Source organism: Chlorocebus sabaeus, chromosome 15, assembly GCF_047675955.1.
Source record: "Chlorocebus sabaeus isolate Y175 chromosome 15, mChlSab1.0.hap1, whole genome shotgun sequence".
NCBI lineage: Eukaryota > Metazoa > Chordata > Mammalia > Primates > Cercopithecidae > Chlorocebus > Chlorocebus sabaeus.
The window spans coordinates 19,426,975-19,566,649 of NC_132918.1; the positions used below are offsets into that span (position 1 = coordinate 19,426,975).

General features: G+C 40.9%; 1 protein-coding gene across 5 annotated transcripts; it reads right to left on the bottom strand.

Moving 5' to 3' along the window:
• Positions 1 to 36,286: 36,286 nt before the first annotated feature.
• On the bottom strand, positions 36,287 to 120,927 carry PRKCI (protein kinase C iota). Of its 5 annotated transcripts, none has more exons than XM_037988568.2 (18): positions 120,552 to 120,926; positions 107,322 to 107,443; positions 81,399 to 81,488; positions 78,845 to 78,895; positions 74,799 to 74,884; positions 72,228 to 72,368; positions 68,690 to 68,744; positions 67,072 to 67,130; positions 61,047 to 61,223; positions 59,853 to 59,950; positions 59,139 to 59,225; positions 56,892 to 57,027; positions 50,187 to 50,274; positions 49,089 to 49,214; positions 46,634 to 46,713; positions 45,239 to 45,328; positions 43,518 to 43,633; positions 36,287 to 39,241 (listed from the first exon to the last, which is right to left on the bottom strand). In XM_037988568.2, the coding sequence occupies exons 1-18, from the start codon at positions 120,650 to 120,652 to the stop codon at positions 39,154 to 39,156; spliced, it is 1,791 nt and encodes a 596-aa protein (XP_037844496.1). In that variant the 5' UTR covers positions 120,653 to 120,926; the 3' UTR covers positions 36,287 to 39,153. The 5 variants fall into 5 exon arrangements, with proteins under 5 accessions (XP_037844496.1, XP_037844497.1, XP_037844498.1 ...); XM_037988569.2 differs by lacking the exon at positions 120,552 to 120,926 and adding an exon at positions 119,162 to 119,220; XM_037988570.2 differs by lacking the exon at positions 81,399 to 81,488 and having other exon boundaries at positions 120,552 to 120,927.
• Positions 120,928 to 139,675: the final 18,748 nt, after the last annotated feature.

Here is a 139,675-nt window from a genome sequence, read left to right on the forward strand (position 1 = left end):
CTGAATGGACAAAGGCCAGACCTTCAGTATCCAATATTTAAATATTTTACACATTTTGAAATAGATATTAATAAAATAAATATTTCATTTTACAAAAGTGGAGAACAGCATGCTAATAAATGTTACAAAATTATTTAGTTGCAAACAATCATCACACTGAGGTAGACTTCTGAGGCCATTCACTAAATAGTCATGTATTGCAGAGATCATGGTGGGCCAAAATAAATAGAAAGTAAGAGTCCAGTCTCCTGCAGCCCTCTGTGACCTTACCAGCAGCATCACACCTGCTCAGACGTTCAGCTGAGATCTCTAACGAAACTGTAAGATCTTATGTTGCAGGCCGGGCGCGGTGGCTCAAGCCTGTAATCCCAGCACTTTGGGAGGCCGAGACGGGCGGATCACGAGGTCAGGAGATCGAGACCATCCTGGCGAACACGGTGAAACCCCGTCTCTACTAAAAATACAAAAAACTAGCCGGGCGAGGTGGCGGGCGCCTGTAGTCCCAGCTACTCCGGAGGCTGAGGCAGGAGAATGGCGTAAACCCGGGAGGCGGAGCTTGCAGTGAGCTGAGATCCGGCCACTGCACTCCAGCCTGGGCGACAGAGCCAGACTCCGTCTCAAAAAAAAAAAAAAAAAAAAAAAAAAAAGATCTTATGTTGCCTCTCCAGGTTTGGCTTCTTGCTTCAGAAAATGACACCAGTCATAATCTCTGCTCCATCTATTGTTCAAATATCAAAATGTCAGAAGTAGGCTTCTGCTGTTAATCAGCTGTATTGAATTTCTGTCCTTCAGGATATAAGTTCTCTGCACTTTAATTCTTGTCAAAGCACAATTGTGAGGAACACTATTCATCAAAGATTGCCTGGAGGACTACAAGGCCATTCGCTCTTTAGACTTGTTTTCCCCTCCTTGGATTTTTCCCTGGGATCAAATCAGACTATCAGAAATGCTCAAACTTAAAACATGAAGAGTTTCTTTTCTGAAGAGGATTTTGGCATTATGTTCTCTATCTGTATATGGAATTTTCTAAGAAAGAACCACCTATCTTTTGTTGGTTGAGGATAACTCGGTGTTTTCTTTATGATAAACCATGAGAGAAGTTTCTGTTGGGCCTTAACTGCTTTGCTTCTGTCTTACGAAAACTAAGAGGATTTTTTTTCTATTTTTTATTTTTGAGACAATGTTTCGCTTTTGTTGCCCAGATTGGAGTGCACTGGCACAATCTTGGCTCACCGAAACTTCCACGTGCCAGGTTCAAGTGATTCTCCTGCCTCAGCCTCCCACATGGCTGGGATTACAGGCACACGCCACTGTGCCCGGCTAATTTTTATACTTTTAGTAGAGACAGGGTTTCACCATGTTAGTCAGGCTGGTCTCGAACTCCTGACTTCAGATGATCCTCCCGCCTCGGCCTTCCAAAATGCTGGGATTACAGGTGTGAGCCACTGCATCCAGCCCTAAGAGGATTCTTATTAATCACATTTTTTTCCCCAGCTCCTTAGAAGCTCAGGATCACACAGGTAGGCTACCACTAGCTGTGATTGTGTGTTGACTATACCCTTGGTTTGATTTTATTTCCCACCTTAAATTTCTCTTTGCTCTCATTTCAGCTATGAGACAGGGAAGAAAGAGGGGAAGGAGAGAGGGAGGGAAAGAGAGAAGTCCAGGGTAAGAGAAAGATAAACTGAAAGTTCTGATTAATATGTCATTTGTTGATTCCTTTTGCATGCATAGAAGTGCCATGTCCACCTTATAAATACTAAGATGACTTTCTTTTTAGTACGAAGTATTTGTTCCAAGAAGATCTCAGAACTAAAAGAGAGAGAGAGAGAGAAAAAAAAAAAAACTTTGTCATTATTTTCATCCATCCTGTCCATATAATCAGATAATTTTGGTTAAGGAGTAGATATCCATTCCATTAGCTTTAAGTCATGTGGAGGTGGTGGATTATAAGGAAAACTGTAACTGGAACCAGAAAGTCCTCAGGCTCCCAGGTCACCAAGTACACCTTCTTTTCTTCATAACTTTGACTTACAAGTGGTATGGTTAGAGGCGTGTGAACCAGCGCAACCACATCTAAAACAGAAGCTGGGTAAAATAAGGCTGAAATCTACTGGGCTGCATTCCCAGACGGTTAAGGCATTCTAAGTCACAGGATGAGATAGGAGGTCAGCACAAAATACAGGTCATAAAGACCTTGCTGATAAAACAGGTTGCAGTAAAGAAGCCGGCCAAAACCCACCAAAACCAAAATGGCCACGAGAGTAACATTTAGTCATCCTCACTGCTGCACTCCCACCAATGCCATGACAGTTTACAAATACCATGGCAATGTCAGGAAGTTACCCTATATGGTCTAAAAAAGGGGAGGCATGAATAATCCTCCATTGTTTAGCTTATGGTCAAGAACTAACCATAAAAATGGGCAACCAGCAGCCCTCAGGGCTGCTCTGTCTATAGAGTAGCCATTCTTTTATTCCTTTACTTTCTTGTTTTTTTCTTTCTTTTCTCTTTTTTTCCTTTTTTTTTTCTTTTTTTGAGATGGAGTTTCGCTCTTGTTGCCCAGGCTGGAGGGCAATGGTGCTATCTCGGCTCACTGCAACCTCCGACTACTGGGTTCAAGCAATTCTCCTGCCTCAGCCTGGACCCCGCCCTCCTCCAGTAGCTGGGATTACAGGCATGGCCGCCACGCCCGGCTAATTTTGTATTTTTAGTAGAGACAGGTTTCTCCATATTGGTCAGGCTGGTCTCGAACTCCCAACCTCAGATGATCCGCCCATTGGTCTCCCAAAGTGCTGGGATTACAGGTGTGAGCCACTGCACCCAGTTTATTTCTTTACTTTCTTAATAAACTTGCAGCTCATGCTTGTAATCCCAGCGCTTTGGGAGGCCGAGGCGGGCAGATCACGAGGTCAAGAGATTGAGACCATCCTGGCCAACGTGGGGAAACCCTGTGTCTACTAAAAATACAAAAATTAGCTGGGCGTGGTGGCGGGTACCTGTAGTCCCGGGTACCTGTAGTCCCAGCTACCTGGGGGGCTGAGGCAGGAGAATGGCGTAAACCCGGGATGCAGAGGTTGCAGGGAGCCAAGATTGCACCACTGCACTCCAGCCTGGCAACAGTGCAAGACTCAGTCTCAATAAAATGAAATAAAAAATAAACTTGCATTTGCTTTGGACTGCGGACTTGCCCTGAATTCTTTGTTGCGTGAGATCCAAGAACCCTCTCTTGGGGTCTGGATCAGGACCCTTGTCCTGTAACATATTTCTGGCAACCACGGAAGGGACTATAGTGCAGAAACCCCCGACCCAGCGGCTACCTTTGGGTAAGTGTTGGAGTCTGGTAACATATTTCTGGTGACCACAGAAACGACTATACTACAGAAACCCCCAACCCAGTAGTTACCTTTGGGTAAGTGTTGGGGTCTGGTAACATCTTTATCATGAATCACAAAAGGGACAATACTGAGGAGACCCCCTGACCCAAAGGAAATAGACTGTAGCACTGATTGGACAACTTTGGGTAAATGATGGAGTACCCAGATAAAGCATGGGATTGGGTTAGAGGCCCAACTTAGGAGAGTTAGAGTCTCTTCCAAAACAGAGTGATTAGAAGTCCCTCTTTAAAAAAGGCAAGGATGAGACTGGGCACGGTGGCTCACGCCTGTAATCCCAGCTCTTCGGGTGGTCGAAGCAGGCAGATCACGAGGTCAGGAGTTGGAGACCAGTCGGGCCAAGATAGTGAAGCCCCATCTCCACTAAAAATACAAAAAAAATTAGCCGGGTGTGGTGGTGTGCGCCTGCAATCCCAGCTACTCGGGAGGCTGAGGCAGGAGAATAGCATGAACCTAGGAGGTGTAGGTTGCAGTGAGCTGAGATTGCGCATTGCACTCCAGCCTGGGTGACAGAGTGAGACTCTGTCTCAAAAAATATATATATATTTTTTGAAAGCAAAATACAAACTGTAATGCCTTTCAGTTCATGTAACTTTAGTAATTTTTGGGAAATAAAAACAGCTTTAAAAATTATTGATAAAAAGATTTAGTCTAAATTACGCAGGTCAAATATTAAGTTTGCTATATGCTTTAAGGTTATAAACTGCTTCTTTAACTTTTAAAAATTGTTCAATGGCTATCTCAAAGCCATTAGATTCTAGATAAGGCCTGTAGACTTGTGGAATTAGCCATGCCCCATAGCTATACAAAGAAGATTATAAAGAAAGAGATTTTATGTAAGAAAAGATCTTGCATGATAAATTCTTGTTCTAAAGTAAATTGACAGGTTGTTTAAAAGGAGGGATGTTTAGGGCAAGTCACAAAGTCCAAGAATGTCTCAGATGGTCTGTGTAAGTAGTAGAAGGGAATTTATGCAAGAAATGTACAATTCAAAGGTTGTTAGGTCTCCTAAATGCTTCATGAAATGCCACTATGACTCTTACTATACAACTCACCTGTTAAGTAAGGTAAGGCCTGGGGCTGTGTGGAGTTAGCCTTGCCCCCTAGCTATGCTAGAGAGTCAGCCCTTATCTGCACTTCTGCCTAGTGTGTCCTAGGCTAAACTTCACACCTAGTACACAATTAAAATGGCTTACTAACCAGGGTTTTCACCAAAAGTAGAAGTGGCTAAAAGTTAACATTGTGACATGTAATTGAGTCTATTGAGTAAACAATTTTACATGTAAGGTGTCTAAGGAAAGTAGAATGTACTTTTGGTAAAATATTATAACAAGGCATGGGAATATGGTTTTATTGCCTAAAGGGTTAAATAATTGTTTTAAGTTAGATAAAGTAAAGCTAAAGGTTTAAACAAGTTATGGAAGGTTTATAAAAATTAATTGTAAGAAATTCTGTATGTGAACATATTGACTAAAGTTAAAGGGGTATTATTCAATTTTTCCATAAATCAAATATTGGAATAAAAGCACAACAGGTTTTTCTTAGAACACTAATCTGCTCTTTCACAAAAAAAAAATAAAAGAGGTTATAAAATGTTTATAAGAATCTTGCCTTATGGCTAAACATTAAAATTGGGTAAATATGTCTATAAGGTTTTATTAAAAATTGGGTTTAACATTACTAGTACATTAATGTGAAGGTGAAATTTGGCTTATTTGGTATAAAAATAATACAGGAAGCATTATCAAATGTGGAATGGTATTTTGCTTTCTTTGGACTATCTTCACATAAATGTGTTATTGGTGTAAGTTCCAAAGTTATGGAAACTTCTGTAATTCTAATATGACTTAGTGTATGTTACTAGTGATTATAATTGTTATGTAAAATTTTGTGTGCCACAGAAGTAACCAAATTTCCTTGTCAATTGAGGCTTTAATAGCAGCTGTCCTAAAACTTTTTATCTTCCACAGACAATTGTTGTCTTGCTTTAACTCTAACAGGTGCTCTTAAATGCAGGTTTTCTAATAACTTTGGAGACTGTGACATCAAAATAGCAGAAAAAGCTTTCAGAACTCTCATAGAGAACTAAAATGTTAATAACTATCAAACAGAAGTTAACTACATGGACTAAACTGAGTAAGTCTAATCTTTTTAACTTTGCTGATCCTTTGTTTCGTTTTTCAGAGTCAAGAAAACTTTTCTTTTGAGCTATTTACAGCTTTTAACAGTTGAGTATATTCCTATGAACAAAATTTGGAGCATATTTGTTTCTCTCTACCTGATTTCTCCCAAATTTGGAAAGTAGTTGTGAGTATTCTTAACTTATGGCAATATAGTTATTTGCATAGGTGCAATAAGAATCTATTTTCTTTTGTAACACGACACAATTGGAAAAATTGGTTATTTTGCCAAGGCTTTGACTGGAATGGTGTGTTTTTCTTTAGGGAATTAAACTTGACTTATAGAGCCAATCAAAGCCCCATGGGAAACTGGCCTCATACCTTGCCTACAACAGTCCCTGTGCAGGGTTTCTGACCTGTGGTGAGTAAAGAATGTCACTTTCCGACAGATCCAGGAGCCCCAAGTTATCTTGGACCTCAAGAGGAAAGAAATTTACCCAACTCATTTGTATTTGTGGTTACAAACCCATAGCTGGGCTCAGCTTTAAAAAAGCCTTATCTAAAATTCTTTCTATGGAACAGAATTCCATCAAAGCCAATTTAAAAAGAGTTTCTGCTGGGCATGGTGGCTCATGCCTGTAATCCCAGCATTTTGGGAGGTTAAGGCGGGCAGATCACCTGAAGTCAGAAGGCTGAGACCAGCCTGGCCAACATAGTAAAACCCCGTCTCAACTAAAAATACAAAAATTAGCTGGGCATGGTGCTGGGCATCTGTAATCCCAGCTACTCAGGAGCCTGAAGGAGGAGAATCACTTGAACCCAGGAGGTGGAGGTTGTAGTAAACCAAGATTGCACCATTGCACTCCAGCCTAAGCAACAAGAGCGAGACTCCATCTCAAAAAATATAAAATATAACATATAAAATAAATAAAAACAAACAGATCTTACATGAAAAATAATTATTCTTGCTGCACTTTATACAAATAATCAGGCCAAGTAAAATAAAGCAAATCACTCTTACCATGATTTGTCTATAGTAAAAATGGGAAACTGGAGAGAGAAATATTATATTTCAAAAACTATGGTATATTTGTTATTAGAGTCTAGTTTCATTAGTTGTTTTTAAGTTTGCTTCTTTAATGTAGGCTAACCTTGCTTATTCATTTTTTTTTTTTTTTTTGAGACAGAGACTCGCTCTGTCGCCCAGGCTGGAGTGCAGTGGCACAATATCGGCTCACTGTAACCTCTGCCTCCCAGGTTCAAGTGATTCACCTGCCTCAGCCTCTTGAGTAACTGGGACAACAGGCACACACCACTGCACCCAGATCATTTTTTATATTTTTAGTAGAGACGGGGTTTCACCATATTAGACAGGCTGGTCTCGAACTCCCTATCTCAGATCCGCCTGACTTGGCCTCCCAAACTGCTGGGATTACAGTCATGAGCCACTGTGCCCGGCAACCCTGCTTATTCCTGTGAACCAACCAGTAATCTCTGACTGTTGCTCAGAAGAAATAAGACGGATGGGTAACATAAACATTTGGATCAGAATTCTAATTCTGGGCACATTACAATCAGCTAAAAACCCCATATGGACCTAGTTCCAACAGTTGCCCAGTTCATGAAAGGCCTTCTAATTTAACTTGGAATTGATTTATTTATTTGCTTTACACTTTTTTTTTGTTTGTTTTTTGTTTTTTGGTTTTTTTTTGAGACAGCGTTTTGCTCTTGTCACCCAGACTGGAGTGCAATGGCATGATCTTGGCTCACTTCAACCTCTGCCTCCTAGGTTCAACCAATTCTGCCTCAGCTTCCCAAGTGGCTGTGATTACAGGCATGCCCACCATGCATGACTAGTTTTGTATTTTTAGTAGAGTTAGGGTTTCACCATGTTGATCAGGCTAGTCTTGAACTCCTGACCTCAAGTGATTTGCCCGTGTCAGCCTCCCAAAGTGCTGGGATTATAGGCATTAGCCACCGTGCCTGGCCTATTTTGCTTTACTCTTGGGGAATATATTGCTGTTATACTCTTTGTATAGGAACACAGGACAAGTTTACTGTATCTTTTCTTAAAGACTTATTAATCTTCCAGATACCACTTCTTGTCGAAACTCAAGAGTTATGAGTGTATCTTACCATACCGATGCTTTCTGACTGAGCTCCTCTCTACCCCGAATGCAAGAGACCCTCATAGTTAGGCAGGAATATCATCGCCCTATTCAGCCTGAAGAAGTTACAGAAGCTGGATCTTCCTCCCTCTGCAGCTCTTAGGATTAAAGGTTCTCTTATAAAAGGGAGGGGGGAAATGTGAGAGGTTTGTGAATTACAGCAACTCCATCTTTTTTTTTTTTTTTTTTTTTTTTTTTTTGAGATGGAGTCTTGTTCTGCTGCCCAGGCTGGAGTGCAGTGGTGCAATCTTGGCTCACTGCAACCTCCGCCTTCCAGGTTCAAGCAATTCTCCTGCCTCAACGTCCTGAGTAGCTAGGACTACAGGTGCGTGCCACCATGCCCAGCTAATTTTTTGTATTTTTAGTAGAGACAGGGTTTCACTGTGGTAGCCAGGATGGTCTGGATCTCCTGACCTTGTGACCTGTCCACCTCAGCCTCCCAAAGAGCTGGGATTACAGGCAGGAGCCACCAGACCTGGCGCAACTCCATCTTAAATAGGGACTGGGTAGAATAGGGCTGAAACTTACTGGGCTGCATTCCCAGGCAATTAAGACATTCTGAGTCACAGGATAAGATAGGAGGTCAGCACGAAATACAGGTCATAAAGACCTTGCTGATAAAACAGGTTGCAGTGGCCGGGCACAGTGGCTCACACCTGTAACCTCAGCACTTTGAGAGGCTGAGGCAGGTGGATCACCTGAGGTCTCAGTAGTTTGAGACCAGCAAGGCCAACATGGCAAAACCCCGTGTCTACTAAAAATACAAAAATTAATCGGGCATGGTGGTGGGCACCTCTAATCTCAACCACTCAGGAGGCTGAGGCAGGAGAATTGCTTGAACCTGGAAGGCAGAGATTGCAGTGAGCTGAGATCGCGCCATTGCACTCCAGCCTGGGCAGCACAGTAAGACTCTATCTCAGGAAAACAAACAAACAAACAAAACAGGTTGCAGTAAAGGAGGTGACCAAAACCCACTAAAACCAAAATGGGGACGAGAGTGACCTATGATCATCCTTACTGCTACACTCCCACCAGCACCATGACAATTTACAAATGCCATGCCTACATCAGGAAGTTACCCTATATGGTCTAAAAAGGGGAGGCATGAATAATCCACCCCTTGTTTAGCATATGGTCAAGAAATAACCATTAAAATGGGCAATCAGCAGCCCTCACGGCTGCTCTGTCTATGGAGTAGCCATTCTTTTATTCCTTTTCTTTTTTTTGAGATGAAATCTCGCTCTGTCACCCAAGCGGACATACAGTGACACGATCTCGGCTCATTGCAACCTCCACCTCCTGGGTTCAAGCAATTCTCCTGCCTCAGCCTCCCAAGTACCTGGGGCTACAGACATGTGCCACCATGCACGGCTAATTTTTCCATTTTTAGTAGAGACAGAGTTTTGTCATGTTGGCCAGGATACTCTTGAACTCCTGACCTCAGATGATCCACCCCCCTCGGCCTCCCAAAGTGCTGAGATTACAGGCGTGAGGCACCACACCTGGCCAGAATCTCTCTTTTCTTTTCTTTTACAGGGATAGATTTTCACTCTGTCACTCAGGCTGGAGTGCAGTGGTGCAATCACAGCTCACTGCAGCCTTCACTTCCCTAACTCAAGTGATCCTTGACCTTCAGCCTCCAGAGAAGCTGTGACTATAGGCGTGTGTCATCACATCCAGCCAGTTTTTATAATTTTGTGTAGAGATGCATCTCGCTGTGTTGCCCAGGCTGGTCTCAAAGTCCTGGGCTCAAGCGATCCTCCTACCTCAGCCTCCCAAAGTGCTGGGACTACAGGCATGAATCACCATGCCCAGCCTTTCTTAATCTTTCTTAATCTCACAATCCTGTGCATTTACCACATTATATCTTAGAATGTAATTTATTTATTTTTAGGTGATATTTTTTTTGTTGTTTCTTTTGAGACAGGGTTTCACTCTTGTTGCCCAGGCTGGAGGGCAATGGCGCAATCTCAGCTCACTGCAACCTCCACCTTCTGGGTTCAGCCTCCCGAGTAGCTGGGATTACAGGCGCCCACCACCATGACCAGCAAATTTTGTATTTTTAGTAGATACAGGGTTTCACCATGTTGGCCAGGCTGGTCTCGAACTCCTGACCTCGGGTAAAACCTTCATCTACCATGTACAATCTGGCAGGGCAGAAACTGCATCTTCTTCATATCTGTGTCCTCACAGTTTGCTGTGGTTCCTTTACATGGTACTCTCAATAAATATTCCTTCTTGACAGCGCAGAAGTTGATACATTGAGTCTTTCCGCTAACCCACCAATAAATAAGACTCTTACCTGATGAGCAAAATATTGAAACACAGCCTAAATTCTATTTTTTTTTGTTTGTTTGTTTTGTTTTTTGGTAACGGCTTCCTCTCACCTTCTGATAATTTTTAGCATTTAAAAGAATGCTTTGGGCCGGGCATGGTGGCTCACGCCTGTAATCCTAGCAATTTGGGAGGCCAAGGCGGGCGGATCACGAGGTCAGGAATTCAAGACCAGCCTGGCCAAAATCGTGAAACCCTGTCTCTACTAAAAATACAAAAATTAGCTGGGCCTGGTGGCAGGCATCTGTAATCCCAGCTACTCAGGAGGCTGAGGCAGAGAATTGCTTGAACCCGGGAGGTGGAGTTTGCAGTGAGCCGAGATCATGCCACTGTACTCCAGCCTGGGCAACAGAGCATGACTCCATCTCAAAGTAAATAAATTAAATAAATAAATAAAAGATGCTTTAGAAGAATTTAAAATAGTTCTTTGACAAACCTGACAAAAACAAGAAATGGGGAAAGGATTACCTATTTAATAAATGGTGCTGGGAAAACTGGCTAGCCATATGTAGAAAGCTGAAACCGGATCCCTTCCTTACACCTTATACAAAAATTAACTCAAGATGGATTAAAGACTTAAATGTTAGACCTAACACCATAAAAAATCCTAGAGGAAAACCAGGCAATACCATTCAGTACATAGGCATGGGCAAGGACTTCTTGACTAAAACACCAAAAGCAATGGCAACAAAAGCCAAAATTGACAAATGGGATCTAATTAAACTAAAGAGCTTCTGCACAGCAAAAGAAACTATCATCAGAGTGAACAGGCAACCTACAGAATGGGAGAAAATTTTTGCAATCTACCCATCTGACAAAGGGCTAATATCCAAAATCCACAAAGAACTTAAACAAATTTACAAGAAAAAAATCAAACAAGCCCATCAAAAAGTGGGCAAAGGATATGAACAGACACTTCTCAAAAGAAGACATTTATGCAGCCAACAGACACATGAAAAACTGCTCATCATATCTGGTCAACAGAGAAATGCAAATCAAAACCACAGTGAGATACCATCTCACACCAGTTAGAATGGCGATCATTAAAAAGTAAGGAAACAACAGATGCTGGAGAGGATGTGGAGAAATAGGAATGCTGTTGGTGGGAGTGTAAACTAGTTCAGCCATTGTGGAAGACAGTGTGGCGATTCCTCAAGGATCTAGAACTAGAAGTACAATATGACCCAGCCATCCCATTACTGGGTATATACTCAAAGGATTATAAATCATGCTGCTATAAAGACACATGCATACGTATGTTTATTGCAGCACTATTCACAATAGCAAAGACTTGGAACCAACCCAACTGTACATCAATGATAGACTGAATTAAGAAAATGTGGCACATATACACCATGGAATACTACACAGCCATAAAAAAGGATGAGTTCATGTCCTTTGCAGGGACATGGGTCACACTGGAAACCATCATTCTCAGCAAACTATCACAAAGACAGAAAACCAAACACTGCATGTTCTCACTCATAGGTGGGAACTGAACAATGAGAACACTTGGACACAGGGTGGGGAACATCACACCCCAGGGCCTGTTGTGGGGTGGGGGACTGGGGGAGGGATAGCATTAGGAGAAATATCTAATGTTAATTATGAGTTAATGGGTGCAGCAAATCAACGTGGCACATGTATACCTATGTAACAAACCCACACGTTGTGCACATGTGCCCTAGAACTTAAAGTAAAATAAATACATAAAAATCTCAGCCTTTTTTTTTTTTTTTTTTTTTTTTGAGACAGAGTCTTGCTCTGTTGCCCAGGCTAGAGTGCAATGGCACCATCTTAGCTCACTACGACCTCCACTTCCCGGGTTCAAGCATTTCTCCTGCCTCAGCCTCCTGAGTAGCTGGGATTACAGGCACCCACCACCACACTTGGCTGATTTTTGTATTTTTAGTAGAGGCGGGGTTTCACCATGTTGGCCAGGCTGGTCTTGAACTCCTGACCTCGGGTGATCCATCTGCCTCGGCCTCCCAAAGTGCTGGGATTATGGGCCTGAGCCACCGTGCCTGGCCCTATTTTTAAATTGAATAAAAAATCAACCAATTACAGAGAGAAAAGCAGAAGTAGGTTTTTGCCTCTTTCTGAGGCCCTTACTCCCTGCCTTTACTCTCTTTCAGTGCCTAGGGAAGTCTCCCATGACTGGACTGGGCAGTCTAAATATGCCCTTTGTCTGTATGCAAAAGGGTGCCTGCCCTTTGGACCCCTTCACTGTGACTGCGGGCTATCAGTACTGATTGGGGACTTCTAAGCCTCCACCTGCATGGGTTGCCTGTGCTGGCTGACACATTATGCGTACAAAATCTTATCATTAAATCAACACAGTCAGTCTCGTCAAGGGATTGCCTTTTTCCTGGTAGAGCACTTCCTAGTCATTCTTGCTGTGTCAGTGAGAAGCGTAATATTTTTAATTCACTCTGATGAAGTGCTAGAGTTTTGTATTGACGATAAGGAGATGCGTATGGCCAAAAGTTGCACTTCCAAGCAAAGTCTGGATTTAGCTCAAGTATAGGTTTAGGTCTACTTTAGGGATCATGAATTTGGCTGGAGAATGTAACTTCTTTGGTCTTCAGTGTTTCTCTTTCTCTCCCCACCTTCTTCTTCTTCTTCTTCTTTTTTTTTTTTTTAAGACAGTCTTTCTCTGTCGCCCAGGCTAGAGTGCAGTGGTGTGATATCGATTCACTGCAAGCTCCACCTCCCGGGTTCAAGCAATTCTCTGCCTCAGCTTCCTGAGTAGCTGGGATTACAGGTGCCCGGCACCATGCCTGGCTAATTTTTGTATTTTTAGTAGAGGCAGGGTTTCACCATCTTGACTAGGCAGGTCTTGAACTCCTGACCTCATGATCCACAAGCCTCGGCCTCCCAAAATGCTGGGGTTACAGGGGTGAGCCACCATGCCCGGCCCACCTTCTTCTTTCATTGAATTTGAATGCCTTCAGCTAGAGCATACTCTTCAGTTTACCATGGTCCCACCACTTCCTATCACTGGCCCAGGGAAACATTTTCATACTCAGCAATTACTACTTTTCCCAGTGACCAGCTACCCTGGATCTACCTTGGCTCGCAGACCCAGGCTGACTCTGGTGACTCACAAAGGCAAGCTCTGTGATGAGTCAGAGGGGGCCTGGGTTCCTGGGCCTTTATGCCAATTTTCTGACTCTGTTATAAAGAGACTCAACCCTGTGGGATAGCAGTTGTGGGACAAAGAAGGCAGGTCACATAAGCCTCTCTTTACTTCGGTATGTATCCCCAAACAGCAAGAAGTCTTTAAAACACAATTAAAAAAAAAAAAAAAAAACCCACAATCACAATACCAGTATAGTACCTTAAACAATTAACTATCTATCTATCTATCTATCTATCTATCTATCTATCTATCTATATAATATTTATTTATTTATTTATTTATTTATTTATTTTTTTGAGACAGTCTTGCTCTGTTGCCAGGCTGGAGTGAAGTGGCGTGATCTTGGCTCACTGCAACCTGTCTCCCAAGTTCAAGTGATCTCCTGCCTCAGCCACCTGAGTAACTGGGATTGCAGGCCCGTGCCACCACACCCAGCTAATTTTCATATTTTTAGTAGACACGGGGTTTCACCATGTTGGCCAGGATGGTCTTGATCTCTTGACCTCATGATCCGCCCCCCTCAGCCTCCTAAAGTGCTGGGATTACAGGCATGAGCCACCACGCCCGGCCAACAATAACTTTTAATTGTTAAATAATTAACAATAATTCCTTAATATCATAATATCATCAAATATCTAGCCAGTGTTCACATTTCCCGGATGTCTCATAAATATTTGTTTCTATAGTTTCTGTGCTTGAATGAAGGTTCACATGCTGTGCTTGAGTGTGTTTAAGTCCCGTAATCTATAGGCATTCCTTCTTTTTTCTTGCACTTTATTTGTGGAAGAAACTATCATTCGGCAGGGTGCTGTGGCTCACGCCTGTAATCCCAGTACTTTGGGAGCCTGAAGTGGGCAGATCACTTGAGGTCAGGAGTTCAAGACCAGCCTAGGTAACACTGTTAAAGAACCCCCTCTCTACTAAAAATACAAAAATTAGCCAGGTGTGGTGGTGCATGCCTGTAGTTCCAGCTACTCAGGAGGCTGACGCAGGAGAATCGCTTGAACCTGGGAGATGGAGGTTGAGATCGCGCCACTGTGCTCCAGCCTGGGCAAGAGACCAAAACTCTGTCTCAAAAAAACCAAACAAACAAACAAAAAAAAGGTATCATTTGTCTTATAGAGTTTCTTGTATTCTGAATTTTGATTATCCTTTTGAGTCCCTATAATGCCAATTTATCATGTTTGGCCTCCCTCTCTTTTCCCTTTAGTTATTAAGAAAAAATTTATGGAGAATGGTAGTAAAATCTAGGGACTTAATCAGATTACAAGTGATGTTTTTGAGGCAAGAAGATTTTATTGTCAGTTTTGTATACTTTCTCTTACATGATATGATATACATAATAGCTACTTATCCCTCTTGTAATATTAAGATTGATCAGTGTGTTCAGGTGTTGTCAGCCTGATCCATCTATTATAATGTTCCTCAATCAGTTTTCAGCAAGTGGTTTCAGCAGCCATTGATGGTCATTGCTTGGATCCATTATTTCATTAGGGATTGCAATATCATTTATTTCATCTTCATGTATTAGCTGGAAATATTTTTTAAAAGGAAGAACTTTTGCTTATCATCTATTGGTTACCTTGAAATACAGCTTTTTCGTTTTTTTTTTTTCAGGAAAGGCAGGATGTTTTATTTATTTGTTTGTTTATTTTTATTTACCAATTTTCAGGATAATGAACATCCTCCAAACATATGACAAGTGAGTTTTTGGGTTTTAGTTTTCTGTGTCCTCATGAGCATATTTTACGTGTTTCAATCCATTAAAGTTTGTTTTTGACTCGAATTTCCCACTTTTGGCCACAGAGTCCTTTGGTTCTTTGAGATGAATGACCAACAATCACATCAGTGTTCACTTTCCCATATGGCTAAGAGCTACTTGCCAGAACTTACAAAAGGAGTGGTCATGAGTTTCTTAAATGTGTTATCTGTAGACTAGAATTAGCATTACTAGAGATTACAAGGACATTTCTTTCCACTCTGAAATCTGACTGTCGTGCAGATAGTTGGAATCATCTCAGGCTAGGGTACGTCGTGTTTCCAGTACCTGATAAGCCCTCCCAAAAAAATAATGTCTGTATGTTTCTGAATCCTCATAAAAAGGGAAGTAAATGACTCAGCTAAGCATAAATCCACAAGGACGAAAACTGCAAGCAAAGAGGACAAAGAGAGACCGACGGTGAAGGTAAGCCTCAGAATCACAATCATGTACCGGTCCAGATTAATGCAGGGGGATGAGAAGTGACAGAAGATGACACATTTCCTAAAGTTTGAACATGTTGGGAGAGATTTATTATTTAGTGAGAAGTTTTGAAGGTGAGTAGTGGTAAACAGGTAACTAGAAAACTGAGCAAAATTTTTGTTGTAAGGTACTTATTAACTGTGAAAACCCAAAAAGTTGGCCGGGCACAGTGGCTCATGCCTGCAATTCTAGCACTTTGGGAGGCTGAAGTGGGCAAATTACCTGAGGTTGGGAGTTCAAGACCAGCTTGGCCAACATGGAGAAACCCGCTCTACTAAAAATATAAAAAATTTGCTGGGTGCAGTGGTGCGTGCCTATAATCTCAGCTACCCTAGAGGCTGAGGCAGGAGAAACACTTGAACCTGGGAGGCAGAGGTTGCAGTGAGCCGAGATCATGCCACTGCACTCCAGCCTGGGCTACAGAGCAAGACTTCATCAACGAAAAGAAAAAAGAAAAGAAAAGAAGAAAAATCAAAAAGTTATTCAAGAAGGAAAAAGAAAAAATCATAATACATTACCTGATTCTGCTATGGAAAGCACTGACATAATCATAGCAATGTAAAGACCTTATCATTAGCCAAAAATTGTGTATAACTATGCTGAGGGGAGAGAGGAGAGGTAAAGAGTGTGTGTTTGTGTGCCCACGTGTGCGTGTGTGTGTGCATGTGCATGTAAAAAGTGTTGAATTTTCATCTCCCATAAGTGTCCTTAAATTGTAAAACACAGAAACTTCAGAAATATCAGGGCTGGGCACAGTGGCTCATGCCTGTAATTCCAGCACTTTGGGAGGCCGAGGCAGGTGGATCACCTGAGGTCAGGAGTTCAAGACCAGCTTGGCCAGTGTGGCGAAACCCTGTCTCTACTAAAAATACAAAAATTAGCCGGGCAGGAATAGTGGCAGGCCCCTGTAATCCCAGCTACTTGGCAGGATGAGGCCGGAGAATGGCTTGAACTGGGAAACAGAGGCTGCAGTGAGCTGAGACTGCGTCACTGCACTCCAGCCTGGGCAACAAGAGCGAGACTCTATCTCAAAAAAAAAAAAGAAATTTAAAAAAGATCACATTTTTACGTGTCTCTAATTCAAATAATTCTGCTGCCAGGACATTAATCAGTCATGATTTGGGGGTTCTCTCTCTCCCTAAGGCCATGCAAGAGTCCCAGATGTTCTCATGTATTCTTGAATATACAGGGCAGACCCTCTGGTCCCCAGTGCACATAGGTCCCCACACCTTCCCCAAGTCTGTAATCTCTTCAGTTCTTGGGCCAGACTTGCAGGGAGGAGTCTTTCACTGCTGACCTAAAATCTTAGCATCCCCTAATACCTCTCATCAGAAGATTCTTGTTGCTTCTTGGGGCCCTACATGGAGTGGGACTTGCATTTCTCTGCTCATAGAACCTGAAAACATAGACACAGCTGCCTTTTTAGGTTGCAGTTACTGCTTTCCCAGAACTTTCTTCTCTCCACCCCCATTCCTCTCCTCCACATCTGAGAAAATCAGGAAAACAGCTTCACTTAAAGAACCTTTGGAAACCCAGATCTCGCCCCTCTTTACTGTAAGAGGGATGGTGAGAGAAGGTAGCAAGGAGCAACTGGGGCCTGCCCCTATTCCTCTCCCACAATCTTTCGTTCAAACAAGTGACGTCTTCCCAATTTTATGTCATGTTCTACTTTTAAAGAGCCTCCCTGCTAGAACCCATTGCTTCTTACTTGGCCCCTCATTTACTTGCCCACCTGCAAAACAAAATTCTGTAGCTGTAGCCAGAGGGAGCCTACAGGCAGCCTTTTTAATTTTTTCATTTTTCTCTTGTTACATTTGTACTAATTTACTTTGTAATCTATGTATTGTTGCAATTTTTATTGTAATTTTGATTCTCTCCAATTAAAATTACCCAGTTTCCCTCCTCAGCAAAGGAGTGTGAGAGGTGGGTCTTTTGCCCTATCAAGAGCTAGTTCTAAAGTAGCAGCCTCCAAAGGGGCATGTGCACATCTCAGGGGTACACAGGATGATCCGTGGGGTATGGGAAGAAGATACTAGGACTTCTATTCGCTTTTCTTTTTTTAGTTGGGTTCTCACTCTGTTGCCCAGTCTGGAGTGCAGTGGCCCATTCATTGCTCACTGCAGCCTTCACCTCCTGGGCTCAAGCTATCCTCCCTCTTCGGCCTCCTGAGTAGCTGGGATTACAGGCGTGCACCACCATGCCCAGCTTCGTTCTTTTTTGCTTTCTATTTTTGCATACTTTCTCAAATGCATATACAGTATTTTTATAAACAAAAATTATACATATTTGGGAATGCATTCTAAAACATTTTTTAAACTGATGAAGTATATGATCCAATATCTTTGAGAGTTATGTTCCGGGGCAATGCTGTCCAACAGAAACATAATGTGAACCACAAATGTGAGCTTCACATGTAACTTTAAGTCTTCCATAGCCGCAATTAAAAAGAAAAGTGAAATTAATTTTAATGTTATATTTAATCCAATATATCCAAAATATTCTCATTTCAACATGTAACCAACATCAAAATTATAAATAAAACATTTTTCCTTTTTTTAAGCAAGTTTTCACAATATAGCATGTAGTTTACAGCGGCACCACATCTCACTTTGGACTGGCTACATTGCAGGTGCCCAGTAGTAGTATGTGTGGCTCATGGCCACCATGGTGGACAACACAGTTCCTAGGTGTTAGGTCCTGGATATTAGTGGACATCTGAGACAAGTCCTGCCTTTAGAACTGCTTCTGATGACAGACCTCTTGGGGCTGAGACAAACCTGAACCTGCCTCATCTCCGCAGTACACCCAAGGTGGTAAGAAGTGAATTACAATTCATTAAACAACTACTTTTCAGTTAAACACTTTTATGTCCATTTCATTTAATTTTCTAGCACCTACTTTAAGGTAGAGCTTATTAAACTATGTCAAGGCCGGGTGCAATGGCTCACACCTGTAATCCCAGCACTTTGGGAGGCCGAGGCGGGCGGATCACGAGGTCAGGAAATCGAGACCATCCTGGCTAACACGGTGAAACCCTGTCTCTACTAAAAAATACAAAAAAAAAAAAAAAAAAAAAAAAAATTAGCTGAGTGTGATGGCGGGCCCTGTAGTCCCAGCTACTCAGGGGGCTGAGGCAGGAGAATTGCTTGAACCCGGGAAGCGGAGCTTGCAGTGAGCCGAGATCACGCCACTGCACTCCATCCTGGGCGACAAGGCAAGACTCCTTCTCAAAAAAAAAATAAATAAATAAATAAACAAATAAATAAATTAACTATGTCAAACATGAAGAAACAGGGTCATAGAACTAGCTAGAATCCCAGTCTTTTTTCCCCCTCCTTTTTTTCAGTCATCTTTCTATCAGGCCAAAGAATTCTTGTCTTCCTCCAGAGCCGTGAACCACAAATTCTTCTGAACAACACTCATTGCCTCTTCTAAAAGCTATGGAGCTCATTTCACTTACTGTTGTCTAATACTGTTACCTACTGAGGACGCTTTCACAGAGCAAGCAAGCAAAGTCTGTGCAGTCAGACCACAGGACAGTCACAATGCTCTCCTCCATCCCCTGAAAGGACAAAAAGTGCAGATTATACAGGCCACTCATACCCTCCAACCGTGATCTGTCTGATTTCCCAGCATGGAACTCTCCTGGTTGGGGCTTCTTAATGTGAAGTCAATCTGTAGTAGATTAATTAAATACTGTATTGATTTTGTATGCTCTGGGGGCACTTCTAAAAGGGTTATATTCTTGAAGCCCCTTCTCTGAGTTAGTAGAACATTTCCCCCTTTGCAAATGTGATACTTAGAATTTTATTACAATCCTCCCACCCACCTCCACCCAGACATCACCCCCTCCCGCTCTTAGCGTGGCATAAAATCTAACTTCTTGCCTTTCCCAAAAGACAGTCATGGCAAGAAAAGAGGGAGGGAGTCCTGCTGGTTTTCAGGTCATGTTGATTTAACACTTCATGATTTATGCATTCTGGCTGTCTTGCTTGTAGATTTTCATTGTTTCATCCTGCTAAATACCTTGCAGGGGTGTTGTTTCTCTTAATTAGTTAATGTTTGTAAGGCACGGTACAGATGAAAGTGCTGTGTCAGTGCTAAATGTGAACATTTGGGTATTCTCAAGCTGTCCTTTGTCTGCCCAGGGATTTTCAGTGTAACGCAAATTCTGAGAGAGATTTGCATTTGGAAAAAGGCTTGGCTATTCTGTTTTAAACTGTAGGTTACTAAAATATACAAATTTGGGAATTAAAAATGGCAGTAAACGCAGGACATTTTGCATTAGCACAGTTTTCTGACCCTGATGTAACAGTGCTTTCTCCACTTATTGGAAGTGTGATGATCTGATGCAGAGCGAGAAAAGAACATTCCCTGCGAATTGCACTGCTTCTGTGGCAGACCCTTAACCTTCCTGATATGTAACAAATAATATACATGGTTGAGTTTTTGTTTTGTTTTGTTTGTTCAGTGAGTGGGCAGCTGAAACAATTTAGCTGCATTTCCAGTGTGTCTGCCTAGGAAAATGGATTCATTTAAAATTACAGCACAGTTAAATTAAGTGTTCAGTAATATTTCACTAAGAAAAATGTTAAATACCAGTTTCATTTGCTTTTGCAACATATTATCTAAACTTGAGTTTGTCACATTTCTACTGATGTAAAGATTCATGTTAAGCATGCTTATTATGGTATTTGATTTCATAATGGACCATTTTTGGAAATACACAAAAAATGTTTTCTTGTGGAAGACTGGCTTTCCATTCTTTATTTTCTAATCATCAGCTTTTAAGCTAGGTTGATACTTAAAAATAAGAAAGCTGCATAAAACAAAACAGAGATAGTTGGAAACTTCCGTTTTATGTAACAGCAAGGGTTTACAAGAACTGTGACTTTTGGGGTACCTTTCATTTTGTATATAAACAAAAAATAAGTAAATTTGCAGCCTAAAACCCACTTGATAGTTCCTCTCAAATCCACAAAATGGCTGTTACCTGCAAAACATTTACAGTAACGTTAATAAATGATACGTTGGCTGATCCAGAGTTTATTCTAAGACTATAGCAAATTATCCTTCATCTTTTCATTGATTTTCAATGTAAGAAAATCCTCACTTTATTCTTAATAATCAACATTCCTATATGCTCCAGCAGGATCCTCAGTCAATGTAAATTTACATAATTCATCTTCTTCCACTCAACTTGTTTTTCTATAATTAGTGCAGCTGTCACCAGGGAGCCACATTCTTGTGGGCAGGTAGCTATGGGTACAGAAGGCAGGCTTCAGTCAAACATTTCCTTTTAAACCATCCATTTGTTTTTTCTCCTCTTAGTTCAAATAAGTCGAGTTCTGTAATGAAGGATTTGTTTCCTACCTAGCGTATCCTTTTAAAATTCTATCATTCCATAACTTACAATTCCTTCTCCAGGTTCACTTAGCCAAAAGACATAAGTTGTTGTTGTTGTTGTTGTTGTTGTTTGTTTTTTGTTTTTTTGATACAGAGTCTCGCTCTGTCACCCAGGTTGGAGTGCGGTAGCACGATCTTGGCTCACTGCAACGTCCGCCTCCCAGGTTCAAGTGATTTTCATGCCTCAGCTTCCCGAGTAGCTGGGATTACAGACACACACCACCATGCATGGCTAATTTTTTTTCTTATCTTTCTTTCTTTCTTTCTTTCTTTTTTTTTTTTTTTTTAGTAGAGACGGGGTTTCTCCATGTTGCCCATGCTGGTCTTGAACTCCTGAGTTCAGGCAATCCACCTGCCTCGGCCTCCCAAAGTACTAGGATTACAGGTGTGAGCCACCACATCTGGCAAGACATAAGTCTCTAAAGAATTTTTTGGTCAGTCCAACTTTTAGGCTGCATACATATTTCTCTTTATAGCTTTCATATTTTTATTAAAACAGATCCTCATTTCAAAATGTAGTTATAACGCTGTTAAAAACATGGAAAGGTCATATGAGCACAATGACAAAACAAAATGGTATAGGAAATATCTAGCTTTATCTTTTATATGAAGTCTTTAAACTGCCTTTCTCTTTGAGCTACCTTTCTTTGAAAGGTAGTCTTTGAAAAGGATGGGGAAACAAACAAACAAACAAACAAACAAACAAAACAAAGTGTTTTCCTGCTCTCACTGGTTAAAATACTCAACACAGAATACTTCCCCTCCGGTCACCAAAATGTGTGGGGATTTCTCCCTATCAACAACCAAGCAATTCTGCAGTGGATAACAACTGAGTGTCCTAACAAACACTGTCTACCTGGTGATAGTGTCAGAGGCAGGTGGACCAGAGCAACTCTATCTTAAACAGAAGCTGGGTAAAATAAGGCTGAAACCTACTGGGCTGCATTCCCAGACGGTTAAGGCATTCTAAGTCACAGGATGAGATAGGAGGTCAGCACAAAATACAGGTCATAGAGACCTTGCTGATAAAACAGGTTGCAGTAAAGGAGCCGGCCAAAACCCACCAAAACCAAAATGGTGACGACAGTGACCTCTGGTCATCCTCATTGTTACACTCCCATCAGCGCCAAAACAGTTTACAAATGCCGTGGCAACGTCAGGAAGTTACCCTGTATGTTCTAAAAAGTGGAGGCATGAATAATCCACCCCTTGTTTAGCATATTATTTAAAAAATCATAAAAATAAACAAGCAGCAGCCCTCAGAGCTGCTCTGTCTATAGAGTGGCCTTTGTTTTTGTTTTTTTTGGTTTTTGTTTTTGAGGCAGAGTCTCACTCTGTTGCCCAGGCTGGAGGGCAGTGGCACAATCTTGGCTCACCACAACCTTCCTCTCCCAGGCTCTAGCACTTCTCCTGCTCAGCTTCCCAAGTAGCTGGGATTACAGGTGTGTGCGACCATGCCCGGCTAATTTTTGTATTTTTAGTAGAGACAGGGTTTCACCGTGCTAGCCAGGATGGTCTCGATCTCCTGACCTCGTGATCTGCCCTCCTCCGCCTCCCAAAGTGTTGGGATTACAGGCGTGAGCCACAGCGCCCAGCCTTAGAGTAGCCATTTTTTTTATTCCTTTACTTTCTTAATAAACTTGCTTTCATTTTGCACTAGGGACTCGCCCTGAATTCTTTCTTGCGCGAGATCCAAGAACTCTCTCTTGGGGTCTGGATCAGGACCCCTTTCCTGTAACGTATTTCTCTGTCCTGTAACTTATTTATGGCGACTACAGAAGGGACTATAGTGCAGAAATTGTGACCCAGCGGCTACCTTCGGGTAAGTGTTGTGGTCCTGTAACATCTTTCTTGCAAACCACAAAAGGGACCATACTGAAGAGACTCCCGACCCAAAGGAAAATCATCTGTGCTCACCAATTGGCTGACTTAGGGTAAGTAGAGTGTATATACCCAGGTAAAGAATGGGACTGGGTTAGAGACCCAATTTAGCAGCGTTAGAGTCTCTTCTGAGATTTAGAGGGTTAGAGACCCCTCTAGGTAAAGTCCCTCTCGGCTAAGAACAGGTTCAGCACTATGGGATGTTAACTGCAATTCTCTTTGGGTTAATCTGCCTTGCACTCTTTGCTGATGGCTGTGGGTGACAGGGTTAGGCATGTACAGGATCGTGGGACATTGGGAGCTTTTTCCTTCCCAAAAGGGGAAACCTGAGAGTTGGCGGGACTGCTGGGAAAAACCCCTTAACGACAGCAGCCGCAGCCACCTGAACTTCAAAGTGTCGCTGCAATGAGGGGGTCTTTCTCTGGCCTCCCTGAGTATTTGACCTTCCCCACCTTGCTGTTTTCCTTCTCTACTTTTCCTTTCCCTTTGTTATTTTTTCTATTACTCAAGGCGACCATCTTGCCCAGAGACCAGGGGTTGAAACTCCCAGTCAGAGGTTGGATCAAAGATGATGGAACCCATCCGGGGGCAAATTTAAGGCTCCCCAGTTTGATATTGAGTGCTAAGTAAAGTAGCTAATGTCTATGTTTTTTGTTTGTTTGTTTGTTTTTAAGACGGAGTCTCCTCTGTCGCCCAGGCTGAAGTGCAGGGGCGCGATCTCAGCTCATTGCAACCACCACCTCCCGGGTTCAAGTGATTCTCCTGCCTCAGCCTTCCGAATAGCTGGGACTACAGGTGCGCACCACCATACTCAGCTAATTTTTTGTATTTTTAGTAGAGATGGGGTTTCACCATGTTGGTCAGGATGGTCTGCATCTCTTGACCTCGTGATCCGCCCACCTCGGCCTCCCAAAGTGCTGGGATTACAGGCGTGAGCCACTGCGCCCAGCCATGTCTATCACATGTATTTTGCTTTCATCACATGTATTTTGTTTCATCACATGTATTTTGTTTCATCACATGTATTTTGCTCTCGCCAGAACAAAAACAAACAATTTTCCTTTATGATGTGGCTTGGCCCCCAAGACGATAGTGCCGCAAGTCTGATCAGTAATGCCACTCTGATTCAGGGAAAGGGAACCCAGAAGCCTGGCATGCTGGCAAAAGGATAAGAATTTCCTACCAGTCAGATTTCTGGCTTCTCTCTCTGTGAAAATGGTTGAATGAATGGATAAATAAATAAATAAATAAATAAATAAATAAATAAATAAATCAGTGTTTATCTCCTTTGTAAAGTTTTAATTAATGTGAAAAAATTCTAAGGGTAATCTTAAACTGGTGTATTTTGTGCTATAAATTTGTTTTTCTGTGTTGAGTAGTACTTTAGAGTAAAACATGGGCTTAGAACACTTGTAAGCCTGCTTTTCAAAACGACCCAGCAAGCTGGTCAGTAAGAAACTTGGCTGTAGGTCCCTGAAACAAACAAAAAAACTGGATGAAGTCTCCACTTTGTTTTATGCTCTTGGGAGCATGACCTTTTAATCACGTGGTGGTACTTTCTCTTGGTATCCGCCTTCCAGGGAACAGGAATTTTAGGGTTCATGTCATAGTTAGCTCTAAAAATCATATTAAATAGTTAAAAGCCTTTGAAAGCTCAAAATTAACTACTCTAGACTTCTTCTGAGAAGAGGCACACAGGATGCTGCCCACTGTAGCTTATGCTTTCACAGTAGTGGTCTAGGTTCTATTCCCCACCTAGGAAGTAAGTCATTTCTGGGGTAATATCTGAGTGACCTTGTCTATTCTCTTCTCTGTCGACTGTTCTAAATTTTCCTTTCTCTAAGTGCCTGGAAGGTTACCTTTGGTAAAGTTCAAAAGCTGGAGATTTTGGCCGCTTGGCATGGCTAAAGGCGGGTAATAAGAGATCTGAAAAAATTTCTTTTTTTTTTTTTTTAAAGAGCACTATGGTTGAAAGTCACCTTAATTAAAAGTGGATAAACAAGCTCTAGATATATTTAAAAGGCCTTTATATTTTTCTATTCCTGGAACTTGTGTCTCTGGGAAAAATTTTTTTTTCTTCTCAGTCGCCTGAATTATTTTTCTCCGTTTTTTGTTTGTTTGTTTTGCCACTCTCAATGCACATATGAGGGGCCCTAAGGTAAGTTCTGGTAGCCTGGGACTCCTTGGGAAAAACGGATGAGGAGCCACAGACTCTATTTTGGGAAAAAATCCCTCTGGTTCCTTCATGAAACCCCAGGAATTAAAAGCAGACAGATCTCTCTAAAAATCAAAGGCTCTGTTCTGGTTTGCATTGTGTTATCTAATGGTTTTGAGTTTTGGGGATATCAGAAATTACTTCACATTATGAAAAAGCTTTGGTGTTTTATAATATAATAACTAGGTAGGAAATATAATTTAAGGGATGGCTAATAATAGCTATGGAGGGATACTTGACTCTTTGCATACTTGAATCAAAAAAGCATGCTCTTGGCCACCTAGAAGATAGGGAGACACCCCAACCTCACTAGGAAATAAAACTCCTATGAGGAATGGGCTGATTATAAAATGGGCTGATTGGCTTTGCGTTGCCTTGCAATGAAATGAAGAGTAGAAGCACTGCACCCTCTGCTCCCCTAGTATTTCCCTCCTTTTGGGAACCCAGGAACCAATATAAAATGGCACCCTTAACTTTGGGGATCTGTCTTTGCTTTCGGCAGTTTATTTGCTGCTTATTTGGCCCTAGAAACGCAAGCTTTCCTGGCCCTGTTCTTCCAAGGGCTCTGCCCTGAAGCCAGTAATCCAGTTAAAAAACGGGCAAATAGGCCGGGCGCGGTGGCTCACGCCTATAATCCCAGTACTTTGGGAGGTGGAGGCGGGCAGATCACGAGGTCAGGAGATGGAGACCATCCTGGCTAATACAGTGAAACCCCGTCTCTACTAAAAATACAAAAAATTAGCTGGGCATAGTGACGGGCGCCTGTAATCCCAGCTACTTGGTAGGCTGAGGCAGGAGAATCACTTGAGCCCAGGAGGCAGAGGTTGCGGTGAGCCAAGATGGTGCCACTGCATTCCAGCCTGGGCAACAGAGCAAGACTCCATCTTAAAATAAAATAAAATATTCCTTCTACGGAGCAAAGTTCCATTAAAGCCAATTTTTTAAAAGCCTATATAAAAAATATTCTTGCTGCACTTTATACAAATAATCAAGTATAATAAAGCAAATCAGTCTTACTATAATTTGTCTTTAATAAAAATGGAAAACTGGAAAGAGAAATATTATGTTTCAAAAACTATGGTATACTCGTTGTTAAATTCTAGTCTCATTAGTTATTTTTCAGTTTGTTTCTGCAATTTAGGCTAACCCTGCTTATTCCTGTAAAAACCCCAAAAGGGATGGGAAATGTGAAAATCTGGGTCAATATTCTAATTCTGGGCACATTACAGTCAGTTAACAATCCCATACCAGCTTAGTTCCAACAACTACCCAGTTCATAAAAAGACTTCTAATTTCGTTTACTTGCAATAATTTTACTTATTTTGCTTTACTCTTGTAGAATATGGTGCTATTATACTCTTTGTGCAGGAATACAGAACAAGCTTACTAAATATTTTCCTAAGCATTTATTAATTGTTTGGGAGGCACTTTAGGAGGCTGAAGCAGGCAGATCACTTGAGGTCAAAAAGTTCGAGACCAGCCTGGCCAACATAGCAAAACCCCATCTCTACTAAAAAAACAATACAAAAATTAGCCAGGCATGGTGGTGCACACCTGTAATCCCAGCTACTTGGGAGGCTGAGGTAGGAGAATCGCTTGCACCTGGGAAATGGAGGTTGCAGTGAGTTGAGATCGTGCCACTGCACTCCAGCCTGGGTGACAGAGCAAGACTCCATCTCAAAAAAAAAAAAAAAGAAAGAAAGAAAGAAAAAAAAAAGAGCATAATACTTTAAAAACTGAAGCCAAAAATATTTTGTTGCTTCTGCACTTCTGCCTTAAAACATTACTGGTTCCTTAGCCTTCACCCAGCAGGAGCAGTGAAAGTTTCCTTGCCAACCTCTACTGATGGTGGAACCATGAGCCAATGGGAGCTCTCTCCTTTCAAAGTACAGAGCTAAGTCTATCCACTTCTTTATTTATTTATTTTATAAATATTTCTGGAGGGTCTGTGTGCCAAGCATTGTTCTTATGCTGAGACTCCAAAAGTAAATGAAATTGACATGGCCTCGTCCTTGAGGGACATACAGATTGCTGGAAATGACAGATGACAATGAAATAAACCAGCAGATACACACACACACACACACACACACACACACATTGTGAGAGACGCTATGAGGAAGAGGCGCAATGAAGGGTCATTGATAGAGAATAGCAGAGGGAACCACTAGATAAGATGGCCTTGAGTACACCTTTCTGGGGAAGTGACACAAACCTGAAGGTTATAAGGGGAAAGAGGGAAGGAGAGTATTAAGGTATGAGGACAACATGTGTTAAGATCCATAGGTGGAAATAAGTGTGGTAGGACACACTAAGAAGAAGGAAGGGATGGGATTTGGTGTTTGATTGCAGTCAGATCCTTGGCCTATTTAGACACTGAAGTTATCAAGGATGGCAAGGCCTTGGGGTAGAGCAATCAGTGACCCAGGTGCCAAACCTTCCTCAGATGAAATTCAATAAACAGCAATGTGGCATATGGCAAAGAGGCACAGCCACATAGTGTAAACCCCAAAGAAGTAGGTTTTTTTTACACATGGTGGAGGAATAATAGCACACAAGCAGCATGAAGGAGCCAGAATGTGGAACCCAGGAAAACAGCAAGAGAACACGCAGCCTCCTCTTGAGAGAGGGTGGCAAGAAAAACAATGTCGTCAGGGGATAGTCAGAGGGGAAAGTGCAACGGAAAAGCTGAGAACGTAGATGCTCATTTACTCAGAAAGAGAGTTCCAGTATGCACAGGAGAAAGGAGGGGAGGACAAAGGGAAGGTTGAGTTTGGTAAGGGCAAGAACAGAGCAGGATGGGAAGGAGGCTGGGTTACCGGAGGCACATCTTGGATGGTCGCCATAGATAACTAGCATATGGATATAACTATTCCAAGATATTCAAGAGATCTAACCCCAGCAGTCATCTAGTGGATTAGAGGTATGTATGTATGTATCGCGGGGGCACCCTCCCTCCTTTCCCAGAAATCAGCAGCCTCCTGGACTTTTTTTATCCAAGAGAGTCACAGTCAAGTGAGGAGGCCAGCAACAGTACTATTTTGTTGGACAGGCTCATATCCCGTGATGGCAATAGGATCCATTTATGATGGGATACCACACAGTTCTGAGAATTTCTTTTTTTCTTTCTTTTTTCTTTTGAGACAGAGTCTTGCTCTGTCCTCCAAGCTGGAGTGCAGTGGTGCAATCTTGGCTCACTGGGACCTCTGTCTCCCAGGTTCAAGTGGTTCTCCTGCCTCACCGTCCCGAGTAGCTGGGTCTACAGGCACCCGCTACCACGCCTGGCTCATTTTTTGTATTTTTAGTGGAGACAGGGTTTCACCATATTGACCAGGCTGGTCTCCAACTCCTGCCCTTGTGATCCGCCCACCTCGGCCTCCCAAAGTGCTAGGATTACAGGCCTGAGCCACTGCGCCCAGCCAGTTCTGAGAATTTCAAAGAAAGGGATCCTGGGCTGCCTGAGAAAGTGTATTTCACAGGTACATGACATCGGAGGTTCAAACCATTGAAAGATAGCGCGCAACATTATGGGAAAAGCCTGGCAGGGTTGAGATAATGCAGACAGTTTCAGAGAAGGGAGTAAGGCCTTAAACAGATACCCAGAGATGGCCATCAAGAAGTAAGCAAGACACTTTGACAAACAGTGCACTGGTTGTGTGTGTGTACTTTTTCCCAGCGAGACTGATATTTTATTTTTATTTATTTACTTTTTTTGAGATAGAATATCACTGTGTCACCCAGGCTAGAGTGCAGTGGTGTGATTTCAGCTCACTGCAACCTCCACCTCCCAGGTTCAAGCGATCTCCTGCCTCAACCTCCTGGGTAGCTAGGATTACAGGCATATACTACCACACCCAGATAATTTTTTTTTTTCTTTTCAGTAGAGACAGGGTTTCACTATGTGGGCCAGGTTGGTCTCGAACTCCTGACCTCAGGTAATTTGCCTGTCTCAGCCTCCCAAAGTGCTGGGATTACAGGCGTGAGCCACTGTGCCTGGCCTGAAAGTTATATTTTGAGCAAATTTTGTGTTTGTTTTCTTGAGAGGTAATGGCATATAGGAGCCATATGGACCATGAATAAGCTACCTAACTTCCTTACATCTATTTCCCCCTCTGTCTGTTGAATGGGTATAATAGCACGTATTCGTACAGGCTAGTGGCTCTCAAAATTTAACCTGAGACTGACCTGAGATGCTAGTCCCAGATGCTACCTCCCAGAGATTTCAGTTCAGTAGTTCTGGAGTGGAAAACACTGTCAGAGGACTGTTCGAATTAAACGAGACATATGCAAAATGTTTAACACATGTCTGGACAAAGTCAGCAGTTATAACCCATAAATAATATTTCCATTTACTGGACCTAACATGAGGATTAACTTCTTTTGGGAAAGTTAACTTCCTTTGGCATCACTGAAAACAAACATAAGTTAAAAACACCAGGCCTCATTACGGTTATAAGGTACCAGCTTCTCCCTCTATTTATTATTCTTATTATTATTTTGAAACAGAGTCTCACTCTGTCGCCCAGAATGAAGTGCAGTAGCGCAATCTCGGCTCACTGCAACTTCCACCTCCAGGGTTCAAGTGATTCTCCTGCCTCAGCCTCCCAAGTAGCTGAGACTACTGGCTAATTTTTATATTTTTTGTAGAGATGGGGTTTCACCATGTTGGCCAGGCTGGTCTCGAACTCCTGACCTCAGGTAATCCACCTGCCTCAGCCTCCCAAAGTTCTGAGATTACAAGTGTGAGCCACCGCACCCAGCCTCCCCTTCTATTTAAAAATTTTTTTTAAAATTCTTTTTTTTTGAGACAGTTTCCCTCTGTTGCCCAGGCTGGAGTGCAGTGGCATGATCTCGGCTCACTGCAACCTCTGCCTCCCGGGTTCAAGTGATTGTCCTGCCTCAGCCTCCCGACCAGCCTACCAAGCGTGGGCATGGTAATTTTTGTATTTTTAATAGAGATGGGGTTTTGCCATGTTGGTCAGGCAGGTCTCGAACTCCCGACCTCAGGTGATCCACCTGCCTCAGCCTCCCAAAGTGCTGAGATTACAGGCATAAGCCACCGTGCCTAGCTAAAATGAGCAGATTATAAAGTGTTGTCAATAATACAACAAATCTAAAAAGTTGATGAAAAAAATCCATGGAGAAGATTTGAGGTTGTTTAATGCAACTTATTGCACATTGTACAGTTATTTTGGGCAATGAGGTAAATAACTGCCTGAAATTGAGGGATGGTAAAAATTAATTTTCAATAGGATTAGAAGATAAATGTCTTTCCTTGGGAAAAGACATTTCCAATATTTACCTCCAGTACAAAAGTGTTTAGTGGGCAAGGCGTGGTGGCTCATCCCTGTAATCTTTGGGAGGCTGAGGAAGGAAGATCACCTGAGGAGTTCAAGACCTTCCTGGCCAACATAAACCCAACTCTTTTTTTTTTTTTTTTTCCCAAAAAGTAGTGTTTGTGAAATAGCAACATAGTCAAAACACTTCTGAAATCATGTTTCTAATTGACAATTTGAGTGTCTGTAAATATCCATGGGTTGAATTTGTGAGTGACACTATTTTTAAAAAGTTTTTCTTTGCATATGAATGCCAGGTCATAGTAAATGACACTATTTTAATGCCATGCAATATTTGATATAGAAAGTTCACAACTGGCCAGGCATGGTGGCTCACGCCTGTAATCCCAGCACTTTGGGAGGCCAAGGCAGGCGCATCATGAGGTTAGGAGATAGAGACCATCCTGGCTAACGCAGTGAAATCCTGTCTCTACCAAAAAAATACAAAAAAAATTAGCCAGGCATGGTGGCGGGCACCTGTAGTCCCAGCTACTCTGGACGCTGAGGCAGGAGAATGGCATGAACCCAGGAGGCAGAGGTTGCAGTGAGCCCAGATTGCACCACTGCACTCTGGCAACAGAGCAAGACTCCATCTCAAAAAAAATAAATGAATAAAAATAAAAAAATAAATAAAGTTTACAAAAACTAAAGAATGTGGATAATTTCCTGGATTTTGTTTTAATTGAATTCCTTTGTGTTTTAATGACCAAAATCAGCCCTGGTTTTATTTCAACTGATAGTATTCTTCACAGATGAAACATGACACAATTAGACTCTTGCTTGATGTATCTCCAGTGCCTGGCACTTAACAGGCCCTGTTTGTGTTTAATTTATATGGAAGTTCTAACATCCAGAATGGTTAAAGTAGGCAGAGCAATTCTATTACAAAATCTTCCAGGTTCCCTGATAACATACTAGAGTTCTGAAGAACAGTTCAAAGGGTATATTGACTTTTTTTTGTTATTGTTGAGACGGAGTCTCGTTCTCTCACCCAGGCTGGAGTGCAGTGGTGTGATCTTGGCTCACTGCAACCTCCATCTCCCCGGTTCAAGCGATTCTCCTGCCTCGGCCTCCTGAGCAGCTGGGATAACAGGCATGCACCACCACACCTGGCTAATTTTTGTATTTTTGTAGAGACAAGGTTTAACCATGTTAGCCAGGCTGGTCTCAAACCCTGATCTCAAGGAATCCGCCCGCCTTGGCCTCCCAAAGTGCTGGGATTATAGGCATGAGCCACTGCACCCGGCCGGTATACTGACTTGTAATAGTTCCGTAAAATCAAAATACACATGATCAGCACTGATAGAATCCTGGAACCTCTAGGTAACCGGCCTGTAGTGAATACAGTGGCTCCTCCAGAGGGCTATGGTGCTGGTAACTCTGACCTTCATTATAGCAAGAGACTGGCCCCTGGTGGTGGTGAAGCAGACAGAATCAGTATTCTGCCAACCAGGCGCACTGCAGTCTACCAGGCCTACCCTGCCCCTTACCATGCACTCCCCCTATTGGGGGAGAACATTCATTTTTATTTCAATCATGGGAAGTATCTTCTAATACACACAGGCCTTTTTTTTAAACTTTAAGCCAACTTTTCTGAAATGCACTTATTCCTTCTGACACAAAAAATTATTTAACATAACACTTTCCCAAATCCTACAGAATTAGCATAGTGCTAGACACATTATAAGGCCCTCAATAAATACATAAATTAAAATTTAAAACATAAAAATAATCTAGGAAGATAGCAAGTCTTTAGCACACTGATTCAAATTTCCCTGTTAGAAAATGAATACTTTCTAACTAGATAAACTTGAGCCAAACTGTACATAAATGCATGTTCGTTCACGATCTTTAAATTAAAAAATCTGAGCTGGGTGCGGGAGTTCATGCCTGTAATCCCAGCACTTTGGGAGGCCGAGGCGGTGGACTACTTGAGGTCAGGAGTTCGAGACCAGCCTGGCCAACATGGTGAAACCCCGTCTCTACTAATATACAAAAATAAGCCTGGCGTTGCGGCGTATGCCTGTAATCCCAGCTACTTGGGAGGCTGAGGCATGAGAATTGCTTCAACCTGGGAGGCGGATATTGCAGTGAGCCGAGATCGCACCACTGCACCCCAGCCTGGGTGACAGAGCAAGACTACCGTCTCAAAACAAAAAAAAGAAAAAGAAAAAATCTGGCTGTTTAAATAAAAATCTACTGCCTCAAAAATTTTTTCTTAAGAAATTTTCCGTAAAAGGCCATAAAATGTGAGCTAATTTTCTGTATTTGAGTTCCTTTACATGTTTTTATTCCTAAATATATTATGAATAATGTAAAAAGTCATCAAGTGTCGCCACCCACATTGCAGATAGTTTATCTCATGCGAGTCTTAAATCTGGTTACGTGGCACTACCTCTAGAAACCACCCAGCACTTCCCTTTTATGGAAAAAACAAAGCATCTAAATTTTCAAAAATTTTGCTAGAGCGTTTCAACAGCCTCTTTCTTAAACAATTAGAATTTGCTTCTGACCAGCTACATTGTTGATGAAAACCCTCTCAAGTCTAATGAATCCATCTGGCATGGGTTTTCATTTTCAGATATCTTGTAAAAGATCACACTAAACAATCACTTAATTCTTAGGTACTTATAATCTGTTTATCCATACAAATACTAAAAATAGTAATTGGAGTAAAAATAAAATCAACACCAGTAAGGCACAAGTTACTACATGAAAGTGAATTGCACTGCCACAAAAATCACTCTTAAATTCTGAGCTGGATTCATTTTAATTATAAATTTCAGAGATGGACTGTAAAAGATCTAGTCTGAGCAGAAGCATCTGACAATCTGCTCTCCCATTCCCAGGCAAAATCCAATTCATATTTCTCAGCACAAAAGCCAAAAACAATCTTATAGTGTGTATGTTAAGAGATTGATCTAAAGATTCTATTCTTATTGTGTATATATAAACCCAGAAAGCTGTGGAATCTACCATAAATCTGAAAACAATGTCCAGCGTTAATTACAAAAGAATGTTAAAATTCCTGTAGTTTCATGAGTGAACCATCATGATTACATAATGTGTATTTTGATGCATTTATTTGGCTTTTGTCACTGGACTATTCATTGTGGAGATGAACATCTCAGTATGTCTGTTTTCTATGATTAACATCAATGGCAGAGGTTGTTTTTATTAGCCTTATTTAGCATCGTGCACATTAAATTCCAGTATATTCTGGAATAAGCTAGGGATATAAACTATTCAGATTTTTATTTTTTGACACAAGTGTCTTACTTTGTCACCCAGACTGGAGTGTTCACTGCAGCCTCACCCTTGAGGGCTGACGCAAACCTCCCACCTCAGCCTCCTGAGCAGCTGGGATGACAGGAATATGCCACCACACCTGGGAAATTTTAGAGATGGTGTTTCACTATGTTGCCCAGGCTGGTCTCGAACTCCTGGTCTCAAGCAATCCACCCGCTTTGGCCTCCCAGAGTGCTGGGATTAAGGCGTCAGCCACCCTGCCCAGTCATCTGGTTCTTAAATGAGTCTTAAGTCCTAGAGTAAACAAGAGCAAATCTAGGAAAGGAGACCTTCAGATAGACCAAATGACTCATTGTTGGGCGTTGTCCACAAAGCAAGCTGTTGAATTTCAAGGACTGGAGATTGGTTCTACCTTTGGGGGAGAAACTGGTTATCCCAGTGATGGAATGCCTTAATGAAAAATTTCCCTAAAGCTTCAAGTTCCTCTGTGGAGTCAGTTTTAGTATTTTACTAACTCACAGAAAACAACCAAATTTATGATATGATACAGGGAATAGCCTGGAAAGCACTTTCTTAATACTGCCTAGAACTCCATTTTAAGCAAGAGCTGAAATTAGGATAAAATAATTATCCTATCTGGAAAGGCTGGGTGTGGTGGCTCATGACTGTAATCAGGACAAGAAAAGAGATGGGGCATGGTGGCTCACGCCTGTAATCCCAGTGCTTTGAGAGGCTGAGGCAGAAAGATGGAGGAGTTCAAGGGCAGCTTGGACAACACAACGATATCCTGCCTCTACCAAGAAAAAGAAAAGAAAAAAGAAAGTAAAGGCACTCGGACTTGTTTATATAGACACTAGCTACATTAGTTACAATAGAAAAAGAAGAAATATTAGATTTTAGATCACTGTAAAGCATAATGAGATAATCTGTTCGAATTTGCTACGGCTTTATTTATTTATTTGAGAGGGAGTATCGCTCTGTCACCCAGGATGGAGTGCAGTGGCGTGATTTCGGCTCACTGCAAGCTCCGCCTCCCAGGTTGAGGCCATTCTCCTGCCACAGTCTCCCCAGCAGCTGGGACAACAGGCGCACGCCACCATGCCTGGCTAGTTTTTTTGTATTTTTAGTAGAGACAGGGTTTCACTCTTAGCCAGGATGGTCTTGATCTCCTGACTTCGTGATCCGCCCGCCTGGGCCTCCCAAAGTGCTGGGATTACAGGCGTGAGCCACCGCGCCCGTTTATTTATTTTTTGAGATGGAGTTTCACTCTCCTTGCCCAGGCTGGAGTGCAGTGGTGCGATCTCGGCTCACTGTAATCTTTTGCCTCCTAGGTTCAAGCTTCTCCTGCCTCAGCCTCCTGAGTAGCTGGGATTATAGGCGCCCACCGCCATGCCCAGCTAATTTTTTGTATTTTTAGTAAAGACCGGGTTTCATCATGTTGACCAGGCTGGTCTCCAACTCCTGACCTCAGGTGATCCACCCACCTCGGCTTCCCAAAGTGTAGGGATTACAGGCATCAGACACTGCACCCAGGATTGCTTCAGTTTTAAAACCAGTTAAAATGTTCTATGTTCAGCCGATGTCTTAACGAGTTTGTTTTTCAATTAGAGATGAATGGAAAGATGAGTTAAAAATATATATTGGAGAGGGCTGGGTGTGGTGGTCATGTCTACAATCTAAGCGCTTTGGGAGGCCAAATTGGGAGGATCATTTGAGCCCAGGAGTTTGAGACCAGCTTTGGCAACATAGCCAGACCTCATCTCTACCCCCTGCAAAAAAAAAAAAAAAAAAAATTAGCCATGTGTCACGGTGTATGCCTATAGTCCCAGCTACTCCAAGCTGAAGATCCCATGAGCCTATGAGTTCAAGGTTATAGTGAGCTATGACCATGCCACTGCACTCTAGCCTAGGTGACTGAGTGAGCCCATTGCTAAAATAAATAAAACAGTGCAGAATATTTTAATTCCTAATTTTTAATAATATCTACATTAATAAATATAACATTACAAATTTTTTTGAGACAGGGTCTCACTTTGTTGCCCAGGCTGGAGTGCAGTGGCATGATCATAGTTCACTGCAGCCACAACCTCCTGGGCTCAAGCAATCTTCCTACCTCAGTCTCCCAAGTAGCTGGGACTATAGGCACTTTGCCAGCAGGCCTGGCTAATTTCTTATTTTTCTGTTTGTAGAGATGGGGTCTCACTATATTGCCCAGGCTGAACTCAAACTCCTAAGGTCAAGTGATCCTCCCACCTCAGTCTCTCAAAGTGCTGGGATTATAGTTGTGAGCCACTATGTCCAGCTAAATGTAACATTATTAAATGTAAATACTACAGCATCAGTTCAACCAGAATGCTGCTTTAAGTACAGCAAAATTCAAAACTCTAAAATTTTCATTTTTTCTTGAACAAATTTTGATGTATCTTTGTTCTTATACAAATTTCTGACATATGGCCGGGCGCGGTGGCTCAAGCCTGTAATCCCAGCACTTTGGGAGGCCGAGACGGGCGGATCACAAGGTCAGGAAATCAAGACCATCCTGGCTAACATAGTGAAACCCCATCTCTACTAAAAATACAAAAAAATTAGCCGGGCGTGGTAGCGGGCGCCTGTAGTCCCAGCTACTCGGGAGGCTGAGGCAGGAGAATGGCATGAACCCAGGAGGCGGAGCTTGTAGTGAGCCTAGATCGCGCCACTGCACTCCAGCCTGGGTGACAGAGCAAAGACTCCGTCTCAAAAAAAAAAAAAAAAAAGGAAAATTTCTGACATACTACATGTGAAAAATGATCCACTCTCAATGGGTATTATACATTTTATTTAAAGACTTCAAAGTAAAAAAAAAAAAAAAGGTACAGAAATACAGATTACATTATGATGACCACAGTAGTATTCTACATGACAAAAATAAAAACAGATTTAAGTAAATGTACCGGCACTGAACAAGCATTTACTTAACATCCAATCCAGGCTGCATATGCACAAAATGATCTGACCAAATGCTTATGCAAAATAAAGTTTTTCTTACAACGCCAAAATTCCAACCATTCTGACTGTCCGCTGCCTATTCCCCTGTTGAGTATTTTCAGCGAACTTTTATAGAATATAAAAACAATTGGCATGGCACTTAAAAGACTGCAAAAAACAACACAATTAAAAACATTACAATGCATTTCTGTATAAAATATACACCGTAAATATTATTAGTTAAAAAAAGATTTAAAAACAAAAGACCACCCTGAACAATTGTTAAAACCTCATCATAGAAAAATGCTCATCATTTTGTACATTATTGATAGAAACTACTGAGAGGTTTCTTTAGGGGGCTGAGGGGAAGGTAGATACCTAACTTAAAGATTCATTCAAAATTTGCTTTCAATTGTGGGTAATAACTCACGGCTTACCCCTTCTCAAAATGTTTTATCATGAATACTCTAGTATTTAACCACAGGACAAACATAAAGAATAACCTGAAGAAGGTGTCGAAGGCCCCAAAAGAAGTCTAAGGAGGCCCACTAGTGTGCATTTTAAACAAACTTCCTAGGTGATTATTTCACATTCCAAAATCTGAGAACTAATGCCCTATGGGAAACAGCACCACTGAAAAGCAAGGTCATAAACATATTTCTGACATCAGATACAGAATTCTAAGTTTATGATTTGAAGTGAATACTGCTTTTTGTTTTAAAAGAAGTTTCAGGTGTTAAGAGAAACATATTAAATAAACATGCGGGTGTACATAAACATTTTCCTTTGAGGTTTTCATTGCTTTCAGACTTATATTATTTGAAGGAAAGAGAGTACATAGCTAGAAACTTTGGAAAACTGACATTTCCAGTGAAATGCAGCATCCACCCCTCCAAAAAAAGATAATTTATTATATGCCTACAAATTTTAAAACATTTGAAATTTAAACTAGATAATTTCCTAAAGTTAAGTCTTACTAAGATTAAAAAATTTTAAGTAATTTAGATAATCATGGTTACTTTTTAAGTCCCTTTTCATTAAAAAAATATTTAAAATAAACAGAAGGATGCTATATTTGGCACCCCTTTAAATAATAACTAACTAACACTAAACACTAATATTAATAAAAAATAATCCAAGGAACTCTGCCTCTGAAATGTATTCTACTATGTGTTACATGTGTTATCAGTTAATAAAAACTCACTGAAAGAGCTGATACTGTGATGTGTGTGAGTGTATATGTGTATCCTGAACATTCATGCCTACTTTATTTTTCTGATTTCACTAAAGACTCTATAAACAGGGTCCAATCATATAATGTGGTTTAGGAGAAGAAATGAGGATAATTAAGATATCCTACTTAAAAAAATAAATAATTTTCCTGTATACTAAATTATAAGGAAAAAATATTATACATTCTGCCTCCACTGAATACATGGAATGCTTTTACAAGTTTGGTAACAATATTGAGTGCCTCATTTGAATCAAGTCACAAAAAGCAACTGTGGGGATTCACTCTCCAATAGGAAATAAAAATATTACCACTGTACTTTTCTGTATCTATTTTAAATTTCCGTTTTTTTCCTTTCTCTATACTGAGTAATTTTCCATTCAACTGCATCCTTGGTCCTTTGCATCATATAGATTAACATTCCAGTTAGTTTCCCATAAACGGATAGGCTTAGAAGGGAGCTACCCCGTTAATATACTTAAAAAGAAAATTCACTTGTGCCAGTTTTGCAAATATAGTTAATGATTTGGAATCTGATTTATAATAAAGTGTCTGCGTTTTAACTCAAGAAGAATTTCCCAATTTGGTTTTTGTTTTGTTTGGTTTGGTTTGAGACCGAGTCTCACTCACTGTTGTTCAGGCTGGAGTAATCTTGGCTCACTGCAAACTCCATCTCCTGGGTTCAAGCGATTCTGCTGCTTCAGCCTCCCGAGTACCTGGGATTACAGGTGCCCGCCACCATGCCCAGCTAATTTTTGTATTTTTAGTAGAAACGGGATTTCGCCATGTTGGCCAGGCCAATCTCGAACTCCTGACCTCAAGTGATCTGCCCGCCTTAGCCTCCCAAAGTGCTGGGATTGCAGGCGTCAGTCACTGCACTCAGTTGAATTTCCCAATTCTAAGCAAGCAGCATCTCTATTAGCAATTTAATAACTGCTGCCTTAAAAAATCGATAATTTATTTATCCAAGGCAGTAAAATTTACACCTGAATTTTTAAACATAAAGAACTCCAAAACTAATAGGTAATATAAAAAGTTGTTGCATTTTATATTAATCTTTTATTTCAAAGTTAAACCCTGAAATGATTTAACACAGAATGACAAAAATTATGGGAGGTTTATGATGTAATCCCACTACGTGCCTTAACGCAACAGACGCTTTTTTAATGCAGTGGTTTTCTTTTTTTTTTTAAACAAAAAAGATAACTTCATTACTCATCTGTAGGCCTTTTAAAAACTGAAAAACCAGTTCAACTAAATTTTGACATGATTGTCTGGAAGCTAGTATTAATTTCTTTTTCATAGTAAAATAGATGTAACAATTGATTAATATATGTCTATGAGAGAAGATATTGGATGTTTTTTTGTAGGTGGCAAATATAAAATGGTTAATTTTATCCAGGCTGGCAGCAAGTTTATCCATGCATTAAATGGCAACATGAGAAGAATACATGGTTGAAAAAATGAGGATCAGACACATTCTTCTGCAGACATCAAAAGAGGATTGATATACTCAAAACCTTCAAATTCAGACTGATCAATCTTCCTCACAATGTCACTGTTGAAAGAAAAATAAATTTATTTTCATCATAATAAAGATTTCTTCAACCTTTAAATGGTAAAATAAGATTAAAAAACAAATAATTAGGCTAACTGTACTGAAAGAAAATCTATAAATTTTTAGATTAATCCCCAAAATTTTCTAGACAAATCAAGAATGGAGTACTGAAAATTTAAACAGCCCCGATAATCCCACAAGCAAGTCTAGAGCCAAAAAGGAGTTCGAAACTGAGGACCGAATAAAGAAGACACCAGTTGTCACCATTCCAGTTAATCTTAACTTTGGACCAGAACAATATTCTTAGTTACAGGTGAACATCCAGGTTTGAATTAGCATTCAATTTAGTAGTCACCTCAACAGCCAGATGTTAGATGGTGTAGCCAAGAAGTAGTTAGCCAAAAGGAAAAGGCAATAGGAACAAGTACACTGAGAGACCTGGAATGAGGAGAGAACACCACAGGGAGACCTTGGGTCACAGAGAGGGGAGAGGTTGTCATTTTGTTACACTGGCTTCTACTTTAATACACAGTGAGTAGTGCTATCAAATATTTAATACATAAATGTATATGCCATACTAAGAAGCACAAAGTTACAGAGGACACAGTCCCTTCCTTCAAGGAGGGGAGGTAACTCATACTGGAAGAGAAAGCAGTACTTGTTAAATTTTACACACAATAAGCTAAGTCCTGTTCTAACCACGGTTCTAAAGAAAGGCGCGACTTCTAGTTGGAGAAATCAAGGAAGGCAGTATTCATTTTGCAAACACTTAATAAATGGAATGATGAAAGACTGTGGTAGGTCTGGGGAAATGCAAGTAATTTATTAGGGTGGAACACAGGAATAGAAGTGTGTTAGATGGCAGATGATGCTGGAAGAAAAATAATGGCTAATAATCAAAGAAGCCAGTGATGTTTCTAAGGAGTTTCACCTTGATCCATCAAAGATCTGGTTGCATCTGAGGTGGCTCTGAAAGATGGGAAGATTTCAACAGGTAAAAATGAAGGGGGAATATACAGGAATGAGCAGGCAGAGGCAGAGATAATAATACTATTAGTGAATGGTGACTAGCAAAGACTGATGAGAACACTGTTTGTATTATGGTGAGAGGTATCACTAGAAAGTCAGGCTGGAGCAGATGTGGGGAGGCCTCAAATGCTAGCCAAGACGATAGATGTTACCTAATAGGCAATGAAGGAGTTACTGAAGGTTTCTGATTAAAGGGGTTCAAGAATTGGAGTGGTACTTCACAAGGCATACAGAATAGGTTGCAAAGTGAAGGAGTAAAGATCAATTAGGAGGCTGATACAATACTCTGGGTATGACTTGAATGAGGCCTGAACTAGGATGTGTCAATGGGAAGAGAAAAGAAGGACCTGATGTAAATGATGAAATAATGAAAACATAGACGAAGACTTGGCAGCTGCAGGTATTATGTAATCTGTTAAGAAAAAGGAGTAGTCCACAATCACTGACATCTGGAATCTGAACGACAGGAACACACTGTGGTACAGTGAGCAGAACTAGGTAACTAAAAAAAAGGAACTGATTGAGAACAATAGAAAGAGACCATAAAGGGTCATTACTTTGATTTTAGACTTCATATATTTGAGCTGCTTGATGACAAACTGGGGGACATGTTAAACAGAAATGCAGCTGAGGAGATCTAACGGCAGGGGATAAGTGCTTCAGAAACCATCATGCATGTATTCTTCACAGCAACCTTATGAGGTAGGCAATTCGAGAACAGGCTCAGAGAAGTTATGCAATTCTTATACAAGGTTACCCAGTTGGTAAGAGGTGGCATTGGGATTCAAACTCCTATCTTTTGATTAAATTCAGTGTTCCTTTTAATACACAATGCTGTCAGAAATAATGATTTGGTACACATCTTTCTCCTCTAGTAGACAGGACGCTTTTGGGGAGATTAGACTGTCTTATCTTTGAATGTCTAGTATTTAGCATAACGCCTTTTGCTCAATAACCATTTGCCATTTAACTGAGAGTCATTTAATTAGCTGGTATCTATGCTACAGGGCTGGCTGAAATCTCCAAGGTACAAACTGCATACAGCAAAAAGAAGGTTGTCATGAACAGAACCATGAAGCATCCTGGTCTCAAGGGGACAGGGAAAACACATGAGAGAAAAGTAGTCACAGAGATGAAACAGAACCAGAATAGGCAGTGCTACCCAAGGCAAAGCCATAAGTACCAAATGCTTTACATTCATCAAGGGAGGTGAGGACTCACCCCAAAATGCTTTACAATTTAGAAATTAAGAAATTGATTCAACTTTCAAAAGCTGGAGGACAAGCTCAGTTGTAAGGGGTTGAAGTGTTGACAGAAAAAAAAAAATTCAAGACAATCAACATTGACTAGTATGAAGAAGTTAGATTAGAGGTGCTGCATATTTATTTTTCTTTGACCATGAACATCTATTGACTTTTTTTTTTTTTTTTTTTTTTTTTTGAGGCTTCAAGACGAAATGAAAATGAGCAAAAATGTGGTTGTTCAAAGAGGGACTATGAGTTAGGGGGAAAAAAATCAGAGAATCTGAGCATGCTTACACAGAGAGAAGCAAGCTAGAAAAAAATAAATCTAAGAAGGTCCAATAACAAGATAACTGACAAAATGAAATATTGGAGAAAACTACAGAAACAGGTCTAAGAAAATAGGAGGGACGCTCCTTGTAAAGGAGAGCCTTCCAAGAGTAGGAATAAGAAAATGTTGAAAAGAATTAGAAAGCAATTCTGAGATGCAAGGTGGTCTGGTGACAGCTGGAAAGGAGGCAAGGTCACGCCAGAGAGGTTATCAGTCCTTGCATCAAATTAAGACAAGGTTAATCCTTTAACAGTGATGGAAAAAGGAGAAGAACTGAAGGCTTCTGAAATGAAGAGACTGTTTGGAGCAGGTGCTGGGAGAAATGTGGTAAGAAATAAGATAGAAGTAAAATGACTGCCAAACAATAAGGGCCTCCTTGAGATTAGAGAGAATGAATCTGTAACAACAGGTAAATAATCAAAATATCTCCCAATTATTTTAAGGTATATTTTTAAAAGATGCAGTATAAGTACAAAAAATATATCAGCTCACTGCTGGCTGGATTTAATAACTCAATGTAATTCCTTAAAAAAAGCAATTTGGCAATACATATCAAGAGCTTTAAAATGTTAATACCCTCTGACCTAATTCCCTTTCTAGGAATCTATCTTAAGGCAATACTCAGGAACTTAGACAAAGACAGTCCTTGTCAAATGGGAAACAGTGCAGCGGTAGAGAGATTTGGGTTTGAATCCTGACTCTACCACCTGATAGCTGTGTAACTTTGCTTAACCTCTCTGAGCCTCAGTTTCCTCATCTGTAAAATGAAGATGACAATTTAACTAGTTTACAAAGTTGTTGTGAAAATGAGATAATGCACGATAAAGCCAAGGAGAAAATGACAGTTACTATTAAAACTTATAATAGTACAGTGGATTCAAATACCAGTAACTGAATGGTTATATAAATTATAGTATAGGCCGGGCGCAGTGGCTCACGCCTGTAATCCCAGCACTTTAAGAGGCCAAGGTGGGTGGATCACCTGAGGTCAGGAGTTCAGGATCAGCCTGGCCAACATGGCAAACACTGTCCTTACTAAAAATATAAAAATTAGCTGGGTCGTGGCATGAGCCTGTAGTGCCAGCTACTCAGCGTGGCCGAGGCAGGAGAATCGCTTGAACCTGGGAGGCAGAGGTTGCAGTGAGCCAAGATTGCACCACTGCACTCCAGCCTGGGAGACAGAGCGAGACTCTGTCTCAAAAATAAAATAAAATAAAATAAAATAAAATAAAATAAAATAAAATAAAATAAAATAAAAAATAAAAAAATTAATAGTATAATCTGATCATGAAACACTGCATAGTCACTAAAAATGGGATTTCCAAAAAACTTAAAAAAAAATTTTAGGCTGGGTGCGGTGGCTGAAGCCTGTAATCCCAGCACTTTGGGAGGCCGAGACGGGCGGATCACGAGGTCAGGAGATCAAGACCATCCTGGCTAACACGGTGAAACCCCGTCTCTACTAAAAAATACAAAAAGCTAGCCGGGCGAGGTGGCGGGCGCCTGTAGTCCCAGCTACTTCGGAGACTGAGGCAGGAGAATGGCCTAAACCCAGGAGGCGGAGCTTGCAGTGAGCTGAGATCCGGCCACTGCACTCCAGCCCGGGCGACAGAGCAAGACTGTCTCAAAAAAAAAAAAAAAAAAAAAAAAAATTTCAATGTACAGAATTACTTACTCGTCATCTGGAGTGAGCTGGACAGGTTCATTGGTAAACTGAGAATCAAAGTTGTCCAAACCAAACTCCCCAGAAATATTTGGTTTAAAGGGAGGTACCACCTGTTTTTGCTCCATCTGAAAAGACATATTGGATGACAGCTCAAGTCTGTATTATTAGAAAAATTGCACCTCTACAGTTCTCCTCTGCACTCATTGTTTCCCTTATTAAAGTGAGTCCTGAAGCACGGTACAATGATATTAGCAATGATGAACATAATTTACAAATATGAGCTGGGCATGGTGGCTCATGCCTATAATCCCAACTGCTTGGTAGGTTGAGATGGGAGGACCACTTGAGGCCAGGAGTTCAAGACCAGCCCGGACAATATAGCAAGACCCCATCTCTATTAAAAAATTAAAAATTGGCTGGGCACAGCAGTTCATGCCTGTAATCCCATCACTTTGGGAGGCCAAGGTGCGTAAATCACCTGAGGTCAGGGATTCAAGACCAGTCTGGCCAACATAGCAAAACCCTGTCTCTACTAAAAATACAGAAATTAGCCAGGCGTGGTGGCGTGCACCTATAATCCCAGCTACTCTGGAGGCTGAGACAGGAGAATTGCTTGAATCCAGGTGGCGAAGGTTGCAGTGAGCTGAGATTGTGCCACTACACTCCAGCCTGGGAGACAGAGCAAGACTCCACCTCAAAAAAAAAAAAAAAAAAAAAAAAAAAAATGAAAATCAGCTGGGTACCATGGCTTATGCCTATAGTCCCAGCTACTTGAGAGGTTAACACAGGAGGATCTCTTGAGCCTAGGAGTTCAATCAAGGCTGTCGTGAGCTACAGTATAGCCTGGGTGATGGAGTGAGACTGTTTCTCTTAAAAAAACAAACAAACAAAAACAAGTATAAATATTGATATGGGCTTCAATAACATTATAACCTGCTTTATTACATTAATATTCAATTTTTTGGCTGGGTACAGTGGCTCACCCCTGGAATCCCAACACTTTGGGAGGCTGAGGCAGGTGGATCACTTGAGGTCAGGAGTTCAAAACCAGCCTGGCCAACATGATGAAACGTTGTCGCTACTAAAAATATAAAAATTAGCTGGGCATGGTGGCATGTGCCTGTAATCCCAGCTACTCAGGAGGCTGAGGCAGAACTGCGTGAACGCAGGAGGCGGAGGTTGCAGTGAGCAGAGATCACACCATCGCACTCCAGCCTAAGCAACAGAATGTGACTCCATCTCAGAAAAAAACAAATTTTTAAAAAAAGGATTTTTTTTGTTTTAAAAGTTTTCTAAAAAGCAGTTTAGAAAGTGGTTTTAAGTTTTTAAAGCTGTGATATGTTAGCTAAGACAATAAAATTTGGCCCAAGATAGGCCAGGTGCGGTGGCTCACACCTGTAATCCCAGCACTTTGGGAGCCCAAGGTGGGTGGATCACCTGATGTCAGGAGTTCGAGACCAGCCTGGCCGACATCGTGAAACCCTCCATCTCTACTCAAAATACAAAAATTAGCCGGGTGTGGTGGTGCGTGCCTGTAATTCCAGCTACATGGGAGGCGGAGACAGGAGAATTGCTTGAACCCGGGAGATAGAGGTTGCAGTGAGCCGAGATCGTGCCACTGCACGCCAGCCTGGGCGACAGAGCAAGACTCTGTCCTAAAAAAAAAAAAAAAAGGTTTGGCTGAAGATAATAATGAAACCTAATAGAGAAAGTAATCAAAATTTACATACCATATCCCAATCAACATTTCGGAAGAACGGGTGTCCCTGAATATCAGCAAATCCTGTTTGAGGATGACAACCCAATCGTTCCTTAGGGTCCTATGGTGAAAGAAATGTTTCAAGAATTGGGTGAATGTCATGCTTTAAAATAAATCATCTTTGTGATCTGTGTTTTGTGCCCTCACATGATAGTCTTATTTCTGAAGTTGGAATGGTCTACCTTTTATTTCTAGAAAGTACAACTCCAGAACAAATTGAATTATTTGAAGCTTGTGATAGGTAAGATTTCCTTGTGGCACTTTCTCCACCTATCATGTAATTAAAACAGAGAATCATCGCCAATTCCTTGCTAAAGAAAAATAGGAGGAAAAAGAGAACAGCAGAATCATTTGAGCAGCACCCAGCCATTTCTTTGGTATGACCTAGTGTGACAGTCAAAACATGCAAACCTCCAAACTTCATCAGAAGTTTGTTTTTAGCTTAATTTAAAAGCCCCATGCCCAATTACAGCAACAAATCATCGCCTGTGTAAGACATTAATCCAACTTATAAATTTAATCCAAGCCTGCAACTTATAAAAAGTCTTGGCTTATTCATTACTATGAATGAGAATATGTTCCCATTTTTCTTTCTGATAAAAGGTATTTTATTTCGCATATCAACACCTCTTGCCTTCATTTTTCATCACTATGTGAAAAACTAGGTTTCAATTTTAAATCTTTCCTCACATAACTTGTTCATTTTTAAAAAGGCTTCAATTTCTTATTTTATTAAAATTCATTATCTATTTACCTTAGAAGGTAAATGTACATCAAACTTTCTATCATACCATTTATTTAAGGTAGAATTTATGATTGCCAAGACCACACTTAGATTCTAAAACTCCTCTAGCCTACCAACAGCAACAAACAATTGAATGATGTTCACATTTTTAAGAGCCGAAGATAGCATTTCATTTCTTCTGAATTTTACCTAATTATAGCATTTTCGACATGAGAATTTGTAGGGAGCACTGTGGCCCATGTGCTCAAAAAGTACATGGTAATAAATAGATTCTATGGATAATGACACAGAAAAAATGGAAACAGAGTTCAAAGTACAATTATGGCTAAACCCAAAGATTAAATCTTCCCCTATGTGAGAATATGGTATGTATTATTTACACACAAAAAAAATATGTAATATATAGCTGGGGAGTAAATTTTATTGCCAAAATGGAAAGGACAACTAACTTATCTCAGGATCTAATGCTGTCAATTACTCTTTGGGTAAGAGAAAATTCTGGGTCAAACTGAAAAAGTTACATTCTCTACTGTCTTGGAATTTTACATTTTCCAAACTGCTACTGATCAGTTTGATATATAAAGAGACAAATCACAAAATATTTTTATACACAGTTTATACCTTGTTAAGAAAACTCTTCAGAACACTTGCAGCTTTTACAGACAGAGAACGTGGTATGCGAATTTGTTTTTCCAAAATAACTAGAAAGATAGAAATTATAGTATTATATTTAACTTTTACATGGCTTTAATCTTTTTTCTTCTTTTTTTTGAAAGGGTCTTGCTCTGTTGCCCAGGTTGGAGTGCAGTAGTGTAATCACAGCTCACTGCAGCCTTGACCCCCTGGGCTTAAGCAATCCTTCCACCTCAGGCTCCCAAGTAGCTGGGACCACAGGCGCCACCATCACGCAAAATTTTTTTTTTTTTTTTTAAGATGGAGTCTTGTTCTGTCATCCAGGCTGGGTACAGTGGCACGATCTCAGCTCACTGCAACCTCTGCCTCCTGGGTTCAAGCGCTTCTACCACTTCAGCCTCCTGAGTAGCTGGGATTACAGGCATGTGCCACCATGCCCAGTGAGTTTTGTGTTTTTGGTAGAGATGGGGTTTCACCATGCTGGCCAGGCTGGTCTTGAACTCCTGACCTCATGAAGGTAAGTGATCCACCCACCTCAGCCTCCCAAAGTGCTGGGATTACAGGCATGAGTCATTGCAGCCAGCAATGGCTGAGTAATTTTAATTTTTTTTTTGTAGAGATAAGGGTCTCATCATGTTGCTCAGGCTGGTCTTGAACTCCTGCACTCAAGCAATCCTCCTACCTTGGACCCCCAAAGTGCTGGGATTACAGGTGTGAGCCACTGCACCTGGCAATCTTTAAATTTCTTTTTTCTTTTTTTTTTTTGAGACAGAGTGTCACTGTCTTGCCCAGGCTGGTGTACAGTGGCACAATCTCAGCTCACCGCAACCTCCGCCTCCCAGGCTCAAGTGATTCTCCTGCCTGAGCCTCCTGAGTAGTTACGACTAAAGGAACCCACCATGATACTCAGTTAATTTTTTTTTTATTTTTAGTAGAGACGGGATTTTGCCATGTTGGCCAGGCTGGTCTCAAACTCCCAACCTCAAGTGATCCACCCAACTCGGCCTCCCAAAGTGTTGGGATTACAGGCGTGAGCCACTGTGCCTGGGTGCAATCTTTCACTTTTTATTATAAGATATTTAAGGCATTCCAGGAGAAAAAATAAGATATTACATATGTAACTGAAGTGCCTCCTGTACTTTCCTAATCCCCTTTTCCATTCTTCTCAGAGAAAGCCTCTAATCTGAATACTATTTATCATTTACATGAATGTCTTATTCTTTGACTACCTGATTGTACCTCAATTTCCTGGTCTGTAAAATAGGAATAAAAAAATACTTCATAGGATTGTTATGAGGTTTAAATAACATTTGTAAAATGCTTGGCATATACAATATGCAATTTTATTGGACATTGCCAAATTATTCTTTAAAGCTGTTTCATCAGTTTTCATTCCTACCAGCAGTCTAGAGGAGTTCCAGTTGCTCCACATCCTCACCAGCACTGGTATTATCCAACTTTAATATTTTAATCAAATGTACCGATATGAAATGGTAACTCATTAACATTTAATGTGCATTCCCTTAATTGCTAGTGAGAATGAATGTCTTTTCACATACTCCATGGCCATTTGGGCTTTCTGTTATATGACATGCCTATTTATATCCCATGATGGCTTTAATTACTAAATGTAGAATTTTATAGCAGTTTTCATACTTCTTTGGATTCCGTGCTAGAGGTCCCTGTACTTGTCTGCTTGTTTCTGTCAATTCTTTATATTCCCTGATGTGGGGCCTTTTTCCCCATCTTTTGATCACTGATCACCTTGGTGCTCTATTTTCCCCTCATACTGTTCTTGAACTTATGCACCCAGCCTCAGGGTCCCTGTGTAAAGATTATCCTCTCTAGCCACAGGATTCCTTTCTCTAATCTGTCTGTGATGGATAATTCTAAATAATCCCTGTTATGATTTTGAGTATGAGAAGGTAACTGTGAACAGGAGTGAAGACTACAGAGAAGAAAGAATGTATTAAAAAACATCAAAACCTAATACACAGAGGCCGGGCGCAGTGGCTCATGCCTGTAATCTCAGCACTTTGGGGAGGCTGAGGTGGGCAGATCACTTGAAGTCAGGAGTTCAAGACCAGCCTGGCCACTATGGTGAGACCCTGTCTCTACTAAAAATACAAAAATTAGCCGAGCGTAGTGGTGTGTGCCTGTAATCCCAGCTACTCGGGAGGCTGAGGCAGAAGAATTGCTTGAACCAGGGAGATGGATGTTGCAGTGAGCTGAGATTGCACCACTGTACTCCATCCTGGGCCAAAGAGTGAGACCTTGTCTCAAAAACAAACAAAAACAACAACAAAACCTAATACAATGAGTCAGAAGTGTATTTTCCAGATTATGCTCATTTTTCTTACTCAAAGTAGTAACCTAAGTCACTCTCATTTGTACTCTAGAACAGGTTTTTCTCAGAGAACCTCTGTAAAATACTCCAAATTACCTTGGAAGAGATAATCCTCTGTGTTCTGGTCAGGGTTATCGGAGCTCCCAACAATATCAAATGGAGACCTTCCTGCCATCATCTCAAACATCAGCACTCCAAGAGCCCACCAGTCAACACTGAAACCTTCAGACAGAAGTTTTAAAGCAATAAATTATACACTTTGCGTTCTTGAAAGTTAGTAACTGGAGATTTTATCACATAAAGGAAAAAGAAACAATGAAAAAGTAAACTAAATGCATTCCAGCTATCATGGTAGGCATTGAAGATTACAGAAATGCTTCACTTACAAGGGTAGGCACCTAAAAGACAATTTTAAAAATAAAATTATGAGGAAAAAACCTTTCTTTTTCCATGTATGTCTACTTTCAGACTCATGCCCAATATCTAATATTGTATGTTGAGGATATAATTAAATTGTATTTCAGAGTTATCTCCTTGGCCTTAAATTTGATCTTTTGCTAGCTGATAAAGACCAGTGAAGGACAATGGATGCAGACTCTGAGCAGCTTTCACAAGTACCACATTCTCCTTTATATCTGCTGAAGGCAGAGGGCCAAAACCCAAAAAGTCAAATGTTTTCTCGGGTGTATCTTCGGGTGCCTGAGATACAGTTAATCTTTCCACCATCTTTCAGATTCCTGGGGGAAATATCACAGGAAGTCTGAAAAATCTTCCAGAGGTTCATGACTCTGGAGTCACCTGGGTGCTGTTCTGAATCCTTGACCTTAGGCGAGTTATTTAATCTTTCTGTATGTCAGTTTCCTCACCTATAAAAGGAGCATTAACAGTACTTACCTCACAGCGTTAAGAGGATTAACTTAGTTAATATATGTAAACTGCTTAGAATAGTGCCTGCTACTGCTTAGTTTTGTCACTAATAAAACATTATTGAGCTTGGTAACCCCAAATACTGTCAAGGTCCCACTGTCTCTGATTTCAAAGTCTGAGGCTCTCCGTGTAGTTTTTAAAAGGATCAAGAATGCTTATATTAATAAGATGATATCAAAATGCATTAGTGTACTGTAATGCAATTGGCACCACATTTAACCACCCATCTAGCAATAGCTAAAATAATACCACCAATTTATTTATTACCATAATCTTCTCCTCTTAAAATTTCAGGAGCAATGTAATTAGGAGTACCACAGAAAGTGCTGGTTGTATCTCCTGGCCGTAATCCTTCCTTTTATTAAAAAGAACAGAAAGAAAGAATGAGATAAAAAATTCTGTTTTAAATTCCCCCTTTCGATTTCACCTATCATATAAGTTCAGCATCTGTAGTGATACATTAAACTCACTTAACATCACTAGAACAATTGCCTTTATTATTATTATTATTATTATTATTATTCACAGGGTCTTGCTTTGTCGCCCAGGCTGGCATGCAGTGGCACGATCTCAGCTCACTGCAACCTCCACCTCCTGGGTTCAAGCAATTCTTGTGTCTCAGCCTCCTGAGTAGTTGGAATTACAGGCAGGCACCAACACACCCAGCTAATTTTCGTATTTTTAGTAGACACAGGGTTTCACCATGTTGGCCAGGCTGGTCTCGATCTCCTGGCCACAACTGATCCACCTGTCTCGGCCTCCCAAAGTGCTGGGATTACAGGCGTGAGCCATCATGCCTGACAACTGCCTTTATTATTAAAATCACAGATCACAACTAAATAGCTTGAAGAAAACCTGTCCTCATTAGATGTTGCTAGAGTTGATTCAATTAAGGTAAGACTTGCATTTAAAATAATTTACATACAAGTTAAAATTTAATACCAAAATTTTAATATTAGTAGAATAAGGCATATTTCATGAAGAAAAGAAGTATTTTAAATCTCACCTCCTAATACAACCATTGATAAGACTACAATATTTTCCTTCTGTTTATTTTTCCTAAGAACACTTTTTTTTTTTAAAGACAGAGTTTCACTTTTGTTGCCCAGGCTGGAGTGCAATGGCACAATCTCAGCTCACTGCAACCTCCACCTCCCGGGTTCAAGCAATTCTCCTGCCTCAGCCTCCCAAGTAGCTGGGATTACAGGCGTGTGTCACCAGGCCCAGCTAATTTTGTATTTTTAGTAGAAAATGGGGTTTCTCCATATTGGACAGGCTGGTCTCAAACTCCTGACCTCAGATGATCCACCCACCTCGGCCTCCCAAAGTGTTGGGATTACAGGCGTGAGACACCATGCCTGGCCAGTTGATTTTTTTTTTTTTTTTTTTTTTTTTTTGCCTTGTGGCCAGAGAATGGTTTGAATATTAGTTCACTGGAATATATTGAGATTTCCTTTATGACCTAATATATGGCCAGTAGCCCATGTGTACTTAAAAGGATATATAATCTTTACAGGCAGGGAGTCTCGCTCTCTCTAATGTCTCTCTTCCTTCTCCCTCACTCCACACACCCATATAGACATACATATTCTACATATATATATATATATATATATATAAAAGCTCTAGCTTCTTTCCAAATCTTTCTCTGCCTACTGATTTTTAGTATGTGTGATGTATCATTTTCTAATATAGATTATTCTCATATTAACTTTTCCTATCATGATTGGAGATTGTGAAATTCTCATACTAATTTTGTCCTTTTTTACTCTTTGTATTTTGAGACTGTGTTGTTGAGTGTATGCAAGTTTATATTTGTTACAACTTCTTGGTGATTGCCCCATTAATTATTGGGTAGTTCCTTTACTATGCCCGTTAGTGTGTTTTGCCTTAATTTTTTCCATCCTGTAGCTATTAAAATACAGGCCGGGCGTAGTGGCTCACACCTGTAATCCCAGCACTTTGGGAGTCCGAGGTGGGTGGATCATCTGAGGTCAGGATTTTGAGACCAGCCTGACCAACATGACCTCAGGTGATCTGCCCACCTCAGCCTCCCAAAGTGCTGGGATTATAGGCGTGAGCAGTGCGCCTGGCCCTTCCTTCCATTCTTGTCCCTGACTCACCCAGTTCCAGCTCCCTAGAGGCAACCACTATTATGTGGCCTTCCAGAGATATTCTGGGCATGGTGAACATATTTTTCTTCAAATTTCACCCTATTATATATAACACTGCTATAAACACCTAGAATAAATATTTAGTAATATGTTGTGACTCCAAGAATTTTTTAAATGATTTCTAAAAGGGATATTATATGCTATTTTTAGCAATGTGAATATGGTTTTTATTGTTTTCTATTATTGGCAATGGCAGTACATTCTCATGATAAATGACATGTACTTTCAGTGTACTCATCAGAGGTAAGAGATGTAGTCTGTTAACTTGTAACAGTTATGCTTAATCATTCACTTGTTGAGTGAATGTTGGAATGTAGGTCCACTTGCTGAGTTTTCTACAGCATAACATAGATGTTATTAGAATTCCTCTGTTGATTAAAAAAAACACTTAAAGGCACATCAGTTCATAAAACCACTAAAGGTTTCCACTCAAAAAATCAATGTTCATAAAACATTTCAAACATAACTCTAAAGATATTAATTCAAGTTTTTATCACTACCCTCTGCAATCTTTATAAAGAAATTCATCCAATACTTGCATGAAGTCAAGCTTCAGGTAAGTTAAATGTTGACTCTAAGTCATAAAAGAGCATTCAAACTTTTGGAGGGTGAATGTCTCATAAACTTTCTCTTCTTAATTTTATATATATATAGAGAGAGAGAAACTGACGGAGTCTCACTGTCACCCAGGCTGGAGTGCAGTGCAGATCTTAGCTCACTGCAACCTCCGCCCCACCCTGGGTTCAAGAGATGCTCCTGCCTCAGCCTCTCAAGTAGCTGGGATTACAGGCACGCACCACCACACCTGGCTAGTTTTTGTGGTTTTAGCAGAGATGGGTTTTCACCATGTTGGCCAGGCTGGTCTCAAATTCCTGACCTCAAGTAATCTGCCTGCCTTGGCCTCCCAAAGTGCTGGAATTACAGGCATGAGCCACTGCACCTGCCCTAGGCAGCTCTTGGGGAAGGGGGAAAGGCAGAAAGGGAGGTAGGAGGGCATTTGATTTAAAGATCTACTCAATAAAGATCTCAAATTTATCAAAGACCTGGACTAACTTGATTGAGGATCCCTGTAAGAAATGAAAATGTATAAGAAGCCAATACTATTTTCCAGTAAGGGTAACAAAAGACTAAGAAAGACAAAACGAGAAAAGTCCTTTTTTTTTTTTTTGGAGATGGAGTCTTGCTCTGTCGCCCAGGCTGGAGTGCAGTGGCGCAATCTCAGCTCACTGCAACCACTGCCTCCCAGGTTCTTGCCATTCTGCTGCTTCAGCCTCCCGAGTAGCTGGGACTACAGGCACCCACCATCATGCCCGGCTAATTTTTTTGTATTTTTAGTAGAGACAGGGTTTCACTGTGTTGGCCAGGATGGTCTCGATCTCCTGACCTCATGATCCACTTGCCCTGGCCTCCCAAAGTGCTGGAATTACAGATGTGAGCCACCACTCCCGGCCAAGAGAAAAGTCTTAATTCATTTTTGTGATTATATTTTCTTTCTTTTTTTTTTCTTTCTTTTTTTTGAGACAGAGTCTCACGTTGCCACCCAGACTGGAGTGCAGTGGTGCAATCTCCACTCACTGCAACCTCCGCCTCCCATGTTCAAGCAATTCTCCTGCTTTAGTCTCCTGAGTAGTCTCCTGTGGTCCTAACAGGTGTGCCACCACGCCCAGCTAATTTTTTGGTGTTTTTAGTAGAGATAAGATTTTACCATGTTGGCCAGGCTGGTCTCAAACTCCTGATCTCAAGTGATCTGACTGCCCGGGCCTCCCAAAGTGCTGGGATTATAGGTATGAGCCACCACATCCTGCCCATTTTCATTGTTTAAACAATGCAGTAATTCCATTAAAGTTGTTATTTAAAAATAACATTTTAAAATGTTATTAAAACGCATTAGTGTACTGTAAGGCAATTGGTAACCACATTTAACATAACATTTTAAAATAACAACTTGAAAAATACTGAAATGTAAACAGAATCAACGTGTGATGTTACATAACAGAACGATACATAAAAGAATCAGACAATTCTGTATGTTAAGACTTCACCTAATGTTATATTATAAGCATTTTATAGGCATTATAAGCATTGTTATGTCTTTCTGTTTTAGACAGGATCTCACTGTCACCCAGGCTGGAGTGCAGTGGTGTGAACACAGCTCACTACAGCCCCAGGCTCAAGTGATCCCCCATCTCAGCCTCCCAAGTAGCTGGGACTACAAGCACAACCAAGGAAGTGTAATTTTCCTATTTTTTGTAGAGATGGAGTTTTGTCATGTTGCCCAGGCTAGTGTCAAACTTCTGAGCTCCAGCAATCTGCCTGCCTCGGCCTCCCAAAGTGCTGGGATTACCGGTCTGAGCCATCATGAGTTACGTATTTTTTATAAACATCTTCAGCCAGGAGCTGTGGCTTGCTTTCCTTGTTAAGGTAACTGGAACAAAATTATCCTCACATAGTAATAAGACAAATAAGTGAATGTATGAACTGCATTCCCCATTCACCTGAGGAAAGTGCCTCCAGAGCCTGGAGATTATCTAAATGCTAACATTATGAACTCCTGGGTTTGAGACTAGCCTGGGCAACACAGCGAGACCTCGTCTCTACTTTAAAAAAAAAAAAAAAAAAGTAAAAATAAAATAAAAATAAAGATCTTCTTAAGTGACTTTATAATATCTATCATAAACTACAATAGAAGTTTTAGTCAGAAATCTCTCTTCATAAACCAAAATCTTTACTTGGAATATCCAAGAGGCAGAATTACTGGATCAAAGAACATGGCCATCTTTAGGATTCCTGATAATTCCCCATCAAACTGTTTTTCAAAAGGTTTGTAACAATTTTTTTTTGTTTTGTTTTGAGACGGAGTCTTGCTCTGTCGCCCATACTGGAGTGCTGTGGCACGATCTCGGCTCACTGCAAGCTCCGCCTCCTGGCTTCACGTCATTCTCCTGCCTCAGCCTCCCGAGTAGCTGGGACTACAGGCGCCCGCCAGTATGCCCAGCTAATTTTTTTTTGTATTTTAGTAGAGATGGGGTTTCACCGTGTTAGCCAGGATGGTCTCGATCTCCTGACCTCGTGATCCACCCGTCTTGGCTTCCCAAAGTGCTGTGATTACAGGTGTGAGCCACCGCGCCTGGCTGTAACAATTTGTACACACACCAGTGACATATGCCCATTTCTTTAAACTCTTATACATACAGACTATTCTAACTTTAAAACCAATATCTCACAGGCAAAAAAAAAAAAATCTCGTTTTAATTTGTGCACTTCGTATGAAGGTTAATACTCTCCATGTTTTTTGTTCAGTTTCATTTATTCTTGGGGATAAGACTCCTCTATCACTGTCACTTTTTTTTGAAATGAGAAAAAATCCCTCAGGGAAAAAAAATGACACAGAGATCAAAAGAGTATCACAAACATAAGTGATAAGTACACAGGGGTTCCACTCGCTAAGCTTTCTAATTGTTTATGATTGAAAACTTGTATAATAAAAATATGTAAGGCCGGGCACGGTGGCTCACATCCATAATCCCAGCGCTTTGGGAGGCTGAGGCTGGTGGATCACCTGAGGTCAGAAGTTCAAGACCAGCCTGGCCAACACGGTGAAACCCCATCTCTACTAAAAATACAAAAAAATTAGCCAGGTGTGGTGGCAGATGCCTGTAATCCCAGCTACTTGAGAGGCTGAGGTAGGAGAATTGCTTGAACCTGGGAGGTGGAAGTTGCAGAGAGCCGAGATCGTGCCATTGCACTCCAGCCTGGAGCCAGCAGCAAGAGCAAAACTCTGTCTTAAAAATTAAAAAATTAAAATTAGCCAGGGATGATAGGGCGCACCTTAATCCCAGCTACTTGGACGGCTGAGGCAGGAGAATGGCTTGAACCCAGGAGACGGAGGTTGCAGTGAGCCAAGATTGTGCCACTGCACTCCAGCCTAGATGACAGAGCAAGACTGTCTCCAAAAAAAAAAAAAGAAAAACAAAATTAATTAATTAGTAAGTATCATGTGAAAAATGTGGCTGAATTCTGAACATGAAATCAAACACAGTTTAAGTGAATATTTTATTCTTTAATGCATGCTGAAAAAATAATAAAGTTAAATCTTCGATACAACTAGGTTGTCATATGGCATGTTATTAGCATTTAGATAATCTCCAGACTCTGGAGGTACTTCCCACAGGTGAACAGGGAATGCAATTCACACATTTACATACTGGTTGTTGTTATTACTATGTGAGGATAATCTGGTATCAGTTACCTTAACAAGGAGTAGTTCCTTATGCATTTTGTGGGAAAATATCAGACCTTTAAAACGGAACACTGTTATAAAAAGAATAAAACATCAAGAAATAAAGAAGACATATTCTGAGAGTAACTAAAATTCTTGTTTTATGCTTTATGTCAGATGCTTAAAATTTAAATATAAAAAAGTTTTACTTCTGAGGAAAATCCTGAATGCACTATGTAAGATTCACTACTAAACGGCAAAAATTGGAAGGTCATATACAAATGGTTGTGTTAAGCAGTGGAATTGCAGACAATTTTTATTTCCAAATTTTCTTCAATTATATTTCAACTTTCAAAATAAAAAGTTAGGTATAATAAAAAGAAATTAACTCTTATTTTAGTACACATAACACAGAAGATACAAATTTTACAAATGTTGTCTTTGTGCTAGAATTCCACAAAGTTTCTTAAGTAAATTAGCAACATTAGTAACCATTTCCCCATCTTTAAACATGAAGTTATTTTACAAAGACTACTAGCTGCTGAAGACCTTTTAAAATAACTAGAAAATTTTCCTCACCTTACACATGCCGTAGTCAGTGAGTTTAATGTGGCCTTCAGAGTCCAGTAATACATTGTCCAGTTTCAAATCTCTATAAATTATCCCTCGCTCATGAAGATAATTTAATGCTAGACTGATTTCTGCAGAGTAAAATCTAAAATAAAATAAAAAATAAGTCATTTGATTCAACCATATTTAAGTTCTACATTTGTAACCGGAAACACAAAAATTCGTATCAAAACATATTTTTTTCTCCCAGTGATTTTAGGAACAAATTTTAAAAAAGAACTGAAGAACCACTTTAAAACATCTGAGCCCAAGATACAATTGTAAAAGTTCCTGTCTAACTTAAACTCACATTTTTCATAAAGCTATTAATTTGATAAGTCTCAAACAGGGGTTCTTAATCTGGGTCCTTGGGTGAACTTCAGGCAGTCCATACTTCTACAACTGGGGGCAAAGGTGTATGCACAAATGTATATGCACTGTATCTACAGAGTCCTCAAAGCTTCATCACTTCTCTAAGGGACCCATGATCCCCCGAGAAGGCTAAGAACCACTGATGGGGTCGAGAATAGAAAGAATACTACGAGTTGACTACTCAAAACCATAAAATCCTCATGAAGGTTTTAGAAAAGGAATTAAATGAAAATACTCTACAACTATAAAATTCAATATTAAACGAAGAACTTAAAAAAACTGCTACCAACTCACTGGTGACAACCCAGAACTTCTGGCCTGAATAATGAAAATGGAACGCCTGAGCTGATGTCTGGCTGCTTTGGTGGCATATTATCATGATCATGTGTGGAGGGACATAACATACACCTTCGAGCTACTTAATTCTGTGATTCGGGAACTTAAGCCCTTATCCTGGGCTTTCGTCCTTACAAAAGCAGAGATGGTATAAAACCAGAACTGGTACATTAATATAGTAAAAACCAGACTAGCTTTCCCACATTCAACTGAACAAACAAGGAACAAATATTGGCTATGTTTGCAATTCAAAGTATCATCTGTGGCTCTGCTAGAAGGGTGACCATTTGATAAGGCATAAATACACAATGAAAATAAATGAACACCAGAACGACAACAAAACCCAAATAAAAAACCCAGCTTGGCCTCAAGATTAGATAAGTACAATTTATATCTTCTTATGAAATTAAAGATTATCACTTTTTGACAAGCAATAATGAAGTAGCAAATTTTCCAAAAGTTTTTAATTTAAATGAAATTTCTAATATTTGTTCCCTGCATGATAATTACATGCATATACAAACTCACGTGCTTCATTTTGGCATTACTCTTGTGAAGTAGGAAAGGGTGAGAATTACCGCTGATTATGAATAAGAAACAAAACACAGTACTGATGGATTAAACCTTTTATTCAAGGCCATGATCCCTTCCCACCTATCTCTTCCAACACACAAACAATTTACAATCTTGTATATTAATATCAAATTAAGGGCACAAAATTAATATTCAATACTCTTTTTTTTTTTTTTTTTTTTTGAGACGGAGTCTTGCTCTGTCACCAGGCTGGAGTGCAGTGGTGCGATCTCGGCTCACTGCAACCTCCGCCTTTCGGGTTCAGGCAATTCTCCTGCCTCAGCCTCCTGAGTAGCTGGGATTACAGGCACCTGCCACCACAACCAGCTAATTTTTGTATTTTCAGTACAGATGGGGTTTCACCATGTTGGTCAGGCTGGTCTCAAAACTCTTGACCTCAGGTGATCTGCCCACCTCAGCCTCCCAAAGTGCTGGGATTAGAGGTGTGAGCCACTGTGCCCAGCCAGAGGGATCATTTAATTACTCTCAAGTATGTATGAATAGCACTTTTATCGTGAAAAACTCTCTGAGAGACCACTACAAACCTGAAAAGACTAATTGTTTATTAGTCTCAATTATTTAAATGGCTGATGCTAAACAGACAAAATATTTGAAAAAGATTGGTTTTAGTAGACTAAAGGTTTCCCTATTAATACTGTTAACACTTTTCAATTGCTTAGGAAGCACTGTGTACATGTGTATGTACATGTATGTGTATAAATGTAAAATCATATACACTATAATTGTTTTACACATATATAAGTGTTTTACACTTACATATATAATGTAAAGTAACTTTTAGCTCAGCCTCTGCATGACTTACAAAGAATTAATTGTAGAAAAATAAATTATTTATCTACTGTTTCAACCACTGCACATAAAAAAAGCCACAAGGCCCCGAAAAGAAAACAACACAAACAGTAAACAAAAACTCACCTGGCATGTTCTTCAGGAAGTTTTCTTTGTCGCTGCATATGAAACATTAGGTCTCCTCCATTTACATACTCTATAACAAAGAACAATCTAAAACACAGGGGAGAACCCATGAAATCAAGATCCAAAATAAGGTAGTGTAACTTTGCATTTTCAGAAACCATCACAAGAGACAGCATTCTCTACTATTTAGCCTTTAAAAACATGCCAAAATTTTGGCGGAAACAAAGAGTATCTAGGGTACGGAAGATACGGAAGATACAAGAAAGTAAACCAGCATGATAATAATTTTGTAACCGACTACTTCTGTTCTAAAGTAGTACCACTTGCAACCCAGAGTTACTCATTAATATCCTAATTTCAGCATTTGCTAAATAAGTAATTTTTGACTGTCAAGGTATTTTTCTTCCTTGTTAAACTCTAGAAAATTTTAAGTCATAAAACTAGAATATTGGGGATATTTAAAAGGTTGGATTTCTATTGCCATAATTATGACACGGCTATTTCTTTTTCTGCCTAAAGTAGGTCATTTCCTAATGCTGATCTAATATCAAACTGATATCACTGATGTGAGTATTATTAGCAGGAAGTTACAAGCCTAACACTGTTGCGTCCTCCATGATGTCTACTTCATGAATTAGAGCAGGAAGGTTCTAACTGTGTAATATGACCAAAAATATGAAGCCCAGTAATCATTCTATTATCTTTCAATCTTACCTGCTTTCTGTCTGAAAGCAAGAATGTAGCCCAACAAGGAAAGGATGATTGGATGCCTGCTCAAACACATGCTTCTCTGTCTGTACCCAATCAATATCCTGTTTTGAAACATGTAAGAACGCTATGTCAAACTGATACCACAATTAATGATAAATTTGCTCTGAGCAATTCAATGGTTGCAAATGCAATGGTTAACTAGGCTAAATATCAAAACCTTTGATAATCATGAAACGAAAATTTACAAACAAAGAGAAAAATACCACTAGTAAATCTTTCAGTATTATAAAACTGTCTAGAAAAGTTTTACAAAGCTCAAGTATTTCTCCTGATAACAATGTGGTTTGATTTTTGTTTTTCTAAAAAAATCTAATAATAATCAAATTACTTTAAATATCTTATACAGTCTATAAGAAAAGTAAACTGAAATAATATATTTCATTTACTTAGCACATATTTAGAAAAGCAGAACGAGATAATAAAGCACAAACATAGAGGTTTTCTTTAAAATAGTATTCTTGGCCGGGCGCAGTGGCTCAGGCCTACAGTCCCAGCACTTTGGGAGGCTGAGGCAGGCGGATCACTTGACGTCAGGAGTTCGAGGCCAGCCTGGCCAACATGGTAAAACCCCATCTCTACTAAAAACACAAAAATTAGCTGGGCATGGTGGTGCATGCCTGTAATCCCAGTTACTTGGGAGCCTGAGGCAGGAGAATCACTTGAACCTGGGAAGCAGAGGTTGCAGTGAGCCAAGATTGCACCACTAGTACTTCAGCCTGGGTGACAAGAGTGAAACTCTACCTCAAAAAAAAAAAAAAAGAAAAAATAGTATTCTTTTTTTTTTTTTTTTTTTTTTTTTTTTTGGAGACGGAGTCTCGCTCTGTCGCCCAGGCTGGAGTGCAGTGGCCAGATCTCAGCTCACTGCAAGCTCCGCCTCCCGGGTTCACGCCATTCTCCTGCCTCAGCCTCCCAAGTAGCTGGGACTACAGGGCTCGCCACCACGCCCGGCTAGTTTTTTGTACTTTTTCGTAGAGACGAGGTTTCACCGTGTTAGCCAGGATGGTCTACGATCTCCTGACCTCGTGATCCGCCCGTCTCGGCCTCCCAAAGTGCTGGGATTACAGGCTTGAGCCACCGCGCCCGGCCAAAAATAGTATTCTTAAGCAGTTTAGAAACAATAAAATACGCAGTGCTTACCTCATCATCATTAACAAGCTCTTTTTTCACAACTTTCATTGCATAAATACGATCTGTTTTTTTTAATCGAACCAATAGTACTTTGGCGTAACTTCCTCTTCCTATTACCCGCAGCAAATCAAAATCCTGGAGACCTAAACTGGATGAAGCTTTGCCACTTTCCCTGGTGTTCATTGCCTGTTCAGAACATTTGTATCAGAGTTATAATGGGAAATGCTTTGCATAGTACATTATATTTCTAACACCTAGTTGTACCTATAACGATTTAAAGATATTTTCCTAACAGAAATATGTTTTAAGTTCTTAATATTTTTCAAATGTCATTCCAAACCATATAATCTAACTACCCAGATTATATGGATGAATTTTGAGATAAGAGGGATGGTAATAAGAATGGGGAGGGAGTTGAAATCACAAAAATATTGAAGGATGTCTTAAAAAGGATATGATAACTTTCAGGTATAGAGGCAATAGAGATGCAGGAATTTAAAAAACACATTAACCTTGGTGATCAAGAGATTGGGGGTACCACTGACAGGGAACGTCAAGTGTGTGGCTAGGATAAGATTGACAAAGTACTGGAGAGAACGATTGGATTTTTCATAATAAATTCAGAAATTATAATGAGACATCAAGATGAAAGAGTCTGCTGGGCCGGGCGCGGTGGCTCAAGCCTGTAATCCCAGCACTTTGGGAGGCCGAGACGGGCGGATCACGAGGTCAGGAGATCGAGACCATCCTGGCTAACACGGTGAAACCCCGTCTCTACTAAAAAATACAAAAAAAAAAAAAAAAAAACTAGCCGGGCGTGGTGGCGGCGCCTGTAGTCCCAGCTACTCGGGAGGCTGAGGCAGGAGAATGGCGTAAACCCGGGAGGCGGAGCTTGCAGTGAGCTGAGATCCGGCCACTGCACTCCAGCCTGGGCAACAGAGCCAGACTCCGTCTCAAAAAAAAAAAAAAAAAAAAAAGAGTCTGCTGGAAGCTTGATGCATAAAATGTAAGCTAGTGAAAGCGCACATTCAGAGGTGTTTTTGGATGCTATAGACAGACAACAAGCAAGAAGTAGTTCAGCAAATGGAAGACATTATTTTCCACAGAATACCAAGGCCCCTCTGGGACGACATAGTAAGCCTTAAAATTCATTCACAACTACAAATGTAAGCTTCTGGCAATTTACAGAGAAGCCTGAAGACAGTCTTTTATTAGATGCCTGCAAAATCATCAACACACAAGGGACCCATGAGAATAAAGTATGAAATCTCTGAAGTGAAGAATACCAAGAAAAGAGGAAATTCTGAGAAAGATAAAGAAACCTGCAAGCACAAAACTGAAAGAAGGGTATTAGAAAAACTGAGTGAGAACGACAACTGAAAAATTTAGAAACAATAATTTGGGCTGCACACAGTGGTTCATGCCTGTATTTCCAGCACTTAGGGAGGCTGAAGCAGGTGGACTGATTGAACCCAGGAGTTCAAGACTAGCCTGGGCAATGTGGAGATAAACCTCATCTCTACCAAAAAATACAAAAATAACTGGGTGTTGGTGGTGTGCACCATAGTCCCAGCTACCTGGGAGACTGAGGTGGGAGGATCACCTGAGCCAAGGAGGTCGAGGTTGCAGTGAGCTGTGATTGTGCCAGTGCGCTCCAGCCTCTGTGACAAAGTGAGATCCTGTCAATAATAATAATAATAATAACAATAATTTGATTTGGTAACAAGGTGATACGGTTTGTATATTTGATCCCTCCAAATCTCAAATCTCATGCTGAAATGTGATCCCTAGTGGGAGGTGTTTGGGTCACAGGGACAGATTCCTCATGAATGGCTTTGTGCATTCCTGTGTGGTTAATGAGTGAGTTCAGAGTGTGGCACCTCCCCTGACTCTGGTGCTCCCTCTCTTGCCATGTGGCACACCTGCTTTTCCTTTGCCTTCTGCCAAGACTGAAAGCTTCCTGAGGCCCTCAACAGATGCAGATGCTAGTGCAATACTTACTGGTCAGCCTGCAGAACCGTGCGCCAAATAAATCGTGTATAAATTACCCAGCCTCAGGTATCCCTTTATTCCTTCCTTCATTTATTTATTTAAGAAAAGTTCTTGCTTTGTCACCCAGGCTGCAGTACAGTGGCACGAACATAGCTCACTGCAGCCATGAACTCCTGGGCTCAAGTGATCCTCCTGCCTCAGTCTCCCAAGCAGCTGAGACTACAGGCATGTGCTTCCACACCCAGCTAATTTTTATTTATTTGTTGTAGACATGGGGTGTTTTGCTAAGTTCCCAAGGCTGGTCCCGAACTACTGGCCTCAAATGATCCTCTAGTTCCAAAGTGCTAGGATTATAGGCTTGAGCCGCAACACCCAACCTTCAGGTACTCCTTTGTAACAACACAAAACAGACTAACACACAAGGATAAATAAAGCAGAGTGAAAACAAACCACGTTCGGGCAGGTTAACAAAGAAGAGAATTGTAAGAAAATAAGTCAACATATAGACTTGAAATATGGCTAACTGGAAACTATAAGAGAGAATCAAGTGGAGCAAAAAAGAGCAAAGTAAACTTCACGGACACAATAATAAGGCTGAATGAAATGACAGAAGCCACATAACAGTGAAACATCATCTTCAAAGGGCCTAAAAGAGAAGAAAACAGCTGACTTAGAATTCTCTGTCCTGCAAAAGCAGCTCACAAAGTGAAAGTGAAAGAAAAACATTTTCAGACAAAAACTGAGTGGATCCATCACTAGTAGGCACTCACTAAAGGAAAAACTAAAGTTCTTGAAGGGGAAAAAGCATGATCTCAGATAGAGGAACAAAGATGTAGGAAGGAACAAAAAACAAAAAGGGTAAAATATGGGTAAATCTACATAAGGAGTAACTGTTTAAAAAAACAAATACACACACACACAGAATTTTAAACTCTGACAATAATAGCACCCAAAGGCAGGAATGGAAGAGGAATGAATTTAAAGTGTGCCAAGCACTGCATTTTCTAGAGAAACAGTAAAAGTGTTATTTGTAATATTTTTTAAATTCAAATTTTATCTTAGAGGGGCTATGTGTGTGTGTTTGTTACATGGGTATATTGCAACCAGGTAGTGAACGTGGTACTGAATAGGTAGTTTTTCAACCCATGCTGCCCCCGCCGCAAGCAGCGTCTGCTGCTCCTATGATTATGTTTATGTGCGCTCAATGTTTAGCTCCTACTTGTGAGAACATGCAGTATTCAGTTTTCGGTTCCTGCGTTAATTCGTTTAGGATTATGACCTCCAGTTCTATCTATATTGCCACAAAACACATGGTTTCATGTTTTCTTTGCCCACTCCACTATTGATGGACTCCTAGGTTGATTCCATGTCTCTGCTATTGCGAACAGTGCAGTGATGAACATACAAGTGCATGTGTCTTTTTGACAGAATGATCTGTTTTCCTTTGGGTACATACCCAGTAATGGGAGACTGCTAGGTCAAACGGTAACTCTGTTTAAAGTTCTTTAAGAAATCTCCAAATTGCTTTCCACAGTGGCTGAGCTAGTTTACATTCTCACCAACAGTGTATAAGCATTCCCTTTTCTCTGCAGCCTCACCAGAATCTGTTGTTTTTTGAGTTTTTTTTTTTTTTTTCTTTTTGAGATAGTGTCTCACTCTGTCACCTAGGCTGTAGTGGCGCAATCACAGCTCACTGCAGCCTCGACCTTTGGGGTTCAAGCGATCCTCCCACCTCAATCTCCTGAAGAGCTGGTACTACAGGTGCACAGCACTGGACCTGGCTAATGTTTTATTTTTTTGTAAAGACTATGTTGCCTAGGCTGCTCTTGAACTCCTGGGCTCAAACAATCCTTCCGCCTCAGCCTCTCAAAGTGATGGGATTACAGGTGTGAGCCATCACGCCCAGGTTGACTTTTTAGTAACAGCTATACTGACTGGTGTGAGATGGTGTCTCACTGTGGATTTGATTTCTATTTCTCGATAATTAGTGATGATGAATGGTTTTTCAGGTTTGTTGGCTGCTGATAGGTCTTATTTTGAGATATGTCTGTTCATGTCCTTTGCTCCCCCCCACCTTTTTTTTCTTTCTTTTAAGCAGAGTCTTGCTCTGTAGCCCAGGCTGGAATGCAGTGGCATGATCTTGGCTCATTGCAACCTCTGCCTCCTCAGTTCCAATGATTCTCATGCCTCAGCCTCCTAAGTAGCAGGGATTATAGGTGTGTGCCACCATGCCCTAATTCTTTTCTTTTTTGTATTTTTAGTAGACATGGGGTTTCACTACATCGGCCAGGCTGGTCTCAAACTCTTGGCCTCAAGTGATCTGCCTGCCTCTGCCTCCCAAAGTGCTGGGATTACCAATGTAAGCCACCATGCCTGGCCCTTTGCTCATTTTTAAATGGGGTTGTTTTTTGTTTTTAAGTTCCTTACAGATTCTGGATATGAGATCTTTGTTGGATGTATAGTTTGTGAATATTTTCTCCCATTCTGTAGGTTGTCTGTTTATTGGTAGATTCTTTTGGTGCACAGAAGCTCTGTAGTTTAATTAGGTCCCATTTGTCCATTTTTGGCTTTGTTGCAATTGCTTTTGGAGACTTAACCAAAAATTCTTTGCCAAGGCCAATGTTGAGAGGGTATTTCCTAGGTTTTCTTCTAGGATTTTTATAGTGTGAGGTCTTACATTTAAATCTTTATTCCATCTTGAGTAAATTTTTGTATATGGTGATAAGGGTCCAGTGGTGACACATGCCTGTAGTCCCAGCTACTTGAGAGGCTGAGATGGGAGGATTGTTTGAACTCAAGAAGTTGAGGTGTAGTGAGCCATCACTGCACCACTGCACGGCTGCCTGTGCAATAATCCTGTCTCACCAAAAAAAAAAAGAAAAAAGTTAAAAAGAAAAAAAGACTTTTTCAGACAAACAGAACAAGAAACTAAAACATAACATCAAACAGGTGACTTATAGGTTTCTTCAAAATAATACAGGAGTGAGGGAAGTGAGTAGACAAAATAAGGCTGGCCATGAATTGATAGTTGTTTTAACTAACAATAGATACAAAGGCTTTGTTATATTATTCTATTTACTTTTATTTATGTTTGAAATTTTTGGCTGGGCACGGTGGCTCATGCCTGTAATCCTAACACTTTGAGAGGCTGAGCTGGGAGAACTGCTTGAGGCCAGGAGTTCGGGACCAGCCTGGGCAACATAGTGAGACTCTGTCTCTATAAAACAGAAAATGAAAAAATTAGATGGGTGTGGTGGCGCATGCCTACAGTCCTGGCTACTCGGGAGGCTAAGATGGGAAGATAACTTGAGCCCAGGAGTTCAAGGTTGCAGTGAGCCCTGATCACACCACTGCACTCCGGCCTGGGCAACACAGCAAGACCCCAACTCAAAAAAAAAGAAAGATATGGGAAAAAGAGACAGTGTGAACTAAACCTTTCATGTCCAGAAATACACAGAAATGAAAAATTAAAAAAAAGAAATACAAACATTATGGATGTAACTAGAAATGGTTTAAAAGGTTGCTAAGAAGTCAAACTGGGAGTGGAAGGTATGAGACATTATCATCTTTTTCACTATAAGCTTTTTTCAAAAACCTGATTATTATTGTAATCAAATAATTTTAATTAAGAATTTGTTTTGTTTTAAAAACTGATAAAATACTTAATAGTCAAAAAATAATGACAGTTAACATGTTTAATCATTTGTTATCTAAATAAGCAATTCAGGCACAAAATGGAAGGGTCTACTACATATTTTAAACAATACTACCAAGTATTTTAAACAGTATCAAATACATTGTGATTTTTAGATTCAGCTATTTTAAAATGAAAATAAGCTATCCCACTAAATTATTTCCTAGTTTAAATTAGTGATTTAATTAGTAAATTAAATGAGAACAAAACTCTGGAATCATCACAAATCATTTTTGTATTTCACCATTATGATCTAAAGTTTCAGTAGGTCAATATGTCAAACTTTTAAACTCCTGAGCCTTATTAAAAAACTAATGACATAATGTACAATAAGACAAATTATCTTACTTCTTTTTCTTCACCAACTTGATCCAAACTCTCATGACTTGAAGGATTGTACGGAATTACTAAAAACCCATTAAAAAAAAAAAAAAAGGTACAGGGAGAAAAAAACAGCAACCATTAATGAGTTTGAAATAAAAATTATCTCCTGATTTTTATTTTAGATTTTACTTCTGAATAAATTTTCTTATTTAAAACTGAATACCTGTCCTACTAGTAACAAATTGTATGTAAATACAATAGTTAAATCCCAATCTTTAGTGAGGGTAAAGAGAGCAAGCATTACAACCTGGTAGCCAAGTACTGCATTTAACAAGTACTTTTGTTATTTTTAAAACATTTCTCTTCTTTACAAATTAATCAAACACTTCCTTCTAAATGAATGACTCTGTAAGATATGCTTAAACTTTTTACTATGATTAAGACACAGAGATACAAGACCTCTGGTTTTCACTTCTCACTCCATTGTGCTCAAAATTTTCCTGACTACCACAATGGTCAAGTAAAGAACAGACAAGAATGGAACTTCTACTTCTTAAAGCTACTTGGGGCAAAAAAACACAGCCTACATTTCATAGAGCTGATCCTTCTATGACTACGAGATTGCATCTTGTCTTTCCAGAAAAACTCCCTTGTTTTCCCTTTCTTGATTTAGTCCAAAGAAGATCATGCTGTTCTACCTCCTTTCACTGCTCTCTAAATTTCCCAGATACGTGTTTAAGGTTTTGTACCTATCTAACATTTTCACTTACACCATCTTCCTGGAATTTCCTATATTGCATCTCTCTATCTTTCACCTAATTTCTACTTCTGATAATAAAGCTTTTAAGAAAAACAAGTCACTTCGGCTGGGCGCAGTGGCTCACACCTGTAATTCCAGCACTTTGGGAGGCCAAGGCGGGCAGATCACCTGAGGTCAGGAATTCGAGACCAGCTGGCCAACATGGTGAAACCTCGTCTCTACTAAAAATACAAAAAAACTAGCTGGGCATGGTGGCATGAACCTGTAATCCCAGATACTTGGGAGGCTGAAGCAGGAGAATCACTTGAACCTGGGAGGTAGAGGTTGCAGTGAGCCAAGATCGCGCCACTGCGCTCCAGCTTGGGTAACAGAGCAAGACTCTGTCTCGAAAGAAAAAGAAAAAAACAAGTCACCTGAACACAGTCAACATGGGTCACAAAATCAGCTTCATGGTTTTCATTATGGAAAAAAACTGAGTTTGCTGAATTTAAAGGAGTCTCAAAAGAAATTTATGTGAACTAGAAAAAATAGTCATATGTTGTGGTTTACATAACTTTTTTTTTTTTTTTTTTAAATAGAGACAGTGTCTCCCTATGTTGGCCAGGCTGGTCTTGAACTCCTGGGCTCAAGGGATCCTCTTGCCTCTACCTCCCAAAGTGCTGAGATTATAGGTGTGAGCCAACATACCCAGCGCACAGTTGTCTTTTAAAAATGCCAAATGTGTATGTTAAATTGTGTGATTTTACCACTACGAAATATATGTATTTACTTTTAATTGGAAAGAAATAAATGTTGTTAAACTTGGGTAAGAGAGTCACCTAAGTAAGTCTTTACATGCTACTCTGTGAATGAACAATGGGTTGTGCCAGTACCCGCTCTTACCTGTCTGTGCATGGTCAGAATGCATGGATGACTGATCCATGGGCATCACTGGTTCCTACAAACATTTCCAAAGACACAGTAACTCAGTGGAGTACCTCTATTACACCCAGAAACAACACTATTTCAACAATACACAGCATATTAAAATTTAATTTTGAAAGAATATAACAAGTGAGAATATATTTACTCTTAATTTTGTTTTATGAAACTATACAATACTGCTATGAATGAGGTAATGTTAGTCACATTTTACAGAAAAGAAAATACAAAACTAATTTCAGACCACCAATTAGAAATCAGATTAAACTGCCATATATTCTGCTTTGTTTTTCTTCAACACTACCTATTCTTCCTTCAAGTTCCACTTCAAATCTTTGGCAAAAATAAGTGTCTGGACTATGCATTCTTTAGCTGGGGCCCAGGGGTAGATTTCAGGATATCTAAAACACCTTAAAATTACATGTAAAATTTTGTGGGTTTCTCATTTTCCTGAAGATTCTCAAGGGTGTCAGTGGCCCCAAAAAAGAGAAAAAAAATACTTCCTAGAAACTAACTTACCTAAATAACGGCGAATAATCTCAGGAAAAAGGTAAATTCAAACCCAAGTTATTACTGATTTATTCTTAGACTCACATTTAATGAATACCAGCAGGAAAAGGTAAACTTGAGAAAGAACATTAATGATACAGTTAACACTTCAAGGCTGCCTTAAACACAGGCTCATAAGTAAGCTTAAGGATTTTTAAATGCATTTAACCCCATCCTAAATTTCCAATATAATCACTAACCCTGCCCCCTTTCCTTCCATATGTCACCAAATAATACTTAAAAATATTAACAGTAATCTATATAAATTATGTTGGAAATATTCAGCCTTCTGTTTTTCCTTAAGATTGGATTTTCCGGCCGGGCGCGGTGGCTCAAGCCTGTAATCCCAGCACTTTGGGAGGCCGAGACGGGCGGATCACGAGGTCAGGAGATCGAGACCATCCTGGCGAACACGGTGAAACCCCGTCTCTACTAAAAATACAAAAAAATTAGCCGGGCGAGGTGGCGGGTGCCTGTAGTCCCAGCTACTCGGGAGGCTGAGGCAGGAGAATGGCGTAAACCCGGGAGGCAGAGCTTGCAGTGAGCTGAGATCCGGCCACTGCACTCCAGCCTGGGAGATAGAGCGAGACTCCGTCTCAAAAAAAAAAAAAAAAAAAAAGATTGGATTTTCCCCTTTACTACAAACCCATTCCTAAGCTTATATGAACTAATTAAAGAATTCTAATATCAAAGAGCTACCAGTAATAACCTGCTTTCACAATGTCCAAAGAAAGTACCATGAATAAACATGGCATAACAATTCTAACGGGCGCGGTGGCTCAAGCCTGTAATCCCAGCACTTTGGGAGGCCGAGACGGGCGGATCACGAGGTCAGGAGATCGAGACCATCCTGGCTAACACGGTGAAACCCCGTCTCTACTAAAAAATACAAAGAACTAGCCGGGCGAGGTGGTGGGCGCCTGTAATCCCAGCTACTCGGGACGCTGAGGCAGGAGAATGGCGTAAACCCGGGAGGCGGAGCTTGCAGTGAGCTGAGATCCGGCCACTGCACTCCAGCCTGGGCGACAGAGCGAGACTCCGTCTCAAAAAAAAAAAAAAAAAAAAAGAACAATTTAGAAAGATGCATCCAGGTATTTTTCTTTCTTTCTTTTTTTGACTGTTCCTTGTGGAGCAGGGCTAATCGACAGGCAATGCACTTAGACAAGCTGCATCCAGGTATCTTTTTAAATGTATATCTTTTAATGCAGTAATTCTAATTCTGGATCCTTAAGGAAGTAAGATTTGCCAGAAAGTTCACTAAGATTGGCCAGGTGCAGTGGCTCACACCTGTAATTCCAGCACTTTGGGAGACCGAGGTGGGTGGATCACCTGGGGTCAGGAATTCAAGATCAGCCTGGCCAACATGGCAAAACCCCGTCTCTACTGAAAATACAAAAATTAGCTGGGCGTGGTGGCACACACCTGTAATCCCAGTCACTTGGGAAGCTGAGGCAGGAGAATCGCTTGAACCCGGAAGGCGGAGGTTGCAGTGAGCCAAGATCGTGCCACTACATTCCAGCCTGGCTGAAAGAGCGAGGTTCTGTCTCAAAACAACAACAATAAAAAGACACATGCCAGCACATGTGCCCTCTGGTGGATAAACAACCCTCTGTAAAGTTGACTGAAAAACAACCCACCAAAAAACAAACAAACCAACCCCAGAATCTAATTAAACCTGGACATCCAACTACTGTACAAGACAAAAGAATAAAGAAGACAATAATATACTGAACATAACCATGGAGAAGTAATGAGCCAAATTCTGCAACAGTGTAAATGACAAACAAATGTTTCTTTTACAATTAAATTGTAAGGAAAAAAAGAAGAGAGAGCGATAAATGAAGACAGAACCAGTAAGTTAAAAATATCTAAGAGACAGAGCGAGACTCCGTCTCAAAAAAAAAAAAAAAAAAAAAAAAATCTAAGAGATCAATCAACTGTACAGGTGGACTTCATTTGGATCCTGATTCAAAATGAAAACTATAAAAACAAAACTATAATATTTATGAGAACACTTACTGGATATTTGACATAAGGAATTTGTTTTTTAGTTAGTTTTTTAAAAAGTCCTTCTCTTTTAGAGGTACATACTGAAATACGTCTGAGATTTGTTTGAAAATAACACAGGGCAAGGGGAAGTTAAGTGAACGGGGGTACAGATGAAACCAAGATTAGTCATGAGTTGATAACTGTTGGAGCTGGGTCTCTAGTACATGGGAGTTCATTATAGTGTTCTACCTACTCTTATACATGTTTACATTTTTTCCATATGGAAAATTAAAAATGTTTATGCATATAAATTTGCACAGGAAAAGTTCTGGAAGGATATCCACCAAATGACAATTACCTTTAGATGGTAGAATATATGTGGACTTTTACTTAATTTTTTTTTATTCATCTGTATTCTGTATTTTTTCTATAACAAACATATTTTACTTATATACTTAAAATAGAAATTGATAAATAAAAATTTTAAATGCTTTCCTCCCCAGTAATCTCACACTTTAAATAGCAAACATGGTATCTTTGACTCTTCTTACCTGATATCTGCTTAGGAGAGATGCCAGAATAATGTGAGCTATAAACTAATATGTTCAGATTAAAGGAGAAAAAAAGCTATAAACTAATATGTTCAGATTAAAGGGGAAAAAAGTCTCTTAAATGGTTCTCTCTATATTTTCCTAATTTAGACCAGAGGAATTTATAGTAGGTCAAAGAAGATAACTGTATCCCACAAACAAATATTACCACAGATATTTCGAAGTTCCAAAGTTCAAGGTATGTTAACAGGAATATAAGGTATTCCTACCCACACTCTGTAGCTACTCTGTTGTGTCGTAATTCCTGAACACCTCCTTATTTTAGCACTCTGTTCCAGTAGTGTTATCAAGCACGCTCTTAAAAAAAAAAGAAAAGAAAAGAAAAGACAAGACAGACAACTGTATCTTACCGGTGGCAAAGAATGCCGCCCACATTCAATTGTGACGAGTTTATGGCACTTCTTATGAACCAAGAGTTTGCAGTTGATGCACTTATATCCTTGGCGTCCAAGACCCCATATTCGGTCTGTGCAGATGGCACAGTGAGCACGCTGAAAAGAGTAATTCAACAATATTTTATTAACCAAAAAGAAGGTCATAATCATTTCCCAGTTTGCTGACTCCATTCCCTTTGTCATGGTGTCAACTGTCAGCCCATGACAAAAACAAAAACAAAAGCAAAACAAAGCTTCCTCATACATAATTTTTTAAAAGCTATGAAGGTCAGTGAAAAACAGAGCTTATTTTAAACAGACAGTGAAACTTGCAACCACATCTCTTTCTAAGTCTAAGAATTTTCAGTCTTTACATAATTAAGTTCAGAATAATGAAAACAGAAAAAGTGAATTAAATTAGAAATATACATGGCAGAAAAAGCCATCGAAGGACTCCTAAGCAAACATTAACCTTGCAGGCTGTTCAGAGGTCAAACCAAAGCTCTGTTTTCTTAAAGAGCAATAACCTAAAGTGACTTTTCATTTCAAAGCCTCCCTCCTTCCTTCTTTCCCTTTTTTTTTTTTTAATTTGAGACGGAGTTTTGCTCTTGTTGCCCAGGCTGGAATGCAATAGCACAATCTCAGCTCACTGCAACCTCTACCTCCCAGGTTCAAGTGATTCTCCTGCCTCAGCCTCCAGCGTAGCTGGGATTACAGGCATGCGCCACCATACCTGGCTACGTTTTGTATTTTTAGTAGAGACGGGGTTTCACCATGCTGGTCAGGCTGGTCTCAAACTCCTGGACCTCAGGTGATCCACCCGCCTTGGCCTCCCAAAGTGCTGGGATTACATGTGTGAGCCACCACATTCGGTCTTTCTTTTTATTTATTTATTTATTTTTAAGAAACAGTGTCTTGCTCTGTCAGCCAGGCTGCAGTCCAGTGGAGTCACTTTGATTCACTGCAGCCTCAACTTCCTGGGCTCAAGCTTCCTGAGTAGCTAGGACTACAGGTGTGCACCACCATGCCCCGCTAATGACTGTATTTTTTGTAGAGATGGGATCTCACTACATTGCCCTGGCTGGTCTCGAACTCCTGGGCTTCCGTGTTCCCCCTTCTCAGCCTCCCAAACTGCTGGGATTACAGGCAGGTACCATTGCACCCAGCCTCAAAGCCTTCTTAAATGTCAGTGCTACTGGAAGTAAAAGAGTTTGGAGAGGGATTTTGGGTGGTGGTTTCTATTTACATTAATTAATTTAGGACATGGCATTAATTTTAGAATGGAAATGGTATCCAAAAATTTGCAGTTATCAAGAGTATTTAAAAACTTCGCTTCTGGCCAGGCATGGTGGCTTATGCCTGTAATCCCAGCACTTTGGGAGGCTGAGGCGGATGGATCAGGTGAGGTCAGGAGTTTGAGACCAGCTTGGCCAACAAGGTAAAACTCTGTCTCTACTAAAAATACAAAAAATAGCCAGGCCTGTTGGCTGATGCCTGTAGTCCCAGGTACTCAAGAGGCTGAGGCACAAGAATCGCTTGAACCCAGGAGATGCAGGTTGCAGTGAACCGAGACCGTGCCATTGCACTCCAGCCTGGGTGACAGAGTGGGACTCCATCTTTAAAATAAATAAATAAATAAATAAATAAATAATAAATTAATAACTTACTTCTGAAGACAGACTGCTGCTTTCAAACTTTGGTTCTATCACTTACTAGCTGTATGATCTTGGGCAAGTTACTTAACAGGCCTGCACTTGAGGTTTGCCATCTATAAAGTAGAAATATATAGTACCTATCTCACAGGGTTGTTGTAAGGATTAAATGAATCAATGTATATAAGGCATTTGGAAAAGTGCCTGGTATATAGTACAACCCAGACAAGTGTTTGCTATTATTATTTTCTAAACCGTGAAAATCAAATTACAACACTAACTGGCAAAATAAAGATTAAATAAAGAAAATAAACCTTGCTTGTTTTCTGGCTGCCTTAAACTATATTTTAAAATCCAATTTTCTTACAGCTAGGGTATATTATGTGGAATAATTAATCATCCAATCTGGAGCTTTTTTTTTGAGACTGGGTCTTGCTCCATTGCCCAGGCTGGAGTGCAGTGGCACAATCTCGGCTCACTGCAACCTCTGCCTCCCAGACTCAAGTGATTCTCCTGCCTCAGTCTCCCGAGTAGCTGGGACTACAGGCGCACGCCACTGCACCTGGCTAATTTTTGTATTTTTAATAGAGATAAGGTTTTGTCATGTTGGCCAGGCTTGAACTCTTGGCCTCAACTGATCCAGCAGCCTTGGCCTCCCAAAGTGCTGGGATTATAGGCCTGAGCCACCACCCCTGGCCTGGAGCGTTTTTAAGAGTGAAAAGAGATGCTATTAAAAATTATAGGCATACTGCCTCAGGCAAACTGGAAATGTAAGCATGTTACTTATGTATTTAAAAGTGTGTAACAAGACTTAATAACAAACTACCTTTCTTTCATAGCAGAAAGGAAAAAAATAGCTGTCTCACATTATCAGCATTCAACAAGCTATGTTTACCCTGTTGAAACGCTTGGCTTGGAAAGTGTGGCCATTGGCACAATAAAGCTTTCTCCAGCGGCGTGCACCTCTACGGTAGATGGATTCTGAAGAGAGAGTAATAGTTAAAAAAAGAAAAAAGAGCAAGTGTGAGTAAAAGTCATTTTATAATTAAGTCTGTAATTTTTTTCATGATACTCATTGCAAGAAAAAAAAAATACTGATAAAAACGTGAATGTCAAAAAGTAAAATAGATTCATCAAGGGACCAGACAAAAATAATCCACAGGGTATAAATATTTGACTACTACTGCTTGTCTTTTTTTTTTTTTTTTTGTGAGACGGAGTCTTGCTCTGTCACCTGTCACCCAGACTGGAGTGCAATGGCACAGTCTCAGCTCACTGCAACCTCCACCTCCCAGGTTCAAGCGATTCTCCTGCCTCAGCCTCCCGAGTAGCTGGGATTACAGGGATGCGCCACCACGCCCAGCTAGTTTTGTATTTTTAGTAGAGATGGGGTTTTTCCATGTTGGTCAGTCTGGCTTGAACTCCCAACCACAGATGATCCACCCACCTCGGCCTCCCAAAGTTCTGGGATTACAGGTGTGAGCCAACGCACCCGGCCTACTACTGCTTTTCTTTTTAAAAATTTTCCTCCAACTTTTTATTTTGAACATCTTTTAATCCCACAGGAAAGGTAAAAGAATAGACACCTTCATCTTCCACCGAGATTTACCAATTATTCATGTTTTGTCATATTTACTTTCTTCACTATAAAAAAACATACTTTTTTTTTTCTGAATTACTTGGAAGTAAAATGCAGATATCATGACACTTAAATACCCTTAAATACCGAAGTATCCATTGTCTGAGATTAAGGATATTCCAACCCCTCCACTCGACCCAATTCTACCTAACCACAATACCATTACCATGTCTTAGAAAATCAATATTAATTGAATATCGACCAATATACAATTCATATACAAACTTCCCTAACTGCTCTCACAGTGACTTTCTTTTTTGAGACATAGTCTCACTCTATCACCCAGACTGGAATCCAGTGGTGCAATCTCAGCCCACTGCAACCTCCGCCTCCCGGGTTTAAGCAATTCTCCTGCCTCAGCCACCCAAGTAGCTGGGATTGCAGGTACACACCACCACACCCAGCTAATTTTTGTATTTTTAGTAAAGATGGGGTTTTGCCATGTTCGCCAGGCGGGTCACAAACACTGACCTCAAGTGATCTGCCTGCCTCAGCCTCCCAAATTGCTGAGATTACAGGCGTGGGCCACTGTGCCCAGCTCCAAAGTGACTTTCAAAGCTCACTTTTTCTATCTAGGATGCAATCAAGATTCAGGGACTGCATTTGATCATGCTTTTTTGGTCTCCTTAACATTCTAAAACATTCACTCTGCCTTATTTGTTGCTACTTCTTTTTCATGATGTTGACTTATTTATTTATTTATTATTTATTTAAAGAGTCTGGTTAGTTGTTTTATATTATATCCCACATTCTGGGTGTGTTTACTTACAATTAGAGGCAGTATTAAATACCTTTGGCAAAAACAATACATAGGTAGTGTTGTGTATTTCTTATCTCATTACCTTTCATGAGGTACACAAATGTCAGAATATCAACTCCCACTACTGATGTTCAATAATCATTAAAGGTATTGACTGCTAGATCTCTTCATTGTAAAGGTACATTTCACTCTTTGTAACTATCTGTAAAGAGATATTTTGTACCAGAAGCGTATCTTTTTCCCCAACAACTTTTCATCCAGTGGTCTTTATATTAATATGTTTCTTAAGTATAGTTAGAGAAAGAGGTTCCAAATGATCAAATCTAGTCCACCTTCATACTTTTAAGTCCATCATTATTATATATATTGTCTATTAGTCATTAATAACATCCCACAGTAATGGTAATAACAGTAATAGTTAATACCACAGAAAGATTACATTAGGTTCCGAAAGTCATATTTTAAACCAAATGTAGCAATGGGTTTACTATTTAAAATTAAGATACTAAAGACCAGTTGCAATGCTCTCAATTAGAACTCTTAGGATAGCTTAATACAGAATTGAAAGTTTAGAGCTATTTCAATTAATTCAAAGCAAAACATTTACCACTATTCCTTCTAAAGTCATGAGCATGTGCATAAACCACAAATGAAATTGAGTTGCCTAATATCCACAATTAGTAAATTATGCCAAATACCAAAAGCAATAACTTATAATCAAACATAAGTTTGCATACTTAAATTACATTAGAACAAAGAGTAGTTGGACTCTTTTAGTGTATCTCATTAATAGTAATCATTGGCTTAGATATTCCAAATAAATTCGATTAACAATTCCTGACCTGGGGAAGCTTTTAAGTGGTGGTTCTCAAACTTTAGTGTGCATCAGAATCACCTGAAGAGCTTGTTAAACCTGGTAGCTCAGGCCGGGCACGGTGGCTCAAGCCTGTAATCCCAGCACTTTGGGAGGCCGAGACGGGCGGATCACGAGGTCAGGAGATCGAGACCATCCTGGCGAACACGGTGAAACCCCGTCTCTACTAAAAAATACAAAAAACTAGCCGGGCGTGGTGGCGGCGCCTGTAGTCCCCGCTACTCGGGAGGCTGAGGCAGGAGAATGGCGTAAACCCGGGAGGCGGAGCTTGCAGTGAGCTGAGATCCGGCCACTGCACTGCAGCCTGGGCGACTGAGCTAGACTCCGTCTCAAAAAAAAAAAAAAAAAAAAAAAAACCTGGTAGCTCAGCCACAGTCCAAGAGTTTATGAATCATGTAGATTGGAGTGGGTTTTTTTTTTTGAGACAGAGTCTCGCTCTGTTGCCCAGTGGCGTGATCTCAGCTCACTGCAACCTCCGCCTTCCAGGTTCAAGCAATTCTCCTGCCTCAGCCTCCCAGGTAGCTGGATTACAGGCATGCATCACTACACCTGGCTAACTTTTTTGTATTTTTAGTAGAGATGGGCTGTCACCATGTTGGCCAGGCTGGTCTTGAACTCCTGACCTCAAGTTGATCTGCTCACCTCAGCCTCCCAAAGTGCTAGGATTACAGACATGCGCCACTGCACCCGGCCTGAGTGCAGTTTCTATCCAGTTCTCAGGTGAAGCTGATGCCGTGGACCCCAATGGCTACATTTTGAGAGTTAGTTTTAAAATACAAAGATGTCCAGATCTCACTTACAGACTAATTCATTAGGCTTGGGGATGGAAATCTGGCATTGATCATTCCCTGCATCCCACAATTTTAATGTGTCCAAGGGTAAGAACCACTGTTCCACTGTGGACTATGGTTGGTTACCTGAAGTTACTAGGAGTTGGAGATCTAATAAATATACACATTTCTCTGGGTCAATTGTAGGAAGTCTGCAATATTTAAGACATTTAATAAGTGACTTGGGGCCAGATGTGGTGGCTCATGCCTATAATCCCAGAGCTTCGGGAGACTGAGGTGGGTGGATCACCTGAGGTCAGCAGTTTGAGACTGGCCTGGCCAACACGGTGAAACCTCAATTCTACTAAAAATACAAAAATAAGCTGGGCATGTTAGCGGCGCCTGTAATCCCAGGTACTCAGGAGGCTGAGGCAGGAGAATTACTTGAACCCCAGAGGCGGAGGCTGCAATGAGCTAAGACTGCGCCACTGCACTCCAGCCTGGGTGAGAAAGCGATACTCTGTCTTAAAAAAACAAAACAAAACAAAACAAAACAGTGACTTAGTAATTGTTTAAAAAAAAAAAAAAAACCACACTGCAGAAAGATAAAAGCCAATTCCTAATGACATGTGCTCAGTGTCATGTCACTCTCAAGTGGTATAACAAAAACAAACACAAGTGTGTTTGTTATGTATAACTGTGCATGCATAGACATAGACAGATACAGAGATAAAGCAAACAGGGAAAATGTTAAAAATTGGTAAATCTGGGCAAAGGATACATAGGTATCCTTGTTTTCAATGTTGTTTCAACTTCTGCATAGGTTTGAACATTTCCAAAATTAAATTTTAAAACTTAAATTTAACTTAATAAAGGTATGAAGTATATAAACACTCACTATCTTCTCCTGGACAAGGCATCCCAGGACGTTCTGGTACACAAGGGAACACTGAAAGAAAATAAATGAACGTGAGTTAACAGCATATTTAAAACATACAAATTACACAGAATTTAAAATTCAAATGTAAAAGACACTGACCCAGATTTCAACCTGACCCTCTCTTCATTTGAGACAAGATAGCATGCAGTCAATATTATTTGCCAAAGGGATTTTCTTTACCAAGGCCATATAAAAGAAGGTTTTATTTGCCTTTGCTTTGTTGATATTAAAAAAAAATTTAAAAAAAGGTCTTATAAAAACAAACATATCTATAAACAATGCATTAGGCTGGTCACGGTGGCTTACGCCTCTAATCCCAGCACTCTGAAAGGCCAAGGTGGGTGGATCACTTGAGGTCAGGAGATGCCAGCCTGGCCAACATGGCAAAACTCTGTCTCTACCAAAAAATACAAACAAAAATTAGCCTATTAGCCTGGCATGGTGGCATGCCTATAATACCAGCTACTTGGGAGGCTGAGGCCCAGGAATCACTTGAACCCGGGAGGCGAAGGTTGCAGTGCGCTGCAATCATGCCACTGCATTCCAGCCCAGGCAACAGAGTGACACACCATCTCAGAAACAAAAACAAAAACAAAACAAAACAAAAAACCAAAGCATCAGAAGAGTGGAATTATTAATTCCAGTCCCTGGTATATCATTATTTTCTTATCCTTAAATAAATCATTAACTAGCATTTTGTTAAATCCTTGGTATAGTGGGACAAGTTTGTCACAAGGAAGGATGAAAATTAAATTACAAAATGTATACAAATATGAAACATAAAATATTAGTTTTTAAAAGATGTATACTATACTAAACTTAGGAATAAACTGACACCAGAAACAGCACCAAAATCAAAAATGTAAATTTACATTAGAAATTATAAATTTATATACTGATTCAAACCATTTTTATAACAAGGTAGAATATAAAGCAACAATGTATTTATGAATATCTAGTCAGCTACTGCTAGTCTGTGATGTACTAAAGGACATAGCTTAATAAAGAGCACAGACTACAGGAAGCACAGTTCCTAATGCATATTTTTAAAAGCTGAAACATAAGCTAGCTTCTGAAAGCATCTGTGATGTAGTATTAAAAGGCAATAAGACTTAAAACTGACTGTTTAATACCATTCATCAATCACTTCTTTATGCATTCATTGTAATTTTATTCTGGAAAGAGATGACAAAAAAACAGATTCTTAAAGTCCTATTAGAATCTCAACAAAGTACATTATGGATCCCTTGTGAGTCACTATGTCAAATTCTGGAGGTAGAAAAAATCAGGGCAGGTGTGCTGGCTGACTCCTGTAATCCCAAAACTTTGGGAGGGCAAGGCAGGCAGATCACCTGAGGTCAGGAGTTTGAGACTAGCCTGGCCAACATGGTAAAGCCCCATCTCTACTAAAAATACAAAAATTAGCTGGGCATGGTGGTAGGCGCCTGTAATCCCAGGTACTTCGGAGGCTGAGACATGAGAATCACTTGAACACAGGAGGCTGAGGTTGCAGTGAGTTGAGATTGTGCCGCTGCCCTCTAGCCTGGGCAACAGAGTGAAACTGTCTCAAAAAAAAAAAAAAAAAAAAAAAAGATAAAATCAAACCACTGCTTTTTTAAAAAAAATACACTGTAAAGGAAAATACAAAGAAATAGTAACAAGGCACTGAAATGATTCATTATACTTAAGGAAAGATTTATATTTGTTTTACTTTTTTAAAAGTTTCCTAAGTCTGGTCTCACAGCTCTCAAAAATGTTCAATGAAATACTGCCAATACATTGCAATTAAATGCAGTATATTAAGAGGTTCTTGGGTGGGCACAGTGGTTGACCTCTAATCCCAGCACTTTGGGAGGCCCAGGTGGTAGGACTCCTTAAGCCTAGGAGTTTGAGATCAGCCTGGCCAACATGGTGAAACCCTGTCTCTACAACAAATACAAAAATTAGCCAGCCATGGTGGTGCACGCCTGTAATCCCAGCTACTTGGGAGGCTGAGGCGCACTTGAACCCGGGAGGCCGAGGTTGCAGTGGGCTGAGATCATGCCACTGCACTCCAGCCTGGGTGACAGAGTGAGACTCTGTCTCAAAAATAAATATAGGAATCATGTAAATAGTTTCACTATTAACCTTTGAACAAAAGAAAGGATATTTAAGATACCTTACCTTTGGAGGTCACTATTTGTACACATTATAAAATTTCAACTAGATGACTTAGATTCCCCAGGCTCTCAATTTTTAACTTACATCATAAACTTGCTATGATACACTAAGAAATCACATTTTAATATCCAACGAGACATACAGAGATCACAAAATTCCCCAGACTGTAAGAAGCAGATTAATTTTACCTTCTATAGCATGTGAAAAACTACTAAATAAGGACAATTACTTAGGCATGAGTCACAGAGATTCAGAAAATGACATTGAGATTATGTTTCAAAATGGTCAAGAATGAAGAGTGATTTCGAAGAAATTATCACTCTGGACGAGTATGAAATGACTACTCTCTCACCATGAATCAAGAGTTCAGAATCCTTGTTTAGCTCATAAAGTCTAAAGGCTTCTTCTAACTCCAACTGAGATGATACAGTACACGGGTCTCCTAAAAAATACAAAGGTAAAGTAATGGTCACTTTAAAACCCCTAAATGTGATGATTACTAAACAAATTTCATAATGTAAATTTTGAGAAAAAATAATCTCATATTTATAAACATAAATATGTGACAAGGACAAATATTTATTTACTTTTTATTATTATTATTATTATTATTATTATTATTATTTGGAGATGGAGTTTTGCTCTTGTCGCCCAGGCTGGAGTGCAGTGGCGTGATCCTGGCTCACTGCAACCTCTGCTTCCTGGGTTCAAGCCATTCTCCTGCCTCAGCTTCCCAAGTAGCTGGGATTATAGGTGTGCACCACCATACCCAGCTAATTTTTATATTAGTAGAGACGGGGTTTCACCATGTTGTCCAGGCTGGTCTTGAACTCCTGACCTGAGGTGATCCGCCTGCCTTGGCCTCCCAAAGTGCTGGGATTATAGGCGTGAAGCACCACGCCTGGCTTAAGGACAAATATTTAGATATTTATTTAGACAATTCAATTTTCTGAAGTAGGTAACATAACTTCCATTTCTATTTGTACAAAAATACTACATGAGGTTCACAGACACTAATTTATATAGATAAAAATGTTGTTCTTTGGGTTTTTTTGGTGAGACAGGATCTCACTCTGTCACTCAAGGCTGAATGCAGTGACAGGATCACGGCTCACTACAGCCTTGACCTCCTGGGCTCAAGCAATCTTCCCGCCTGGGCCTCCCAAAGTGCTGGGATTATGGGCATGAGCCACCACACCTGGCCATTTTGTTCTTAACATTGTATATATCCCAAATACAGCAAACAGAATCTATTCCTGACCACATTATTTTTTTTTGAGATGGAATTTGGCTCTTGTTGCCCATTGTGGAGTGCAATGATGTGATCTTGGCTCACTGCAACCTCCGCCTGGGTTCAAGCAATTCTCCTGCCTCAGGCTCACGAATAGCTGGGACCAAAGACGTGCAGCACCATGCCTGGCTACTGACCACAGTTTAAACAGTCACTGCTATGTGTCTAATGGGTATGGCCAAGAGCAGGCTTTCTGTTACTTGTTTCTTTAAAAGAGGAAGTGAAAGTAGTTCCATTGCCACAATATGATTAGTTAGAAGTCTCCATGTAATCATTTTATCAAATTTTTCCCTTCACATGACAGAGCCTCCTCAAAGGAGTCACAGAAATGAAAAGCTACAAAACTATGGAAGAAGAGTCACACTTCAGCTGCTACGAAATGTAAATGAACAGTTTTAGTAACAGACACACAGAGAAGGGACGGAAGAAACAACTCTCCTACCCAACTAGCCAGATAACTGAGTCATCCCTGGCAATCAATGAGGTGGCACATCTCCCTGGGCTATGGCATTCCTTAACGGAAGAGTCATTCAGGCCAGGTGTGGTGGCCTGTAATCCCAACAGTTTGGGAGGCCGAGGCAGGCGGGTCACTTAAGGTCAGGAGTTCGAGACCAGCCAAGGCAACATGGTGAAACCCCATCTCTACTAAAAATACAAAAATTAGCCAGGCACAGTGGTGTGTGCCTATAGTCCCAGCTACTCAGGAGGCTGAGGCAGAAGAATCGCTTAACCCAGGGGGTGAAGGGTGTAGTGAGTCAAGATTGTGCTACTGCACTCCAGCCCGGGCAACAAGGCAAGACTGTCTCAAAAAAAAAAAAAAAAAAAAGAAGAAGAAGTCATTTAGAGCCTAGTTTGAACCTGAGCGAGTGAGAGTGAGTCCTTTACTCTGTCACTGATTTGCTAATTCCTGTAGTTACTATACACTAGATGCCACCAACCCTATCCAAATCTCAATCACCAGCATATAGCTCAGTCTGCTAATTGAGAAAGAAAAACGAAGTTGTTTTTCCTGGCTTCTCAAAGAAGAGTGCCTCTCCCTTTTCTTCATCCCACTTGACCACTGCATCCCTACTTCCTTTTATCTTCTGAGCTCGTCAGTTCCATTTCCATTTTTTCTCTCCTTCTACTTCTTAGCTCTTATCAGGCAAAGGAGTTTCTGAGTCTCCCTCTCAAAAACCTCTTCCAGGCCAGGCGCAGTGGCTCACACCTGTAATCCCAGCACTTGGGAGGCCAAGGTGGGTGGATCACCTGAGGAGTTTGAGACCAGCCTGGCCAACATGGTGAAACCCCGCCTCTACTAAAAATACAAAAATTAGCCGGGTGTGGTGGCACATGCCTGTCGTCCCAGCTACTCGGGAGGCTGAGGCAGGAGAATCACTTGAACCTGGGAGGCAGAGGTTGCAGTGAACCAAGATCACATCATTCCACTCCAGCCTGCGCAACAAGAGCGAGACTTCGTCTCAGGGGAAAAAATAAAATCTCTTTCCCATTCAGATTGACACTCCATTCATTCAGTAGCCACAAATCTCAAGAGTAAAACTAGAGACTAAAACTGGAGGAAACAGGTGAGAAGACGAGAAAGGAAAAGGGGCAGGGTCTTTGTTTTTTTCACTACATACTTACCTTTAATATTTTAAAAATCATAAGTTTGTAATCTTTTACAATGAAACAACTTTTTTTCACATAGTGATCATATCCTTTCTCCATGTTCTTATCTTACACACATTTCTCAAAATGCTGCTGCCAGGTTTTAGCCCAAACACTACACCAAAACTGTGGTTGCAAAGGTCATGAAACCAGCTGCTGAAACCTAGGACATCTTTTCAGTCCTTATTCTAGGTGATCTCTCTTGTAGCCCCTGACAAAGTTGCCCACTGAGTATTATAGAAATTCTGTATCTAGGTTTGTAAAACACTATTCTCTAGGTTCACCAACTGTTCTTTTTAACTGTTTATTCTGGAAAATTTGAAACATATTTCAAAATGTTGTTTTTCCCTATATACCCACCCACTTATTCTCTCCCATGGCAGCATTCTGACAAAATCTCTATAACTCTAGATAAAAATTCCTTAGTATAATCCAAATACTGTTATTAACCTACAAAAACTAACAAGTATCTTCTTTGACCACAATGGAACAAAACTAGAAATCAGTAACAAGATGGACTTTGGGAACTACAAAAACACATGAAAGTTAACAATATGCTCCTTATTAACCAGTGGGTCAATACAAAATCAAGAAGAAAATTGAAAAATTTCTTAAAAAAATGAAAATAGAAACACAACACACTACCAAAACCAATGGGATACAGCAAAAGCAGTACTAAGAGTTGAGTTTATAGCAAGTAATAAGTGCCTATATCAAAAAAATGAGAAAGGCTCTAAATGAACAAACTAACGATGCATCTTAAAGAACAAGAAAAGCGAGAACGAACCAAACACAAAATTAGTAGAAGAAAAGAAACAATAAAGATCAGAACACAAATGAATGAAATTGAAACAAAACACACAAAAGATCAACAAAACATACACCTGATTTTTTGAAAACATAAACAATATCAACAAATCTTTAACTGAACTAAAAATAAGAGAGACAAAACCCAAAGAAATAAAATCACAGATGAAAAAGGAGACAATACAACTGATACTGCAGAAATTCAAAGGATCATTAGAGGTCATGGTGAGCAACTATATGCCAACAAATCAGAAAGCCTAGAAGATATGGATAAACTCCTAGATACATACAACCTACCAAGTCTGAACCACGAAGAAATCCAAAACCTGACTAGACTGCTAACAAGTAGTGAGATTGAAGCCATAATAAAAAGTCTCTCAGCAAAGAAAAGCCCAGGACCCAAAGGCTTCAGCATCATTTAAAGAAAAACTAATACCAGTCCTACTCAAACTATTCCAAAATATGGAGGAGGAGGGAATAGTTTCAAACTCATTCTAAGATCCAGTAATACCCATCAGTATTACTAAAACCAGACAGATACGTTAAAAAAAAAAAAAAAAGGAAAGAAAAGAAAAAGAAAACTACAGGTCAATATCTCTGATGAACATTGATGCAAAAATCCTCAACAAAACACTAGCAAACTGAATTCAACAACACATTAAAAAGATCACTCATCATGACCAATTGGACTTTGTTCCAGGGATGCAAGGATGGTTCAACACATGCAAATCAATCAATGTGATACATCACATTGATACAACGTGATACAACAGAATAAAGGACAAAAACCATACGATCATTTCAATTGATGCTTAAAAAAGCCATTTGGTAAAATTCAACATCCCTTCATGACAAAAACCCTAAAAAACCTGGGGATAGAAGGAACATAGCTCAACACGATAAAAGCCATATAAGACAGACCCACACCTAGTATCATACTGAATGGAAGAAAATTCAAAGTGTTTCTTTGAGATTTGGAACAAGACAAGGATGCCCATTTTCAACACGATTATTCAACATAATGAGACAAGAGAAATAAAGGGTCTCCAAATTAGAAAGGAAGAAGTCAAATTATCCTTGTTTGCAGATGATATAATCTTATATATTTACAAAAACCTAAAGACTCCACAAAAAAAAACTGTTAGAACAGATAAACTAATTCAGTAAAGTTGAATATGAAATCACCATACAAAAATCCGTAGCATTTCTATATGCCACAGCAAATAATCTGAAAAAGTAATCAAAAAAGTAATTCTATTAACAGTAACTGCAAATAAAATAAAATACCTACAAATAAGTATCACAAAAGAAGTGAAAGATCTCAGCCTGGAGCAGTGGCTCATGCTTGTAATCCCTGCACTTTAGGAGGCTGAAGCGGGAGGATCACCTGAGGTCAGGAGTTCGAGACCAGACTGACTAACATGGAGAAATCCCGTCTCTACTAAAAACACAAAATTAGCCAGGCGTGGTGGTTCATCCCTGTAATCCTCAGTCGGGAGACTGAGGCAGGAGAACCACTTGAACCCAGGAAGCAGAGGTTGTGGTGAGCTGAGATCATGCCATTGCACTCCAACCTGGGCAACAAGAGCGAAACTCTGTCTCAAAAAAAAAAAAAAAAAAAAAAAAAAAAGTGAAAGATCCTTTCTTTACAATGAAAATCATAAAATACTGATGCAAGAAACTGAAGACACACACATTAAAAAAAAAAAAAAAAGGAAAGATATTCCATGTTCATGGATTGGAAGAATCAATACTGTTAACATGTCCATACTACATTTGGACATCTGTAGATTGAAAGCAATCTACAGATTCAGTGTAATCCCTATCAAAATACCAATAACATTCTTCAGAGAAATAGAAAAAAAATCATTGTAAATTTATATGGAACCACAAAAGACCCAGAATGGCCAAAGCTAGCCTGAACAAAAATAACAAAACTGGAGGAATCGCATTCTGTGCCTTTAAATTACACTACGGAACTGTAGTAACCAAAGCAGGATGGTGCTGGCATAAAAACAGACACATAAACTGATGGAACAGAAGAGAGAACCCAGAAATAAATTCATACATCTAGAGTGAACTCATTTTTTACAAAGCTACCAAAAACATAAACTGGGGAAAAGACAGTCTTCAATAAATAAGACTGTCAATATACTGCTGGGAAAACTGGATATCTACATGCAGAAGAATGAAACTAGACCCCTATCTCTTGCCATATACAAAAATCAAATCAAAATGAATTAAAGACTTAAATCTAAAACCTCAAACTATGCAACTACTAAAAGAAAAAACTGTGGAAACTCTCCATGACATTGGTCCAGGCAAGTAATTCTTGAGTAACACCCCACAATCACAGGTAATCAAAGCAAAAATAGTTAAGTGAGATCACATCAACTTAGGTTTCTACAAAACAAAGCAATCAAAAGAGTGAAGAGACAGCCCACAGAATAGAAGAAAATATTTGCACGCTATGCATCTGACAAAGGATTAATAACCAGAATATACAAGGAGTTCAAACAACTCAATAGGAAAACAAATCTAATAATCTGATTAAATAATGGGCAAAAGTCTGAATAGACTTTTTTTTGAAACGGATCTTGTTCTGTCACCCAGGCTGGTGTTCAGTGGCATAATCTTGGCTCACTGCAACCTCCGCCTCGTAGGTTAAAGTGGTTCTCCTGCATCGGCCTCCCAAGTAGCTGGGATTGCAGGCACGTGCCACCACGCCCAGCTAATTTTTGTATTTTTGGTAGAGACAGGGTTTCACTATGTTGGCCCGGCTGGTCTTGAACTCCTGACCTCAAGTGATCTGCCCACCTCGGCCTCCCAAAGTGGTGGGATTACAGGCGTGAGCCACCATCCCTAAAGCTGAATAGACTTTTTTTTTTTTTTTTTTTTTTAGATGGAGTCTTGCTCTGTCCCCCAGGCTGGAGTGCAGTGGCACAATCTCAGCTCACTGCAAGCTCCGCCTCCCAGGTTCATGCCATTCTCCTGCCTCAGCCTCCCGAGTAGCTGGGACTACAGGCGCCCACCACCACACCTGGCTAATTTTTTGAATTTTTTTTTTTTTTTGAGACGGAGTCTCGCTCTGTCGCCCAGGCTGGAGTGCAGTGGCCGGATCTCAGCTCACTGCAAGCTCCGCCTCCCGGGTTCATGCCATTCTCCTGCCTCAGCCTCCCGAGTAGCTGGGACTACAGGCGCCCGCCACCTCGCCCGGCTAGTTTTTTTGTAGTTTTAGTAGAGATGGGGTTTCACCGTGTTAGCCAGGATGGTCTCGATCTTCTGACCTCGTGATCCGCCCGTCTCGGCCTCCCAAAGTGCTGGGATTACAGGCTTGAGCCACCGCGCCCGGCCATTTTTTGAATTTTTAGTAGAGACGGGGTTTCACTGTGTTAGCCAGGATGGTCTTGATCTCCTGACCTCGAGATCTGCCTGCCTCAGCCTCCCAACGTGCTGGGATTACAGGTGTGAGCCACCGTGCCCGGCTCCTGAATAGACATTTTTTAAAAGGAGACATACAAATGGCAACAGATATATGAAAGGGTGTTCAACATCACTGATCATCAGGGAACTGCAAATCAAAACTACATCAAGATACCATCTCATTCCAGTTAAAATGGTTTTTATCCAAAAGAGAGGCAATAACAAATGCTGGAAAGGATGTGCAGAAAAGGGAAACCTCACATGCTGTTGGTGGGAATGTACTTTAGTACAGTCACTATGGAGAACAGTACGGAGATTTCTCAGAAAACTAAAAATAGAACTACCATATGATCCAGAAATCCCACTGCTAGATATACACCCAAAAGAAATCAGTATATTGAAGAGATATGTACACTCCCATGTTTATTGCAGCACTATTCACAATAACCATGATTTGGAAGCAACTTAAGTGTCTAGCAATACAATGGGAGTACTATTCAGCCACAAAAAAGAATGAGATCCTGTCACGTGCAACAACATGGATGGAACTGGAAGACACTGTGTCAAGTGAAATAAGCCAGATACAGAAAGACAAACCTTACATGCTCTCACTCATTTGTGGAAGCTAATAATTAAAACAATTGAACTCGGCCGGGCTCAGTGGCTCACGCCTGTTAATCCCAGCACTTTTGGAGGCTGAGGCGGGTGGATCACGAGGTCAGGAGATTGAGACCATCCTGGCTAACACAATGAAACCCTGTCTCTACTAAACATACAAAAAATTAGCTGGGTGTCGTGGTGGGCACCTGTGGTCCCAGCTACTTGGGAGGCTGAGGCAGGAGAATGGCGTGGACCCGGGAGGCGAAGCTTGCAGTGAGCCGAGATTATGCCACTGCACTCCAGCCTGGGCAACAGAGCGCGATTCTGTCTCAAGAAAAAAAAAAAAAAAATTGAACTCATGGAGACAGAGAGTAGAATGATAGTTGCCAGAAGCTGGGAATGATAGTGGTGGAAAGTGGGTACAAAACTAGTCACACAGAATGAGTAAGATCTAGTATTTGGTTCAAGACCAGCCTGGGCAACATAGTGAGACCTCCATCTCTACAAAATTTTTTTTTAAATGGCCAGGAATAGTGGCTCAAGCCTGTAGTCCCAGTAGCCTGAGGCAGGAGGACTGCTTGAGCATGGGAGGTCAAGGCTGCAGTGAGCTGTGATCATGCTACTGTACTCCAGTCTGGGCAACAGAGTGAGACACTGTCTCAGAAAAAAAAAAAAAAAAAGGTTAGAAAAAGTAAAAAAGAAAAAAAAAGATCTAGTACTTGACAGCACAACAGGGTAATTACAGTCAACAAAATTTATCGTATATTTAAAAATAACTAAGAGTGTAATTGGGATGTTTATAACACAAAGAAATGATAAACGCTTGAGGTGATGAATATCCCATTTACCCAACATGATTATGCACTGTATGCCTGCATCGAAATAGCTCATGTACCCCATAAACATATACACTTAAAGTACAAAATTAACAAAAAAAGTCTGCCCATTTAAAATTTGGCCAAGTATTTCCAACTGTCCCCCAAAAGAGTTATGACACATACATTCATTCGACCAACAGTGTACCTTTCCTAATTTCTTTCTCTTTCTTTCTTTCTTTCTCTCTCTCTCTCTCTCTCTCTCTCTCTCTCTCTGTCTCTCTCTCTCTCTCTCTCTCTCTCTCTCTCTCTCTCTCTCTCTCTCTCTCTCTTTCTTTCTTGAGACAGTCTCACTCTGTTGCCTAGGCTGGAGTACAGTGGCATGATCTCAGCTCGCTGCAACCTCCACTCCCAGGTTCAAGCAATTCTCCTGCTCAGCCTCCTGAGTAGCTGGAACTACAGGCGGCCCGCCATCATGCCCAGTCAATTTTTGTATTAGTAGAGACAGGGTTTCACCATGCTGGCCAGGCTGGTCTTGAACTCCTGACCTCAAGTGATCCACCTGCTTTGGCCTCTGAAAGTGCTGGGATCACAGGTGTGAGCCATCACACCTAATTTCTTACAGATAATTACTATATTCTGCATTTTCCAATCCAATAGGTGAAAAGTGATGTCTCACTTTAGTATTTTAAAACTTCTTTAATTATTAGTGATTTTTGAGCCCGTTATTTATGAATTGGCTATTTATACCTTATTATGTACATTTTTCATCTACTCTTGACATTTATTGTACAATAGAGATAGTAATCCTTTGTTGTAAATGTTGCAAATATTTCCTCTCAGTTGTTACTATTCTTGTATACAAAATTAGGAAAAAGTCTTCTCTTTCCAAACTTCCTTTTTCAAAATTTTCCTTTTATTTTTGAGCATTTATTTTTCCTGATGAAATTTTTGTCAGACTTAAAATCCTGTTGGAAATTTGGGAGAAATATTTTCTTTACAGATTGATATGTAGGGAATTCACTTTGTATAATGTTGCTTTTTCCCAAACCATTCATTCAAGTTTCATTTTATGACACTATTTAGTTTTTTGTTTATGTAGTTTCTTCAAATTTCTCTCAGGTTTATTACTAGATTTTTTCAAAAACCAGTTTTTATGTTGTTACTGTAGATTAAATATTTTCTTTGAATATACTTTCTGATTGAATATTTTCAATCTGTAGGGAGGAAAGTTACTGGTTTTCATATGCTCATTTTATAACTGTCTTAGTATTGATATTTTAAGAGGCTAGATGAAAAAGAGTGAGGTCAACATGCTTTAACCACATTACACGGATACACTATTTTTGATCAAAACTCAGTACACTGATAAATAATAAGTCTAAGTGTACGCAGAGAAATTGGAAAAATGGTGTAGCCACTCTGGAAAACTGGCAGTTCCTCGCAAGGTTAAACAGTTACCATATGAAATGAAAACATACTCACACAAAAAGTTGTAACCAAATGTTCATAGCAACATTACCCACAATAGCCAGTTGTCCATCAATTGATGAATGGATAAATAAAATGTGTATATCCATACAATGGAATATTATCCACCCATAAAAGGAATTAGTAATGACACTGTATAGGAAACGTCTAGAATCAGTCTATCTATAGAAACAGATGGTGGATTAGTGGTTGCCTACGTCTGGGGCCTGCAGAGAAAGGGGTAGTGGGGAAACAAGTAGTGACTGCTAATAGATACGGGATTTTTTGTTTGGGGGGGGGGTTGGTAATGAAAATGTTCTATAATTGATGGTGATAACAGCTGCACAGTTCTGTGATTATACTAAAAACCAATGAATTGTACACTTTACATTGGTGAATTATATCTTAGTAAAGTTTTTTTTAAAGAGTGTGGAGTCTAGCTTTTTTTTTTTTTTTTTTTTTTTTGGTTTCACTCTGTCACCCAGGCTGGAGTGTGATAGCACCACCTCAGCTCACTGCAACGTCCAGCTCCCAGGTTCAAGTGATTCTCCTGCCTCAGCCTCCCTAGTAGCTGGGATTACAGGTGTGCGCCACCACGTCCAGCTAATTTTTTTTTTTTTTTTTTGTATTTTTTAGTAGAGACAGAGGCAAGGCTGGTCTCAAACTCCTGACCTCAGCCTCCCAAAGTGCTGGTGATCCACCTGCTTCAGCCTCCCAAAGTGCTGGGATTATGGGCGTGAGCCACCACATCCGGCCAGAGTCTAGCATTTTTACAAAAGTAAGTTTGCCTGCAAAGTAGCAGGAGCAAAGTTTACAAGTCTGTTTTATTTTTTCTCAAAGAAATAAAGTCAGTCATTAAAAAAAAGACTCCCTTTTTCAGTTATGTAAATTTCTCTCATTTTGCCACAAATATGAAAGTCAGTATCATTATTTCTTTTTTTTTTCCTTTTTTTTTTTTTTCCTGAGACAGAGTCTCACTCTGTTGCCTAGGTTGGAATGCAGTGGCATGATCTTGGTTCACTGTAGCCTTGACCTCCCAGGCTCAAGCAATCGTCCTATCTCAGCCTTCCAAGGTGGGAGCTGAACCCCACAGGCTCATGACACCATGCCTGGCTTTTTTTTCCCTTTTATTTTTTGTAGAAACAGGGTCTCCCTATGTTGACCAGGCTGGTCTTAAACTCCTAGGCTCAAGCAATCCTCTCGCCTTGGTCTCCAAAAGTACGGGGATTACAGGCATGAGCCACCACGCCCAGCCAACACTTCATTTCTAATATTCCAGGTGAGAAAACTGAGTCCAGACTGTTTTTTAAATAAGATACACACACACACACACACACACACACACACACACACACACACACACGCGCTCTCTCTCTCTCTGTCATAAATGATACCAATGAGTGTTTTATAAGCATCTTGGCTTTTCAAAATCTAAACATTAAAACATTAAGTCCAGATTTCCCTAGACCCACTGGCTAATTTTGATGTCCCAGAAAGCAAAAAAGGATTGAACCAAATCCAATACATTGCAAACTGTGATTTCCATATTTCAAGTGACTTCTGCAGTTAGGATGATTTTACTGTAGTAGTCTATGAATGAAAAAAGCCAATTCTGACCATCTCACTTTTGCTGGACATCATCTTTTTATCAGGCCAGTATCTGCTTGCTCTTAGTTGAAATCTAAGCCAGATCAAGTACTTGTTTTCAAAATGTACCTAGAGACTACCACTTCTGAATAACCATAAGGAAGTACGAAAATAAGAGTTAGTTACTGACTCTACGTATGTTCAAATCCATTTTGTTTTTCTTGGACTGAATGTCTTCAGTTCAAGCATTACCTGTTTTGGCTGACTGCTTAATGCCTGATAAAACTGAATGCATAAGTATGAAGCAAAACATTCCAAGCAGTCATCATGAAACTAAAATGAGCAGAAAAGCTATTTCTCAAAGCCCACTCTATTACAAAAGTCCAAATTCACATCCTAGAGCAGGAATACACCCAGAATGAGAACTGTTCAGTGCAGTGAATTTCAAGGTAATGAAATCTGTATATTAAACCAGCAGGTTTTTTTTCTTGTTTTCCCCAACACATCTGTTTTTGTTTTTGTTGCTGCTGTTGTTTTTTACCTATAAAAACAAAAGCAAATTAGGGCATTAGACCTCAAAAAGTTAGGTAAATATTCACAATCCAATTATTTATATGAGACAACCTGACAGGATATAGAACATGAAACATACATGTAACACTCGTTTTATTTAGTTATTTCAGTATATGCCTAAATTCAGTGCCCCACATTTCAAAGAACACAGCCTAATACCACAGTTGGCAACCTCTGAGACAGTGTCACACATCCTTCTCCCAGACATCTGAGTTGGCCACAGACTCACAGACTCTCACTCTCTGTTCCCATCAGGACCGTCGTGGTGCCACCCTGCCTCTGGATATGCAGTCAGAACACTAAAGCATTTGCAAAAGTCACTGTACTCCCTTAAAGGGTTACACTGCTTAAAATACAGATTTGCAAAAATTTTCCAAGAATGCCATAGTTTTTAGGTGGTCATCCTTTCACTATTAGGTCCAATAACAATAGTAGTGAATTTTTGGCTTGTTGCTTTCTTTTTCTGGGAGGTGTAAGTCAGTGTTCACAGAAATATATGCCATCCCATGAAGCTGCTCATCCTCAACATTTTTTTTTTTTTTTTTTTTTTTGGAGACAGAGTTTCACTCTTGTTGCCCAGGCTGGAGTGCAATGGCACAATCTCGGCTCACTGCAACCTCTGCCTCCCAGGTTCAAGAGATTCTCCTGCCTCAGCCTCCCAAGTAGCTGGGATTACAGGCGTGTGCCACCACAACTAGCTAATTTTGTATTTTTAGTAGAGACGGGGTTTCTACATGTTGGTCAGGCTGGTCTCAAACTCCTGACCTCAGGTGATCCACCCTCCTCGGCCTCCCAAAGTGCTGGGAATATAGGCGTGAGCCACTGCATCCGGCCTCAACACTTACATTGGGAGAGATGAAGTAAATGGAATAGCATAACCCTCCATCTAAAACAATTTTAAAACACTGGATTAAACAGTGGTTTAAGGCCGGGTGCAGTGGCTCATGCCTGTAATCCCAGCACTTTGGGAGGCCAAGGTAGGAGGATTGCTTGAGTCCAAGAGTTCAAGACCAGCCTGGGCAACATAGCGAGATCCCATCTCTACAAAAAAAAAAAAAAAAACTAAAAAATTAGCTGGGCATGGTGGCGCACACCTACTTGGGAGACTGAGGTGGGAGGATTGCTTGAGCCTGGGAGGTCAAGGCTGCAGTGAGCCATGACTGTACCACTGCACTCTAGGCTGGGTGGCAAAGTGAGACTCTGTCTCCAAAAAAAAAAAAAAAAAGTCTTAAAAGCAGCCAGAGAAGAGATGCTTCACATACAGAAAGGAAGTTGATAGTAGATTTTTTATCAGAAACAATGCAAGCTATAAGACAGGGCACTGAGAGATAAAAAAAACTTCCAACCTGGGGTTATTTACCAATCAGAAACAATGCAAGCTATAAGACAGGGTACTGAGAGATAAAAAAAACTTCCAACCTGGGGTTATTTACCAATCACAATCATCTTTCAAAAACACAAAAACAAAGGTGACCAAGCATAGGTAAATTCATAGAAAGTTTAACACAGGTTACTAGGGACTGCAAAAGGAGGGATAAGGAGCTATTGTTTAATGGGTACAGTTTCTGATTGGGATGATGAAAAGTTCTGGAAATGGATGGATAGTGGTAATAGTTGTACAACACTGAATGTGCTTATGCCACTGAACTGTACACTTAAGAGTGGTTGAACTGGTAAATTTTCTTATTTATATTTAATTACAATAAAAAAATTTTAGGCCGGGCGCGGTGGCTCAAGCCTGTAATCCCAGCACTTTGGGAGGCCGAGATGGGTGGATCACGAGGTCAGGAGATCGAGACCATCCTGGCTAACACGGTGAAACCCCACCTCTACTAAAAAATACAAAAAAACTAGCCGGGCGAGGTGGCGGGCACCTATAGTCCCAGCTACTCGGGAGGCTGAGGCAGGAGAATGCCGTGAACCTGGGAGGCGGAGCTTGCAGTGAGCTGAGATCCGGCCACTGCACTCCAGCCTGGGTGACAGAGGGAGACTCTGTCTCAAAAAAAAAAAAAAAAATTTTAAAGGGTACACTAGTTCCCTAACAACATTAACAGATCTCAAGACACCTGCTGGGCATAGTGGCTCACGCCTGTAATCCTAACTAACACTTTGGGAGAGCAAGGCAGGAGGATCACTTGAGCTTAGGAGTTTTGAGACCAGCCTGGGCAACACAGCAAGACTCTATCTCTACAAAAAATAAAATAAAAAATTTAGGCTGGGCCTGGTGGCTTACCCCTGTAATCCCAGCACTTTGGGAGGCCGAGGCGGGTGGATCACTTGAGGTCAGGAGTTCGAGACCAGCCTGGCCAACATAGCAAAACCCCATTTCTACTACAAGTACAAAAATTAGCTGGACATGGTGGCAGGCGCCTGTAATCCCAGCTACTCGGGAGGCTGAGGCAAGAGAATCACTTGAACACCGGAGGCGGAAGTTGCAGTGAGCTGAGATCATGCCACTGCACTCCAGCCTGGGCAACAAGGGCGAGACTCTATCTCAAAAAGAAAATAAAAAAATCAGCTGGGCATGGTGGAGCACTCCTGCAGTCCCAGCTACTCAGGAGGCTATGGCAGGCAGATTGCTTGAGCCTGGGAGGTAGGCTGCAGTGAACCATGATCACATCACTGCATTCCAGCCTGGGGGACAAAGAAAGGATTTGTGTCCGAAAGAAAAAAAAAAAAAAGACACAACATCCAGAGAAAAAAGAGACATTTCAGAATATGGGATATATAATGTCATTTATTAAAAAGCACGAAAACACTATGCTTGAGCCAGGAGTCATGGTGTACATCTGTAGTTTCAGCTAGGAGAACTGCTTGAGCCCAGGAGTTGGAGGCCAACCAGAGCAACACAGTGAGATCCTGTCTCTCAAAACCAAAAACAAAAAAACCCACTACATTTTGTCATTTATACGTATGCAATAGTGACAGAAAGCAGATCAGTGATTGCCTACGGATGGAGAAGTGAGAGTGAGGAGAAAACAGTGTGGGGATCATAAGCGTACTCCATGTGAGCAGTGGTCTATGAGGGAGAGGAAGAGGACAGGGCAACTGGAGATGGGATGCCAATGAGGAGGACAGACCTTCCCAGATACTGGAGCAGATGACAGCGTCTGAGGGCCCCAATACTGCCTCAAGACTCCCACAGCCTCTCTTGCCTCATAAACAAAAAACTGTTTCTCCACTCGCAATGCTTCTGACACCAGATGTGTGAGTTTTCCACAAGCAGATCTTTGATTCTCTGTGGAGACCAATCGAGCGTCCTACAATTTAATTAAATTCTGATACTACCTGGAGTTAGCACAGACCCCATAGGTTTAGGGGCTCAGTCCCACAGACCGCCCCCCACTTCAGATGCTAATTCCAAGTAGTGGATCCTCAACTCAGCCACAAATCAGCCAAATTAGTCTGACTTAGCTACAAACTGGGCATTCCCATGTTGGGACTCAGTAACCAATACTTCTCAGACTTTCTCCCCCAACCACGCACCCCTACAACTGACCTCTCCCAAAGCCAGAATGACTTCTCTGAAGTTCCTTTATGCCCAAAATCCAGACCCACCAAGGAGAACAACTGTTCTGTCTTCCCCTCCAAGACCAAGAATGTAATCACACAGCTTACAGATCCTTTCACAAGATAATGTACAAGTTAATCTCCCTTCCCTGATCCATTCATTCTTCCTAGTAATCCCCACAACAAAATTTCTCTTTTCCCTTCTCCTATAACCTGTTTTATTTAATTAATTAATTTTTTAGGCTAGTCAAGTGAAGCAATGGGAACGGAGAAGGAACAAAGAAATCTGTAACTGGCTGTGATCAATTAGCTGTAAACACCACTGCACCTGGACCAGCCATATAACCTGTTTTGCCAGGATATTACATATGCTTCCGAACCCCACTAGGGGGTGAGTAATCTCTGTGGTTCCCTTGTGTAATAAAATCTGTAACCTGTATGACTTTTCTCCAATTAATCTGCCTCTTGTGAGTTGATTTTTTTCTTTTTTTTTTTCTTTTTGAGACGGAGTCTCGCTCTGTCGCCCAGGCTGGAGTGCAGTAGTGCGATCTCGGCTCACTGCAAGCTCTGCCTCCCGGGTTCATGCCATTCTCCTGCCTCAGCCTCCCCAGCAGCTGGGACTACAGGTGCCCGCCACCACGCCCAGCTAATGTTTTTGTATTTTTAGTAGAGACAGGGTTTCACCGTGTTAGCCAGGACGGCCTCGATCTCCTGACCTTGTGATCTGCCCGCCTCGGCCTCCCAAAGTGCTGGGATTGCAGGCGTGAGACACCGTGCCCTGCCAGCAAGTTGATTTTTCAGCAAACCTTTGGAAAGCAATGGGGAAGCATTTCCCTGGCCCCTATACCCACAACCCCCTCCTCATGTTAAACAATTTACTCCAAAAACACTTTATTATAAAGGATACAAATGAAGAACCAGATGAAGAGGTACATGGGGCAAGGTACGGGGGGACGCAGAGCTTCCAAGTTGGTCTGGAGGTACCACCCTCCCAGGACCTTGATTTGTTCACCGAGCAGGAAGCTCTCTGAACCCCTACATTTTGGGTTCTTAAGGAGGTCCCATTACCTAAGCAAGACTGATTAAACCATTGGCCGCTGGTGATTAACTCCATCTCCAGGCCCCTCTGCCTTCCCCAGAAATAAGGGGGAGGTAGGCTGAAGGTCCCAACTCTCTAACCACATGGTTGATTCCTCTGGCAACCAGAAGCCATCCTCCAAGAGCCACCTCATTAGCATAAAATAAGGTTTGGTTGGCAGGGGCTTATCATAAATAACAAAAGATGCTCTTCTCACTTCTGTTATTCAGGATCTCATGGGAATCAACAGACCTTAATGAAAAATCTAACCTTTTACTTGAACAAGGGTTTTAGGCACTGTCAGGAACCAGTGATGAATAGCAGATATATTTTTTCATTACATTATAGTATCACACCTCACCTCTGAATCCATCCCCACTCCACCACTGCCAAGGGTTTCTCCCAGGTGAACCCCAGTCTAATTCCTTTTCCTCCCAGGCCTCCAGACAGCCTGGTGTATAAAAGATGGCAGCCAGAATTTCCTGGGCATAAGGTCTGTCTGAAGAACAGAGCAGGGGCAAAGGCCAGAACTAAGAGAAGTAGTTGGGGACATCTCTAGTCAGCTATCTTCTAATTGGAAAACAGTACCCCTGGAGTGCAAGCAAACTTTTCAGGGACGAACGGGCATAGACAATTTTTAAAAGGAATCAATTTCCTGATCCTCAACTTCCATGTGAATTCCCTACTAAAAACCATCTGCCCAAAGATGTGCCTGGGATGAACTGCCCCATCTCATCTCCTTTTCCAAATCTTCTTTTCCCATTTTATAAAAGCAGCATATATACCTACCACATGATCCAGCTATTCTACTTCTGGGTATTGACTCAAGAAAAATGGAAATATATTTCCATACAAGGACTTATACATGACTGTTCACAGCACCTTTTTTAAAACAGCCAAAACCAGAAACAATCCCAATGATCTTCAACAGATTAATGAATTGTAGTACATCCACAGGACAGAATACTACTCAGCAATAAGAAGGAATGAACTACTGATACACACATCTAATACAAGTATCAACAATTACGCTAAGAAGTCACACATCCCACCAAAAAGTACATGCTGTATAATTCTACCCATATAAAACTCTTAAAAATGCAAACTAATCTGTAGTAACAGAAAGCAGATTAGTAGTAGCCTGAGGACAAAAGAGCAGGAGTGAGGTGCTGCTAAGCACAAGGAAATATTTGGGGATAACAGATACGTTCTCTATCTTGCCTGTGCTGATGGGTTCCTAGGTATCAAAACTCATCCAACTGTAAAGTTTTAATATGTATAACTTATTATATGTCAATTATACCTCAATAAATTTATTTTTAAGTGAAATTAAAAACATGAATAATTTATAACCAGTAGAACTTCGCTATAAGAAATGTTAAAGAGGCCAGGTGCTCACTCCTGTAATCCCAGCACTTTGGGAGGTTGAAGCAGGCAGATCACCTGAGGTCAGGAGTTCAACACCAGCCTGCCCAACGTGGCAAAACCCCATCTCTACTGAAAATACAAAAATTAGCCGGGCATGGTGGCAGGTGTCTGTAATCCCAGCTACTCAGGATGTTGAGGCAGGAGAATCGCTTGAACCCCGGAGGTCGAGGATGCAGTGAGCCAAGATCACACCACTGCACCCCAGCCTGGGCGACAGAGCAAGGATCCATCTCAAAACAAAACAAAACAAAAACAAAAGAAATGTTAAAGGAAGTTCTTCAAACAAAAGTTACAAAACTAGATATGCTTGGAGGTACTTAGCTTTCCTTTTCTAATTGCTGTTAATTTTTTCTTGTCTTTTCTTTTTCTTTTGAGATGGGGTCTCACTCTGTGGCCCAGGCTAGAGTTCAGTGGTGCACTCTTGGCTCACTGCAGCCTCAACCTCCTGGGCTAAGCCACCCAAAGTAGCTGGGATTAAAGGCTCATGCCACCACACTTAGTTAATCGTCTTTACTATTTTTTATAGACAGGTCTCGCGGTTGCCCAGGCTGGTCTGAACTCCTGGCTTCAAGTGATCCTCCAGCCTTGGCCTCCCAAAGTGCTAGAATTACAGGCATGAACCCTACGCCTGGCTGTTAAAATTAATTTTTCAGTTTTCAGGTTTGGAGTCATAATACTGCTATCTAAATAGGTGAAGTAGCATTGGCTACACATTCAGCCAAAGAGTTGGCTGAATTCAACTCCTGGCTAAGACTAGCCTGGGCAACAATGTAACAAGACCCTGTTTCTACAAAAAAAAATTTGTTTTGAGATGGAGTTTTGTTCTTGTTGCCCAGGCTAGGTACAATGGCGTGATCTCAGCTTACTGCAACCTCCACCTCCCGGGTTCAGGCAATTCTCCTACCTTAGCCTCCCAAGTAGCTGGGATTACAGGCATGCACCACCACGCCCGGCTAATTTTGTACTTTTAGTAGAGATGGGGTTTCTCCATGTTGGCCCGAGCTCAGGTGATCCTCCTGCCTCGGCCTCCCAAAGTGCTGGGATTACAGGTGTGAGCCACTGCACCCAGCCAAAATAATTTTTTAAAAGTAGCTAGGTGTGGTGGTACACACCTGTAGCTAAGAGGCTGAGATGGGAGGATCCCATAAGCCCATAGGTTTGAGGCTGCAGTGAGCTACAATCGCGTCAGTACACTCCAGCCTGGGCAACAGAGTGAGACTTTTTCTCTCTTTCTCTCTCTTTCTCTCTCTCTCTCTCTCTCTCTCTCTCTCTCTCTCAAAACAAAGGTGAACTACACTATAGCATCTGCATCATTCACAATAGCTAAGATATGCCCATCAATGGATAAACAGATACAATACATATGGCATATATACACAATGGAATACTACTCAGCCTCAAGCAGAAAATTCTGTCATATTCAACAACACAGACGAACCTAGAGGACATTATGCTAAGTGAAATAAGCATAAGCCAGGCATACAAAGGCAAATACCACATGATATGTGGAATCTAAAAAAGTTGAACTCATACACGTATAGAGTACTAGAGGCTGGAGGGAGTGGGTTAGATAGAGAAAGGAAAGGTGCCAGTTAAAGGGTACAAGGTTGTGGTTAGACAGGAGTAGTAAGTTCTGGTGATCTACTGCACAGTATGGTGACTACAATTCATAATAATGTATTGCGTATTTCAAAATAACAAAAAGAATGGATTTTAAATGTCCTCACCACAAAGAAATAAGCATTTGAGGTAATAGATGTGTTAATTACCCTGATTTTTTCATTCCACAACATATACATATATTGAAACATCACACTGTATCCCATGAACATATACAATTATTATCTGTCAATTAAAATTTTTTTAAAAACTGAAAACTCACCTTTGTTAAAAAAATAAAGTCACATTTGTCATTCCCTGTCCCACACTTTTGTTACACAAGAATTTATGAGCAAGAAGAGAGTGGCATGGTGGTTACAAAATTACTACTCATTCTAAAATGTTTAGTTAGATTAAGCAAACCAGTTTTTCCACATTAAAACAAATCACTAAGACTGGTTTTGAGTGTAAGGAAAAAAGGCAGTTGTCTTAAATCTCTTTAAACAGATGAAGAAAGCTTAAGATCTTTACTTGCTCCAACATAAAATCCCAACAATTTAACATTTGGCTTGAGGAACAGTACTTCTCAAATGCCAAAGAAATCAAATGATTGGCCTGTCTTTGATCCTAGAGAATTTTTTTTCTCCAGATCAGACCGACATGCCCCAATGCCTACATGATTAAAACCAAAGGTGACAAAATTACAACTGAAAAATAATTGAAAGTAACTTAAAAATAATTACTGTTGGCTCTGTATGTCTAAAATTAAGAAAAGATTGGTATCAGAATTAAGCAAGGTAAGAAGGATCGCATGGGAATCAACAGACCTTAATGAAAAATTTAACCTTTTACTGGAACAAGACAAATCCTACAGCTTCACAGCTTTCCCCAGAAAATTAGGAAACTTAATAGCTACTCAGGGAGAAAGAAGTATGAAATGCATTATAACAGGACTGTTTCATCAGAAAGTGAATTTACTATGTACATCTGTTAATTAAAATATGCTACTTTAAGAAAAAAAAAAAACAGAACAAACAGTAACTGCCAATGCTTAAGTCTCCAATAACTGAAGTAAAATAAAACCAGGGAAAGGCTTGCTCCTAGACTTTTGTACAACTCACAAATACACACACACACACACACACACACACACACACAAATATATCTTTTTTTTTGGAGACAGGGTCTTGCTTTGTTGCCTAGGATGGAGTGCAGTGGCACAACAATGGCTCACTGCAGCCTCGATCTCCCACACACAAGCGATCCTTCCACCTTAGCTTTTTGAGTAGCTGAGACTATACATGCGAACCATCATGCCCAGCTAATTAAAAAAAATTTTTTTTTGTAGGGACAGGGTCTCACTATCTCACTATGTTGCCCAGACTGGTCTCCAACTTCTGGGCTCACAGGATCCTTCTGCCTTGGCCTGCCAAAATGTTGGGATTATAAGCGTGAGCCACCGCACCCAGTCACAAATATTTTTTGAGCATATTATTTAGCACTGCTCTAGGCATGCAGCTCCAACGTGAACGAAACAGACAAGATCTCTTCTCTCATGGAGTTTACATTCTACCATACCAAAAAAACAAAAAAAACACCAAAAAACCCACCAAAAACAGAAAAACAAGAGAAAAAAACACGGTAAGAAGATACAAAGTGAATGGAGGTAGGAAGGCTTCTTGGAGGACATGACAAGAAGTTAAAACCTGAATGATGAGAGACAGCGAGGTGACAATCTGGGAACAGAACTCTCCAGGCAAGGATAATACAAAGGTATTATAAAAATGTTCAATGGACTATCGCTAAACTAAGTACTTCTAATAAAAAGCACTGTCCAGTGATTCCTACATGCGCTGCAGTTTGAAAACCAGTGACTGAAAAACAACTCTAATCAGCAAATAAATGGTATGAAATGATCAGGACAGGATTAAAATGAGAATAATATTCGTTTATAAGAAGCATTTTATTGAATGCTAAGCATAAGTTGCACACTGTGCTAAATTATATATAGTCTCATTTTCTGGCTGAAGACATACTGTGAGACAGTCATGAAATTTATAAGTAACCATATTTAAACTATCTTTGTGATAGAGTAGGTCAAAAAGATAAAGATACTCAACCTTCCTCTTAATGCAAAATTTAAAATACCAGGTTAGCATTTCACTTACTGATTTTTAAAAATGTTAATGATTCATAATAACTAAGGTTGGTAAGGGCAAGAATGAAAAAATCCTCTCATTTCATGTAGTTGTGTGAAAAACTAGTTGAATTTTTTAATCGACAAAAATTATATTTGTGGTTTATAACATGATGTTTTGATATACATGTTGTGACATAGTGGTTCACACCTGTAATCCCAGCACTTTGGAAGCCTGGGTCAGGAGGCTCACTTAAGGCCAGAGTTCAAGACTAGACTGGGCAACATAGTGAGAACCCAGCCTCTATATTAAAAAATCAATAAATAAGGCTGGGAGTGGTGGCTTATGCCTGTAATCCTAGCACTGTGGGAGGCCAAGGCAGGTGAATCACTTGAGCCCAGAAGTTCAAGACCAGCCTGGCCAGCATGGTGAAACCTCATCTTTATTAAAAATACAAAAAGTAGGCAGGCATGGTGCCACATGCTTGTAATCCTGGCTACTCAGGAGGCTGAGGCACAAGAATTGCTTGAATCCAGGAGGAGGAGGTTGCAGTGAGAGATCAAGCCACTGCACTCCAGCCTGGGCGACAGAGTGAGACTGTCACAAAAAAAAAATCATTATATACTGTTTATGGTAGTGAAAAACTAGAAATAGCCCAAATGTCCATCAATAAGGGATTAATCAAGAAACATCTATAATATGTAATACTATGCAGTACTAAAAAAAAAAGAGTAATGATGGAAATTGAAATACACCAAACTGAAAAAATGTCCAGTGCATACTATAAAGGAAAACACTGAATAACAATTTGTGTGTATGTGTGTACATATATGTATACACACATATATATACACACATATATATACATATATATATATATATATATTTTTTTTTTAATGGAGTCTCGCTCTGTCACCGAGGCAGGAGTACAATAGCGCAGTCTCAGGTCACTGTAACCGCCATCTCCTAGGTTGAAGCGGTTCTCCTGCCTCACCCTCCCTAGTAGCTGGGATTAGAGGCACCCGCCACGCTCAGCTAATTTTTGTATTTTCAGTACAGATGGGGTTTCACTATGTTGGTCAGGCTGGCCTCGAACTCCTGACCTCAGGTGATCCACCCACCTCGGGCTCCCAAAACGCTGGAACTATAGGCATGAGCCACCATGCCCGGTCCCATATAATTTTTTTTTAAAGGCCATGGAGGGCCAAGGTGGGTGGTACTGAGCCCCAAGCTCCCCACGTCCACCAAGACTGCAAAATATCAGCTGTATATCATTTGTCATGTTAATAAAACTGTTAATAAAGAATTTATAGAAACATACATGTTTGCAAATGCATAGAAAATATATAGAAGGATATATACTAAGCTATTCTTCTCTTACAATTGGAATTGGTGAGGGAGGAGAGAGAAAAAAGGAAAAACAGGGGGCTTCTTTTTACATTTCATAATTTTTTGCACTACTTTTTTTCCTGAACAGTGAACATGAATTACTTCAGGAACACTGTTTTAAAAAATGAGAATGTGTTTGCACTTACCTATAGCTTGGAGCCTCAATAATGACTTTCCAGAGCTCTTTATATCAGGGAAGATAGAAATTATCCCAAATATTGAGCTAAATATTATAATGACATTCCTTAAAATGAAATTCTATTTGTATAACAATTAACAGAAAACTATTGTACAAAAGTAGTCTATTTAGGGTATCTTCTTTTTTTTTTAATATTTCCATAGGTTTTCAAGGAGTAGGTGGTGTTTGGTTACATGAGCAAGTTCTTTTAGTGGTGACTTCTGAGATTTTGGGGCACCTATCACCTGAGCAGTGTACACTGTACCCAATATGTAGGCCTTTATCCCTCACCCCCAAGCCACCCTTCCTTTAGGGTACCTTTTAACTAGACTTCAACAACAGTCATGTAAAATAAAATTTAATGTGATCTGCAAAGCTCTTGGGGATCTAGTCTCACGCTTCTCAAACAAATTTCTGTATTCATACAGCTCACCCGTGGATCTTGTTAAACTGTAGGCCAATTCAGTAGTCTGCAGCGGGACCTAAGAGTCCCCATTTCTAACAAGTCCAGTAGATCACACTTTGAGTAGCGAGGGTCTAGCCCAAACTCATACCTCATCACTTCATACTTCAGATACAGTGAATTACAGATTTTCACTCATCATGTTCTTCACATTCCTGTGCCTTTCTATGTATTCTTCTTCAGCCTATATGGTTTTCTCCTCACCTCCTCTACCTCAAAAACTTTTACTCTGTTATAGGTTTAGGTCAAACACTGCAGATGTATTACAGATGTGTCTTCTTTTGTATTCCTCAAGGCCCCGATGCGTTTATGTTCCAGAATTTATCACATTTGTAACACATGTGTCCATCTCCCAATCAGACTACGGGTTTGAAGATAGGAAATGTCTGTCCTTAGCACACAGATATTTGCTTCTTTTTTGCTTTTCCTTTTTTTTTTTTTTTTTTAAGACAGGGTCTTGAGTTGCTTGCTTTGTTGCTGGAGTGCAGTGGCACAATCAGGGCCCATCTTCAGCCCTGACCTTCTAGACTTGAGCAATCTTACCACCTCAGCCTCCCACATAGCTGGGACCACAGGTGCCCGCTACCGTACCCAGCTAAGTTTTAAAAACTTTTTGTAGAGACAGGGTCTCACAATGTTGCCCAGGCTGTTCTCGAACTCCTGGCCTCAAGCAATCTTCCCACCTCAGCCTCTAAAATGCTGGGATTACAGGCATAAGCCTACATATATGATAAATGTTTTCTGAGTACAAGTCACTGAGGTATCAGGTTTCTGCCGCTACTTTGAAATAATGATTGTCAAAATCACTTTCATTCCATAAATTTTCTTTAAGGTAATATTCAGCTTAAAAACACGTAATCTCTTAAAATGTAAGACAACACATATTCAAAATTAAAGTGAAGCTGGCGGGCGAGTGTGGTGCCCCAGACCTGTAATCCCAGCACTTTGGGAGGCCTAGGTGGGCAGATCACTTGAAGCCAGGAGTTCAAGACCAGCCTGGGCAACACTACAAAACCCCATCTCTACTACATATACGAAAATTATCTGGGTGTGGTAGTGCACCCCTGTATCCCAGCTACTAGGGAAGCTGAGGCACAAGAATTGCTTGAAGTTGGGAAGCGGAGGTTGCAGTGAGCTGATATCCTGCCACTACACTCTAGCCTGGGCGACAGAGTCAGACTCTGTCTCAAAAAAAAAAAAAAAAATTAAATTAAAAAAATAAAGTGAAGCTGAATGCAGTGGCTCATGCTTGTAATCCCGGTACTTTGGGAGGTCACAGTGGGAAGATCACTTGAGGCCAGGAGTTGGAGACCAGCCTGGACAACTTAGCAAGACCCTGTCTTTAAAAATTAAAAAAAAAAGGTTAGGCACGGTGGCTCACACCTGTAATCCCAGCACTTTGGGAGGCTGAGGTGGGCAGATCATGAGGTCAGGAGATCGAGACCATCCTGGCTAACACGGTGAAACCTCGTCTCTACTAAAAATACAAAAAATTAGCAGGGCATGGTGGCGGGCACCTGTAGTCCCAGCTACTTTGGAGGCAGGGGCAGGAGAATGGTGTGAATCCGGGAGGCGGAGTTGGCAGTAAGCCGAGATCACGCCACTGCACTCCAGCCTGCGTGACAGAGCGAGACTTCATCTCTAAATAAATAAATAAATAAACAAAAAACAAAAATTTAATTCAAATAAAAAACAAAAGTAAAGTAAAATATCACACTATTTGATGAGATGCTTACCTCATGCTTAAAAAAGTCAAGTTAGGCTGGGCAAGGTGGCTTATGCCTGTAATCCTAGCACTTTGGGAGGCCGAGGTGGGCAGATCATGAGGTCAGGAGTTTGAGACCAGCCTGGCCAACATAGTGAAACGCCCGTCTCTACTAAAAATACAAAAATTAGCCAGGCATGGTGGCGCACGCTTGTAGTCCCAGCTACTCGGAGGGCTGAGGCAGGAGAATTGCTTGAACCTGGGAGGCAGAGGTTGCAGTGAACTGAGATCAGGCCACTGCACTCCAGCCTGGGCAACAGAGAGAGACTCTGTCTCAAAAAAAATAAAAAAAGGTCAAGTTATTTTCACATCATTTTGGCATAAAAGGGGCAAAACAAAGATTGTACTCTTCAGTATTCTTTTAAATACTTTAAGAAAAAATAAGAATGACATCAAATTTCTAATAGTCTTTCCTCTTAAACTTTTTAGGACTCTTACTATATTTTTAGAACAAATGATAGAATAAGATCTTAAATAAAATGCTTACACAGGCAGCCCTGCCTTTACCACTCACCTTCCTCATCTATCCATTTCATGGTGAAGAGCTGTTCATTGTCAAAAGAACACATGTCTCGAACTTCATTGCAAAGGCCCTCAAAGGAGATGGAAGGTTCAAAATGTGTTATCATGATATCCCTGAAAAAGAAAAGGAGTTTTAAGTTTGAAAATGATTAAAAATAATGATGTTCTACATATTACTGAATGCTTGACAATTTGATGAACTTCAGTCATTTTGTGTGTGCATCAACATGCACTGCTTCCAGTAAATGATTTCATTAAAGTAAAAATTAAAATATCAAGCTGGGCATGGTGGCTCATGCACTTTGGGAGGCTGAGCTGGGCAGATCACTTTAGCCCAGGAGCTCAAGACCAGCCTGGGCAACATGGTGAAACCCTGTCTCTACTAAAAATACAAAAAAAAAATTAGCAAGAGGCTGAGGTGGAAGGATCCTTTCTCAGGCTGGGACCATGGGAGGCAGAGGTTACAGTAAGCCAAGATCACACCACTGCACTCCAGCCTGGGCAACAGAGGAGACTGTCTCAAAAAAAAAATAAAAACAAAAAAATCAAATACATATATATACACTTGAATAATTATACTGTTTTAAATAGTTTTTAAAAATAAAAATAGAAAATAGTTTATTTTAATGACAAAAGAGAATTGCTTGCTTTAAAGCAATCTTTCTTTCAAAGAACCCTCAAGGTTACTAGTGTGAGGGCATAGGGTTGAAAGAATGTATTCTGGAATTAAATTAGAAGAAGAAAATTTCTACAGAATTTCTCTGTCAAAGAATAAGTGTAAAATTATCTTTCTTGAATAAGTGGGAAAAAAATTAGTTACACTGGATATCATGAAAATATAACTTCCTTATCAAAGTCCACATTTAAAATTAACACATAGGTAAAAATTTGTAAACAGCAAGGCTTTTACATAAATTTTACTTTTCAAAAGCTAAAAAACACTTATCAGAACATACAAATACTTTTAAAACATCTGTGTAATATTTGAAAGTGTAAGTATAAGGCCGGGCGCAGTGGCTCATGCTTGTAACCCCAACATTTTGGAAGGCCGAGACGGGTAGATCACCTGAGGTTGGGAGTTCGAGACCAGTCTGACTAACGTGGAGAAACCCTGTCTCTAAAAATACAAAATTAGCCAGGTGTGGTGGTGCATGCCTGTAATCCCAGCTACTCAGAAGGCTGAGGCAGGAGAATCGCTTGAACCTGGGAGGCGGAGATTGCAGTGAACCAATTGAGCCATTGCACTCCAGCCTGGGCAATAGGAGCGAAATTCCATCTCAAAAAAAAAAAAAAAAAAAAAAAATGTGTAAGTATAGGCCAGGTGCTATACTTTGTACTTTGGGAGGCTGAGGCGGGTGGATCACTCGAGGTCAGGAGTTCAAGACCAGCCTGGCAAACATGGTGAAACACCATCTCTACTAAAAATACAAAAATTAGCCAGGCTTGGTGGTGGGTGCCTATAATCCCAGCTACCTGGGAGCCTGAGGCAGGATAATCTCTTGAACCCAGGAGGCAGAGGTTGCAGTGAGCCGTGATCACGTCACTGCACTCCAGCCTGGGCGAGAAAGTGAGACTCTGTTTCAAAAAAAAAAAAGTTCAAGTATAGACACCCATCAGAGACTCAATGAAGGAGTTATGCTTTATCAACTACCACTCCTTAAGTTCCAGGAACTAAAACATTCAAGGGAGTTTTATACAAACACTTCTCTCAGTAATTGCGAAACCACTATGTTCATAACATTCCACAATCACCAGATCCTTGTTACAGTACCAAAGCTAAAAATGAGCTGCAAAATAAAGATATTACAATCTAAAGGTATAAAACAAATTATGCATGCATGATGTTTTTTTCTAGTTTAACTTCAGCATTAGCACAAATTATTTTACCACTGATCTTCAACAGAATATAGTCTCCTATATCACAAAGATTCCCAAAATGGTGAATTTAGATATGGTTTTAGCTGAATTTTTTTAAGCATTTTTAATTTTGCTATTGAGTTTCAGAAGACAAACTGCTTTCAATGTGCCTATATTCTAAAATATAGAATCTATTATAAAGTTTTTCCTTAGGACTAACTGCTTTTAAAAAATAAACCCCCAAAAGAATCAAATTCAGTCCTTCCGCTACCTCAGTGTAAGTTTTTCTCCTAAATTAGACTATTCAGAAAAAATACTTTTATTTGTAATAACCATTATAATAATTGGTTTAGGCAAGATTATCCATGAATGGTAAGACCATTGGGCAAAATGTTTTGGGGGACTAGAGTATTCATATAATCTCAAAGAATCACCTCCCAAATGATTAACTATAAAAAGTCATAAAGCAATTTCCACCTTTTAATAATCAAAAAGATAGTGAACTCAAAAATAACAATTATGAAATATGAATTTGACAATAAAGTAAAAAAGCAATGTTATAAAGCTTTGTCAATGTAATAAGGGGAAAAGAGAAATCTCTTTGAAGTTCAAGGTCCAGTTTTGGCTCAGCAAGGTGGCTTGCGCCTATAATCCCACCTACTCAGGATGCTGAGGTGGGAGGATCGCCTCAGGAGTTCAAGGCCAGTCTGAGTGACAGAACAAGACCCTGTCTCTAAAAAAAAATTTTTTTTAATTAGCCAGGCATAGTGTATTCCCAGCTACTCACAAAGATCATTTGAGCCCAGGAGTTCAAGGCTGCAGTGAGCCATGACTGAGCCACTGGACTTCAGTTTGGGCGACAGAGTAAGACTCTGTCTCTTAAAAAAAAAAACACACACTCAGCTTTGTATTGTGGGTTACTAAGTCTCAATGTTATCATCTGAAAAAGGGAGATAATCACATCTGCCTCTGAGTATTATCATGAAGACTAAATAAAAATAAGTGCAGCTTGAGTCTGGGAGGTTGAGGCTGCGGTGAGCTGTGACTATGTCACTGCACTTTAGCCTGGGTGATGGAGGAACACACTGACTCAAAAAATGAAAAATAAATGAAAATAAATGACTGCAGTCAGGCAAAGTGGCTCATGCCATAATCCCAGCACTTTGAAAGGTCAGTGTGGGAGGATTGCTTGGGTACAGGAGTTCAAGACCTACCTGGGCAACATAGGGAGACCTTGTCTCTACAAAAAAATTAAAAATGAGCCAGACACAGTGGTGTGTGCCTACAGTCCCAACTACTTGGGAGGCTGAGGTAGGAGGATTGCTTGAGCCTGGGCAGTTAAAGCTGCAGTGAGCCGTGATTACACCACTGTACTCAGTCTGGGTAACAGAGTAGGAATGTGCCTCAAAAAAAAAAAAAAAAAGTGCCAAATACTTATCACAGTTCTTTTTCTTTTGTTCCATTTTTTTTGGTTGAGGTTCTTTTTTTTTTTGAGAGGGAGTCTCGCTCTGTCACCCAGGTTGAAGTGCAGTGGCACGATTACAGGCGTGAGCCACTGCACTCGGTCTCAGTAACATTTCTGAATAACACTAATTTTAATTCTTTAAAAGTTTTTTTCTTTAATTGACAGAAATTTTTCTATTATATTTCACTAAGATAAGAGACTATTGCTATAATTCAATACCGTCTAGAAAATCCTAGCCAATGATTAAAAATAAAAAAGGCAGCCGGGCGCGGTGGCTCACGCCCGTAATCCCAGCACTTTGGGAGGCTGAGGCGGGCGGATCACGAGGTCAGGAGATCGAGACCATCCTGGCTAACACGGTGAAACCCCGTCTCTACTAAAATACAAAAAAAATTAGCCGGGCGTGGTGGCGGGTACCTGTAGTTCCAGCTACTCGGGAGGCTGAGGCAGGAGAATGGTGTGAACCCAGGAGGCAGAACTTGCAGTGAGCCGAGATCGCGCCACTGCACCCCAGCCTGGGGGACAGCGAGACTCCGTCTCAAAAAAAAAATAAAAAATAAAATAAATTTAAAAAATTAAAAAAATTAAAAAGGCTGGGTGCAGGGGCTCACACTTGTAATCCTAGCACTTTGGGAGGCCAAGGTGGGTGGATAACCTGAGGTCAGGAGATCAAGACCAGCCTGGCCAACATGGCGAAATCCCATCTCTATTAAAACTACAAAAATTAGCCAGGCATGGTGGTGCGTGCCTGTAATCCCAGCTACTCAGGAGGCTGAGGCAGGAGAATCACTTGAACTTGGGAGGCGGAGGTTGCAGTGAGCCGAGATCACACCACTACACTCCAGGCTGGGTGACAGAGTGAGACTCTGTCTCAGAAAACATAAAATAAATAAATAAGATATAGAAAAGAAGAGGCAAAACTGCTACTTGCAGATGACATTATCTACCTTAAAAATTCTAAGACAGGTAAATTATTAGTAAGGTGGAAAGTCTGATTTAAACATACAAAAAGAAAACAGTATATAATAGGTCTATGAGAAGACCCCATTAACAAAAGCACATGATTATAAAATATAGGAACAGGCCGGGCACAGTGGCTCAGGCCTGTAATCTCAGCACTTTCAGAGGCCAAGGCAGATGGATCACCTGAGGTAAGGAGTTCCAGACCAGCCTGGCCAACATGGTGAAACCCTGTCTTCACTAAAAATATAAAAATGAGCCAGGCATGATGGCACCTTGCCTGTAATCCCAGCTACTCAAGAGACTGAGGCTGGAGAATCGCTTGAACCCGGGAGGCAGAGGTTGCAGTAAGCCAAGATCACGCTACTGTACTCCAGCCTAGATGACAGAGCAAGACTCCATCTCAAAAAAAAAAAAAAAAAAAAAAAATTAAATAATGAATCAAGCCATTCCATAACATATATCAAAGTTAACTATAATACTACAATAATTAAACCAATAGCGGTATGTGCAAAAATAGATCTCTCCCCTAAAATCAATGACACAACAGAAAGTACCTATGCACATTGTGAGAAATTTAGTATATAACAGAGTTACCATTTCAAATCAGTGATAAAAGGACACTCTGTCCAATAATGGTATTAGAATAAATTTTGAAAAATAAAAAGTTGTGTCAGTACCTTATAAATGACTAAACCCCTAGGCCGGGCGCAGTGGCTCACGCCTGTAATCCCAGCACTTTGGGAGGCCGAGGCGGGCGGATCACAAGGTCAGGAGATCGAGACCATGGTGAAACCCCATCTCTACTAAAAAATAGAAAAAAATTAGCCGGGCGCAGTGGCGGGCGCCTGTAGTCCCAGCTACTCGGGAGGCTGAGGTAGGAGAATGGCGTGAACCCGGGAGGCGGAGCTTGCAGTGAGCCGAGATTGCGCCACTGCCCTCCAGCCTGGGCGACAGAGCGAGACTCCGTCTCAAAAAAAAAATAAAAATAAAAATAAAAAATAAATAAATAAATAAATGACTAAACCCCAAAATACCAGATTCACTGAAAAGATAATCACTTTAAAAGTTTCATAATAGGTCAGGCACAGTGGCTCACACCTACAATCCCAGCACTTAGGCCAAGGCAGGTGAGTCACTTGAGGTCACGAGTTTGGGACCAGCCTGGCCAACATGGCAAAACCCTGTCTCTACTAAAAATACAAAAATTAGCCAGGCATGGTGGCATATGCCTGTAATCCCAGCTACTTGGGAGGCTGAGGCAGGAGAATCACTTGAACCCAGGAGGCAGAGGCTGCAGTGAGCCAGGATCATGCCACTGCACTCCAGCTTGGGCGACAGAGCAAGACACTGTCTCAAAAAACAAACAAAAATTAGCTGGGTGTTGTGGCGTGGGTGTTGTGGCGTGCACCTATAATCCCAGCTACTTAGGAGGCTGAGGCAGGAGGATTGTTAGAACCCAAGTGGCAAAGGTTGCAGTAAGACAAGATCACACCACTGGGTTCCACCCTGGGAAACAAAGCGAGACTCTGTTTCAAAAAAAAAAAGAAAAAAAAAAAGTTGCATAATAGAAGAAAAATAGAACATTTTTAAATGAAAAACACATCTACCTAAGACAGCAAGTCCAGAAACTATCAAGGAAATTCTTAAAAAGGGCAGATTTGATTAAATAAAAACAAAAAACTCCAGACTAGCAACAGATTGGGGAAATGCTGGCAAATTTAACAAAATGTCAATGTCCTGTCAACAAATTAATAAGAAAAATAATACAACAGCAAATGGGTAAAATAGGAATAAACAATCCAGAAGAAATATAAATTATCATTAATATATAAAAGATACTTGTAAAAATAAGTTACCATTTTTTTGCCAATCCGACAGTCAAAAATTTAAAAGACAGATAACATGCAATGGGAATACAAGGAAGAAGTTTCACTAGTCCTGTTGTTAAGAATGTAAATTAAGCTCTTTTGGGAAACAATATCAAATTTTGAGATAGGCATATCTTTGATTATATTTGCAAGAATATATATTAAATATAAGGAGATTCCTTCAACATTATTTGAAATAGTGAGTTGATGAAGACAACTTTAAATGTTCATCAACCCGAAAAAAGATTAAACATATTATGATGGCTGGGTGCAATGGCTCATGCCTGTAATTCCTACACCCTGAGAGGCCGAGGCAGGAGAATCACTTGAGCACAGGAGCTGGAGACCAGCCCTGTCTCTACAAAATACAAAAAAAAAATTAGCTGAGCCTAGTGGTATGCACCGTAATCCCAGCTACTCAAGAGGCTAAGGTGGGAGGACTGCTTGAACCCAGGGTGGTTGAGGCTGCAAAGGACCTAGATCATGCCACTGCACTCCAGTGTAGGCAACAGAATCAGACTCTGTCTCTTAAAACAATAACAACAACAACAATTGTAGAACACTATATTACCAACTTTAAAGAGGTCTGTCTATCCTGGCATGGAAAGATGACCATGATTTTTTAAATCAAGTTGCAGATGCATGTGTGGAAATATGAACTCATTTATTGGAAAAATGAAAGGGTATGTCTATGTGTGTGTATGCACATATACATCTCTACTTATAAATATACCGATATGATATAGAATATCCCAAACTGTTAACGATGGCTACCTCTAGAAGGTGGGAGCGAGACAGCCATAAAAAAGAATGAAATCACATCTTCTAGACCAGCATGGATGGAATTGAAGGCCATTATCCCTAGTGAAAAAAATCAGAAACAGAAAGCCAGATACAACATAATCTCTTATAAGCAAGAGCTAAACAAAAGACACACATGGACATAAAGAGGGAATAACAGACATTGGAGACTACAAAAGGTGGGAGGGGGATAAGGGTTGAAAAATACCTATCGGGTACAGGTAATTTTCTAGGTTTTACTGTTTACTGTTCAGGTGATGGGTACACTAAGTGACCAGACTTCACCGCTACATGATATAAGCATGTAAGAAAGAAAGAAATTTGCGCTTGTACCCTTTAAATATATGGAAATGAACTAATAAAATAAAATAAGGTGGGAGTGAGAGACTACAGGGGAACTTTATGTGTGTGTGTGTATATATAAAAATTTTTTCTTTGAGACAGGGTCTTACTCTGTTGCCCAGGCTGGAGTGCAGTGGTGCAATCACAGCTCACTGCAGCCTTGACTTCCTGGCCTCAGGTGATTCTCCCACCTCACCCTCTGAGTAGCTAGGATAACAGGCTAATTTTTTTGTAGAGATAGGGTTTCACCCCATTCAGCTCAGGCTGGTCTCCAACTCCTGCGCTCAAGTGATTCACCTACCCTGACCTCCCAAAATGTTGGGATTACAGGCATGAACCACTGCACCCAGCCTCTTTCTGTATTTCTGTATTTTTAATATTTAGTTTTAGTGCCTTGCCTTTGTGATCTGTATTTGGCCACTGGTGTCATTTTTGTTTCTATTATCATTCTCAGTCACATTCCTACATAGGTTAGCTGTCAAGCACAGTGCTTGCAACATAGAGCAGACAGACAATAAATAATCGTTCCATTCTTTCTGACATTTCCTCCTGAATACCTCATAAGCACCTAGAACTCAAAATTCAGGGAACTGTTTCAGCCAATAAATTAACTTCTCCCACAAATCTCTTCCACAGTCTCTCTTAAACAAGAAACCTATGATTGTCCAACTCCCGTCACCCCCATAAGACTACCTTTAATTCTACTGATACTGCCCCTTAAAATTTCCACTGAATCCATATACTCTTTTCTCTCTCCTTAAAATCTCTCACCTGGGCCGGGCGCGGTGGCTCAAGCCTGTAATCCCAGCACTTTGGGAGGCCGAGACGGACGGATCACGAGGTCAGGAGATCGAGACCATCCTGACTAACACGGTGAAACCCCATCTCTACTAAAAAATACAAAAAACTAGCTGGGCGAGGTGGCGGGCGCCTGTAGTCCCAGCTACTCGGGAGGCTGAGGCAGGAGAATGGTGTGAAACCAGGAGGCGGAGCTTGCAGTGAGCTGAGATCCGGCCACTGCACTCCAGCCTGGGCGACAGAGCGAGACTCTGTCTCAAAAAAAAAAAAAACCTCTCACCTGGACTACTTCAAAAGCCTCCAAATCAGTTTCACCCATCACCAATCCATCTCCCATACTGATTTCAAGTGTTATCTTTCTAAAATGGAAATCTGATTATGTATTTCTCTTACTTAAAATTTTCATCAATGAGAAAAAGTCTGAACTCTGCAGTATGACATTCAAGGGTCTTCACAATCTAGCCCCTATGAACTTTCTTGGCCTCATTTCTCACCAGTGCCTACTTCATACTTTATATCCTAATAAGGAATGAATATGAGACTAACAACCAAACTGATCTTAATTCTCCAAACTTAGTGGTTGTTTAATGCCTTTAACACCCATCTAACATCATTATTCACCAGGCAAACTCCTAGTTATCCTTTAAAAGCCTCAGACATTTCCTCCAGGAAGGTTTCCATCATCCCAAACTCCTCCCCAATATCCATTCCTGCAAATACCTTACATACGTACTTCAAATTTAATTGTTTCTATTGTAACTCATGTCTTTCCCTCCGCAAGTCTCTTAGTTCCTTAAAGGCAGAGCCTTACCTATCTCTACATTCTCTGCGCTACGACAGCATCATGTGCCTGGATTACAGATGTTCAACAATATTTACTAAACTCAGTTTGAATAATCTCTGGTAATATTTGAAATCTTAAGCAAGATCGGAATTTTTAAAATTCATGTTTAAATTAGGCTCATTTCAATCATAAAAAAAAAACAACAGACACTAAAATTGTAAAAGGGGGGTGGGAGTTGCATTCAAAAGCCATCATGAACTAAGGACCTCTGGGGAGAACTTTTCTATACAGAGTTGCTTCTTTCTCCTTTGCTTCCTCAGTTCCTGCTTCTTCACAACTTCCATTTGCACATTGTCAGTTCTGGCCTCACCAGACTCTCTCTGCAACTCCAGCTTCAGTTCCCAGTGCTGACCAATTTTATCTCCATATTATCTCATTCAAATTTCTGAGGGTTTTTTGTGTTTGGTTTTGGTTTTTTGGCACCAGGCTAGCATGCTCTATTTTTTTCTCTCTCTGGCCAAGCTATGGATAAGCTGCCCTAGGGTTAGGTGCCATGGCTGAAGCTCCAAGACCAATCAGCTAACATCCCCTCAACCCTCAAGATACTACTTGTATTTCCTCAGAACCATTACTAAAGTATATTTCTAAAATAATCTTGCATTTCTTTCAAAAACAAGTCTTGCCAAGACTTGTTCACAGTAAGAAAAACTCCACATACTTCTTCACTGAAGCAGCTATTCCAAATATGCAAAGAGTTAACAATCTTTTATTTCTAGATGTGCACAGAAGGAATCCTCTGTATTGTTATTACTGCTTGGCAGCAGTGGTTTAAAAAGAACTTTTACAAGCTTTCTGCAAAAATTTCCATACACATATAATGTAAAGATACGAGCAGTCCAGATGTTGCCTTGGTAAAGTCTATCCCATAATTTCAAGTAATTTTATATAAGGATAAGCACATACATTGACAGTTTATCACTAATTAGCAAAACCTGTTTCTCTTCCTCCAAACTAATAACACTAGATAATAATTGAAGGCCCCTCACTGGAAACCTTCCTTGCTAGGAAACGACGAGTGCAGGCCATGAGAAAGGCATCTAACTAAGATGTGGTGTCCAATAAAATTGAATTTTCAGTGCTATTAATCTCTTGCTTAAAAATTAGATATAAATTGGTTGGCCAAGATAGTTCATGCCTGTAATCCCAGCACTTTGGGAGACCGAGGTGGGCAGATCACTTGAGGTCAGGAGTTCGAGACCAACCTGGCGAACATGGTGAAAACCCGTCTCTACTAAAACACAAAAATTAGCTGGGCATGGTGGCGCACGCCTGTAGTCCCAGCTACTCAGGAGGCAGAGGCAGGAGAATCGCTTGAACCTGAGAGATGGAGTTTGCAATGAGCTGAGATCACGCCACTGCACTCCAGCCTGGGCGACAGAGCGAGACTCCATCTCCAAAAAAATAAATAAATAAAATAAAAATAAAAACTAGAAAAAAATTAAATGTTATTTGATCTAGAGATAACATGTTTTCACTGAGATCAAGCTTAACAGAATAACAACACTATACACACCTTTGAAAAGAGAGGGCAATTTATTCACTAAAAAATGCTGGCTATTAAATGAGTCAACATTCACTGGAAGGAAATATTGTTAGAAAAGGGTAGTGGAGCCAGGTACGGTGGCTCACACCTGTAATCCCAGCACTTTGAGAGGGTGAGGCAGGAGGATCACTTGAGCCCAGGAGTTTGAGATCAGCCTGGGCAACACAGTGAGACCTTGTCTCTATTTAAAAAAGAAAGAAAGAAAGAAAAGGGTAGAGGGATAGAGGAAATGCTATGTAATAACGGCCCTTCAGAAGATTGGAGAGAAAAGAAAACTTTTTCAAATGCAGAATGTTCTTACATTTCTTGGAATAAAGGAAGCATTTTCTATTTTAAAATCAGGTAGGTGTTCTAGTTAGCCAACCTGTTTATTAACTATCCTTGTCCGTGACTCATTTTAGCTTCATCTATATTAATGAGCAGCTGACTATGTAATACCACAATCATCAGTTTAGACTATACAAACACATAATCTTAACAGATCTAATTTCAGAGGACAGAAATTTGGTACAATTTAGAGTGCTGATATTGTCTTTAAATGAGGCTTGAAATGAAGGTACCATTAGAAAGCTTTCACTGAACAAAGACCAGTATACAATGGGCAAGAGGTTATCTGTGCCTCAGCAAAATTTCACAGATTTTAGAAGACAATGTTACCTTGAATGTCTTCGAAAATTTTTAGTCAAACACTACAGAAGCTGTATGTCCTTATTCTCTTCTTTTTAATAACTGGAGCAATAAGCCAAGATAATTTGCTATCTAAATTCATGAAGTACAGCAAGACTTTGATTTCTTCTCAAAGGAGAAGTTTACAACGATTTTCATTTACTAACTAGGCCTATTTACATGTGTCAAACCAATATAAATGGGAAAAAAGAAAGAAGCACTAATTTCTTACCTTTCATAGACTCATTGGAGAAGATGATCTCAATTTAATAAGCCAAGAATTTATTGAAAGCCTTAGGGCCAGGCGCAGTGGCTCATGCCTGTAATCCCAGCACTTTGGGCGGCCAAGACGAGCGCATCATTTGAGGCCAGGAGATCAAGACAAGCCTGGCCAACATGGTGAAACCCCGGCTCTACTAAAAATACAAAAATTAGCCCGGTGTGGTGGCGCATGCCTGTAATACCAGCTACTCGGGAGGCTAAGGCAAGTGAACTGCTTGAACCCGGGAGGCAGAGGGTGCAGTGAGCCAAGATCATGCCACTGCACTCCAGCATGGGTAACAGGGTAAGGCCCTGTCTCAAAAACCAACAAACAAAAACAAAATAAAAGAATAAAGTGAAACATCTCATTCATCAAATTACAAGTAAGGGTTTTTAAAAAAAGCAAAGGAAGCTTTTTTCTCACCTTGCAAAGTTCATGGCTGACCATCCTCAAGTCAAAACAGTTCTTGTGACAACTACAAACTTTAAAAAAATATACACAGATTTCTTGGTACTGATTTAAAATCAAAACCTCCTTATTCAATTTTACCTGTTTAAACACAAAGGTATCATACTGTCCTATATAACTCCAATAAACTACTCCTGCATACAGTCAGGCTAATAATAAACAGAGGCCAGAGGCTTCATGGCAGCAAACTAGTAAGTCCTTACATCAAATCAACACAACATTTAGGGGCTTAGATTTTCTTTGAAATCAAAACAAGAGAGGCAGTTTGAGAGTTTGCTATCTTCACTGATCCTCTCAGGAATGTAAAAGTATGCACTACAATTTCAACCTACCACTGCTTGAGTTTTTTAAAGCAATTTACTTCTACCTGGACAAGCAGTAAGGCAAGTCACAGTAGCTGGGTTTTTTGTGACTTCTCAGTCTCAAACCTTTATGGTCACACTAACATTTCACATTTCTAATGCTCCTAAACATAATTATCTCTAAAAAAAAAAAAAAAAAAAAAAAAAAAAAATTCAAACCACAACTGAATTTAAAGGAAGGGGGCACTTTGCGTCACTGATAGAAAATGATTTAACACAATGAACTCAGAACTGGGTTTTTTCTTGTAACCATAGTAAGAGAGTGAAGATCAGAGAATTTAAAACTGCAACTAGGCTAGTCTCCTCACTTTGCAGTATCTCACCCTATCGGGTAGTCGTTGAAACAACACCGAGAAAGAAAGGCTCACAAAATTTTGATTTACCCACATGCAACTTAATCTTGACGAGACATAAGTACCCACTGCACGTCCCTGAAAACGCATCGACTTGATTCTTAAATACAACCCCTATGTCTAATATACTGGCAGTGCAGATACACTACGTGAACACAACGGGGATGAAGATATATCTAAGAGAACGAGAGGCGTTAGGCCTGCTGGTAATCAAAACGGCCAGCTAACTGAAGTAGTCCCGTTTTCTATCCCCACAGCAAACAGAGTTAACTAAAGCACCACTTGGAACCCTCAACTCGCAACCCCAAATACACCCAGACTTAAGGATGCAAGGCCACTACAAAGCTCGTCCACACCAGGTGCACCTACTCTATCCCTTAGGTTCCTCCTCGGACCCTACTCTGGCCCCTCGGGACCCCGCACTGCCATACCTGGGTACCCCTCCAGTCCTGCGTCCCCTTGCTTCGCCCCCACCCCCATCACTTCGTCACTCGCCCTGAGTCACCGGAGCCGCCCGCCCGCCCAGCCCAACCCGCCTACAACACCTCCAGCCCCTCACCCTCCCCTCCTCCATGCCGAGTGGAGCCGGCCTGTCCCCTCCCGCCCACCGCCCTGCCCCAGGACACTCACCCGCGGTAGTAGGCTTTCACCCGGACCTGGTGGGAATGGTCCCCGCTGCCGCCGCCTGCGACCGTGTGGGACATGGTGCTGCTGTCCCTCTGAGTCGGCATCTCCTCACTCCCCCGCCTCAACACTGGAGGCCGGGGGTGCGGGGGGGCGCTCCGGACCCCGTGGGGGACTCCGCCGCCCGCGCCTGTCGGAGAGCCGCGGCCGTCAGCCCACCTACCTGCCCACCTCGCCCGCAGCGCCGACCCAAGGGTCGCCTCGCCGGAGCAGCCGGAACCGCGCGGCTCCTCCCACTCCCCGTAGGCGCCGCCGCCTCTATAGCCGCCCGGGCCCAGGACACCTCCTGCGTCGGTCCCTCCCACTTCGCTCGCTCCAAAGGCCCACATTCCGGGGTAGGGCGGACGCAACCATCTAGCCAGCTCAAGGAGCCTCAATGCCGGGCTGAACCATCCTTACGGGGGCAGAGAAAGGGGACAGAGGGAATGGGAGACGCTGCTTATGGCATCAAACAGGCCAGGAGGGGTGCTTTCACGCGAGCTGTGAAAGAGACAATGACCAGCTCTAGATCACTAAAGTCTCTTCCCTGCAGGAACAATGGTAGGGACAAATTCTACGACACCTCACCCTAGCCTCGCAACTTGGTCACGCCTGCGGTCGGCCGACTTGGCACCCGGGATAGATTGGCGTGCAGGTTTCTGGGATTTGGAGTCCTCATGGGATTCTGGGACTTGAGGTTCCTTGCGCGTAGGGTTCCGCGCCTTCACGTTGGTGAAGTCTCTCTCTTCAGCGTGCTCCCTGGAGCTGTCGGGGTGGAAAACCTGGATCCAGCTTGGGCATCTGAAGGTCCTGGAAATGACTGGGCTTCCTCACGTTCTAGACTTTATTATCTGATTAAGTCTCCCATCTTCTAATTGCATAAATCGTCTAAATTATAGATGTCTTTTTGGGGAACAAGAATTTGGTTACCTGCTCAGCGTAACCTCTTTTATGGAAATAATTTAATAACATATGTAACAAATATAATAAAGGAAGAAAGTCAACCAGAAGATACGATGAAAAACCGATTTTTCTTATTTGGGGGCCCCCATATCTAGGCCCTTGTAGACTGCCCTTGCATGGAGCAAGAGCATAATGAATACTTACCCAATCAAGTCAGTCAATCCAAGAGCATTTCATTCTGTTAAAAACTGGCTTACCAAGGATTAGAAAGAATCGTCCTTGTAACCTAGTCTCTGACTTTCCTAGGATCTTGGCTCTGACACATAATTTACACTGCAACTACAGGTAGCATGAATCCAGCCCCTGCAGCAGTCCTGGTGCTGAACAAGTTGGAATAATCAAAGAAATAGCTTTCTTTACGATGATAAAATAGGCTTGGGGGACTGAGTCATCAGTTATGTGTGACATTTTAGCGTGGTACGACATCCTCCAACTGCTACAGACTTGGATTATATACTCTTACTAAAAATTCCCCTTGAGTCAGGCAAAGGGCTACATGCCTGTAGTCCCAGCCTTTGAGAGGCTGAGGCAGGAGGATCACTTGAGCCCAGGAGTTCAAGGCCAGCCTGAGCAACATGGTGAGACCCCATCTCTTAAACAGACAAACAAAAATCCCATTGAAAACTTGGTATCGGCCGGGCGCGGTGGCTCAAGCCTGTAATCCCAGCACTTTGGGAGGCCGAGGCGGGCGGATCACGAGGTCAGGAGATCGAGACCATCCTGGCTAACAGGGTGAAACCCCGTCTCTACTAAAAAATACAAAAAACTAGCCGGGCGAGGTGGCGGGCGCCTGTAGTCCCAGCTACTCGGGAGGCTGAGGCAGGAGAATGACCGGAACCCGGGAGGCGGAGCTTGCAGTGAGCTGAGATCCGGCCACTGCGCTCCAGCCTGGGCGACAGAGCGAGACTCCGTCTCAAAAAAAAAAAAAAAAAAAAAAAAAAAAAAGAAAACTTGGTATCAGGTTTTCACCAATTGGAGACCTGCATCAGCATGTTTAATATGGAGGGATTAACTATGGAATATACGTTATTTCTAATGGAAAATTTAGCAGGCTTGTGACAAATTTGTAATGCTGTAGAAAAAGAAATTTATGTCATATACGGAGTGAAAATGTATAGAGAAATGAAAGGTAAGACATGGAAAATGTTCTTGATCTTGATTCCTTAGCATTTTGAAAAATCCTTCTTCATTGACCTCATAGCATGCTTTGAAGGTGACCATTGTTTCCAGAGGAGGCTTACTGCTTACTTTGTCAGCTATGAGAATCTGTACATATTGATAATTTGCATCAATACTACTGTATAAGTAAGTTTTCTTTCTCTGAAAGATGGAGCTTTACTTGTGATTATCAGGGAAAGCATTTTTTGTTTTCATTTTTTTAGAGATGGAGACTCACTATGATGCTTAGGCTGGAGTGCAGTGGCTAGTCACAAATGCGCTGATAGCGCGCTACAGTCTTGAACTTGTTGACTCAAGCAATCCTCCCACCACAGCCTCCTGAGTAGCTGGGACTACAGGTGCATTCCACCATACCTAGATAACATTTTTTTGTTTTAAAGTCTATCTTTTCTGATAGTAATATAGCCACTGCAGCTCCCTTAAGGTTGCTGTTTAGACGGTATATCTTTTTTTTTTTTTTTTTTTTTTTTGAGATGGAGTCTCATTCTGTTGCCCAGGCTGGAGTGCAGTGGCATGATCTCGGCTCACTGCAACCTACACCTCCCAGGTTCAAGCGATTCTCCTGCCTCAGCCTCCTGAGTAGCTAGGATTACAGGCACACACCACCATGCCTGGCTAATTTTTGTATTTTTAGTAGAGCCGGGGTTTCGCCATGTTGGCCAGGGTGGTCTCAAACTCCTGACCTCAGGTGATGCGCCTGCCTTAGCCTCTCAAAGTGCTGTGATTACAGATGTGAGCCACCGTGCCCAGCCAGTATATCTTTTTAAAAAAAAAATTTTTTTTTCTTTGGCTGGGCACGGTGGCTCACGCCTGTAATCCCAGCACTTTGGGAGGCTGAGACGGGCGGATCACAAGGTCAGGAGATCGAGACCATCCTGGCTAACATGGTGAAACCCCGTCTCTACTAAAAATAAAAAAATTAGCCGGGCGCAGTGGCAGGCGCCTGTAGTCCCAGCTACGTGGGAGGCTGAGGCCAGAGAATGATGTGAACCCAGAAGGCGAAGCTTGCAGTGAACCGAGATTGCCCCACTGCACTTCAGCCTGGGCGACAGAGAGAGACTCCCTCTCAAAAAAAATTAACTTACCATCTGTTTGCATCTTTAAATCTAAAGTGTATATCCTGTATATATAATATCACACCATTGGAACTTGTTTTATTATCCAGTCTGACAATCTCCATCTTTGATTAAGTTATTTAATTTGGCCAGGCACAGTGGCTCATGCCTGTAATCCCAGCACTTTGGGAGGTCGAGGTGGGTGGATCATTTCAGGTCAGGAGTTCAAGACCAGCCTGGCCAACATGGAGAAACCCCGTCTCTACTAAAAATACAAAAATTAGTCGGGCGTGGTGGCATATGCCTGTAATCCCAGCTACTCGGGAGGCTGAGGCAGGAGAATCGCTTGAGCCCGGAGGGCAGAGGTTGTGGTGAGCAGAGATCACGCCACTGCACTCCAGTCTGGGCAACAGCGTGAGACCCTGTCCCAAAAAAACAAACAAACAAACAAAAGTTATTTGGCCGAGTGCAGTGGCTCACACCTGTAATCCCAGCACTTTAGGAGGCCAAGGGGGGGGGGGAGGTGGATCACCTGAAGTCAGGAGTTCGAGACCAGCCTGGCCAATATGGTGAAACCCTATCTCTACTACAAAAATGAGCCCGGTGTGATGGTGGCCACTTGTAATCCCAGCTACTCAGGAGGCTGAGGCAGGAGAATCACTTGAACCTGGGAGGCAGAGGGTGCAGTGAGCCAAGATCGCACCATTGCACTCCAGCCTGGGCAACAAGAGTGAAACTCCATCTTAAAAAAAAAAAAAAGTTATTTAATTCATTTAATTTTTATGTATTTATGTGACTGGAATTTCATCTGCCATTTTACTCTTTGTTTTCTATGTCTCATGTGTTTTTTGTTCCTCTGTTACTCTTTACTGCTTCCCTTTGCATGAATATTTTCTGGTGGATGATTTTAATACCTTCAATGACTTTCTAAATATACATATTTTGAGTTATTTTCTTAGTAACTGCTCTAGGGCTTAGATTATACTTTTTTTTTTTTTTTAGATGGAGTCTCGCTCTGTTGCCCAGGCTGGAGTGCAGTGGCATGATCTCAGTTCACTGCAACTTCTGCCTCTCAGGTTCATGCCGTTCTCCTGCCTCAGCCTCCTGAGTAGCTGGGACTACAGGTGCCCGCCACAACGCCCGGCTAATTTTTTGTATTTTTTAGTAGAGATGGGGTTTCACTGTGTTAGCCAGGATGGTCTTGATCTCCTGACCTCGTGATCTGCCTGTCTCAGCCTTCCAAGGTGCTGGGATTATAGGCGTGAGCCACCGTGCCCGGCCCTAGATTATACTTTTTAAACATATCAGGATCTACCTCAAATGTATGCTAATTAATTCCAATGAGATATAGAAATATTACTTCTATATAATGATTCCTCCCTCCCATATTGCTAATATTTTTGTAATATATATTACATATATATGTTACAAACCAAAGAGTTGTTATAATTATTTATGTAATTTTATGTATTTTAAAGAAGCTAAGACAAGACAAGAAAGCAAGCATATATTTATAGAGCTTGTTATGTTAACCTTTTTATTCACCATTTCTAGTTCTCTTCATTTCTTTTTGTAGATTAGTTACCATCTGGTATTATTTCCTTACACCAATACAGTTTTATTCCTACCTGCCTTCTCTGTGAAGTTATTGTCAAATATGTCACATATCTATATGTTATCGATCCAAAAATACAATTATATTCATATGTGAATGAGTTAAGGAAAGAAAGGAGAAAAAATATGTAATTATGCACACTCATAATTATTTACATAATTACCTTTACCACTGTTATTTTTTTCTTTTCTTTTTCCATGTAGATTTGATTTACTGTCTGAGGTAACTCGCTTTCAGCTTGAAGAACTTCCTTTCGTGTTTTTACGAGGTGTGTTGGCTCACAGCAAGTTCTCTCAGTTGTTGCTTATCTGGAGATGTCTTAATTTCTTCTCCATTTTAAAAATATAGTTTTGCTGGGCGGGGCGCAATGGTTCATGTCTGTAATCCTAGCACTTTGAGAGGCCAAGGTGGGTGGATTGCCTGAGCTCAGGAGTTTGAGACTAGCCTGGGCAACACAGTGAAAGCCCGTCTCTACTAAAAAAAAAAAAAAAAAAAAAAAAAATACAAAAAATTAGCCAGGCATGATGGTGTGCACCTGTAGTCCTAGCTATTCGGGAGGCTGAGGCAGGAGAATTGCTTGAACCCGGGAGGCAGAGCTTGCAGTGAGCCGAGATTGCACCACTGCACTCTAGCCTGGGCAACACAGTGAGATTCGATCTCTTAAACAAATAAATAAATAAAAAATAAAAATAGGCCGGGCGCGGTGGCTCAAGCCTGTAATCCCAGCACTTTGGGAGGCCGAGACGGGCGGATCACGAGGTCAGGAGATCGAGACCATCCTGGTTAACATGGTGAAACCCCGTCTCTACTAAAAAATACAAAAAAAAACTAGCCGGGCGAGGTGGCGGGCGCCTGTAGTCCCAGCTACTCGGGAGGCGGAGGCAGGAGAATGGCGTGAACCCGGGAGGCGGAGCTTGCAGTGAGCTGAGATCCGGCCACTGCACTCCAGCCTGGGCGGCAGAGCGAGACTCCGTCTCAAAAAAAAATAAAATAAAATAAAAAAATAAAAAAAATAAAAATAAATAAAAAGATAGTTTTGCTGAATACAAGATTCTTGGTCATGTTTTTTTCTTTCAGCACTTTGAAATATCTGCTTTCTGGCCTCCAACATTTCTGATGAGAAGTCAGCTATTAATCTTACTAGGGTTCCCTTGTACATGAGCCATGTTTCTCTTGCTGACTTCAAGATTCTCTTTGTTTTTCAACATTTTGCTCTTGACATGTCTGTGTTTACATCTCTTTGCATTTATCCTACTTTAGTGTTTGCTGAGTTCCTTAGATGTTTGTTTACATTAAACTTTTTCATCAAATTTGGGAAGTTTTCAGCTATTATTTCTTCAGATATTTTTTGTTTCTTTTTCTCTTCTATCCTTCTGGTATACCTTTATGCATATATTGGTGTACATAATGGTGTTCCACATTTTCTTGATGTACTGTTCATTTCTTCCCTCCTTTTTCCCTCTCTGTTCTTCAGAATATATTCACTGATTATGTCTTCTGCTAGTTCAAATCTCGTGTTGAGCCCCTACAGTGAATTTTTTTTTTTTTTTTTTTTTTTGAGACACAGTTTTGCTTTTGTCACCCAGGCTGGAATGCAGTGGAGCAATCTTGGCTCATTGCAACCTCCACCACCTGGGTTCAAGAGAGTCTCCAGCCTCAGCCTCCCGAATAGCTGGAATTACAGGCATCCGCCACCACGCCCAGCTAATTTTTGTATTTTTAGTAGAAACAGCATTTCACTATGTTGTCCAGGCTGGTCTCGAACTCCCGACTTCAAGTGGTCCACCAGCCTTGGCCTCCCAAAGTGTTGGGATTACAGGCATGAGCCCCCACACACAACCAAATTTTTTATTTCTGTACTTTTCAACTCTAGATTTTATATTTGGTTCTTTTTTGTTTTAAACTTTCTCTTTATTGATATTCTCCATTTGGTAAAACATTTTCATCAGACTCTTCTTTAATTTTTATTTATTTATTTATTTAAGATGGAGTTATGCTCTGTTGCCCAGGCTGGAATGCAGTGGCATGATCTTGGCTCACTGCAAACTCTGCCTCCCGGGTTCAAGTGATTCTCCTGCCTCAGCCTCCTGAGTAGCTGGCATCACAGGTGCTCACCACCGCGCCTGGCTAATTTTTGTATTTTTTAGTAGAGACAGGGTTTCACCATGTTGGCCAGACTGGTCTCAAACTCCTGACCTCATGATCCACCCACCTTGGCCTCCCAAAGTGCTGGGATTACAGGTGTAAGCCACCGCGCCCAGCCTCTTTCTTTAATTTTTAAAGCATAGTTTTCGTGAGTTCTTTAAATGTATTTATAATAACTGCTTTGAAGTCTTTATCTGCTAGGCCCAATATCTGTGTCCTCTCAAGGCAGTTTCTATATGAAGGGGTCACATTTTCCTGTTTCTATGTCTTATAATTTTTTTGTTGTACACTGTACATTTCCATTCAGCAACTCTGGATACTGACCCCTGGCTCCAGGGCTTGTTGTCGTCGTCGTTTGCTTGTTTATTTGTTTAGTGACTTGGCTAGACTAGTTCAGCAAAGTCTATGTCCCCCACAGTGTGTGGCCTCTCATGGTGCTCCTCAGAAAAGTACAGTTTTGCAATTTTCTGTCACCCTGACTCTCCCCTCCTCTCCTCCTCCTTCCTCAGGGATGACAGTGGGTTTTTTTTGGTTTGTTTTTTTTTAGATGGAGTCTTGCTCTGTCACCCAGGCTAGATGGAGTGCAGTGGCGCAATCTTGGCTCACTGCAAGCTCCACCTCCCGGATTCACGCCATTCTCCTGCCTCGGTCTCCCGAGTAGCTGGGGCTACAGGCGCCTGCCACCATGCCCGGCTAATTTTTTTTTTTTTTTTTTTTTTTTTTTTTTTGTATTTTTAGTAGAGACGAGGTTTCAGCATGTTAACCAGGATGGTCTTGATCTTCTGACCTCGTGATCCACCCGCCTCGGTCCCCCAAAGTGCTGGGATTACAGGCGTGAGCTCCTGTCCGACAGTGGTTTTAACCAGGTTCTCTGACTTTTTTCCTCATCTCCCTGTAAAGTTTTTGGATGGTTTATCTTTGTTAATATCACTCCCAGCTGTTAGCCTCTACTAATTACTAGCTGATTGCTCCAGTGTTTTTGACATTGTCCTATGGCATAAATTGCTCCACAGACTGATCCAACAGTCATTGTTCATTTATAATTTTCACAAGTTACGGTTATTTTACTGGGGAAAATGTCTACTGAGTTCATCATGTCTTGGTACTGGAAGTGCTCTGACGTTAATTTTTAAAGTCAATATGATATAGTTAAAATAGATATAAGGCAGAAAGAATTATGCATACAAGATGATCAAGGCACAGAAATTATGTCATTTTTGGTAACAAAATACTGGAAACTCTTGAGCTATTTCTTTAGTTTAAAGAAGACAGGATTGAGTGAAAGGGTATAAAAGGAACCTTGCAGGCGGGCGCGGTGGCTCACGCCTGTAATCTCAGTGCTTTGGGAGGCCAAGGTGGGCGGATCATGAGGTCAGGAGATCAAGATCATCCTGGCTAACATGGTGAAATCCCGTCTCTACTAAAAATACAAAAAAAGGCCGGGCGCAGTGGCTCAAGCCTGTAATCCCAGCACTTTGGGAGGCGGAGACGGGTGGATCACGAGGTCAGGAGATCGAGACCATCCTGGCTAACACGGTGAAACCCCGTCTCTACTAAAAATTACAAAAAAACTAGCCGGGCGAGGTGGCGGGTGCCTGTAGTCCCAGCTACTCGGGAGGCTGAGGCAGGAGAATGGCGTGAACCCGGGAGGCGGAGCTTGCAGTGAGCCGAGATCTGGCCACTGCACTCCAACCTGGGCGACAGAGCAAGACTCCGTCTCAAAAAAAAAAAAAAAAAAAAAAAAAAATACAAAAAAACATTAGCCGGGCGTGGTGGCAGGCGCCTGTAGTCCCAGCTACTCTGGAGGCTGAGGCAGGAGAATGGCGTGAACCCGGGAGGCGGAGCTTGCAGTGAGCTGAGATCGTGCCACTGCACTCCAGCCTGTGCGACAGAGCAAGACTTGGTCTCAAATAAATAAATAAATAAATAAATAATTTTAAAAAAGGAACCTCTCATAACATTAATCGTATCTTCAGGAAATTTGGTTTCCTTTCTACAAATTCAGCTGTTTTACCAAGAAAATAGCTAACCAGAATAGGTAGACCTGTATATTCAGTCTTAATTAACTTTACCAGTATACCATGCAGGGAGGATCAAATAAAAAAATGTGTTTGCTATGTTCCTTATATCTTTAAAATTTTGTCACTGGCTCCTTGATGACTGTTTCTCAACTGAGAATCAAATGATATAAAATGGGAAGCCAATGATAGACACTTTGAACAAGCCTCACAGCCCATTTTATTTCTGCTGTACTTAAAATGGTGCTTACTTAAACCCTCAACTTCACAGAAGCCTATCACCCTTAACCCAGCATTCTTCAGCGGTTACACAGAGCATGTGATAATGTCATAAAAAGGAGAGAACAGTATTTAACTAAAAGTCTTAATTATTTGAAGGGATTTTGCAATCTTGTGGAAATAAGCATTGGGCACTGGACTGAATTATTCTTGCCATTGCTCACTGTGATACCTTTAATACGAGAAAATTAATGAATTGATGCTCATTAATCCCATAGGCTTAAGATATTTTAAATGTTTTGGCCAAGATTCTCATTTTATAATCATCAGAGCAGTTGTCCTAATGTGGAGCAAAGAAATAACCTAGTTGGAGAATGGTGAATGAGAAAATAAGCAATAGACACGGGTCCTGTGTGTGTGTTTTTTTTTTTTTTTTTTTTTAGACAGTCTCGCTCTGTCACCCAGGCTGGTGTGCAGTGGCGCCATCTCAGCTCACTGCAACCTCCACCTCCTGGGTTCAAACATTTCTCCTGCCTCAGCCTCCCAAGTAACTGGGATTACAGGTGCCCACCACCATGCCCGACTAATTTTGGTGTTTTTAGTAGAGATGGGGTTTCACCATGTTGGCCAGGCTGGTCTTGAACAGCTGACCTCAAGTGATCCACCCGCCTCAGCCTCCCACAGGGCTGGGATTACAGGTATGAGCTACGGAGCCCAGCAAGTGATCATTTCTTTCTTTCTTTTTCTTTTTTTTCTTTGAGACGGAAATTTGCTCTTGTCACCCAGGCTGGAGTGCAATGGTGCAATCTCGGCTTACTGCAACCTCCACCTCCCGGCTTCAAGTGATTCTTCTGCCTCAGCCTCGCGAGTAGCTGAGATTACAGGTGCGTGCCACCAGGCCTGGCTAATTTTGTATTTTTAGTAGAGACAGGGTTTCTCCATGTTTGTCAGGCTGGTCTTGACCTCCCAACCTCAGGTGATCTGCCTGCCTCGGCCTCCCAAAGTGCTGGGACTACAGGCATTAGCCACCGTGCCCAGTCAATCATCTCTCAATGCAATCATGCATTGCTTAATAACAGGAATATGTTCTGAGAAACTTGTTGTTTGGTGATTTCATCATGGTGTGAACATTGTGTGTAGAGTGTACTTACAGAAACCTTGATGGTACATCCTCCTATACACCTAGACTAAATGGTATAGCCTATTGCTTTTAGGTTACATATCTGTACAGTATGTTACTATAGTGAATGCTGTAGGCAACTGTAACACAATGGCAAGTATTTTTGTATATCTAAACATAGCTAAACATTAAAAAGGTAATTCATTGCACTATAATGTTAGGATGACTATGGCGTCACTAGGCAATAGGAATTATCAGGTATGGACCACTGTCCTGTATGCAGTCCATCATTGACCAAAACATATTCATTGTTTTACTTAAGCTTCAGGGCAGAAGCTCTGACCAGAAATGACCAAAACTTCTTACTGGAGTTTTGACAGCTGAAGTTCATGAGAGAATTTTGGTTTTTTTCTATTAATTAATCTTACTGAGTTAGCATAGATAGCAAACAAACACATGTCCCCATGACTTCCTTGCCTCCTTTTTTCCCTTGTCTCCTATCCTCTTCACCAGTCCACTGATGTTGCCAACTTTATCTGTAAGCCATCTCTGAGTACTCCCTTCACTCCTTTACATTATAGAGAGCACTTTTTTACATTATAAGGGAGTACTTTATATAGACTTTTTTACATTATAGTTACCCAATCTTACACTACAGATGATGACATACAGCAGTTTGAGCCTTAATCTGTTTTGCCTTTGAAATATAATTGCTTTACTTCGAATTTATTTATTTATTTATTTATTTATTTATTTATGAAACGGAGTCTTGCTCTGTCACCCAGGCTGGAGTGCAGTGGCATGATCTCGGCTTCCTGCAACCTCCACCTCCCAGGTTCAAGGGATTCTCCTGCCTCACCTCCTGAGTAACTGGGACTACAGGCACAGCGCCCCCACGCTTTGTTAAGTTTTGTATTTTTATTAGAGATGGGGTTTCACCATATTTGCCAGGCTGGTCTCGAACTTCTGACCTGAGGCGATCCTCCCGCCTTGGCCTCCCAAAGTGCTGGGATTACAGGCATTAGCCACCACGCCCGGCCCTTTACTTTGAATTTAAAGTAATATAAAAAATTAATGTCGTATGTTCCCTGATAATCACAGAAAGGGGAGTTCATTTATTGATGCCAGTGACACATATGCCTGTCTTTATATACAGAGGATCCACTGGTTATCCTGAAATGCCCACCCTAACTCAATCCCCACTATCCTTGCCTGACTTTCGCTTTCCTTCTCTAGGAACTATCGACAACCTAACCTTTGCACCCAGGCTGTTGGGTGTCCATTATCTTCACTCTTTCTCTTCCTCTGTACTCCTGCTCTGTAATCTGTTTATACACCAGTTACAGTACATATTGCATAGTATCATAGTACTTTTCTTTTCTTTTCGAGACGGAGTTTCACTCTTATTGCCCAGGCTGGAGTGTAATGGCGTGATCTCAGCTCACTGAAACCTCCGCCTCCCAGGTTCAAGTGATTCTCTTGTCTTAGCCTCCCAAGTAGCTGGGATGTTAGGCACCCGCCACCACGCCCAGCTAATTTTTGTATTTTTAGTAGAGACGGGGTTTCACCATGTTAGCCAGGCTGGTCTCAATTTCCTGATCTGGTGATCTTCCCACCTCTGTCTCCCAAAGTGCTGGGATTACAGGTGTGAGCTACCGCACCCGGCCTGTACTTTATTTTCTTGTGGGCACATCTACAAAGCTGAAACTGTAATTTGTTCATCTTTCTGCCCCCCATACCTAGCACATAATAGGTGTTGAATAACATCTGTTGACACTGAACAATACCACTTGGCTACATTTTCCTTATCTGTAAGATAAGGGTAATAACATTCTTTATTTAATAAGGATTTCCTGCTGGGCGCGGTGGCTCAAGCCTGTAATCCCAGCACTTAGGGAGGCCGAGACGGACGGATCACGAGGTCAGGAGATCGAGACCATCCTGGCTAACACGGTGAAACCCTGTCTCTACTAAAAAATACAAAAAACTAGCCGGGCGAGGTGGCGGGCGCCTGTAGTCCCAGCTACTCAGGAGGCTGAGGCAGGAGAATGGCGTAAACCCGGGAGGCGGGGCTTGCAGTGAGCTGAGATCCGGCCACTGCACTCCAGCCCGGGCTACAGAGCAAGACTCCGTCTCAAAAAAAAAAAAAAAAAAAAAAAAAAGGATTTCCTGAGGTGGGATTAATTCTTAAAATGTAAAGTAGGACAGGCTGGGTGCGGTGGCTCATGCCTGTAATCCCAGCACTTTGGGAGGCAGGTGGGTGGATTACATGAGGTCAGGAGATTGAGACCAGCCTCACCAACATGGTGAAATCCCATCTCTACCAAAAATACAAAAGAATTAGCTGGGCATGGTGGGAGGCGCCTGTAATCCCAGTTACTCGGGAGGTTGAGGCAGGACAATCGTTTGAACCCAGGGGGCGGAGGTTGCAGTGAGCCAAGACCACGCCATTGCACTTCAGCCTGGGCAACGAGAGCAAAACTCTGTCTCAAAAAAAAAAAAAAAAAAAAAAAAGTACAGTAGAACAATGTTAATGCAAAAAAAAGAAGTGAAAGAAGAGATTTGTTTTACTGAACCACAGATGGGGGGCTCCATTAACCACAGGAGTCAACAGTTAAAAAAAAGAATTATGGAACACTCATTTAATGAAAGCCACTGAATACTAAAAGAAGTCTAAGAAACCTCGAGATAATTGACTCTTACAAGTCAAGCACTTGTGTCAAGCACTATGCCCTCTGCGTTTTTTTCAAGAAAGTTACAATCCAGATGTGATGTCAGATCACATACTAGTGAAGAGAAAAAATGCAAAATAGTGCCAGCTATGTGTCAGTAAATTATAAATTGCAACAGCACATAAGTCTACCTCGTCTTCTTTGATAACTCTTCTTATTTGCTTTGAGAACCCGCTTGTGTCGGGCTAGACTAAAAGGCACAAAGTAGACTAATAAAATGACATGCTGAAAGAGTTTGTACCATGTACACAGTCACTAACAACAATCAACCAAAACATGTAAGCCACCCTCCAATTTAAAAAGGCAAACCTGTTTTTGAGGATGGCACATTCAATGGAAAATGTAAACCTAGTCCAGAGTCGGTGGCTCCCAGCACTTTGGGAGGGCCAGGCAGAAGGAGCCTAAGAATTTGAGACCAGCCTCGCCAATATGGTGAGACCTCGCCTCTACAAAATAATGTAAAAAACAAAAACAAACAAACAAAAAACATTACCAGCCTGGACAACATGGTGAAACTCTGTCTCTACAAAAAATAGAGAAATTAGCCGGGGATGGTGGCTCGCACCTCTAGTCCCAGCTACTTGGAAGAATGAGGCATGAGAATCATTTGAGCCCGGGCAGCAGAGGCTGCGGTGAGCCACTGTACTCCAGCCTGGGCAACACAGTGAGACCCTGTCTCAAAGAAAACCACAAAAACATTAGCCAAGCGTGGTGGGGCGCTCCTGTAGTCCCACTCCTTCCCTGTAGTCTCCTGGGGAGGCTGAGGTGGGAGAATCACTTGAGCCACAGAGGCGGAGGTTGCAGTGAGCTGAGATCGAGTCACGGCACTCCAGCCTAGGAGACAGAATGAGACCCTGGCTCAAAAAAACAAAACAAAAAACAAAAAACAAAAACAAAAACAAAAAAAGGCTGGGCGCGGTGGCTCAAGCCTGTAATCCCAGCACTTTGGGAGGCCGAGACGGGCGGATCACGAGGTCAGGAGATCAAGACCATCCTGGCTAACACGGTGAAACCCCGTCTCTACTAAAAAATACAAAAAACTAGCTGGGCGAGGTGGCGGGCGCCTGTAGTCCCAGCTACTCCGGGGGGGCTGAGGCAGGAGAATGGCGTGAACCCGGGGGGCGGAGCTTGCAGTGAGCTGAGATCCGGCCACTGCACTCCAGCCTGGGCGGCAGAGCGAGACTCTGTCTCAAAAAAAAAAAAAAAAAAAAAAAAAGAGAGAAAGAAAATATAAACCTATTTTAATAGTATCCCTGCTACAGCCCCTCACCCACCTCCACAATGGCCTCCTTCAATTATCGAGTTCTCTCCCACAGCCTCTGGAGTAAACGCCTCCCCCTAGCAAAGTTGCTAACTGCTCCCCCGACACAGAAGACTAGCTCATTTTCTCCACCACTTCCGCCTATTTCCTAATGGACTCAAGTGTTTTCATATTGAATTTCTCCTGACCTTGAATTGAACTAAACTATATCCTATTTTGGGCCACAGATAAATCAGGGGGAAAGTAGAGTTCATAGTCTGGGATGATTTTCTGGCTGCCTAATCACATATACAATGTCAATGGGAATAGCACTCTAGAGATAAAGCTGCTTTAGTTCACCTGCACCCTGTGCTTTTCACCCCATGACTCAAGCGGGAGATATTTTACTGAATTGGATGGCTTCCTATTCTGGATAAGAATAACAAATTAGGCCGGGCGCGGTGGCTCAAGCCTGTAATCCCAGCACTTTGGGAGGCCAAAAGAGACGGGCGGATCACGAGGTCAGGAGTTCGAGACCATCCTGGCTAACACGGTGAAACCCCGTGCAGTGAGCTGAGATCCGGCCACTGCACTCCAGCTGGGGCGACAGAGCAAGACTCCGTCTCAAAAAAAAAAAAACAAATTAGGAAGCCCTCTATAATTAAATCATCCCAGGGCTCCATACACTGAGCCTTTTAAAGCAAAGCTCCCATTGTCATTAGGTGCCTCAAGCAGGAGGCAGGAATCTTATATTTTAAGTTCTTTGTGGCACACGGAGAATTGTAAAAACTCAACCAATATTAGCCTATGGTTTATGTACACTTGAGTATTAAAATGAATCTTAATGTGATAGGAGGGAACCCAGCAACAACAAGCAGAGCAAGTCTTTATTTTCTGCTTCCCTTGTTAATTTAAAGCTGTGACCCGGAAAGTTAGTTCAGCCTGCTGAGTAGTCTGTGTCCTCAAGTCAAACACAACTCTTACGTAAGTGACTCTCATTTTATGTAACTTGAAATATTTCAGTCAGAATCATGGAATGGTAGATATGACTAGCTGGAAGTTACTCTATGTTGTCTATGTCGGTCCTCTCATACTTCACTATATATACAAATAAGGTGGGGATCCTTCCTTCCTTCCTTCCTTCCTTCCTTCCTTCCTTCCTTCCTTCCTTCCTTCCTTCCTTCCTTTCTTCCTTTTTCTAGATGGAGTCTCACTCTGTCACCCAGGCTGGAGTGCAGTGGTGCGATCTCAGCTCACTGCAACCTCCCCCTCTTGGCTTCAAGCGATTCTCCTGTCTCAGCCTCCCAGATATCTAGGATTACAGGCACCCGCCACCACGCCCAGCTAATTTCTGTATTTTTACCAGAGATGGGGTTTCACCATGTTGGCCAGGCTGGTCTTGAACTCCCGACCTCAGGTGATCCTCCCCCTTTGGCCTCCTCCCAAAGTTCTGGGATTACAGGTGTGAGCCACCATGCCCAGCCTAGGTGGGGATTTTGTTAAAGTTCAGGTTCTGATTTAGATGGTCTAGAATTGGGCCCCAGATTCTGCATTTCAAACCAATTTTCTTTTTTTTTCTTTTTGAGACGGAGTCTTGCTCTGTTGCCCAGGCTGGAGTGCAGTGGTGCAGTCTCAGCTCACTGCAAGCTCTGCCTCCCGGGTTCATGCCATTCTCCTGCCTCTGCCTCCCAAGTAGCTGGGACTACAGGTGCCCGCCACCACACCCGGCTAATTTTTTGTATTTTTTAGTAGAGATGGGGTTTCACTGTGTTAGCCAGGATGGTCTCAATCTCCTGGCCTTGTGATCTGCCTGCCTCAGCCTCCCAAAGTGCTGGGATTACAGGCGTGAGCCACTGCACCCAGCTGTCAAGGCAATTTTCACGTGATGATGCTGCTCATGTATCGATTACAATTTGAGGAGCAAAACATCTAGGCTAATTCTCTTGTTTTATAAATGAAGTCCAGAGAAGTGAAATGACTCCATGATTTTACATCTGTTTCAATTCTTTTATTCATTAACATAATTTTAAAATAGCATAAATTTGAAACAGGAACTGATTTCTGGGAGATGAGAAAAAATTTGTAAGTTCACAAAATTCTTAGTTTTGTTATTTATTTTATTTTCCATGATCTAAAAACATGCTAATAGCGTGTGCTAGATTCACTGTCACAAGGGTGTCACTTTAACCCACAATAATTTGTTCTTATCATAATCAGTTAATAGGTTCACTGTATTTCCACAGATGTATGACAGTGTACTGAACATCATATCATGATATACTCATCCTTTCTCATTCTGCCACCTTTTATTTAATCTTAATTTTATATTTTAACTCAAACAGTTCCAGAGATTATACTTATGTTCAGCAAGGACGCTAGATTATTCCATTATTACAATAGGAGGCTAGATTATTCCATTTCTTTCCTTTATCTCATAACTAGAAAGCACACTTGAGATAAAAAGACAGGCTGGGTGCGGTAGCTCACGCCTTTAATCCCAGCACTTTGGGAGGCCGAGGCAAGAGGACCACGAGGTCAGGAGATTTAGACCATCCTGGCTAACATAATGAAACCCCGTCTCTACTAAAAATACAAAAAAAAAAAAAAAAAAAAAAAATTAGCCGGGAATGGTGGTGTGTGCCTGTAGTCCCAGCTACTCTGGAGGCTGAGGCAGGAGAATTGCTTGAACCCAGGAGGTGGAAGTTGCTGTGAGCTGAGATCATGCCACTGCACTCCAGCCTGGGTGACAGAACGAGACTTTGCCTCTCAAAAAAAAAAAAAAAGAGAGAGAGATAAAAAGAGAAACATTCAGCCAGCCATGGTGGCCTGCACCTGTGGTCTGAGCTACTTGGGAGGCTGAGGTGGGAGGATCGCTAGAGGATGGGAAGTTGAAGCTGAAGGGAACAATGATACACCACTGCATTCCAGCCTGGGCGACACAGCAAGATCTTGCCTCAAAAGAAAGAAAAAAAAAGAGAGAGAAACATAGGATGTCTTTCTTTACTTTCTGACTCAGTAATTTAAAATTATAGCTCAGAGTTCTCTTAAGAGTTAGTTTAATTTGCTGAGTTTTGGAGAGAATTCCGCCTATTTTTTTTTTTTTTTTTTTTTTGAGATAGGGTCTCTCTCAGTCACCCACACGGGAGTGCAGTGGCACGATCTCAGCTCACTGCAACCTCCGCCTCCCAGGTTCAAGCGATTCTCCTGTCTCAGCCTCCTGAGTAGCTGAGATTACAGGTGCACGCCACCACACCCAGCTAATTTTTGTATTTTCTGTAAAGCCGGGGTTTTATCATGTTGGCCAGGCTGGTCTTGAACTCCTGACCTCAGGTGATCTACCTGCCTCAGCCTCCAAAAGTGCTGGAATTATAGGCATGAGCCACCACACCTGGCCCTGCCAATCTTTTTTTAAAAATCATTTTAATATAATTTTAAAACTTTTAATACTAATATTAAAAGATACTTAAACATGTATGTACTAATTTTAGGTCTCTGATCTCTCCATTCCTTTAAGGAAAGCAAATAGTGAGTCACTAGAAACTTTCCAAATGAGAAAATATTTCTCCCCTAGAGGCTGTCATCCTGAGTGATCTAAGAGTCAACTGCCTTACCTCTCTATGGGATGGGGGAACCAAATGAAACCTAGGGTTAACAGTTTCTTATTTTTAAAGTGAATTGTCTGAATGTACAAATAATATCAAGAAATGTCTGCTGCATATCTACAGGATGCAAGCCTCTATAGGTCGTATAATAAATTGTAAAATTCTATTTCTGTCCCAGGATCTAGTTGGGGCAGTCTACTTGGATGGCCACACATAAAACCGATAAATTAAATAACAATTCAAGATTATATAATAATCTAAAGCAATAAAGCAATAGAACAATACAAAATAAATTGCTAATTTTGTGGAAGAGCAAGAAGGATCAATAGAAATTAAGAGAAAGAAGTGTTCCACTAGGGTGGAGGATTTTAAAAAATAATCTCGGATAGAGTTATCTCAGAAGATAAATGTGGTATGAAGCAAAAGCAGTTGTCTTTCAACTGGCAAGGGCTTTTATCAGAACTGAAAAAAAAAATGCTTTATCAAGGACTAACTGAAAGAATTCTTTGTTAACTTGTAACAGAATGTAATTTCAAGGACAGCTGGGACCCTGTAGCAATTTTACATGAGATAGGCTGCTATTTAGCCTTTCAAAGACTGCTTTTCATCACTGGAAAATGAGAGGGTTGATGATCTCAAGACCCATTCCAGTCTAAGATGATTAAGTTCTGGGATCCCCCTGAAAATTTTTGGTTTGAAAAATTCACTGGATTGTCAGCTTCATATATAAAGCTTCCCCAGCACCCTTCAGAGTCTATGACATTTGGTATTTATTGCTTGACATTAGGAATCTCCAATCAGCTTTTCATTCACTGAACATGTTTGTTGCAGGGTTATAATATCATAGTCCCATGGCAGACATGGAGGTAGGAAAATAAGTGTCAAAATTTATTTTAAAATTTGGGATATACTAAAGATGTAGAATGAGAAAGATAAAGTAAAAAGAAAAAAATTGAAAAGAAAAAACCACATAATAAAGGTCAAGATAATTCAGTAGAGGGAAAGAATAGTTTTACTGTCATTTTTAATGAATAATGCTGGGATAATTTTACATCCACCTACAAAAGAGTGAAGTTGGACCCCTACCTAGACCATGTATAAAAATAACTGAAAACGGAGTTAAAGAGCTAAAATTATAAGCCTAGTTTTATAATTTTGTTTTATAATTTTAGCAGTAGTAAGGGCTAAAATTATAAAACTCTT

What these genes read in the sequence shown, in the direction of transcription:
- PRKCI (XM_037988568.2), bottom strand. Translation starts at nt 120,652, where the DNA reads ATGCCGACTCAGAGGGACAGCAGCACCATGTCCCACACGGTCGCAGGC. An exon ending in AAGTTGGTGAAGAAAAAGAA is followed by an intron (nt 61,224 to 67,071) that starts GTAAGATAATTT and finishes TGTTCTGAACAG; the next exon opens with GCAATGAACACCAGGGAAAG. An exon ending in CTTCCTGAAGAACATGCCAG is followed by an intron (nt 57,028 to 59,138) that starts GTGAGTTTTTGT and finishes ATTTTATTTTAG; the next exon opens with ATTTTACTCTGCAGAAATCA.